This window comes from Mobula birostris, chromosome 13, assembly GCF_030028105.1.
Source record: "Mobula birostris isolate sMobBir1 chromosome 13, sMobBir1.hap1, whole genome shotgun sequence".
NCBI classification, from domain to species: Eukaryota; Metazoa; Chordata; class Chondrichthyes; order Myliobatiformes; family Myliobatidae; genus Mobula; species Mobula birostris.
In genome coordinates, this window is record NC_092382.1 from 40,129,629 (window position 1) to 40,273,807 (window position 144,179).

Below are 144,179 nucleotides of genomic sequence, written 5' to 3' on the forward strand. Positions count from 1 at the left end.
GGTGCCTCAGGGATCTGTTCTGGGTCCCCTACGCTTCGTGATTTTATAAATGACCTGGATACGAAGTGGAAGGATAGGTTAGTAAATTTGCCGAAGGGCCTGTATTTTGTTGCAGGTTTTCTATGTTTCTCTGTTTCTGAGGCTGCTTAACAAGATCATAGCTCATGGAATTACAGGAAAGATACTTGCATGGATCGAAGATTGGCTGACTGACAAGGGAGAAAGAGTCAGAATAATGTAGAGAATTCTGTTTTGCTGACGGTAACTAATGGTATTCCATAGGGGTCAGTATTGTGTGACAATATCCTGAATTATCCCTTATGGACTGTACCTTTAAAAAGAGAGAGAGGGTGCAGCTGATTTAGAGAGAGAGAGCAGCGAGCAGCTCGTGAGTCGTCATGGTGACCGAGGGCGGTGTTATGTGATGGACAGCTGGTGTTCAGCATGCTGAGATAAACACAAGGTCAGCTGGTTGTTAGACACACACATGGTTCTGGACACTGGATGAGCTTTGTTGTGCCCACAGAAAGGTGGGTCTTTGGAGCATCGATCAGTGTGGAAAAGGGGTGACCGGTGGGAAGTTAGCAATGTGTCCAACCCTGGCCTCGGTTGATAACTTAAGCACAGAAGACGGTCTCCTTTTCGTGGTCACATTCAGGGATTTCGGAAGGCAATGGAGGATCGACGGCATCAGTTTACTCGAACAACCACCACACCTCTGTCTCTCCATCACTACTCAAATCAGTAACACAAACTGAACTGATTTCATTTACCCATCATCGTTAGACTGTATCCATTTACTTCCTAAGCTTGAAGAAGCTTGGCTTTTATATATTTCCACACTTACATATGCATAAACTTTGCTAACCTGTTTTATTTATCTGATTTTATGTTACTGTTTTGCGTAGTTACTCATAAAAATAGAAATAGTTAACAGAAAAACCAGACTCCAGGTATGTTCCATTACTGCTGGTTCTTTAAACCCTTTATGGGGTTCGTAACAAAATTGGAGGCACCGCTGGGATCTCCAGTTTAGCAACTGGTCCTTTAAATTTCGATGTGATTGGGGAAGATTTGTTTGTGTGGGAAAACAGGAAAACAAAACAGCAGAAATGGAGGTTAGTATTGAAAGATTTATGGCAGAACAAACCCCTGAAGACTTGGATGATGCTAAGAGGGCTCTGCTGTTGGGAATTGCTGACATGTTAAACCTTATTGTGACCACTAGAATGAGGAAGGTGTTAATACAGGCGTTAATAGCACAGCATTATATATCCAAGGGAACCTTTGAAGAGGATATGTGGGAAATGTTTGTTGAAAGTAAACCTACTGAGGCTGAGGATCAGCTTCGGTTAGAAATATTAAAGAGGGAGGATGAGAAAGAGGCTGAGACCCTTTCAGAGTCTGCTAAGTCAGCGGCGAGGTTGTTTTAACCCAAGAGGTTGAGTTTACTCCGGATGAGAGTTTCCCAGAGAGTAGCTGGGAGGATCAGGGTAACCTGCAATGTGAAACTGGGACCAGTGATGAAGGCCTAGAAGAGGCAGCCGTCCCGATTGCCTGCATTCAGGTTGTTGAAGTACCTGTGGATTCACAGGTACTGAACCTTGTGTTGAAACTCAGTTAAGGTCTGAGGTGTCTGACTTGGTTGAAAAGGAATGCAGTCCTTTAGTGTAAGATGGACTTGGTTCCGTGAATAAGGGGTTAACCTTGGTACCAGTGGAAATTGAGGATTCTCGGTCACTTGTATTAGACAGTGTTCTAAAAGTTGGAGATGAGATGAAAATTGGTGAGATAAATGTTATTGAAGATAAAGAAAAAAGTGTTGTTTCTGAACCTTTGAATAAGGTAAATTTAAAGTCTGGATTGGTTTCAGGACCGTTGACCTTGCTGAAGGGATGGTGGTTTGGTAACAAGGTGCCTGCTAGTCTGTTACCGTTTGTTTTGGACTTTAGAAATAAACAAACTGAAGTTTGTGGTGTGGAGAGACAAAACTTGAAGTGTTGTTTTGACCAGGAGGGACCATCTGTGTGTGTTACTATGGAAACCTGTGGAACTAAATATCTTGGAGATAAAAGTAATTACTTGTTTGGAATTAACAACTTGTTTGGAAGTTCACCAAATGGGCTTAGTTTGGGAAACACTGGTGATAAGGTGTTACCTGTTCAGCATGAAGTTCAGGCAGTTATGCGAGCTGATCACGTGATGGTTAATTGTTCTGGTGAAGTGGAAAAGGGACAATGGGTGATGAAACGCCAGTTTGAATATACCAGGATCTGGTTCTGCAGGAATTTGACTTTTTTTGTAACAAAGCATGTGAAAGAGAAAGACGATATCATGGTAGATTGACTATCTGAATGTTAATTTTAAAAGTGAAATAGAAACTAGTATTTGTATACGATTCTGTCATGTGCTACATGATAATCACATCCGCATTGCTTTATATTTTGTAATGCACAGTTAAAAATTTTGCTCTTTGATCTCAATTTTTCCAAAAGGTAAGTAGGTGTGACGATATCCTGAATGATCCCTTATGGACTGTACCTTTAAAAAGAGAGAGAGGGTTCAGCTGATTTAGAGAGAGAGAGCAACGAGCATCTTGTGAGTCGTCATGGTGACCGAGGGCGGTGTTATGTGATGGACAGCTGGTGTTCAGCATGCTGAGATAAACATAAGGTCAGCTGGTTGTTAGACATACACACATGGTTTAGTACACTGGATGAGCTTTGTAGTCCCCACAGAAAGGTGGGTTTTTGGAGGATTGATCAGTGGCTCTCGCAGTGTGGAAAAGGGCTGACCGGTGGGAAGATATCAGTGTATCCAATCCTTGCCTGGGTTAATAACTACAGAAGTTGGTCTCCTTTATGTGGTCACATTCGGTGACTTAAAGGTCATTTCGGAGGACAACGGAGGGTCGACGGCATCGGCTTACTCATATAACCACCACACCCCTCTCTCTCCATCACTGCTCAACTCAATCACACGAACTGAGCTGATGTCATTTACCCATCATCGTAAGACTGTATCCATTGTTACATACCTCGTGGGTATTTTCTGACTGCCTTATGACCATGATGTAATTGAGTATCTTCTGAGCATGATGTAATGGTCTTGTGATGGTGGGATGATGTAAATTTCCCGCCAGTGTGACGTCACGTGATGACATGTTCCCTACAGGTATATAAAAGTGGAAACCCCTATTGTGTTGCAGTTGATTCGTTGTTTAATTCGTCAGTTACTCCGATATGCTGCGTATTCGTCTCATGACGCAGTTCCGTTTTAAGGTGGAGTTATACCTTCTATTGTAAGGTAATATCGTTGTGCCAGCAGTTTCGCCAATCACTGCACGTTTTATGTGTTGCACCTCTGATTTACCTTTGCAGTCTAGTATAGGAGGGTGAAGACCTTACTGAAGTACGGGAACACGAAGGATTGAGTAAAGTTGGTGTCGTTCGGCGGTTTTATAAAGGATCGACCTTATTGAATCTTCGTTCAGGAATAATGGCCTGCATCTGAGATAGCCGCTGCAAGATCAGGAAAGTTTGTGCAGCGTTGAAAAGGTCAGTCCCTTTAAGCCATTTTATTTTCTTCGTCTTGAAGGAGCTCGATAGGTTTGGAGAACACGCAACAAAGTATGAGATGAAATACAGTGTATGTAAGTGTACGGTCACGTACAATTGGTAGAAGGAATAAGGGCAAAGAAAAAAAAAGGGAGAAAATTCAAAAATCAGAGGTTCATTGGTACTTGGGAGTCCTTGAGCAGAGGTCCCAAAAGGTTTGCTTGCAGATTGAGTTGATAAAGGATAACAACTGTAATGTTAGCTTTTCAGAGCAAGGATGTGATACTGTAGCTTTATAACACATTTGTCAGATCGCTCTTGGTGTAACACACATCAAAGTTGCTGGTGAACGCAGCAGGCCAGGCAGCATCTCTAGGAAAAAGTACAGTCGACGTTTCAGGCCGAGACCCTTCGTCAGGAGACCTGACAAAGGGTCTGGCCAAAAACGTCGACTGTACCTCTTCCTAGAGATGCTGCCTGGCCTGCTGCGTTCACCAGCAACTTTTACGTGTGTTGCTTGAATTTCCAGCATCTGCAGATTTCCTTCTGTTCGCTCTTCTTGTATTGTGAGCAGTTTCCGACCTCCTATCTGAGAAAAGATGTGATCGTATTGGAACGGGTCCGGAGAAGGTTCATGAGAATGATTCCAGGAATGAAAGGGTTAACGTATGAGGAGCGATAGACGGCTTTGACCTGTACTCGCTGGTCCATAAGAAAGAGAGGGGATCTCATTGAAACTTATTAAATATTGAAAGACCTCAATAGACTGCCTATAAGGAAGATGCACCTTATACTGTGTGAGTTTGGGACCAGAGGCCACGGCCTCAATAATATAGGGCATCGATTGAAAGCAGAGATGAGGAGGAATTTCTTTAGCAGGGATTGGTAAATCTTTGGAATTCATTGCCATGGACAGAGTAGACGCCAAGTCAGTGAGTGTATTTTAAATGGATGTTCAAAGATTATGGGGAGAAGGCAGGAGAATGGGGTTGAGAGAGATAATCAATTGGACACGAAGGAATGGTGGAGCAGACTTGATTGGCTGAGCAGCCCCTGTCTCATACCTCATGGCTCATGGCCTGAAGAAGAGGCTAGTGAGGTTGCAGTAGGGTTAGGGTATTGCTCGGGTATCTGTGCCTGGATTATTGTATTCAGTTTTGGTCGTTCTGCTATAGGAGAGATGACGTGAAGCTACAATGAGTGCAGAGAAGATTTACGAGAATGGTGCCGGTACTCGAGGGACTGAGTTCTGGAGAGAGGTTGGGCAGGTTGGGACTTCATGCCTTGAAGTGCAGGAGATTGAGGCTGACCTTGTGCAGGATTTCCAAACCATGAGTGTACAGAGCAGTCCCTTTCCCCGCTTTTGTGGAATCAACAACCAGAGGGCACCAGTTTGAGGTGAGAGAGGATTGATGTAATATGGATCCCAGGGGAAAATTATTAATCCACTCATTTCCGGTTCATTGTTTAACTAACACGATGAGTGCACTCTCAGGCTGGAGGAGCAACATCTTGTATTACATTCCGGCAGTTTATTACTGATGATATGAACATCGATGTATTCAACTTGAACCTCCACCTTTTCTTTTCATCAACCCACATGTCCGTCTCCTCCATTCTGTCTCCCCACTTCTCTCTTCTCCACTGCAGATTGTCTCCCTCTGGTTCCTCTTTTACTTCCTTCTTTTTCCCATTTTCCGCTCTCCTATCCTATCAGATTCCCTCTTTTCAGCCCTTTGCATTTTCCACCTCCCACCTCACACCATCTCACTTCATCTCCCACCTCCCCCACCCACTCACCTTCACTCTTATCTGGCTTCACCTTGGACCAGACCAGCTTGGACTCTTTCCACTCCCCGCACCATCTTGTTCTGGCTTCTCCACACTTCCAGTCCCGATGAAGGGTCTCGGCAGGAAATCTCTGTTTTGCTTTATCCCCCTCTATAGAAGCTACCTGGTCTCTTGACTTCCTCCAGCATTTTGCGTATGTTACTCTGCATCTACAACATCTGCAGAATCTCATCGGGACAGCGTGCAGAATGCAGACACTACATCGGGTCTCACTAATGTCAAGGAGGCCATACCGGGAAAACTGGAAATAGTAGATGACCCCAACAGTCACGATGTTGAAGAGTTGCCTCATACGGAAGGACTGTTTGGGACCTTGACTGGTGGTGAGGAGAGCGGTTTGGAGCAGGTCTGGCAATTCTTCCACTTGCAGTTGGCTTCCAGCCCCCTGCACCTCTCATTATCGCTGCAAACCTCTCCCTTTTGTGGACAACACTGCCACTTGGTGGTGAATTGCCATAACAGGACCCCCTGATTTGTGGACACTATTGTCACCAGGTGGCGCTCTGCCACAATAATGTTGAGACAGAAACGTGACGCTGCAACCTGCTGAAATGTTTATTCAAGATTCAAGGTTGTTTAGTTCCATTTCCAGCAGACAAGTGTAAATGAGGTCGAAGTAATTCTTACTCCGGCTCCAATGCAGCACAAAAACACAATAGTGAAAACATACATCCACAGCTTATATATTGTGTACAGATTGATTGTATGTCCTTAAAGTGACGCTTGGCATAGGATGTCTGCGCATAAGATGACAGACAAGTAGAGGGGTCTGATGGTGTGGAAGGGTGGGTTAGTGGGTAGAGATATTTATCAGCCTTCCTGTTTGGGAAAAGTAGCCGTCCCAGAGGCTGGTAGTCCTGGTGAGGATGCTGCATAGTCTGCCCCCCGATGGGAGTGGGGCAAACAGTCCGTGAGCCAGATGGGTGGAGGGAGATTATGACAATCAGGTTTGTGCTTTATCTCAAGAGAGAGAATTTGGAAAATACCAATGAGATACCTTTTAGAACAGCTTGTAATTGTCCCCACTGGGGAAAAGTTAATTCTGGATTGGGTGTTGTGTAATGAACCAAATTTGATTAGGGAGCTTATGGTAAAGGAAGCGTGTGGATGCAGTGATCATAACATGTTAGAATTCACCCTGCACTTTGAGTGGGGAAAGGTACAACAAGATGCATCATTATTAGTGGAGTGAGGGGAACTACGGAGGCACGGGAGAAGAGCTCACCATAGTTGATTGGAAGGGAACACTAGCAGGGATGATGGCAGAATAGTAATGGCTGGAGTTGCTCAACTTGACAGCCTCAGGGTTGAAGAGAAACACATCATACTCCACCTGTGTAGCTCAAACCTGAATGCATCAGTATCGATTTCTCCTTCCAGTTGAAAAAAAAATCACTGCCCATCGTCTTTCCTTTTACTCTTCATTCTGGGCATTCACCATTAAAGTTATGTAAATATGATGCTACCATTCATTACGAGAGGACTATTCATAAGGATACTATGTTGAAACATTATCAGGCAATGGTTAAACCACGCGGACTATTATGAATAGTGTAGGGACTCATCTCGGGAAAAATGTGCTGGAATTGGACAGAGTCCAGAGGAGGTTCATGAAAATGATTCCGAGGCTGACAGGTTTAACGCATGAGGAGCATTTGATGTCTCTGGGCCTGTATCCTACAGCATTTAGAAAAAAATGAGGGAGGCTGTCGAATGCCGAAAAGCTGAGAAAGAGTGCATGTGGAGAGGATTTTTCCTGCAGTCGGGGACCAGGGGAACACACCCTCAGAATAGTGGGACCTCCATTTAGAACAGAGAAGAGGAAAAATTCTCCCGCTGTGTCTTATGATCTCATGATTATTCAACACAACTGTGTATGATCTAAGCTCCTGTGTCCATTCCCCTTGCTCCCCTTAATTAATTATATATGTTCACCTCAAAAATACCCAGCCAACCGGCCTTCACACCCTCAGGGCAGTGAATCCCAAAGAGTGTACACTCAAATAGATTGATAGCTCATTGATCACAAAGCGAAATTAAATAGAAAATATGAATTTCCAGGAATTTTCACACATCTCCATTTGAAATCAGCATCTCTCATCGACCCCTCTCTGTGGCTCTCTGACTGACAAGGAGAGATACTTCAAGATGCTTCACAAATAACCTATTGTTTGTAAATATGTTCTAAATTCAGGGCCAAATTATCTCACCTCTGCTGGTAAATCATCCCATTTATTACACTGGTAAAACTGCTCTGGCTGACTCCATAGCTACTCTTAAGATTTCTTTCTGCTTGGGGGTTAAAGCCGTGCATAGAATTCCAGATGTGGCTTCACTGACACCCTGTACAATGGTAGCTACACTGGCCCATTACATTAACTCCACTCCCTGTGCGGTGAAGGCCAAAATACAATCTGCCTTTTGAACTACTTGATGCAGAAACAGAGTGTCGTCATTAGATTTCCTTCCTTTGCTTCTGTGTTCTCAGCATAGTTAGATAACCAATTTAACCAATTTCCCCCTGGGATCAATAAAGCATGACTATGACTATTTCCCATCTCGTTTCCTCCTCCAGGTGATTAAGCAGTGAACATGTTTACTGAGCATATAAACGTGTACCAGAGCATGTCTGCAGGGTTAGGACTTTGCTCTGGGAGTAATATGTGGGAACCCCGGGAATCTTCCAGTCTCCCATATGGCCATATCTGTGCCAGGTGCACCAAGGTGCAGCTTCTGAGAAACCGCGTTCGGGATCTGGAGCTGCGGCTTGATGACCTGCAGCTTGTAATGGAACGTGAGCAGGAGTTAGATAGGAGCTACAAGGAGTTAGTCACTGAGGCTGCAGGAGTTAGATAAGTGGGTGACTGTCAGGGAAGTGATGGGAAGAGCTCAGATAGTAGAGAGCACCCCTGTGGCCATCCCCCTCAGTAATCGTTATCTCATTTTGGATGCTGTTGAGCGGGATGACCTGACAGAGGACGACCACGGTGATCCGGTCTCTGGCACTGAGTCTGGTTCCATGGAGCAGGAGAGAAAGAGGAAGATGATCTCTGTTTTAAGTCGTCATAACCTGAATCCCGAGTTTGGCTGTCATGGGTATCAGAATCATGCCGCACAGAACCGTCTGCGTTGGCAGACATTTAGCCATACTTCGAGTTACTGCGCAGGAAGGATAAATGTTAAAGTCTATCTGTGGGTCGTCAGTGGTTGGCTTAGTTGTCAACTGCACCGCAGGAACAACTTTACCATCTGCCCGGTCATTCCCTAACAGCAAAGTAACATCTTCCACCGGTAAACTCGAGCATAATCTGAACTTAACAGGTCCCGAAACCAACCCTGACTGTAAAGTTACCCTATGCAATGGCACAGAAACCATGCCACCCCCAATCCCTTTAATAAGACTTACCTCACCAATGTCAGACTCATCACCAAACTTTAGAATGCTGTCTAATATAAGTGACTGAGAAGCCCCAGTATCTCGAAGAATTTTCACTGGTATCAGGGTTGACCCTTCCTTTACTAATACAAACCCATCTGACATAAAATGATCAAATCCCTTCTTCACTCGGTCAGACCTGTCAGTCCTTAACTGAGCCTCAACAAAATGTGGGTTTGTAGGTGCTTCAACAGACTGATCACAGGCATCTGGGACTGCCTCCTTTTCCTTTTTCTTCTTCAGGATGGAACAATTAGCCATCATATGACCAGCTTTCTTACAATAGTAACAAGTAAGACCAGAATATTTCTCCTTCAACTTCTTCCCTTCATCCTTACTCTTGTTAATAGTCCCAGCATTAATTTCTGGTTTACCCTAGTTATTCCTGCTACTCTTTTGGTAGCTGTTATTCAGGGAAAATTTAACCTTATGAGTTAAAGCAAACTGATCTGCTAATCTAGCAGACTCCTGCAAAGTGGCAGCATCCTTTTCATCTAAATATGTCTTTAAGTCATTAGGGACGCATCTTTTGAATTCTTCAACTAAAACTAACTCTTTCAAGCTGTTAAAGTCATCATTTACATTTTATATGTGCGCCAGCGGTCAAAACACACAAACTTCTCATAAGCAAATTCCATACAAGTCTGGTTCAGAGATCTCCTCAAATTTCTAAGCTTTTGCCTGTATGCTTCTGGGACCAACTCATAAGCTTTGAGCACAGCCTGTTTCACAATGTCATAATCAGCTGTTTCATCAACTGTCGAAGCAGAATAGGCTTGCTGAGCCTTCCCCTTAATTACACTTTGTAAGAGAATAGGCCAACCCTCTTTTGGCCACTTTAAACTCTGAGCAAAATGCTGAAAGTATTTATCAACCTCTGCCTCATCAAATGGAAGTACCAATTTAACTTCCCGACTGGCCTCAAACTTATCACCAGAGTCTAATGCTAGACCCCTTTGCAGCAATCTCTCTATCTTTCCAACTCAAACAGCCTCTGTCTTTCTGCTTCCTCCTTCTGTTTTTCTGCCTCTCTAGCTTCAAACTGCCTCTGCCTTTCTGCAGCCTCCATCTTTATTTTTTTTTAACTTGTACGGGAGCTCAAGCTCACTCAGTTTACTTTCAGGAAACACCTCCAACTCCTCCACTTTAAACACACCCTTGGATACACAATGTTCAGTTATTATCCTCTGCCTCTGTGACCTCCTCATTGTCAATTTCACCTTTCCAAGTTTTAACCTTTTAGCAGTACTCAACAGCTCAATCCTTCTGGCATCCTCTAATGCCTCAGAGGTTGGCGCTTGCAGAAATCTATCAACATCCATTGCTGCTGATTTTTCACCCACAAATAAATCAAAAGGGATTTCCCCAATGAAATTGATAATTAATCAATCAATATGCCCCCGAATTTGTTCATATCCTGGACGCAGGCCCCAATTTTGTTACAAACCATAACGCTTTAGAAATGAACTAGCAGCAGTAGACTACACCTGAAGTCTGGCTTTGATGCTAAAACAACTATCTTTATTAGTATCGACTCATAATATAGTAACTTAAGCAAGATAAACAAAAGTTAACAGAGTTATGTGTGTATATATGTGTGGGTAAATATAACTCCCAAACTATTGAGCTTGGGGGAAACAAGGCTTAGAGTCTTGAGATGGTAAAATATGAAAGTTCAGTTCATCCATGGAATAGGTGATGAGAGATATTTGTAATCCAGGGTGAATTTCCAGAGAAGGCAATTATGTCGAATTCCACAGGTCCCATGGTGGTAAAACGAGAGAACAGTCACTGTAGACTTTATCTGTCATCATTCCAAATCCACATACGAATTATCACCGAAAGTGACTTGTCACAAGGGGTATCATCTTCAAGTGAATAACCACACCACACCCAGGCAAGGGTTAACACATAAGTGGTCTTCACAGGATACCTCAAATCAGATCCACTCCTATGGATCAAACGAGGTGACAACCACACATTCGATGTACGCTGAATCGATAATTAACCCACCCTTGTGGGATAGGGAAGTTCTAAACAGTGACCCTTGGCCACTAGTTCCCTGGTTTCGATCCTTCCATTTTTCCTCCTTCGTCTCCGTCTGACTCTGAGTGTCCGTGTCCTCGGTTTAAACTAAACAAGCTGCGAGCGGTGTAAAGAAGCGGCAAGTCAGACTGATTCGCCTTCTTAATCTCTCTCTCTCTCTCTCTTTAAATGACAGTCCACAGCAAACGAAACCTAGAGATTCATAACAACGGCCACTCCCCATTGTGAACTGACTGGTGTGCCAGTAGTTGGGATGACCGAGTGAATCCTTTCCCACATTCTGAGCAGGTGAATGGTTTCTCCCCAGTGTGAACTTGCTGGTGTCTCTGTAGGCTGGATAAGTGAGTGAATCTATTCTCACAGACTGAACAGGTGAACGGCCTCTCCCCAGTGTGAACTCGCTGGTGACTCTGTAGGTTGGATGACTGAGTGAATCTCTTCCCACATTCTGAGCAGGTGAACAGCTTCTCCCCAGTGTGAACTCGCTGGTGTCTCTGTAGGGTGTAAGAGTAAGTGAATCTCTTCCCACATTCTGAGCAGATGAACGGCCTCTCCCCAGTGTGAACTCGCTGATGACTCTGCAGGTGGGATGACTGAGTGAATCTCTTCTCACAGACTGAGCAGGTGAATGGCTTCTCCCCGGTGTGAACTGACTGGTGTGCCAGTAGTTGTGATGACCGAGTGAATCCCTTCCCACATTCTGAGCAGGTGAATGGCCACTCCCCAGTGTGAACTGACTGGTGTGCCAATAGCTGGGTTGACTGAGTAAATCCTTTCCCACATTCTGAGCAGGTGAATGGCCACTCCCCACTGTGAACTGACTGGTGTGCCAATAATTCAGATGACTGAGTGTATCCCTTCCCACATTCTGAGCAGGTGAACAGCTTCTCTCCAGTGTGAACTCGCTGGTGTCTCAGTAGGTGGGATGACTGAGTGAATCCCTTCCCACATTCTGAGCAGGTGAACGGCCTCTCTCCAGTGTGAACTCGCTGATGACTCTGTAGGGTGGATGAGTGAGTGAATCTCTTCCAACAGACTGAGCAGGTGAATGGCTTCTCCCCAGTGTGAACTCGCTGGTGTCTCTGTAGGTTGGATGACTGAGTGAATCCCTTCCTACATTCTAAGCAGGTGAATGGCTTCTCCCCAGTGTGAACTCGCTGATGATTCTGTAAGGTGGATGACAGTGTGAATCTCTTCCCACATTCTGAGCAGGTGAACGGCCTCTCTCCAGTGTGAACTCGCTGGTGACCCTGTAGGGTGGATGAATCAGTGAATCTTTTCCCACAGACTGAGCAGGTGAATAGCTTCTCCCCGGTGTGAAGTCGATGGTGTCTCTGTAGGGTGGAAGAGTGACTGAATCTCTTCTCACAGACTGAGCAGGTGAATGGCCTCTCTCCAGTGTGAACTTGCTGATGTACCTTCAGTTTAGATGAGCAAGTGAATCCCTTCCCACAGTCTGAGCAGCTGAACGGCAGCTCCCCGGTGTGAACTCGCTCGTGAGCCATTAGGTCAGATGACTGAGTGAATCCTTCCCCACAAATTTAGCAGATGACCAGCCTTTGCCCAGTGTGAACTGACTGGTGTGTCCACAGGCGGGAAGACTGACTGAATCCTTTCTCACAACCAGAACAGATGAATGGCCTTGTCCCAGTGTGAACTTGCTGATACACCTTCAATTGAAATGACTGAGTGAATCCATTCCCACTGTCTGAGCAGATGAATGGCCTCTCCCCTATGTAAGATGACGGGTGTGCCATTCGATCAGATAACCAAGTGAATCCCTCCCCACAGTCTGAGCAGGAAGGATGGTTGATTGAATCCCTTGCTCCACTTCTTAAATATCTAGACAGAGACAGCAACACTGGCGTGCCATGCTTGAGATTCCTGGAGACAAATTCCTTCTCATTTTTAACCTGTAAAAAGATTTACAAAATCCATCAGTGTGTGCAGGACAACATTTCAGATGAGATCATTTGATTTGCCAAGGTGTGATCTGACATCTCACTGTTAAAGTGAGGTTCAACCCAAGTTGGAGAGAGAAATCATCTTCTATCTGGGCACAGTGCTGGTATCTGGAATGACCATCTAATTCTCTGATGCTCTTCCTGTCTCAATAAGAATGGGCATTTCTACCATCTCCAATCTGTGACCTGGCTCAGTCTGACTCTCTCCATTGGTATTATTCCCTGTTCCCACTGAGCTGCATGGGTTCCTGCTCCCACAGTAACTGAAACACACTCACGCAAATAGGCTTTCTTGATTGCAGCTGGGATTTTCTTTTATGTATTATTAACTTAAAGTATCACAGTTTTAATGCCATGTAAGAAATTACTGCTGAGATGAATGTTTGGTTCGCCCACATAATTAAAACAAATAATATGGATTGGCCTGACTATGATTGAAATTGAATGCGACGAGCTTTGACATATTACTGGAACCCTGGGACCAGTGAACAACTGACAGCTTCCCCAGTTACTGACCCCCCCAATGGTGGTTACTTAATCAGGACTCCACTCCATTTGAAACCCCAATGCCAGCGGTCCACCCGCTGTGACTCTGTGCTATGACGCTATGGCGTACTCAACTGAGGAAAGCCAATATTATGCACCCCTCGAGGGACAGACGTTCCCAGTCACGGTGATTGGAGAGGTCAAAGCAAGAGAGGGCAGTGCATTACTTGCCGAAGTTCCGGATTTCCTTTGGCCACAGACAGGTCTGGTGGTTCCCCATACCACCATTAGGGTTTGCCCTGGGTTCAAGCCAAAGAACCTAAGGTTCCTTGCCATCACCTTGATGAAACAAACCTCCAGCAGCGAGGGAGACTGGCAAGACTTGGCCACGGGCCAACTCCGATACTGGAAGGAGTCGGAGGTGAAGACGGGACATCTGAAGACACTCTTTTAATATTGACTGAACTCAAGACTCATCTCTGGGCAATTTCAGGCCATTAAGTTGACAGCACCAACTGCTCCCCTGTCCGGATCACCGTGAAGGAAGGACAGACTTTCCCATCCATTCCGCAATACCCCCTCAAGCCCGAGGCAACGTCTTATGAGGATGGAAGCTCTTTTGTCAATCCAGCAGGAAAATGATATTCTGGCTATGCGATAGTGACAGACACTGAAATAGTTGAGCAGGCCTCTTTTGAAGCAGCTGTCTCCGCCCAGAAGGCTGAGCTGTTTGCTCTGACTCGTGCCTGTATCCTAGCAACAGACAAAAGTGCGAACGTTTACAGAGACTCCTGTTACGCATTTGGAGTTGTACATGACTACGGGGCTCTCTGGGAACATGGGGATTCCAGAATTCCTCTGGCCACCCCATTAGTAATGCCACCTTTGTAAACAATTTTACTCACAGTTCTACAGCTACCTTGAGTTTTGGCTATTGTTAAATGTGCGGCCCACACACGCATGTCCGACCAGGTCACTAAAGGCAATGCTTTAGTGGATGAGACAGTGAAAAGTGCGGCACAATCCTCGGTAGTTGTGGTGCCCTCGGGTTCCCGTCAAGCAACGTTCTGTGACTTAAGCAGAACGAGTTTGCCAGACATGTGGGAGGTACGTACTTTTCAGGGGGACGCCTCTGAGGAGGAGCGCAAACTGTGTTCCCAGATGGGTGCCAGAAAGACCCTGACCTAGGTTTTTGGATCACCCCAGTGGGGCAGATTTATTTTCCTGCAGAGTTTTTATCAATATTGGTCAATTAAATACATAATTGTACACACCTGGGAAAGGAGGGAATGGTTGGTAACCTGTACCCTGCACACTGGGTACTACTCCCTTGACAGGTGAACATTATTCATGTCTACAAGTTGATTTTATTGAATTGCCTGCACTACATTGCTATAGATATTGCTTAGTTATTATAGATGTGTTTAGTAGGTGGATTGAAGCTATTCCAACTACCAATAATACTACTGTGACTGTTGTGAAGGTATTATTACAGGGAATAACTCTCAGGTATGCTGAGCTCTGCCAATGGCCCACACTTTGTGGCGAAAGTAAATGAAGGGCTATGTAATGAACTAGCTATGAAGCAACAATTCCACTGTGTACACCACCCACGGGCTGCTGGCATAGTGGAAACAGCCAATGGCACTCTGGAGAGTAAATTGGCTGAACTAACAGCAGAGACTGGACTCACTTGGTTGAAGGTCCCACCGTCACCCCTATTCCACATGAGGGTTACCCCACAGGGGAAAACAGTGTTGTCACCAGCTGAAATCATTTATGGACGGCCCATGAGGACACCCTGGGGACCAAGACTTTGTGTACCATTGCTCCCAGAAAGTCTACCAGCAAAATTCCTGTACTGGGAAACATGCATCCTGGCCATACTTGCAGGTGCCCAGCAGCGGAGAGGAATAACTGAGACTGAGCGATTTTGGATGATCACTTTTCTCTCCTATGGAGTAGCCAGGAATTCACGAGAGAGAATCAATTTGGCTACAGCACTTGAGGAGCTGGCCACAATACTGCAGGGGCCCTGACACAAACACAGGCCCAAGTAACAGAAATAACCACTGAAATGATTGCAATCCGGCAAACAGTCCCACAGAATCGTAAGGCTTTAGATTTTATTCTGGCTGAGAAAAGGGGGAACCTGTGCTATTATTGACACAGAATGCTGCACCTATATCCCTGATGACTCTACTAACATTACATCCCTCTCCGAGCACACTGTCAAGGAGATTGACAGCATCAAGAAAGTAGGGCAGGATTTACACGGGTTCACCGAAGGGTCGAAATGGTGGTCTTCGAAGGCCTGTTCGGTAATACGTGGGGCATGATATTGCATTATGGCCTAATAGTTGTACATATCATTGTTATAATTACTGATGTCTGCTGTTTTTACCCACTGATAAGTCAATGCTGTACTCGTTTGCTTTCTCTGTAAAAGATTACTACTTTGTTGATCATGTAATGATGAAAAGGAGGGAATGATAAAGTATGTAAAAGGGTTAACACTTTGTTAAACAATAGCAGCCTGTTTTTCTGAAAGAAACTGCTGATGACCAACAGATGTGCTGAGCCATGCTGAGCCATATTTCTTCTTCAGGGTCACTAGCTGGGGTTTCGGGATGCTTATCTCCTTGTGTACTCAGGTGTAGAGATAGGACAGCTTCAGTCTGTTCTGTGTGTGAAAGCCATTATGATGACTTTGTAATTTGTCTTTAGGGGCTGTCATGTAGTAAATAACTTTGGCTCCAGCCTGTCTTGTGTGGGGGGTATCTGGACGGATATACCTGTGGTGTAAGTGGAATTGTTAGTCAGTTAGTGGATTGGGTGGGAACAGTCATATACTGTTCCTGTTTGAGCAAATAACGGAGTAAGCCCCAGGTGCTTGGAAAAACGAATCTGTACTTATACGGTCTCTGAGTGACTTTATCCGGATTCGACTTCCACAGAATGGAAGTGGTTTTAAAGGGCTGGGCTGCTGGTAGCACATTACCAGACCTGGAGTGATTGCAACTGGGTCTGACAGAGGCATAACTGGTTCTTCTGGGCACATTCAGTCTCACTCCAACTATTTCCTACCTTCCTTTGTACAGGTATGCAAAGTCTAAAGGACCAGTGTTTGAGTAAATGAGACTCACCAAACTTTCTCCTGACTGAAACACTGGATTCTCAAAGTCAGATGGGTTCTCTTCAGTTAATGCTCTCAATCCTCGGGCTGGTTCACTTGTTGCTGTTCCCTCGTGTGAGTTGTGGTTTGCTTCCAGTTGGGGTTCTTCTTCCAATAAATCTCTCACCGCAGGTCTAACTTTAACATGAAAGATAATGAAGCACATTAACAATAAAATGGAGAACCAAACATTTCTGCTTAATATTACTAAGAACAAAACTCACTGAAATTTAAACGCTGAAGTCAAATATAATGATCTCAGTGAACAATCTTTTATTGTCCCTCACACGTCACAAAACAATATGGGATAAGAAGGAGCCATCATTCAGTCATGGTGAGACATAAGACACAGGAACAGAATTAGGTGATTTGACCCCTCTGGTCTGCTCCACCATTCAACCATGGCTGAGTTTTATTCCAACACCATACTCCTGCCTTCCTCCTGTAACCCTGAAGGTACTTAGTAATCATGAATATATTAATCTCTGTCATAAATATACCCAAATAGCAGCCTGAACCAACCTCTGTGGCAACAACTTCCACAGATCAGAGATATTTTGGCCAAAATTTTTTTCTCATCTCAGTGTAACGTTCCGTTATATTGGCTCGTGTATGTCTAGGGGAAATCCCGCCCAGCACCTGCTTCAACACTCCCCTCAGGAACAGTCACCGCTCGAATCAATCACAAACATCAATCATCTTCTGGATGATCCAGAATTCATCCATTTCAAGTTCCAGTTCCTTCAAGTGCAGGGTTACAAGCTGTAGCTGGATACACATCTTGTAGATAGGAGAGAAGGGCAGGAACGCAAGTCTAAAGTTCGAACTGATAAGGAAACAAGGGATCCCGAACCCATGTCTGGCATACCGAACCTGTTTGAGGACGATAACCGTGATGAGGAGTGGGCTCCCACCGTAACCGACCCCCCCCCCCACCAGCTTACCAGGGGCTAAGTGTTCCCAGTGCTCCCGTACCCCAATCCTCCCAGTACTCAGGTACGGTGGCCGCTCAGGTAAAACAGTGGCGGCAGGGAAGGGGAGGCACTCTATACCCTGAGATCCAGAAAGAGAATACCGAGGATTATTCCGAGACAAGGAGGGAAGAATCCAATAAAACCCCAGAGTTAATGGCTCCACAAAGACCATTGCCCACCCGAATGCTGCCCAATCCACGAGCAGGAGGAGGGACAGCCCTCAGTGATTCACCCTTGAAGCCTCAGGAAATGATAATGATCATGAATCAGGCCCCAGATAGAAAAGAAAAACCAGCACAGTTTGCTCAGTATGTCCGCAGTACTAAACAAATGTTTAATGCAACCCTGCAAGATTTATTCAGTCTCTGCTGCATGATTCTCTCAGCTGATGAGGGGTGGAAATGGAAGGCCGAATTGAGATACCACACCTATCAGGAGTTACAGACGGAACATCATAATGGGAATGAACAGACAGACCAGATTATTCAAGCCTTGGAAGGACTCTCCAGCAACCTGTAAACATCATTAAAGTACTTGAATGCAAACCTAAGCCTGGAGAATCGGGACCAGAGTATTGGGAGCAAATTGTGGGCTGCTGTGGCACTTTCGCAGGAGACCAAGCCTTTAATGATGGGAATTTGTCCCCCCCAGTTTAATGCCTTACTGCTCCAATGCTTACCAACTAAGTTAGCCAACATGATTAAAACAAGTAATATGGATTGGCCTGACTATGAACAAAATCGAATGCGACGAGCTTTGACATATTACTGGGACCCGGCTTTTGAATCCCGACGAACCCCGAAGGGAAGTAATATCAAAGGTGAATATGTTCAGCGGGAAGAACGACACAAGCAGGCTACATCTGGGGATCAGAAATGGGAACCAAAGCATGCAACGCATGTACTCACGTGCAGGTGGAATTCCAGGGGAACCAGTGTGATGTTTCATTTACAGCCACCACCAGACTGGGGTGTAATCTCGCAGGGGGAGACTTGCTAAGTACCTTGGGAGTCGAGATTCTATGCTCAGACAAGGGTACGACCCTGGGACCAGTGAACAACCGGCAGTTTCCCCAGTTACCGACCCCCCCAGTGGTGGGCACTTAACCTGGACTCCACTGCGTTTGAACCCCTTCTGCCAGTGGTTGACTCTCGTGTGACTCTGTGCTATGAGCCTACGGGGTGCTCAGCTGAGGAAAGCCAATATTATACACTCCTCGAGGGACAGAAGTTCCCAGTCACGGTGATTGGAGAGGTTAAAGGAAGAGAGGGCAGTGCACTTCTGGCCAAAGTTCCAGATTTCCTTTGGCGACAGACAGGACTGGTGGTTCCCCATACCACCGTTAGGGTTTGCCCTGGATTCAAGCCAAAGAGCCTAGGGTTCCTTGCCTACACCTTGATGAAACAAGCCTCCAACACAGAGGGAGACTGGCAAGACTTGCTGGTGGGCCAACTCCAATACTGGAAGGAGTCTGAGGTGAAGACGGGACATCTGGTAAGACATTCTTTTAATATTGACCGAACCCAAGATGTTGTTCCCCATCTCTGGGCAATTTGAAGCCATGAAGTCGGCCGTACCACTGCCCCACTGTCCGGATCACCGTGAAAGAAGGACAGACTCTCCCATCCCTCCTGCAATACCCTCTCAAGCCCAAGGCAACATTGTGTTCTCTCCAGCTGACGCTCTCAGTCCTTTGGCAGGTTCACTTGTTGCTGTTCCTTCATCTTCAGCTGTGGTTCGCTTACAGTTATGGGCTTTTCCTTCAATAAACCTCTCACCACAGGTCTAACTTTAACATGAAAAATAATGAAGCACGTTAACAATGCAAAGGAGAACAAAACAATTCTGTTCAATGTTCCTAAAAATAAAACTCACCGAAATTTAAGCATTGAAGACAAATGTAATGCTGTCAGTGAACAAATCTGTAAATATCGCTGACACGTCATAAAACCTGATAAGGGATAGGAAGGAGTCATCGTTCAGTCATGGTAAGACATGAGATGTAGGAACAGAATTAGGTGATTCGATCCATTAAGTCTGCTCCACCACTCAACCATGACTGATTTTTATTCCAACACCATATTCCTGCCTTCCTCCTGTAACCCTAAAGCTACTTAGCAATCATGAATATATTAATCTTTGTCATAAATATACCCAAATGGCAGCCTCAACTGACCTCTGCGGCAACAACTTCCACAGATCAGACGACTTTAGGTCAAAATATTTTCCTCATCTCAGTTTTAAAGGGAAGCATATCTATTCTGAGACTGTGCTGTCAGATCAGACTCTCTATCTAATGGGGACATCCTCTCCATATCCATTGTATCCAGGCTTTTCAGCATTCGGTAGGTTTACTTAACCATACATCTCTCCACCACCCCCACTGTCCCTCTGAACTCCATTGAGCACAGGTTCTGAACCATAAAATGCTCCTCATACATAAAACTGATCATTCCTTAGATTATTCTTGTAAACCTCATTAGCAACAACTGCACAAAACACATTTCCAGGAATAACAGACAGACTGGTACCTGTATAATTTACAGGGAAAAGTTGTGCTTTCTTTACTGTTCTACTGTCACAGAACAAGCCATTTCCATTCCCAGATTAAAACAGGTCCATTTCAGGAAATATAAACCAGTCCAGGGTGAATGTAACAAAAAGAAACTGGAATTACCAGAAACGCTCAGCAGGTAAGGAACAGTTGCGGGGAGAGGAACAAACATTACAATTCAGGTTAATAATATTTTGTCAGAATGACGTCAAACATTTTCTGTTTTTAGTGCAGATCTCCAGCAACTCGAGATTCTCTCAGATTTCCACCAAGTGACAGACAGGTGACAGTGAGGGGGGATATTTCCAAACACAGTTTGAACACCAGACTCACGGGTCTATTTCCACTGTTGTAAACACGGACCAGCCCATTTACTCATAGCCTCTCCCTGTGAGGATGGAATGGGAACTCATCCTCTCCTCAGATTAGCAATCATTGCTTCCAAAGGAACTCCAGAAACAAACATCTGATCCCAGACCAGAAATACTCACTCAAAACCTCATAAACCCAAGCAGCTTGATCTCTGGGTCCATTTTACCTGGATCAAAAAGTGTGATATCCCAGGACCCAAACTCAGAGTCACACAGCTGAATCTGCCACTCACCAACACTGAGAGTCTCACACATCATCCCCACGTTTCACACTGGGTGGTGCAATCCGGGATTTCCCCACAACCAATGTCCAGCTGCTCGAAGTTTCTGCTTCACTGCAGAAGGATGACCATCCAGCCCCATCAGTAGAAGCACTAACCAATGTCAAATCCAGAACACTAACAGTTCCATATGCCTGGAGTGTAGATCACAGAATTATAGCCCAAGCACCAACTCTCCCAGTACTCTTTGCTGCCAGTAAAATACTGCAGTGTGTCAGCCAGTCACAATTCAATAACTAGCACCTCCACACCAATGCACAACAGAACTGGTACCTGATGACCCTCTGGCATTCTAGCTAATAAAAACTGATTCTGGAAATAACACAGCGAGGCCAAAGTTGTAAATGAACACTTCACAATAAAAACAAGAGTTAGAAGAAAGATTGCTGATATATAATATTGAGGTGGTGAGATACAGGGTGGACCAAGGTTGATCTAGATGGTTTATGTACATCACTGAAGCTGGGGGGGTGGGGGGTGGGGGGGGGTTGGGGATTAGGAGACTGGACAGAGGTTGAACAAGATGGGCAGGGGATGAGCAGATGGAACCAGGTGGGAGAAGGGTTCAAGGACAATCTCTGATGGTCCTCCAGCAATACACAGATACTGAATTAATAGTAGCATAGTCACAGTCATACTTTATTGATCCCGGGAGAAATTGGTTTTCGCTACAGTTGCAGCATAAATAATAAATAGTAATAGAACCATAAAAAGTTAAATAGTAATATGTAAATTATGCCAGTAAATTATGAAATAAGTCCAGGACCAGCCTATTGGCTCGGGGTGTCTGACCCTCCAAGGGAGGAGTTGTAAAGTTTGATGGCCACAGGCAGGAATGACTTCCTATGACGCTCTGTGTTGCATCTTGGTGGAATTACAATAGTACATACTACCGTATAAAATGACAAAGTTAGAACAAAGAACAAGAACTTTGCCATATATCCTTTGATCCTCACCATTTTTTTATCAATACACCATAGAAAATTTCCAATCCGGACACTTCACGTCTTTGCATGGTAACTACTCTGCCTATGACTGTGAGGGACTGCGGGGACCTTGGGATACTGATCAGCACATCACAGAAACCATTCTCCCCCCTAGACTTCCCAATCCTTCTGTAAAGCAGACAGTGAAATCAAAGATCCCCATAACCTGGGTCATTCTCCTTCCTCACCCTCCCCAGTCCGGGAGAAGACACAACAGCCATAAAGCTCAAAGGACAAATGTGAGGAGCCTCAGGAAGAGAGGCGACTTGGGGGAAGTCAACGGGACTCAGGGGCCAACATCAGATCTCCCCAACAAAACAAGGAGGAAACATCACCATCCATCCGGGGATTAAGACGCCAAGTGATCTTGCGTCACAAAGCGGAGGGCGGGGCAGATCTGCGGTTAAAAAGCCTCACGTGAGCAGTTGGCGGGAGTTCCATTTCAATTCTGCGGAAATAGACAGCCTGGTCTCCTGGTTTGGATCGTTCAATGCAGATTAAGTGAAGTCGACACATTTCTGATGAGCCCAGATAATTGGAAAATAAATGAGTTCTGGCCTCACGGCCAACATCAGATCTCCCCGCTCGGGATCGGTCTCAATACTCACTGATGGGAAAGTGATATCTTCCGCCCGCAGACAGTGATCTCGATCCAGGCGGTGAGAATCCTTTGCCGATTCCGCAGACGACTCACTTCAGCACTGAGCGGAAAGGCGAACACCGTCCATCTGGAGACTGTGAGCAGGCGCGGAGTGATTGTTGCGTCATCCGGAGGGCGGGGCCTCGGGAACAGACGCGCAGCTGCTGCCTGTCTGCGGTTAAACGGGAGGGGCGAACGGGATCACGTGACCCGTGGGGGCGGAGACTCCAGCTACCCGCCACTCTGTGGAAAGAAACAAACTTGTGTTATGTACCATCAGTAATAGACCACAAACTCAGTTTTAATGTCAACTACTGCCTTTATTAGTATATAGAAAATTAAACTAACTTCTCACTGAAACAGAAGTTAACAGTGTTATGCGTTTGTGCCTCCCACACTGTCAAGTTTAGGAACAAGTACTTAAAGTTTCAAGGTGGCAAGTTTCAGTTATCCACGGAATGGGGAAATTTGTAAATCCACATTAAAATACAACGAGGAAGTAATCACGAAGAATTTCACTGGTTCCATGCTGGGAGAACGAAGTAACAGTCGCAGGAGATTTTCAGTCACCGAGTCATATTCCAAAATCCACGAAGAGATTGTACAAGATGACAGTCACAGGAATATTCTTTAGAACAAGTGGTTGCTACACAACACCCGAATCCATCCAAGTGTTAACGAAAGTGGTCGCCACAGGAAAACTCCAACAGTCCACTTCTGGATCAAAACAGTGACAGTCACACATTCAATATGCACTGCGTGCTGCTCCTTCACCCAGTCCATTTTGGCACAGGAAAAGTATCAAACTTTTACCCATTACTTTAGCAAACTGCAGCTTGCAGTCCGCTGGTCCTCCAACTGACTGTCTGTCTCTGTCTCTCTCTCTCTCTCTCTCTCTCTCTGAGACTGAGAGCTCCAGCAGTCAGTGTAGTGACGTCATACTCCCGCCTCCTGCAGGCTCTCTTAAAGTAACACCCACAGCAAAATGAAACCTGTGATCTCGTAACACTTGCCGCTCACATCTCCTCTCATTGTGTATTAGACATTTCGACCCCCAGGAAAAAATACATCGTCTGCCCGCTCTATCTATTCCTCTCGTAATCTTATAAACGTCCATCCAGTCTCACCCCAGCCTGCGCCGCTCTGGAGAGAACAACACAAGTTTGTGTAACCTCTCGTTATAGCTGTCTTAACCACCCGATCAATCTGTGCAGTCTCTTTCAGGGAGCTGTGAACTTGGATCCAATATCCCTCTGCTCATCGACACTGTTCAGGGTCTTGCATTTAACAGTATACTGTCTCTTTACATTTCACAGTGCACTGTCTCTCTACATTCGACCTACCGAGCTGCCAAGATGATCATCACTAATCAAATCTCACTGAGGTTTCTCAGGTCCTGTTGAATTTATTGCCAAGTGCACAAGTACGGGAAGGTGCAGGTACAGAGAAACACTGACTTGTGGCAGCATCACAGGCAAGTACATTCAGATAACACACGGAACACAAATTATACGATTCTCTGCCAGGAACAATCTATAAATATGTTGTGTCCTGATCAATATTAAAGTGTGCATTTTGTGTCAATAACAGACTTGGAAATGTTGAATTTGGTCCCTGTCTTCATCCCTCCTGTAGTCCACAACCAGCTCCTTTGTTTTTGTCACCATGAGGGAGAGGTTGTTTTCTTGACACCACTGTCTCGGGGTGATGACTTCTTCTCTGCAGGCTGCCTCGTTATTATTTGAGATGAGAGCAATCAGTGTAGTGTCGTCAGGGAATTTAATTAGCAAATTGGCGCTGTGGGTGGGGACACAAGTCATGTGAATACAGAGAGTGAAGGAGGGGGCCAAGGAGACAACCCTGTGGGGTATGAGTGCTGAGGGTCAGAGAGACAGAGGTGAGGGAGCCCACTCTTACCACCTGCCGGCGATCTGACAGGAAGTCCAGGATCCAGCTACACAAGGCAGGGTGAGGGCCGAGGTCTCTGAGCTTCTTGTCGATACTTCACGCTTTCGTATGGCTACTGCTCTGCCCATGACTGCAAGGAACTGCAGAGAACCTTGGGGAGCAGAGAACATCAGAGAAACAAGCCTCCCCTCCATGGACTCTTCCTATATTTCCCCTGCGTCGGAAAAGCAGGCCGTGTACTCAAAGATCCTCACAACCCGGACATTCTTGCTGCAAACCCGCTCCCCCATCGGGGAAGAGATACAAAAGCCTTAAAGCGCGAACCAACAGGCTTAAGGACGGCTTCCTGTCTGCGGTTGTAAGCCAAATGAATGGTCTCCAGTCCGATAAAATGGACTCGACCTCACAATGTAACTCGACGTGACCCTGCACCATATGTCTATCTGCACTGCACTTACTCTGCAGCCATAATGCTTTGTTACAGTTATTGCTCTGTCGTATATCAGCTCAATGTACTGTTGTAACGTGTAGAACTGTGTGTGGATGGTACGTCAGGCAAGATTTTCACTGTAGCTCAGTACGTGATGATAATAAACAGATCCCCCATTTTAATTGTGTGAAAATATTAGACAGGCTGAGCTTCTGCTTTGGAACCTCAGAAGGAAACTTCACTGAACTGTTGTTATTTCTGAAGAATGCAAATAAATAGAAAAGGCTTCAATCTCGCATTACGATCTGCGGTAACTGGGATCAGGTGACCGGTGGTGGGTCTCCCATATCAATATCAGAATCAGGTTTAATAGCACCAGCAAATGCCATGAAATTCGTTGTCTCTGCGGCAGCAGTAGAACCAAATTCATAACAATAGATTTTAACAACTATGAATTAACATATGTAACGTTCCGTTATTTTGGCTCGTGTATGTCTAGGGGAAATCCCGCCCAGCACCTGCTTCAGCAGTCCCCTCAGGGTCAATCGTCGCCCGAATCAATCACAAACATCAATCATCAGCCAGCACACCCAGTAAATTTTAACACATACACTTTATAGATATTACTAATTCTAGGGCATTAATATACATGTGATACAGAGAGGAAAGTAATGAAAAAAAAAAGGCGCCAACACTTATTCAAAGTCCAAGTTCTTCGCGCGCTACCGTTGGAGCTCAAGTTCGACGTCAGACGACCACCCGAATTCCGTCGACCCACGGCTCGGGACCACCCGAAGTGATCGACCGGAGCCTCTCCGCACGTCCGCCGTCCTCCTCGTCTCTCCTCCCGACTCCCCGCCAAAACTCAGTCCACAGTCATATCATACAGCATAGCATCCGAAAACAAAACGATACATAACCACCCATTGGCTAATAGCACCCTCTTATCACCCTCTAAACCACAATAAACTGCTAGCGCAAACTCTCTGAAGCGTTAAAACACAACAAAGCCGCATTCCACAGATTAACATAACAAAAATCGCCATTTTAAATGTAACAAAAGAAAGACCCCGTACACTCTCCCCCCACCTAAAAAAAGTCATGCCCTCATGACGTTAACAGAATTCACTAGTACTCCTTGTAAAACACAAAACCCAACCCAGGTGCATAAAGCAGTGACATAACTTTGCAGGGCAGTAGAGATTACACCCTGCTCTCCCGGCGCTATATAAGTGAGTCTTTCCGGGGGATGCCTACTCCTCTGAGGCCTCAGGACTTCCTCTGTGGACTCTCCCTGTTCAGACACCCCAGGTGACCCCTCGAGCCGATCTGTCGGACCTTCCCCTTCACCGGGATCCCTCTGCCCCGGTGAGCCCTCTGGCTCGGGTTCTGCCTCCACCCTCTCCTCCCCCAATGCCGGCTGTAATACAGGCGGCTCTGCAACACCCTCCCTCGGTCCCCCTGACTCAGTGATGGAAGGGCCAAGAGTCTCTTCTCCTGGCACCGGGGAATCAGCGAACGGAAGCAGGTACCACACGTCCGAATCATCATCTTCCGATGACGTATCCCTTCTCGAGGTGGGGACCGGCCCCGTTTTCTTCGCAGCGGCCTCTTCCCGCGCCCCGCGCCCTCGCAGAGTCCTCGTACTAGGAGTAAACTCCCATTCGGACTCTAGGTCCATCTTCACCTCTTGACCCAGAGGCAACAGGTGGTTCCGATGGAGTACCTTGACAGGCCCCTGCCCGCCCTCAGGTCTCACCCGGTAAACCGGGAGATTCGGCATCTGACTCTCCACCACATATGGGGTGGCTGCCCAACGGTCCGCCAACTTGTGCTTACCCTGTAGTCCTAAATTCCGGATGAGGACTCGGTCTCCCGGCAATAGCTGGACGAACTTTACCTTCTGATCATACCTCCTTTTATTCCGCTGGTTCTGCTTGGTGGCTGCCGCCTCAGCCAACTCGTACGCCCTTTTCAACTCTCTCCTCATATCGGACACGTACTTCAGACATGGCTTCGAAGGTATTTCCCCCGCTTCAGTCCCAAAACACAGATCAATGGGCAACCTCGCTTCCCGTCCGAACATCAGATAGTAGGGCGAGTACCCCGTAGCATCATTGCGAGTACAATTGTAACAATGAACCAAATGGGCGATGTGCTGACTCCACTTACTCTTCCGTCCAATCTCCAAGGTGCCGAGCATGTCCAGCAGGGTCCGGTTAAACCTCTCGGGCTGAGGATCACCCTGAGGGTGATAGGGGGTGGTTCTGGACTTTTCAACCCCAAGCATATCCAGCAATTCATGGATAAGCCTGCTCTCGAAGTCCCGTCCCTGATCACTGTGGATCCGCCGGGGAAGGCCATAATGAACAAAGTACTTCTCCCATAACACCTTCGCCACTGTAGTCGCTTTCTGATCCTTAGTAGGAAAAGCCTGCGCATATCTAGTGTAGTGATCCGTGAGGACCAAAACATTCGCGGTATTGCTGGTGTCCGGCTCAATAGACAGGAAATCCATACACACCAGGTCCATGGGTCCTGCACTCTGCAAGTGGGATAACGGAGCCGCCTGCGCAGGCAAGGTCTTCCTCCTGACGCAACGGCTACAGGTCTTACAGTATTCTTCCACCTCCCCCCTCATCCGGGGCCAGTAAAACCGGTCCTTGACTAATCCATAGGTCTTCTCTACCCCTAAGTGCCCGGAATCATCATGTAGAGCCTGAAGCACAGCCTTTCGATACTTCTCGGGCATGACCAGCTGCCAGCGCCGGGGGTGGTCCGGAGGCGAAGTGACTCGGTACAGGACGTGGTTCTTCAGCTTCAACCGGGGCCACTCCTTCAGTAGTAGAGGAACGGAGGCATGTTTCGCCTTCTCCACCTGCCCCATATCACCCTGGCTAACCGCGTACCAGATAGTGCCAAGGCTTGGGTCATCACGCTGAGCCGCCTGTACTTCCTGGTGACTCAACTCCGGCAGCTGCCGGTTCCTCAGAGCAGTCACATTACAGTAACCAGTGGGCAGCGCGTCACCGTCAGCCCCCAGTTGATCTACTGCCCGATCCGTTCCCATCTGTGCTCCTACTTCCCCGTCGCTCCCAACTTGACACATGGCCTTTACTCCCTGGGCAGGGACACTCTTCCACTCCTCGGCCGTGCCCGACTCGTCGTGCGCCCGACGAGACAGGGCATCTGCATCGATGTTCCGACTCCCCGGGCGGTACTTCAGGCTGAACTCATAGGCAGACAAGGCTGCTACCCACCGGTGCCCAGTAGCGTCCAGCTTCGCCGAAGTCAGGATATAAGTGAGGGGGTTGTTATCAGTTCTCACTTCAAACTGGGCCCCGTATAGGTAGTCACTCAACTTGTCTACCACCGCCCATTTCAATGCCAAGAACTCCAGCTTGTGAGTGGGATAGTTTCTCTCAGATGGCGACAAGCTCCGACTGACAAACGCCACTGGCCTCAATCCGTTTCCCTGTTCCTGGTACAGAACAGCCCCAAGACCCTCGTGACTGGCATCAGTGTGTAGAACATACGGCTTCCGGGGATCAGCAAAAGCCAACACTGGGGCCTGTGTCAGCGCCCTTTTTAGAGATTGGAACGCCTCCTCACATTGAGCATCCCACCTCACTCCAAAAGGCTCCCCCGGGTTCAAGTATCCTCCTACCTCCGACCCTCGGTCTCCCTTCCTCCTCCTCCCCCCCATAGGTGGATAGCCACACAACAGCTGGTTCAATGGATGACTCATTTTCGCATATCCTTTCACGAATCGCCGGTAATATCCGCAAAACCCCAAAAACGAGCGTAAGGCGCTCACCTTCTGAGGTCTCGGCCAGGTGGTGACTGCGGCTATCTTATCCGGATCGGTGGCCACTCCATTTCGCGAGATTATGTGCCCAACATAACTGACTGACGTCTTACAGAACTGGCATTTATCCAGGGAAAGTTTTAACCCTTCCTCTTTCAGCCGACTCAGCACCTTCAGCAGCCGCTCCTCATGTTCCTCCAACGTAGATCCGAACACTATCAGGTCGTCCAGGTACACCAATACCTCCAGCAGGTTCATGTCCCCCACTGTCCGCTCCATGAGCCGCTGAAAGGTGGCTGGGGCCCCCGAGATACCTTGGGGCATTCGTTCGAACTGGAAAAACCCCAGGGGACAGATAAAGGCTGTCTTCTCCTTATCAGTCTCGCTCATCGGAATCTGGTAATACCCACTCCGCAAATCCACAAGTACAACTTTCCCGAAAAAAAAATCCAAATCCCGGACGAGCCCCCACTTGTAACGTTCCGTTATTTTGGCTCGTGTATGTCTAGGGGAAATCCCGCCCAGCACCTGCTTCAGCAGTCCCCTCAGGGTCAATCGTCGCCCGAATCAATCACAAACATCAATCATCAGCCAGCACACCCAGTAAATTTTAACACATACACTTTATAGATATTACTAATTCTAGGGCATTAATATACATGTGATACAGAGAGGAAAGTAATGAAAAAAAAAAGGCGCCAACACTTATTCAAAGTCCAAGTTCTTCGCGCGCTACCGTTGGAGCTCAAGTTCGACGTCAGACGACCACCCGAATTCCGTCGACCCACGGCTCGGGACCACCCGAAGTGATCGACCGGAGCCTCTCCGCACGTCCGCCGTCCTCCTCGTCTCTCCTCCCGACTCCCCGCCAAAACTCAGTCCACAGTCATATCATACAGCATAGCATCCGAAAACAAAACGATACATAACCACCCATTGGCTAATAGCACCCTCTTATCACCCTCTAAACCACAATAAACTGCTAGCGCAAACTCTCTGAAGCGTTAAAACACAACAAAGCCGCATTCCACAGATTAACATAACAAAAATCGCCATTTTAAATGTAACAAAAGAAAGACCCCGTACACATATATATTAAATAGTTAAATTATATAAGTAGTGCAAAAATAAAATAAAAAAATGTAATAAACTCTTTCAATTGTGTGGGAATTCTGGAGCAAAGTTTAACTGAACCGTACACATTATGAGAAGCTCAGAAAAATAGAAAATGCTAAATTCTCATATGAATGGGTCATATACCCAGAAATATTGGCTGCACTTTGGCGGGCCGAAACAGTGGAATAGACCATTAGACAATAAAATATTGGAGCAGAAGTAGGCCATTTGGGTCATCGAGTCTGCACCGCCATTCAATCATGGGTTGATCCAATTCTTCCAGTCATCCCAATTACCCTGCCTTCACCCCTTACCCTTTGATGCTTTGGCTAATCAAGAACCTATCTACCTCTGCCTTAAATACACCCAGTGACTTGGCCTCCACAGCAGATCATGGCAACAAATTCCTCCTATTTACCACCGACACTCTTAAGAAATTTCTCCGCATCTCTGTCCTAAATGGCCGTCCTTCAATATGGAAGTCTCTTGTCCTAGAATCCCCTACCATGGGAAATCAACTTTGCCATATCTAATCTGTTCAGTTCATTTAACAATCAAAATGTTTCTATGAGATCCCCCCCTCATTCTCCTGAACTCCAGGGAATACCGCCCAAGAGCTGCCAGACCTTCCTGATACGGTAGACCTTTCATTCCTGGAAACATTCTCGTGAATCTTCTCTGAACCCTCTCCAATGTCAGTATATCATTTGTAAAATAAGGATCCGAAAACTGCACACAATAGTCTGTGTGATCTCAGGGGTGCCTTATAGAGACTCACCATCGCATCCCTGCTCTTATATTCTATACCTCTAGAAATGAATGCCAACGTTGCATTTGCCTTCTTCACCACCGACTCAACCTGGAAGTTAACCTTTAGGGTATCCTGCACAAGGACTCCCAAGTCCATTTGCATCTCTGCATTTTGAATTCTCTCTCCATCTAAATAATAGTCTGCCTATTTATTTCGTCCACCAGAGTGAATGACCATACACTTTCCAACATTGTATTTCATTTGCCACTCCCTTGCCCATTCCCCTAAGCTATCTAAGTCTCTCTGCAGGCTCCGCAATCTCTCCAGTTACTTCCTTCCGAACCTGAGGGTGCATTCCATCAGGTCCGGGAGATTTATCCACACTCAGACTATTAAGCTTCCTGAATGAAGTCGAATATTGAAATGCCTGGATAGAGAAGTCGTGGAGGACTACAGTATCTGGTTATCACAATGGCATAAATACAACTTAAATATACAAACGATAGGCTTGCTCCCCGGCTTGAGATTCTAAATTGGAGAATGACGCTTTATTCACAAAATCCTCATAGCCCACAGTGACCGTGCACTGATCCCAGCAATGCAACCCGCCACTGCAGCCCCACAGTGCACTATGTACAGATTGCAAAGCTACGAAGTTGTATGTGAATAGACTCCCCTCCCCCCAACTCCACTCTTTCTGCGTCACCAGCAGGCTGGGACATCTCACATCTCGCTGCCTCCGCCAGGCCATTAAACTGTGAACACCTGTGGTCAGGGACTGATCTCTGGGGTACTCCAAACGCTACCCCCTTCCAGTCTGAAAACGACCCACTCATCCAGCCGCGCACTACCGGCCGTTTATCGATCTGCAACGGGAAAGCCCAAATAAACTACTCCTGAGGTTCAATACCATTGCTGACTCTGAGTTTACCACCGTCAAATGCCAGAAGGGACATAATAATCAGAAAGTCTCTAGTCGCAGCCGTGTAAATAAAACGTGATCTCAGTGGGTGTGTGGCGCATGCTCAGAATGCGAAGGAGACAGACAAACTGAGCCAAGTCACAGACTGATGAAGGGGATGAATGATCGATTTTGATACAGAGAGAGAAGCAGAGAGTTTGATATTGTGCCTGATGCCGGAACTGTAGCCAGTTAGAAGATGAACTCTTTTTCCTCCAAATTGTTTTGAGCTGTGACAGTGTTTTTATCAGAAGGCACCATGGAGACTAAAATTTTCTGAATTGAAATACTGTCCTTCACCCACTGATATGCTTTGCAAACTTTTAACAGTGTAGAAAAGTCAAAGCACTTGTGCATGGGAATCACAAACACGTTAGTTCCGCTGTATCTGTCACTTCACCAGCGCTTGAATGCCGCCGATCCTTGAATGTGGAGGCGGAGATGCTGGAGAAGACAGCGCCCCACTCGCTACAAGGAGACCCCGATCACGTGTCCATGTCCGTGATCTGATTGGATACATTGCCATGACGTTGATAGCAGTGTTATGTCATTCACTGGCTCTTATTTTGGAAAGGATTCAGTCGGCCATCGCAGATACAACAACAGCTTCGCACTGGGAAGCGGCCGTTCACCTACTCCGTGTGTGCAAAGAGACTCATTCAGTTAACCCACCTTGTGATGCTCCGGTGAGTTCACAATAAATAGAGGCCACATTTCAGTCCAGAGTGAGTAAAGAGTTTTACTTAATCATCCCAGCTGCTGCAACATCAGCAACTTCACATCAGGGAGGAAATTCAAATCAGTTCTATGCTAAATGTTTAACCATCACGATGACTGAAGGCAGCTGCAGGTTCATGAGGGACTGCTACCGTCAAAATTTGCAGTTCTTGCGGCTGCTCATCGCACCCAGTACTGAACCCTAGTCACTGAGGATTGGAGCAGTCTGATCTGCTGATGTTAGCCTTAAACTGGACTGATGTTTAATATTGTGGATCTGTGAAAGATAAAGCAGTTCTGTATCAAATCCCGTGTCTCAGGTACTTACTATCTCTACCACACTCACAATGTATACTGTAGAGTCCACTCGGCCCATCTGGTCCCTGCCCATGTTTCTGTTCCATATCAGTATATCAAAATCTATCCCTGCCGTTTCCCTCTCACTCTCCCTGTGATGACAGGTTGCAACTAGTCACCACTCCGTGGGATAGATTTCCCTTGAATTTCACGGAATCATAGAAATCTACATTACGTTACAGGCCCTTCGGCCCACAGTGTTGTGCCGACCACGTAACTTACTCTAGAATCTGCCTAGAATTTCCCTTCTGCATAGCCCTTTATTTTCCTAGTCTCCATGTACCTATCTAAGAGTCTCTTAAAAGACCCTATTGTGTCCGCCTCTACCACCGTTGCTGGCGATGCATTCCACACACACACCACTCTTTGTTTAGAAAACGTAGCTCTGAAATCTCCTCTGTACCTACTTCCAAGCACCTTAAACCTATGACCCCTCGTGTTAGCTGTTTCAGCCCTGGGAAGAAGCCTCCGGCTATCCACATGACCAATGCCTCTGATCCTACACACCTGCATCAATGTCCTGCATGCTTCTTTCCAGGCTGAATAAGAGACTGAGCGCACTGGGGTTATGACATTCTTCAGGGCTCTTGTTAAAGTTGGTTAAACTCCTTCTTCCCTGCTCTTTTCAACGTTTTGTGTCATTTTCACTCTTTTCAAAGGACCGCGCTTCAGACAGCTTGGTGGTCCCCCGTGTTTTATATCTGCATTTGTAAGAAGGTTCTACTTTGGCATCAGAAACGCGGAAAGTTTGCTGATATTAAGTGTATTGTTTATGGGAGCTGCTTTGTGCGTTAAAAGAGCTGCTCAGTTATCCACATTTAAAAAAAAACTGAGGTACGGACGTGAAACCTTTGCTTGCAGAAACCTTTAATGGCACCGTAATTACCCAGAAACCTCTGCGTTGCAATTTTCGCTGTCGCTGAAGCATCGATCGAATGCGCAGGCGTCAGGGTTGCGGATGGTCCCGAATATCACGCATGCGTGCAGTATGCAAATAGTCTCGGGTATCCATGGGCTTCAGGAAATCGGCTCAGGTAAGATGTGAGCTGTCGGTAAGAATGAATCTCTGGGCGCGGGTTTTTCAACACCGACTTCGGGGACATTTGCTGTGAACTCCGGACATCGTGACCTGGAATCCCGGGACAGTCCTGCTCCCTTCCCTCTCTTTCAGCCCCAGGCTCCGAACACGGGCCCCGGGAAGCTTCCGGCTGATGAGGGAATGGGAGCCGATGGATCTCTCAGACAGAACTGAGCTCCAGCTGTCTAAATGCAAGGATTGGGAACTCGGAGAAAGGGAAGAAAATCTTTTATATCACCAGGTGAGAAAATCACCTTTGTTCTATCTCCAATCACAAACAAGAGAAAGTCTGCAGATGCCCAGAGTGAATGGGTCAAAACATGTCCTCATGGCGAGAAAGGTCCAGAACAAGAGGAGGTAGAACGAGTAACACACACAAAATGCTGAAGGAACTCAGCATTAGTACTCTTTTCCATAGATGCTGCCTGGCCTGCTGAGTTCCTCCAGCATTTTGTGTGTGTTGCTTGTTCTACCTCCTCTTGTTCTGGACCTTTCTACCCGTGAGGACATGTTTTGACCCATTCACTCTGGGTACATAATGATACCAAGCACCTTTGCCCTGAACAACAAGTAGCTTTCACATCACAAATGTTCCAGACTCCAGTGAGACAGACTACTGCCCTTCTCTTTATACTTTATTGTCACCAAACAATTGATACCAGAACATACAATCATCACAGCGATATTTGATTCTGCGCTTTCCGCTCCCTGGAGTACAAATATTAAATATTAAAGATATTAAAAATTAGTAAATATTAAAAATTTAAATTATAAATCATAAATAGAAAATAGAAAAATGGAAAGTAAGGTAGTGCAAAAAAACCGAGAAATAGGTCCGGATATTTGGAGGGCATGGCCCAGATCCGGGTCAGGATCCATTCAGCAGTCTTATCACAGTTGGAAAGAAGCTGTTCCCAAATCTGGCCGTATGAGTCTTGAAGCTCCTGAGCCTTCTCCCGGAGGGAAGAGGGACAAAAAGCATGTTGGCTGGGTAGGCCGTGTCCTTGATTATCCTGGCAGCGCTGCTCCGACAGCGTGCAGTGTAAAGTGAGTCCAAGGATGGAAGATTGGTTTGTGTGATGTTCTGCGCCGTGTTCACAATCTTCTGCAGCTTCTTTCGATCTTGGACAGGACAACTTCCATACCAGGTTGTGATGCACCCAAGAAGAGCGCTTTCTACAGTGCATCTATAAAAATTAGTGAGGGTTTTAGGGGACAGGCAAAATTTCTTTAGTTTTCTCAGGAAGTAAAGGTGCTGGTGGGCCTTCTTGGCAGTGAACTCTACTTGGTTGGACCAAGTCAGGTCATTTGTGATATTGACCCCGAGGAACTTAAAGCTTTTGACCTGTTCCACTGATGTAAATTGGGTCGTGCGGTCCGCTACTCCTTCTGAAGTCAACAACCAATTCCTTCGTCTTGCTGACATTGAGAGATAGGTTATTGTCTTTGCAACATGCCACCAGGTTCTTAATTTCCTCTCTGTACTCAAACTCATCATTACCCGAGATACGGCCTACAATTGTTGTGTCATCAGCAAACTTATATATTGAGTTCGATGGAAACTTGGCTACACAGTCATGGGTGTACAGTGAGTACAGCAGGGGGCTGAGTACACAGCCCTGTGGGGCACTGGAGCTCAGAGTGATTGTAGAGGACAGCTTGTCCCCTATTTTTACAGCCTGGGTCCTGTCTGTGAGGAAATTGAAGATCCGACTGCAGATCTGAGCGCTAAGGCCCAGGTTCCGGAGCGTAGGAATCAGTTTATTTGGAATGATGGTATTAAAGGCAGAGCTGTAGTCAATGAAAAGGAGCCTTACGTATGCGTCTTTATTCTTCAGGTGTCCTAAGGAGGAATGTAGGGCCAGAGAGATGGCATCTGACGTAGACCTGTTGCTCCGGTAGGCGAATTGCAAAGTGTCGAGGTTGACCGGTAGGCTGTGGTTGATGTGTGCCATAACCAATCTCTCAAAACACTTCATCGCAATTGATGTCAGAGCCACAGGTCGATAGTCATTCAGGCATGCCACCTTGCTCTTCTTCGGCACTGGGATTATCGATGCCTTCTTAAAACACGAGGGGATCTTAGACTGAAGCAAGGAGCAGTTGAAGATGTCAGCAAACACTCCAGCTAGCTCGCTTGCACAGGCCCAGAGAACCTGTCCTGGGACGCCACCTGGGCCCGAGGCCTTCCTTGGATTTATCTCAGGAAGGCCATTCTAACGCCCTCCTCAATGCCACCAGGTCCAGTTCATCCGGAGGAAGCGGGATGCTCCTTTTCTGTTCGAATCTGGCGTAGAATACATTTAGTTCATCAGGAAGAGAAGCATCACAGTTATTGATATTCCCAGCCTTTTCTTTGCTCTCAGTGATCTCATTTAGACCCTGCCGCATCCCTCTGGTTAGCCTGGACTTCCAACTTGGCTTGATATTGCCTCTTGGCACCCTTAATGGCTTTCCGGAGTTCACACCTGGATTCCGTGTAGCAACTGGTATCCCCGGACCTAAAAGCCACAGCAGTAGCCTTTAAAAGGGACGACCTCATACTGCAACCAAGGTTTCCGGTTAGGTAATACCTGGATTGTCTTGCGAGATAATACTCATTGGTATTGCCATCACTAAGTTCACCACCATCAGTCACCTGGGGGAGGGTTCAGGAGAAATGTTTATGTCCAGTATAGAAACTGGTGTTCCCTGTGTGTATTGTGGCAATGCAAAAGTTGCTGGAGAATTTGCAAGTGGGAAGAAGTGGAGTGATATTTGGAAATCTGACTTTTTAAAGCATAATTTAGCAAGAAAATCACATATAGGCCGTGTGCAAAAGCACTGGTGAGAAAATCCTTCATTACCTGCTATAGGCCTGCTACATAGGTTGTGTGAGAGTGCAGATGAACTCAATTGAACCCAGAGGAGATCAAAGTTCTTATCGCCAGTGATTTGGTTGCTGTTGAAATGAATACCTCTGTATATAAAGTTCAGTTTTCACATGTTGTCACTGGGCAAGAATTGTGCAGCACAAGATTTTTGAACACACTGGTCATTACAAATTAGAGGGGACATTGGTGGGAATGTGGGGAGACTTCCAGTGTCCCTGATACCCTCACATACCTGACTCCCTATGACCCTGCACGTTAGGGAGTTGGAGCTGGAAATGGATGAATTCCGGATCATTCAGAAATCAGAGGGGATGATAGATATGACACGAAGAGAGGTGAGTTACACCCAAGGTGCAGGACACAGGAAACTGGATGAGAGTCAGGAAGGAGAATGAGGTTAAATAGCCATCACTGAGTACTCTTGTGGCCATCCCCCAGGACAACAGGTAGACCACGTTAGAAACTGTTGGCAGGGAATTAGCTAGCACAGGAAAGTCAAAGGGCTGATAGGGGATTTGTTAGTTAGGGGAACAGAACTAGAAGGGGACTAATATCCTAGTGGTCATGCTTGCTAGTGCTAGTGGATGTTAAACTGAAGTTGCAGGGTGGATGGGAGCCTGAATACCAGAACAGATAGTGGAGTCATTGAAGTGAATTGACTTTATTACTTACATCCTTCATATACATGTGGAGTAGAAATCTTTATGTTCCGTCTCCATCTAAATGTGCAATTTGTAGTAATTTGTAATAAACAGTATGTACATCAGAATGGTCAATATAATATAGAAATACAATTGTATCAGCATAAATATATCAGTCTGATGACCTGGTGGAAGGAGCTGTCCCAGAGCCTGTTGGTTCTGGCTTTCATGCTGTGGTACCATTTCCCGGATGGTAGCAGCTGGAATAGTTTGTGGTTGGGGGTGAATCAGGTCTCCAGTGATCCATCAGGCCCTTTTTTACACATCTGTCAGTGTAAGTGTCATGAATAGTGGAAAGTTCACATCTACAAGTGCACTGGGCTGTCCGCACCACTCTCTGCAGAGTCCAGCGATTGAGGGAGGTACAGATCCCATACCAGGCAGTAATGCAGCCAGCCAAGATGCTCTCTATTCTGCCCCTGTAGAAAGTTCTTTACATTTGGGGGCACATTCCAAACTTCTTCAGCTTCTGAGGTGAAACTGGCATGCTTGTGCCTTTTTCACCACACAGCCGGGATGTACAGACCACGTGAGATCCTCGACGATGTTTATGCCAAGGAACTTAAATCTGTTTACCCTCTCAACTCCAGATCCATTGATGTCAATACGGGTTAGCCTGTCTCCATTCCTTCTGTAATCCACAACCAGCACCTTTGTTTCTGTGACATCGAGGAAGTGGTTGTTTTCTTGACACCAGTCAAATGTTGTTCAAACTTCAGACAAAGTCAACAATCAAAAGATTGAGCATGGTGCTTCGAATGTACTGAGCTGTGTAAATCAAATGCAAGAAACATCATGGGAAAGCCAGATGAGCTCAGTGTATTGAATTATGATATTGTTACCATTACTGGGACTTGGTTGAAACCAAAAGTCTGAGGGATTGAGAGGAACAAATTTACAGAGAGATCACAGACTATGCCAGAAACAAAGACTGATACAGTAAGTGATTTTAACTTTCCATATATTGACTGGGGGTCCCATACTGTAAAAGGACTAGATGGGACAGAGTTTGTCAAATGTGCTCTCAACCAGTAGAATTCTCAAAGTAGAAGTGTGCAATAAGCTATCAGGAAATGATCCAGGGCTAGTGACAGAAATTAGTGTATGGGAAGACTTTGTACCTAGTGATCATAATACTATGAGATTCCAAGTAAATATGGAAAGAGAGAGGTCTAGACCACAGGTTGAGATTCTAACTTGGGAAAGGTCAATTTTGGTGGTATCAGAAAGGATCTGACAAGTGCGAATTGGGACAGGATGTTTCTGGCAAAGGAGCACTTGGTAAGTGGGAGTTCTTCAGAAGTGAAGTTTCGAGGGTTGTATGTGCCTGTCAAAATAAAAGTTTGGTAACTGGTGCAGGGAACCTTGGTTTCCAGAGATATTGAGGCCCCGGATATTTTGTTTCTCTAAATGCCTCAGGCTGTTGGGTGCTACCAAGACTCATTAGTGACTACAATATTATAATTCCACACCCTGAGCTCAGCTGACTTTTTTTGAAGTCATCTTCTGTTGGTTTCTAAAAGCTTCCCAATAGTTTTTGCTCTTTTGTTTGCCCTCTCTTTGTTTTTTACATTGGCTTTGGCTTCTCATTTCAGCCATGGTTCTGCCCTCCAGACTTTACAATGCTTCCAGTTCTTTGGGATGTATCTATCACTCACCTCCCGAATTGCTCCCAGAAACTCCAGCCATTGCTGCTCTGTTGTCAGTTTCTACCAGTTTCCCCTTCCAATCAAGTTTGGCCAGCTTCTCTGTCATAGAAACATGGAGAAGGTCAGTGCAGAAACGTGCCCACTCTGGACGATCAGTGAATGGTAATCTATACTGTGAATGGTATCTATAATGTGAAAAAGACTAAGGAGCTGGTGGTAGACGTGAGGAGAGCTAAGGTACTGGTGACCCCTGTGTCTATCCAGGGGGTCAGTGTGGACATGTGGTGGCCAGTGCTATCATGTTTGCTGTTGTGCGCTGGGGCAGCAGGCTGAGGGTAGCAGACACCAACAGAATCAACAACTCATTCGTAAGGCCAGTGATGTTGTGGGGATGGAACTGGACTCTCTCACGGTGGTGTCTGAAAACAGGATGCTGCCTAAGTTGCATGCCATCTTGGACAATGTCTCCCATCCACTACATAATGTACTGGGTGGGCACAGGAGTACATTCAGCCAGAGACTCATTCCACCGAGATGCAGCACAGAGCGTCATAGGAAGTCATTCCTGCCTGTGGCCATCAAACTTTACAACTCCTCCCTTGGAGGGTCAGACACTCTGAGCCAATAGGCTGGTCCTGGACTTATTTCATAATTTACTGGCATAATTTACATATTACTATTTAACTATTTATAGTTCTATTACTAGTAATTATTTATGGTGCAACTGTAACAAAAGCCAATTTCCCCCAGGATCAATAAAGCATGACTATGACTATACGAGGAGGCAAAATAGATAGGGTAGATTTTACATAGCATTCTTGCATCTGTATTTACTCAGGACACAGATACCCATTCAAACTTCTCATCAATGGTGAAATCGAGCTCACATGCATCACTTGTGCTGGCATCTCATTCCACACTCTCAACCATTTCACTGAGAGGTTTTCCACATGTTCCCCTTAAATTTTCACCTTCCCCACTTACCCATGACCTCTGGTTGTCATTCCACCCAAACTGAGTGGTAAAAGCCTGATTGCATTAACCCTATCCATACCCTCATAATTTTGTACATTTCTAACAAATCCTCAAATCATGTATAATTTCCTTGTTTATGTTTAATGCCTTTTTTAGGGGTCTAAGATGATGAGGGGCATTGATCATGTGGATAGTCAGAGGCTTTTCCCAGGGCTGAAATGGCTAACATGAGGAGCCTGAATAACAGAACATATAGTGCAGGGTTGTGGAGACAGATGTTGTTCAGACTTCAGATAAAGTCAGGAATGAAAAATTTCAGCAACTTTAGTTTAATCCCCCCCATACACACACAAACCCACCTTCCCATGCAGCTCTATCACCCCTTTGGCTTTCATCTCCCAGATCAATAAAAAGGAGGTACATACCAGTTACAGGTAAATAGGAACAAATGGGGTACTTATGAAGTACAGGATATTCAAGTGAACACTTACGAAAGAAATAAAAGAAGGCATGAGGTTGCCCAGCAGACAAGGTGAAGGAGAATCTTCAGGGATTCTGCAGATATGTTGAGAGTGAAAAGATGGCAAGGGAGAAAATTAATCCTCTGAAAGATCAGAATGGTAATCCATATGAGGAGACAAAATAGATGGGGGAGATTTTTTTGCCATCTGTATTTACTCAGGAGATGGTCACAGGGTCTATAGAAGTGAGGCAAAGCAGCATCAACTTCATGGACCCTGTACAGATTACAGAGGTGGAGGTGTTTGCTGTCTTAAGGCAGATTACCATGGAAAAATCACCAGGGCCTGACAAGTTGTTCCCTATGACCCTGTGGAAGACAAGTGCAGAAATTGGTGGGGCCCAAGCACAGGTATTTAAATCACTCACAGTGACAGGTGAGGTACTGGAGGTTTGGAGCCAATGTTATTCCGCTGTTCAAGACAGGCTCCAAATATAAACTAGGAAATTATACGTTGGTGAGCTTGACATCAGTAGTGGAAAAGTTATTGGAACGTATGTGCAGGAACTGGATATATAATTATTTGGATAGATGTGGACTGATTAAGGATAGGCAGCATGGCTTTGTGCATGCTAGGTCATGTCTAACCAATCTTATCGAGCCTCACGAGGAAGTTATCAGGAAAGTGGATGAAGGCAAGGCAGTGGATGTTGTCTACATGGACTTTAGCAAGGCACTTGACAGAGTCTCATATGGGAGGTTGGTCAAGAAGGTTCAGTCACTCAGCATTCAAGATGAGATAGTAAATTGGATGAGACACTGTCTTTGGGAGAAGCCAGACTGTGGTAGCAGATGGTTGCCTCTCTGACTGGAGACCTGTGACTAGTGGTGTGCCACAGGGATCACTGCTGGATCTGTTGCTGTTTGTCATCTATGTCAGATATCTGGATGATAACATGGTTAGCTGTATCAGCAAATTTGTGGCTGACACCAAGGCTGGGGGTGTAGTGGACAGTGAGGAAGACTATCATGGCTTGCAGAGCAATCTGAACCCACTGGAAAAAATGTGTTGAGAAACAGAAAATGGAATTTAATGCAGACAGGTGTGAAGTGTTGCACATTGGTAGGAACAAGGTCTTACACAGTGACTGGTCGGGCTCTGAGGAGTGATGTAGAAGGAAGGGATCTGGGAACGCAGGTCCATAGTTCACTAAAAGTGGTGCCCCAGTTAGGTAGGGACGGAAAGAAAGATTGTGGCACATTGGCCTTCATAAACCAAAGTACTGAGTACAGGAGATGGATGTTATGTTGACGTTGTATAAGAAATTGGTGAAACCTAATTTGCACTGTTGTGTGCAGTTTTGGTCACCTACCTACAGGAAAGATGTTAGAGGTTGAAAGAGTTCAGAGAAAATTTGCAAGGATGTTGCCACGTCTGGAGACTTTGATTATAAGGAAAGATTGAACAGGTCAGGCCTTTATTTGTTGGAACGTAGAAGATTGAGGGGAGATTTGATGAAGGTGTACCAAAATTATGAAGGTTATAGATAGGGTAAATGCAAGCTGGCTTTTACCACTGAGATTGGGTGGGACCACAACCAGAGGCCGTGGGTTAAGAGTGAAAGGTGAAACGTTAAGGGGAACATGAGGGGAAACTTCTTCACACAGATGGTCATCCGGTTGTGGAATGAGCAGTTAGCACAAATGGTGAATGTGAGCTCAATTTCGACACTTAAGAGGTATGAGTAGGTGCCTGGATGATAGGGATATGGGAGTAGAAAGTTAAAATAGTTCAGCACAAACTAGATAGGCCAAAGGGTCTGTTTCTGTGTTGTACTTTTCTATGACTGTGACAAGAACCTTAAATAATACTAATATTCACTTTAATTCCTTTTAACAGACCAACCATTCATCTCAGCAGCAAATTTTTATATGGTGTTAAAACTGTGGCACTTTAAATTAACAGTGCATAAAAGAAAATCCCAGCTGCAGGTCAACAAAGGCTATTTGTGTGAGAGTGTTTCAGTTACTGTGGAGCCAGAGACCTATGTAGCTCAGTGGGAACAGGGAATAATACCAGTGGAGAGAGTCAAACTGATCCAAGTCACAGATTTGAGACGGCAGAAATGCACCATTCGTATACAGACAGAAAGAGCATCAGAGAGTTTAATTCCAGATACCAGATACCATTTAATTCCAGATACCAGCACTCTGCACAGTTAGAAGATGATTTCTCCTTCCAACTTGGGTTGACTGTCACTGTAACAGTGTGATGTCAGATCACACCTTGGTGACTAAAGTAATCTCATCTGAAATGTTGTCCTTCACCCATTGATGGATTTTGTAAATCTTTTTACAGGTTAAAAACTATAAGGAATTTGTCTATGGGAATCTTGAACACAACACACCAGTTTTGCTGTCTCTGTCTAGAGATTTAAGAAGTGGAGCAAGGGAACCACTCGATCATCCTTCCTCCTCAGACTGTGGGGAGGAATTTACTCGATCATCTGACTGACTGGCACGCCCATCATTTTACACATGGGGAGAGGCCATTCACTTGCTCAGACTGTTGGAATGGATTCCCTCAGTCATCTCAGCTGAAGGTACATCAGTAAGTTCACACTGGTCAAGGCCATTCACCTGTTCTGTGGGTGAGAAGGGATTCAGTCGGTCTTCCCACCTGTGGACACACCAGACAGTTCACACTGGGCAGAGGCTAGTCACCTGGTGAATTTGTGGGAAGGATTCACTTGGTCATCTGACCTCATGGCTCACCAGCGAGTTCACACTGGGGAGAGGCCATTCACCTGCTCAGAATGTGGGAAGGGATTCACTCGTTCATCCACCCTACAGAGTCACCAGCGAGTTCACACAGGGGACAGGCCATTCACCTGCTCAGTCTGTGGGAAGGGATTCACTTTGTCATCTCAGCTACTGAGACACCAGTCAGTTCACACCGGGGAGTGGCCATTCAACTGTTCAGACTGTGGAAAGGGTTTCACTTGGTCACCCGACCTACTGGTGCACCAGCGAGTTCACACCGGAGAGAGGCCGTTCACCTGTTCAGACTGTGGGAAGGGATTCACTCAGTTATCCACCCTACTGGCACACCAGTCAGTTCACACACGGGAGACGCCGTTCACCTGTTCAGCCTGTGGGAAGAGATTCACTCGGTCATCTGACCTACAGAGTCATCAGCGAGTTCACACTGGGGAGAAGCCGTTCACCTGCTCAGAATGTGGAAAGGGATTCACTCAGTCATCCAACCTACAGAGTCATCACCGAGTTCACACTGGGGAGAAGCCCTTTACCTGCTCAGACTGTGGGAAGAGATTCTCTCATTCATTTCACGTACTGACCCACCAGCGAGTTCACACTGGAGAGAGGCCGTTCACTTGCTCAGAATGTGGGAAGGGATTCAATCAGTCATCCACCCTACTGAGTCACCAGCGACTTCACACTGGGGAGAGGCCATTCACCTGCTCAGAATGTGGGAAGAGATTCACTCGATCATCCGACCTACTGAGTCACCAACGAGTTCACACTGGAGAGAAGCCGTTCACCTGTTCAGAATGTGCGAAGAGATTCAGTCGATCATCTGACTTACAGAGTCATCAGCGAGTTCACACTGGAGAGAAGCCATTTACCTGCTCAGAATGTGGGAAGGGATTCACTCATTCATCCACCCTACAGCGTCACCTGCGAGTTCACACTGGGGAGAAGCCGTTCATCTGCTCAGTTTGTGGAAAGAGATTCACTCGATCATCCACCCTACAGAGTCATCAGCGAGTTCACACTGGGGAGGGGCCGTTCACCTGCTCAGACTGTGGGAAAGGATTCACTCAGTCATCCCAACTACTGGCACACCAGTCAGTTCACATTGGGGAGCGAGCATTGATATGAATCTCGAGGTTTCACTTCCTGTGGACTGTCATTTTAAGGGAGAGGGAGAGATTAAGAAGGCGAATCAGTCTGACTTTCAGCTTGTTTACATCGCTCGCAGCTTGTTTAGATTTAACCAAGGACACAGACACTCAGAGTCAGATGGAGACAAAGGAGAAAAAATGGAAGGATCGAAAGAAGGGAACTAGTGGCCAAGGGTCACTGTTTAGAACTTTCCCATGCCCACAAGGGTGGGTTAATTATTGATTCAGTGAACATCGAATGTGTGGTTATCACCTCATTTGATCCATTGGAGTGGATCGGATTTGTGAAGACCACTTATGTCTTATGTGTCTGGGTATGGTCTGGTAATTCACTTGAAGATGATACCCCTTGTGACAAGTCCGTTTCGGTGATAATTCGTACGTGGATTTAGAACGACAAGGATAAAATCTACAGCGACTTTTCTCTTGTTTTACCACCGTGGAGCCTGTGGAATTTGACATAATTGCCTTGTCTCAACATTTACCTTGGATTACAAATATCTCTCTCTCATCAACTATTCCATGGATGAACTGAACTTTCATACTTTACCATCTCAAGCCTCTAAGCTCAATAGTTTGGGAGTTATCTTTAAATATATATATATACACACACACACATAACACTGTTCAATTTTGTTTATCTTGTTTAAGTTACTATCTTATAAGTAGATACTAATAAAGATAGTGATTTTAACATCAAAACCAGACGCCTGGTGTAGTCTATTGCTGCTGGTTCGTTTCTAAAGCGTTACAGTTCGTAAGAAAATTGGGGCCTGCGCCTGGAATATGAACAAATTTGGGGGCATATTGATTGATTAATTATCAATTTCATTGGTAAATCCCTTTTGATTTATTTGTGTGTGAAAAATCAGCGGCAATGGATGTTGATAGATTTCTGCAAGCGCCAACCTCTGAAGCATTAGAGGATGCCAGAAGGATTGAGTTGTTGAGTATTGCTAAAAGGTTAAAACTTGGAAAGGTGAAATTAAAAAACAGAGGGAGGAAGCAAAACGACAGAGGCTGTTTGAGCTGGAAAAGATAGATTGCTGCAAAGGGGTCTAGTGTTACACTCTGGTGATAAGTTTGAGTCCAGTCAGGAAGTTAAATTGGTACCTCCATTTGATGAGGCAGAGGTTGATAAATACTTCCAGCATTTTGAGAAGTTTGCTCAGAGTTTAAAGTGACCAAAAGTGGGTTGGCCAATTCTCTGACAAAGTGTAATTAAGGAGAAGGCTCAGCGAGCCTATTCTGCCTTGACAGTTGATGAAGCAGCTGATTATGACATTGTGAAACAGGCTGTGCTGAAAGCTTACGAGTTGGTCCCAGAAGCATACAGGCAAAGGTTTAGAAATTTAAGAAAATTGTTGTATGGAATTTGCTTATGAGAAGTTTGTGTGTTTTGAACGCCGGCGCACATATGAAAATGTAAATGATGATTTTAACAGCTTGAAAGAGTTGGTTTTAATTGAAGAATTCAAAAGGTGCATCCCTGATGACATGAAGACATATTTAGATGAAAAGGATGCTGCCACTTTGCAGGAGTCTGCTAGATTAGCAGATGAGTTTGCTTTAACTCATAAGGTTCAGTTTACCCGGAATAAGAGCTTCCAAAAGAGTAGCAGGAATAACCAGGGTAAACCAGAAGTTAAAGCTGGGATTAGTAACAAGAGTAAGGATGAAGGGAAGCAGTTGAAGGAGAAATATTCTGATCTTTCTTGTTACTATTGTAAGAAAGCTGGTCATATGATGGCTAATTATTCCATCCTGAAGAAGAAAAAGGAAAAGGAGGCTGTCCGAAATGCCTGTGATCTGTATGTTGAAGCACATATAAACCCACAGGGTTCTGAACATTCTGTTGAGGCTTAGTTAAGGACTGAGAGGTCTGACCGAGTTAAGAAGGGATTCGATCATTTTATGTCAGATGGGTTTATATTAGTAAAGGAAGGGTCAACCCCAGTACCAGTGAAAATTCTTCGAGATACTGGGCTTCTCAGTAAGTTACGTTAGACAGCGTTCTAAAGTTTGGTGATGAGACTAACATTGGTGAGGTAAATCTTATTAAAGGCATTGGGAGTGGCATGGTTTCTGTGCCATTGCACAGGGTAACTTACAGTCAGGGTTGGTTTCAGGACCTGTTAAGTTCAGATTATGCTCCGGTTTACAGGTGGAAGTTGTTACTTTGCTGTTAGGGAATGACCGGGCAGATGGTAAGGTTGTTCCTGCAGTGCAGTTGACAACTAAGCCAACCACTGACGACCCACGGATGGATTTTAATATTTATCCTTCCTGCGCAGTAACTCAAAGTATGGCTAAAAAGTCTGCCAATGGAGATGGTTCTGTGCAGCATGATTCTGGTACCTATGACAGCCAAAATCGGGATCAGGTTATGATGACTTGTAAGGGTCTTTTCTGCCTTCATTCTTTCAACAGGATTCGGGTACTAAGTCTGATGAGAAATATTTATCCCTGTCTAGGAAGGAGTTTATAGCAGAACAGAATTGAGACCCTGAGATTGAAGCTTTAAAAGAAAGGGCTTTCTCAGATGATGAGATTAAGAAAGTGCCAGTAGGGTATTATCTCAAGGATGGAGTGTTAATGAGGAAGTGGAGGCCACCTGCTATACCTGCGAGTGAGGAATGGGCAATTGTTCACCAAGTTGTAGTCCCTAAAGTTTATAGGACTGAAATTTTAACTTTCCCCCACAGTATGCCCTTAGGTGGCCATTGAGAACCTAGAACAGTTCAGGCCCTATGGCCCACAATGTTGTGCCGACCCTTAAACCCTGCCTCCCATATAACCCCCCACCTTAAATTCCTCCATATACCTGTCTAGTAGTCTCTTAAACATCACTAGTGTATCTGCCTCCACCACTGACTCAGGCAGTGCATTCCTCGCACCAACCACTCTCTGAGTAAAAAACCTTCCTCTAATATCCCCCTTGAACTTCCCACCCCTTACCTTAAAGCCATGTCCTCTTGTATTGAGCAGTGGTGCCCTGCGGAAGAGGCGCTGGCTGTCCACTCTATCTACTCCTGTTAATATCTTGTATATTTTGGAGTGAATAAAACTGTAAGCAGGATTATGAAAGAATTTTACTGGCCTAATTTGAGGAAAGATGTTGTGACCTATTGCAGAACCTGTCACACTTGTCAAGCTGTGGGTAAACCCAATCAGTTCACCCCAGTGGCCCCACTCCGGCCTATACCTGCTTTCAGTGAACCCTTTTCCAAAGCTATAGTAGATTGTGTTGGCCCATTGCCAAAGACTAAAGCTGGCCATCAGTATTTGCTAACTGTTATGTGCACTGCATCCAGATTCCCAGAAGCAATACCTCTCAGAAATATTAAAGCTAAAACTGTGGGGAGGGCTCCTATCAGTTTTTGTTTTACTTTATTTGGTTTGCCTAGAGAAATCCAGTCTGATCAACGAAGTAATTTTACATCTGGATTGTTCCAGCAGGTAGTTTATGAACTGGGAACTAAAAAAATTACATCGTCTGCATACCATCCAGAATTACAAAGGGCTTTAGAAAGATTTCATTCTACCCTCAAAACAAAGATTAAGACATACTGTGTAGAAAATGGAAAAGACTTGGATGAGGGCAAACTGTCTTTTTTGCTTTTGTTCGCAGTAAGTGTCTCGGTACAGGAAAGACTGGGCTTTAGTCCATTTGAACTTATATTTGGTCATAGAGTGAGGGGAACTTTGACCTTGTTAAAGGAACAATGGACTGATGGGGATGTACATGTTAACCTGTTAGACTATGTTTTGAAGTTCAAAAATAAACTACACCAAACCTGTAGTCCAGCGAGACAAAACTTAAAGATTTCTCAAAATAAAATGAAGTGTTGGTTTGGTAAGCAGGCTTCCAAAAGAAAATGTCAGGTGGGGGATAAGGTGCTTGCCTTATTTCCAATGTTGACGAATCCACTTCAGGCGAAATTCAATGGACCGTATGAAATAGTCTCTCCAAGTAATGATGTGAATTATGTTATTAAAACACCTGACCGATGTAAACTAACACAGGTGGTACACACAAATATGATAAAGCCTTATTTTGACATGCAAACCATGGTTACAGTACATGACACAGATATTGGTCAAGCCAAACCAATTAAACAACAGCCGTATCGCATGAACGTAGAAAAGTGTAAATTGGCTGAGCAAGAAATTGAATATATGCTGAAAAATTATATTATTAGGCCTTCAACATCAGATTGGAGCTCACCCTGCGTTATTGTGCCCAAACCTGATGGTAGTGTTACATTTTTCACTGATTATAGGAAGGTAAATGCAATAACGAAAACAGATGCCCATCCTATACCTAGGGTGGATGAGTGCATCGATAAGGTTGCAAAAGCTAAATTTCTTACAAAGATTGGTCTGCTTAAAGGGTATTGGTATATTCCATGGACGGACAGAGGTAGAGAAATTTCTGCGTTTGTGACACCTTCTGGGTGGTATGAATACAATGTTTTGCCATTTGGAATGAAAAATGCTCCAGGAACATTCCAGAGAATGATTGATTCTGTAATTTGAGGGTTAGAACACGCAGTTGCCTATATTGGTGACTTAGTCACAGGGAGTGACACTTGTGAAGAGCATATCTCTGCAGTAGAAAAGCTGTTTGACAGGCTTTCCCAGGCCAACCTTACAGTTAAGAGTGAATTTGGCCATGCCACTGTGACCTATCTTGGCTATGTAGTAGGTCAAGGCAAGTTGGCTCCTGTTCAGGCAATTTCTGAAGTTTCTATTCCAACTGGTATGAAGGCTCTCAGAAGATTTCTGGGAATGGTTGGATACTATCGTAAGTTCTGTAAGAACTTTGCTGATATCGCTCTTCCTCTGACTAATCTCCTGAAGAAGGGTGAAAAGTTTGTCTGGACCGAGCCCTGTCAGGATGCATTTGATCGATTGAAAGTTATTATTTGACATTAGGCCAATCAATGTAGTGTCATCAACAAATTTAATTAGCAGATTGGAGCTGTGGGTGGCTACACAAGTCATGGGTATAAAAAGAGTAAAGGAGGGGGCCAAGGAGACAGCCCTGTGGGGTATGAGTGCTGAGGGTCAGAGAGACAGAGGTGAGGGAGCCCACTCTTACCACCTGCCAGTGATCTGACAGGAAGTCCAGGATCCAGCTACACAAGGCAGGGTGAAGGCCGAGGTCTCTGAGCTTCTTGTCGATACTTCACGCCTTCGTATGGCTACTGCTCTGCCCATGACTGCAAGGAACTGCAGAGAACTTTGGAGAGCAGAGAACATCAGAGAAACAAGCCTCCCCTCCATGGACTCTTCCTACACTTCCCCTGCGTCGGAAAAGCAGGCCGTGTTCTCAAAGATCCTCACAACCTGGACATTCTTGCTGCAAACCCGCTCCCCCATCGGGGAAGAGATACAAAAGCCTTAAAGCGCGTACCACCAGGCTCAAGGACGGCTTCCTGTCTGCGGTTATAAGCCAAATGAATGGTCTCCAGTCCGATAAAATGGGCTCGACCTCACAATGTAACTGGACGTGACCCTGCACCATATGTCTATCTGCACTGCACTTTCTCTGCAGCCATAATGCTTTGTTACAGTTATTGTTTTGTCGTATATCAGCTCAATGTACTGTCGTAATGTATTGATCTGTGTGGATGGTCCGTCAGGCAAGATTTACACTGTAACTCAGTACGTGATGATAACAAACAAATTCCCCATTTTAATTGTGTGGAAATATTAGACAGACTGAGCTGCTTTGGAACCACAGAAGGAAATTTAATTGTTGTCATTTCTGAAGAATGCAAACAAATGGAAAAGGCTTCAATCTCGCTTTACGATCTGCGGTGACTGGGATCAGGTGACCGGTGTGGGTCTCCCACATCAATATCAGAATCAGGTTTAATAGCACCGGCATATGTCATGAAATTCATTGTCTCTGCAGCAGCAATAGAACCGAATTTATAGCAATAGATTTTAACAATTGTGATTTAAAATAAATATATATATTAAATAGTTAAATTATGTAAGTAGTACAACATAAAAAAATGTAATAAACTATTTTAAATGTGTGGAGCTATTTGACTCCAGCATTGGAAATTCTGGAGTGAAGCTTAACTAAACTGTATGCATTTATGAGAAGCTCAGATAAATAGAAAAGGCTAAATTCTCACATAAATTGATCATACACCCAGAAACATTGGCTGCACTTCAGCAGGTAAAAACAGTGGAATGAAACATGCTGAAAATTTTGCAGATAAAAACATATTGTCCACCCACAACGAGAGGACGTGACAGATCCGGATCTCACTGCCTTGTCTGAACGGGCGAAAGATGAAGCTACACGGACACGTAGAGCAGTGACCGGCAGATGCTGCAGATCTGCGGGAAAACGTGAACAGGAAACGGGATCAGGTGACGGGTGGATGGTCTCCCACCTGAACCGGTGACTCTGCTCCTTGCCCCTCACATGCTGTCCGACCCATCCGCTGCATTTCCCACATTATTTCATATTTACAACAAATACATAGTTACCTTTTCTCTCCATATCTTCTCTGTCCCTTTCCTTTCAGGTCACAGAGTCACGGGCTCGATTCCCATCCCGATCCAACACACAATTCAGACCTAAACAGGAAATGTGCAGGTTTCATTTAAATCAGTCTGTGTTTAAAAACACTCATTTCTATTCACATTCCTCTGGCCTCACTGGACAGCAACACTGAGAAAAAGCAGGAGGTGGCCATTCAGCCCCTCGAACCATCAACAAGATGGCGGCTGCTCTCCCATCTCAGCCACATGTTTCTGTCTGATCCTCATTTCCTCGATCCCTTCGGTCTCCACTCATCTGCCGGCCTCTGTTTTCTGTGAGGACAATCACTGAGTCTTCACCGCCCTCTGTGGTGGGAATTTACAGACATTCACCACCCTCGGAGTGGAGACACTTCCCCCTCATCTCAGTCCCGGACAGTCCACCCCCTTTTTCAGAGACTGGGATCCCTGGTTCAACCGGTAATGATGTTGTGCATTTCAATGTGTTCACCTCTCAGTCCTCGATTATCTAAATGAAAGGGTTATCACATTCGATCTTTCTTCATATGATGATCCCAACACCCCAGGGATCAGTCTGGCGAATCTTCATTGCACTCTCTATAACAAATACTCTCTAACTCTTTGTTAATCCTCTATGGAATTAATTTCGATTTTCTGCAGCCCCATGTTGCCCCAACCACTCACCTCCCACCCCTGTCACTATTTCCACCTTCCCACCTCCCCCTCACCTGGATCCACCTCTCACTCCCCAGCTCTTGCCCCATCCCCACCACTCACCTCTTTTCTCTGACTACTTCCCGTCCACTCTCAGTCCAGAGGGAGGGTCTTGGCCCGAAATGTTGATGGTCCATTTCCCTCCACAGATGCTGCCCGACCCACTGAGTTCCTCCGACAGTTTGTTCTTTGGTCTGTATAACCCGTGTTAGTGTGGGGAGCGGGATTTTACACCATATTCCAGGTACAATCTCAACAAAACACAAATAATTGTCACTTTGCCCGGACCATTGGTCCCGCTTGCAGGACAACAGTCTGCCGGTGTTTGCCCCCCAATGTGGTGAATCCCTCTGCTCGCCACCACCATGGGCTCAGACATTTCCACAGATGAGCCCCTCCTGTCCCCACCGGGACAAACATCCTGTCTGCCCCCTCTCTCACCGTCTTCATCCTTTCAATAAAATCCCCCTCTCCCTCCCCGGGGAACCGGCGTCAAACCGACGGGCCGAGCAGTCTCCTCCTACCTCTCAGCAATATATCAGACTCCGGCCGCAGGAGACACTTCACAAACGCCCCAACTTCCCTCGGAGGGAAATGGAAATAAATCAGAAAGCTGACATTTACTTTGGGGTTATGAGTGGGTGTGGGTGTGGGTCCCGGGACAAATTAACTTGTAAACATGGAACCATCTGGTGAATTGGATCAGACAGCTTCGCTCGCCTGTCCTTTCAGGAAACAACAATTCTCTCTTCATATTAATGACTGTCTAAACTTGCTGTGAACAAGATTATGTGTTGCAAGATTGTGAGTTACAGAGTCTAGGACAGCTGTCACCGTCATGGGCTGCGAGTGCAGACAGGGATTGGGGTCACTGAGCTGTGCATCAGAGAAGGACACGGGTTTGTACAGCCTCTGTGAGGTAGAAATGTCCACATGGTGAATTCGGATCTGCTGGCACAGCGGGAGTCTGAAAGGGAAAGGGAATAGGGAAGGGGCTGAGCAGAGAGTTTTAACAGGGGAACCTGTTCAGGGGTGGAGGGGTACAGGAGCTGTCTGATAGATCGTTTTAATTGTTTTTTATAATCCGACAGATGGTGACTGAGGAAGAAGCTTGTTGACGGAGGATACCCGGAGGCGAGCAGCTCAGGCACAGAATCAGGAATTGAATTGAATTGACTTTATTTCTTACATCCATGAGGAGTAATAATCTTTACGTTACGTCTCCATCTAAATGTGCAATGTGCAATCATAGTAATTTATAATAGTTTATAATAAATAAAACAGACAATGTAATATAGAGCACACTCAAATCAGCGTGAGTTCATCAGTCTGACGGCCTGGTGGAAGAAGCTGTCCCGGAGCCTGTTGGTCCTGGCTTTTATGTTGCGGTACTGCTTCCCGGATGGTATCAGGAGAGTGACAGTGATGTGATTTCCTGTGTCACGGGTACAGACAGTCGTCTCAAGTGAGGAGTTTGTGTGGAGATGCAGCTTCCCTGGAGGTGGAGGAAAGAGGACACACCAACAGGCGGAACCAGCTGTGGGAAGACATGGTTTGTCAGGTCTGACGACGAGCTGAATGCACCATAACCTTCAGACTGAATCAGAAAACCATTCTGAGGGTATTTGAAATGTAAGAATCAGGGGAGATGTGATCACATGTGCAGAGGGCAGGGGTTGTGTCTCCATCAGACCCTCAGTGAGATGGTTCAAGTTACAATGTGCAGGGATGAAAGCAGAATGTTTGGGGCTGGATTTAATCACTGATTCTGACAGTGAGAGGGTTAGTTTTGCTGTAAGGAAGCAACATTAATGGAAGACGACACAGGGACTTCATCAATTGCCAGTTGTTTGGCAGAAGTGACCAATTTGTATGTTACCTCGACAGAAACAGATATTCACAGTGGTGACAAAGGGGTTCAGTCTGGTTTATTTCAGGTTGGATAGGGGTGAGGGGTTTTGAAATCAATGCCTTGCGGTGCCACCATCGTTAATTTGTCATGTCCGGAGTGGTGGATCACACAGCACGGAAACAGGTCTTTGGCCGGCCATACCTGTTCTGACCATCCACTCACTGTCCACACTGGTCCCATTTATCAGCACTCGGTTCATAGCCGACTGTATCTCGACAGTTTCAATGCTCATCCACTTCGTAATGTTGTGAAGGGACCTGTCTCCACACCACCTCGGACAGTGTGTTCCAGATTTCAGCTACCCTCTGAGTGAAAAATCTCTTCTTCAGATCCCTCTAAGCCTCTTCGTCCTCTGTTTAAATCTGTGCCCTCTGATCAGTGACACCTCTGTCCCAGGATTGTGTGCGATATGGGCATCAGTGAGGCCTTTGACAGGGTTCAGCATGGTAAGTTGCTGTGGAAAGTTAGATCACATGGGATCCAGGGAGAGCTGGCTAACTGGATGCACAGTTGTCTTGATGCTAGGAAGCAGAGAGTAATGGTGGGAGGCCGTTTATTGGACTCAAGGCCCGGCCTAGGTGGGTTCCCCAGCGTTACACCCCATTGCTTTTGTTATTTGTTGATATTTAATTATATTTGCATTTACACAGTTTGTTGAATTCTCTGCTCTACTTGATCTTTCATTGATCCTGTTTCTATTCTATAGATTTGCTAAGTGTTCCTGTAGGAAAAAGTATCTCAGGGTTGTATGTGGTGACATATGTACTCTGATAATAAAATTTACTTTGAACTTTGAACATTGCTACTTGTCATCTCGATCAATAATTTGGTTGAGAATGTACAGGGTATGGATAATAGGTTTGCAGCAAGTAAGTTTAAACAAGTACTTTTTCTGAAAGATATTAAGTATAAACTCTCCACTCTGTTTCCCGCTCCGCACTCGACCACCCCCTCCCCTTACTGTCCTCCCTCTCACCTCCATATTGGACATAAGTTCAGGGTGAAAGTGAATACTTTTAGGGGAGTCTGAAGGGGAATTCTTCACTCAGAGGTTGGTGGGAGTGTGGAATGAGCTGCCAGTGGAAGAGGTGGATGTGGGTCCAATTGAGACACTAAAGAGAAATTTGGGTGATGACATGGATGGGAGGTGTATGGAGGCTATGGTGCAGGTAGTTGGAACTAGGCAGTAAAAACAAAAGGTCAGCATTGACTAGAAGGGCTGAAGGGCCTGTTTCAGTGCTGCTGGGCTCTGTGACTCTAATAATATTCTGATTTGTAATTTCCACAGTCAGTGCTTTGCTGCTAATGACTGAACCCAGAAATTTACCCAAGCAAGAATTGAAAGACTCTTAGCTGACTACAAAAAGCGTTTACAAACTGTAATACTTGCCAAAGGGGGTGTTACTAAGTACTGACCATGCAGGGTGCCCAAACTTTTGCTTCGGGCCTTTTTCCTTTTTCATTATTTTGAAACTGTAAAAGATGGAAATAAAAATGTAACCTTGCTTAAAATATTAAAGAAATGTGCCATGTTTAACTTTATGCCTTTTGGAAATCAGGTCATCTTTTACTCACTTAGCTATTCACAGTAACAGAAATTTAACCAGGGGTGCCCACACATTTGCATGCCACTGTATATATCCTGTGCCTTCCAAATTGCTTCCAGAAATTCCTGCCATTGCTGCTCTGTTTTCATCCCTGCCCGTGTTCTTTTCAAATCAATTTCGACCAATTTTTCTCTCATACCTCTCTAATTCTCTTTATTCCACATCTGACTTTTGCTTCTCCTTCTGCAATGTCAGGGTGAATTTGATCATATTAATATCACTTGCCTCTAAGGGTTCTTTGAATTTAAGTGACCCAATTAATTCCGGTTCATTACAAGACCCAATTAATTCTGGTTCATTACAACACCCAATCCAGAATAACTGATCCCCAAGTGGTCTCAACCCTGAACTGCTCTAAAAAAGCATCTTGTAGGCATTCTAGGAATTCCTCCTCTTGAGATCAGCACTATCCTAATTTTCCTAATCACCTGCATGACAATCCCCCATGACTATTGTAACATTGCCCCTTTAGCACGCACTTTCTATCTCCCATTGTAATTTGTGGATCATGTACTCACTACTGTTTGGAGGTCTCTATACAATTCCCATCAGGGATTTTTTTTACATTTGCTGTTCCTTAATTCTACCCACAGATTCTACACCTTCCAACCCTATGCCACCTCTTTCTAATGATTTTATTTAATATTTTACCAACAGAGCTACACAACCCCACTACCAGCTTGTTCTTTCAAGAAGCATGAAAGTATCTGATAAGCAGTCGTGATAAGAAAGTTAGGCCAGAAAACTTAAATGAGAGGCCAACTCAGAAAAATGAATCATCACTATGGAAGAAAACATTAACCAGTGGAATGAGTATGACCCTCCATGGGAGACATCCCAATGATCTGAGCAGATGAGATGGTGACAAGGAAGCATCGAGCACCTGACTGAGAGTTGGAGACCTCTTCCCAGAAACAGAGGGGTTCCTAGCAGAAATATAGGTTTCCCCCGCCATCCGAAGGTACAGCGTTCCTATGAAATGGTTCGTAAGCCGAAATGTCATAAAGCAAAGAAGCCATTACCATTTATTTATATGGGAAAATTTTGTGAGCGTTCGCAGACCCAAAAACAACCTACCAAATCATGCCAAATAACACATAAAACCTAAAATAACAGTAACATATAGTAAAAGCAGGAATGATATGATAAATACACAGCCTATATAAAGTAGAAATACTTTTCCACAATCATTGCCGGCACTGTTCTCCGTAGCGAAAATCTCACACAAGCACTCTCGGCAGAAAATCTCATGCAAGCGCTGTTGGCAAGAACACTCTCTCCAGTAACCTGTAAGCCATGAAGCTGCCAAATCATACCAAATAACACGTAAAAATACACAGCCCATATAAAGTAGAAATAATGTCTGTACAGTTTGGTATCACTCATCAGAATCGGGACAGCGCCCAGCACACTGATGGTGCTGTGTTAGGCTGAGTCGTCGCAGGTTGGGATGGTGCAGTGGCCCCCACACTCTGGGCCGCCGACCGATATATTGCCGCGAAGAATGCAGCAGTAGCCGGGAGGCATCTAGCACATCTTTAAGAAAAAAAGCCGAAATAAACATGCAAATTAATTAGGTGCCGCCCGACACATAATTAATTAGCATGTTTATTTTGGCTTTTTTCTTAAAGGTGTGCTGTGTGCCTCCCGGCTACCGCTGCATTCTCCGCGAATCACTATCTATCCGAGGTCTGGGGGTTGGGGTGATGGGACACTGGGGTGTCGTCTGTTTCCATCAGGCAGGCAGCTCATCTTCTCCTATGTCTGCCCGCCTCGATGTCGAAGGTCAAGGTTTGTCGTCTGCTGTGGCTGATGTGGAAGGCTTGCTTGACTGCTGAGCCTCGCACCTTTTTAGATCATACAGTTCTTTGTAAGCACTCAAATCATCTTGCAAATATCCCCTAAACCAACGTACCCTTTCAAAATTAAAGTTGTACATTATCATTGCAGCGAAAATCTCACGCAGTTGCTTCACGTTCATTTCGTTAATGAATTTGGTTTTGATTGTTATCCTTTCCTCTTCCAATTGCATCAGCTCTTCATCTATCAGGTCTTGGTCATGGGATGCCAAAAGCTCTTCAACATCATCTTCGTCAGCTTCCACAAGCCAAACTCACGTTGTCCTTACTTCGTTCACCACGATCACAACGCTTAATTATGTCTAATTTTACGCTAAGTGTAACACCCTTACGAGCTCTTTCAGGCTTTTCCGACACCTTAGAACTCATCTCGCTAACGGCTGCTTAATGCAACGTGTTTAAGCAATGCCAGCGAGAATGCCATTCCGAATCCAGGGGGAGAGGGGCCGCTCGGGGCGCGCGCTGCCTTTTATTGCTCGCTGATTTTTTCGTGCACTGATTTTTTTGTAACAGTGAAAACACCTTCTGTTAGTGAAAACAGGGAACTAATATAGGTCTTTCGTAACAGTGAGGTTTCGTAAAGCGAACGTTCGAAAAGCGGGAGACACCTGTACAGGACAGGATGGTTAACAAAAGGAAAAAAAAAAACAAAAGTAAATGAAGTACAAACAAACAAGGCAGTAAGTGCAGAAAATGCCAAGAAAAACCAGACACAATCCAATACATTTCAGGATCCTGCAGCAGTTTAACTCAATCTGTTTAATTACAAAGGTACAATCAAGTGGTAAATATCATTCACCAAAATCTTGCTTTAAAATGCCCTCCATCACTTCATAAAGGCACCATAAATTCAAGCCTGATCCAGTTTTATAGTCAAAATCTTACAAATTATTTGATAATCAATACATTATTACAGATAGGATAATCCATAATAACCATCTGGATATAATATTACAGGATAAACAAGCAGGAACAACTCCCTCAATAAATAAAATCATTCCCAACACACATATTCCTCGACCAGTGGAGCACCTCACCACAGGTATTGTTTGTGTCATCAGATAGACAACCGAAAGATTTTCTATGTCAATCAGCTTCCAAATTTTGCTACTCTGTCATTTGTTGCCACGCCCCGCTGCTGATTCGCTTCTCCTCGACTTCTTCAGTCTACAGAAAATTCAAGGGAAACCTCTTCACCCACAGAGTGGTGACTGGAACCTATCCCACAGGGAGAGCGAGAGATGAACAACAGGGGAGGGTTTAAAAGGACTGTTGTGGAACTGAATCACTGGCAGGGTCCAGCCAGCCTAAGTTGACTCTCTACTGTACACTAGTCATGTTATGAATTCACTAAGTAGAATAGACAGAGTTTAGAATAGACAGAGTTTAAAATAGAACTGATTTATTTGTCTCAGATCCAGAATTTTAAACTCCAGTCCCATTAAAGGTGAATATGCAGAAGAAACCCCTCCCATGCCCAGTGACCAGGGGCAAGAACTGGGTGTGGTGAGCAGCAGCAATAATTGCAGAGTTCAGCACCGACAGTCACTCTCGAAATCACATTAAGCAACCGTGATGGCCAAACATCCAGCATGCAGCTTATTGAAACTTTCTCCCCAGTGTGAACCCGGTAGTGCGTCACAAGCTGTAAGGTTTCACTGCTAATGTAATGGCCTCTTTGCAATGTTTCACTGCTGAGGTAATGGTTTCTCAGTAGCAGCAATGTTTAGGTTACGACTAGAGACAACAGGGTTTTGGAGTGCGGGGCTATCCAATGACAGAAATGTTCTTCCTTGTGCGTCTAGAAGAGAGATTTTCATAGTCTTTTGTCGGGGAGAGATGAGAAGACACGAATGGAGAGAGTGAGCCCTTTTATCTTCTTTTGTTTACATCACTAACCATATAGTCAAAGTAAGAATTATAAAGCTCAATCATTTAATCACATATAGTTTACTGTTTGTTATTTTGGGGTACTGATTTGTAACAGGGAACACATCACGCAGCATCCACCCAAACAAGATTTCTTAAGTTTGGCCAGGCTGAGGGACTATCACCCCCTATATTAAGCAGCTAGCCGAAGCGGGGATTATATAAGGTTAGATGACTAAGTGAATCGCTTCCCACAGTCAGAGCAGGTGAATGGCCTCTCTCCACTGTGAACTCAATGATACACATTTGGTTCATTTGGCTGAGAGAATCTCCTCCCAAATCGTGAGCAGGTGAACAGCCTCTATCCAGTGTGAACTTGCTGGTGTCTCTATAGTTGACATGACCGTGTGAATCCCTTCCCACAGACTGAGCAGAAGAACGGCCTCTCCCCAGTTTGAACTCGCTGATGTACCTTCAGATGAGATGACATAGTAAATCCCTTCCCACAGTCTGAGCAGGTGAATGGCCTCCCCCCAGTGTGAAGTCTCTGATGTATCTTCAGTTTAGATCACGAAATGAATCCCTTCCCACAGACTGAGCAGGTGAATGGCCATTCCCCTGTGTGGGCTGACTGCTGTGTCACGAGGTGAGATGACCGATTGAATCCCTTGCCACAGACTGAGCAGGTGAACTGCCACTTCCCAGTGTGAACTGACTGGTTTCTCTGTAGGAAGGATAATTCAGTGAATCCTTTCCCACAGACTGAGCAGGTGAATGGCCACGCCCCGGTATGAACTAACTGGTGTCTTAGTAGGTGAGGTGACAAAGTGAATGTCTTCCCACAGACTGAGCAAGTGAATGGCCTCTCTCCAGTGTGAACGTGCTGATGTACCTTCAGTTGAGATGAGGAAGTAAATCCCTTCCCACAGTCTGAGCAGGTGAATGGCCTCTCTCCAGTGTGAAGTCTCTGATGTACCTTCAGTTTAGATGACCGTGTGAATCCCTTTTCACAGTCTGAGCAGGTGAACGGCCGCTCCCTAGTGTGAACTCGCTGGTGTCCCATTAGGTCAGATGACTGGGTGTATCTCTTCCCACAGTCCAAGCAGGTGAACGACCTCTCCCCTGTGTGAACTCGCTGATGTACCTTCAGTTTAGATGACGAAATGAATCCCTTCCCACAGTCTCAGCAGGTGAACGGCCTTTCTCCAATGTGAACTCGCTGGTGTACCTTCAGATTAGATAACCAAGTGAATCCCTTCCCAAAGTCCGAGCAGATGAACGGCCGCTCCCTGGTGTGAACTCGCTGGTGAGCCATTAGGTCAGATGACCGAGTGAATCCTTCCCCACAAATTCAGCAGATGACCAGGCTCTGCCCAGTGTGAACTGACTGGTGTGTCCACAGGTGGGAAGACCGACTGAATCCCTTCTCACCCACAGAACAGGTGAATGGTGCCCAGTGCCCAGTGTGAAATATCTGGACAGAGACAGCAAAACTGGTGTGTTGTGTTCAAGATTCCCGTAGACAAATTCCTTGTCATTTTTAACCTGTAAAAAGATTTACAAAATTCATCAGTGGGTGAAGGAAAACATTTCAGATGAGATCACTTGAGTTGTCAAGGTATGATCTGGCATCACACTGTTACAGTGAAGTTCAACCCAACTTGGAGAGAGAAAGCATCTTCTATCTGGGCACAGTGCTGGTATCTGGAATGACCATCAAATTCTCTGATGTTCTTCCTGTCTCTATAAGAATGGGGCATTTCTGCCATCTCCAGTCTGTGACCTGGCTCAGTTTGACACTCTCCATTGGTATTATTCCCTGTTCCCAATGAGCTGCATGGGTGCCTGGCTCCACAGTAACTGAAACACTCTCACACAAATAGCCTTTGTTGACGTACTGCTGGGATTTTCTTTTATGTTCTGTTAATTTAAAAGTGCCGCAGTTTTAACACCATGTAAATGACTCTGACTGAGATGTATGCCTGCACAGCTGTTAAAAGGAATTAGAGTGAATATTAGTATTATTTTAGGTTCTTGTCACAGTCATAGAAAAGTACAACACAGAAAGAGACCCTTCGGCCTATCAAGTTTGTGCTGAACTATTTAAACTTTCTACTCCCATATCTCTACCATCCAGGTACCTACATAAACCTCTTAAATGATGAAATTGAGCTTCCATTCACCACTTGTGCGGGCTGTTCATTCCACATGCAGATGTTCATCTGTGTGAAGAAGTTTCCCATCATGTTCCCCTTAAAATTTCACCTTTCACACTTCATCCATGGCCTCTGGTTGTAGTCTCATCCAATCTCAGTGGAAAAAGGCAGCTTGCATTTACCCCATCTATAACCCTCACAATTTTAAAACACCTCCATCAAACCTCCCGTCAATCATTTATATTCCAAGGAACAAATATCAGCAACAAATATCTTGTTCTGGATGCTGTTGAGGGGGATGACCTGACAGGGGACGCCCATGGTGACCGGGGTCTCTGGCACTGAGCCTGGCGCTGTTGTGCAGGAGAGAAGGAGGGAAAAGAGAAATGCGGTAGTTGTCGGGGATTCCATAGTCAGGGTAACGGACAGGAGATTCTGTGAGCCTGACAGAGATACCCGCATAGTGCGTTGCCTCCCAGGTGCCAGGGTACGGGATGTCTCGGATCAGGTACTGAATATTCTGAAGGGGGAGGGTGAGCAGCCAGTTGTCTTGGTACATGTTGGTACCAATGACATAGATAGGACAAAGGAGGAGGTCCTGAAGAGAGATTTCCACGAGTTAAGAAGGAAGCTGAGAAGCAGAACCTCCAGGGTAGTAATCCAGGGTGCCCAAACATTTGGATGCCACTGTATATATTCTGTGTCTTCTGAATTGCTTCCAAAAATTCCTGCCATTGCTGCTCTGTTTTCATCCCTGCCTGTGTTCTTTTCAAATCAATTTTGACCAATTTTCCTCTCATGCCTCTCTAATAATCTTTATTCCACATCTGACTTTAGCTTCTCCTTCTCCAATGTCAGGGAGAATTTGATCATATTAAGATCACTTGCCCATAAGGGTTCTTTGAACTTAAGTGACCTAATTAATTCTGCATCATTACAACATCCAATCCAGAATAGCTGATCCCCAAGTGGGCTCAACCATGAGCTGCTCTAAAAATGCATCTTATAGGCATTCTAGGAATTCCACCACTTGAGACCAACACCGTCCTAATTTTCCTAATCACCTGCATGACAATCCCCCATGACGATTGTAACATTGCTCCTTTGGCACGCATTTTCTATCTCCCATTGTAATTTGTGGCCCACATACTTACTACTGTTTGGAGGTCTCTATACAATTCCCATCAGGGATTATTTTTTTGACATTTGCTGTTCCTTAATTCTACACACAGATTCTACACCTTCCAACCCTATGCCACCTCTTTATAATGATTTTATTTAATATTTTACTAATAGAGCCACACAACCCCACCTCCAGCTTGTTCTTTCAAGAAACATACAAGTATCTGGGAAACAAGAGGATCTGCAGATGCGAGAAATCTAGAGAACTACACACAAACTGCCGGAGGAGTTCAGCATGCCAGGCAGCATCTATGGATGGGAATCAACATTTCAGGCCAAGACTCTTCATCGGAACTCTTGATATCCATGTATCTGGAATATCAACAAGCAAAGAAAATAGAAGGTAGTGCGAAATAGGGAAAACCTTTGACAAAATTTAGTTGAAGGCTTAAAAAACCTGCCAAACAGTTCAATAGTTAACAAGTACAACAAAGACAATAAACACTTCCATCAATACCAACATTGATTTTTTTTAATAAAAATATCTTGGTCCCATTTCAATCAGTAAAATTTAAAGATAAATAAGAACTGAAATGATATTTACGCTCAAACCCACTTAGATTAACACTACCTTGGACAGGAGCTAGAGAAGTAACACACATGAAAAAAATATCACACAAAGGTCAGATAAAACTTCTAAGTATATATTTTCATCAAAAATGAACAGGATTCAGAACTCCATGTGTGTATATGCCATCGTGATAAGAAATACAGACCAGAAAACTTCAATGAGAGGCCAACTCAGAAAAATGAATCATCACTATGGAAGAAAACATTAACCAGTGAAATGAGTATGACCCTCCATGGGAGACATCCCAATGATCTGAGCAGACGAGATGGTGACAAGGAAGCATCGAGCACCTGACTGAGAGTTGGAGACCTCTTCCCAGAAACAGAGGGGGTCTTTGCAGAAATATAGGACAAGCTGGTTAACAAAAGGAAAAAAAAATGTGAATACATGAAATACACACAAACACGGTGGGAGGAGAAAATGGCGGCGCGCCAGCGTGTGCACAGCCCTCCGGTGAAAAATGATGTTGTATCTGTTAAATAGGGGCCGTGGACAACTCTGATTTGATGGAGAATGGACGTGAAAGCACAGAGGAACATCTGGAGAAATTTATGAAATGCCCATTCGCTGCTGTCATTACCGTGTGGTCGGGAATCTTTCGGAGGGTAGGCCTCAAAATCCCCGGCCTTGCCTGCTTTTGGTGACCGAGAGGAGGTCGAATCGTTCAGACAGAGATGGCGCTCAGTACTCGGTGTCAGAGAGCTGATCACAGCTCGAAGTTTTCGGATGGCTCAGAGACGGATTGTGATCGGCATGGCAGGGAGAGTTTTTCTTCCTTCTCCTGTCTGTGTGAGATGTGGGACATTTGAGAAACTTTGAACTTTACTGTGCTCACTGATTTCTTCATCAAGTTATGGTATTGTTACACTCTTTGTAACTATATGTTATAATTATGTGGTTTTGTCAGTTTTTTCAGTCTTGGTTTGTCCTGTGTTTTGTGATATCACACCGGAGGAAATAATGTATCATTTCTTAAGGCATGCATTACTAAATGACAATAAAAGAGGACTACGTGTCTTCATAATCATATAAAAACAAGGCAGTAAGTGCAGGAAATGCCAAGAGAAACCAGACACAATCCAACACTTTCCAGGATCCTGCAGCAGTTTAACTCAATCTGATTACTTGCAAAGGTACAATCAAATGGCAAATAATATTCACAAAAATCTTGCTTTAAAATACAAACTCATGAAGGCCCTCCATCACTTCATAAAAGCATCAGATTTCAAGCCTGATCCAGTTCAGAGTCAAAATATTACAAATTATATGATAATCAATACATTATTTCAGATAGGACAATCCATAATAACCATCCGGATATAATATTACAGGATAAACAAGCAGGAACAACTCCCTCAATAGATAAAACCATTCCCCACACACACGTTCCTCAACCAGTGGAGCACCTCACCACAGGCATTGTTTGTGTCATCAGTCAGACAACTGAAAGATTTTCTCTCTCAGTCAGCTTCCAAATGTTGTTACTCTGTCATGTGTTGCCATGCCCCACTGCTGATTCCCTTCTCCTCATCATACATTCTTACCCCGACCGTCGTCAAGATCCCCAAACTCTGCCCTGTGCAGACCTGCCTCTGGTTTCTGACCCTGCTCCATTGAACATCCAACGGATGGTTTCCCATTCTGCTTTCAGTCTTTAGAGGACAGTGGTGTTTTCTAACAACCCTTTAGAAGCAGGAAAAATGACCCACAATGTGGAAATGAGTCGTCATTATGGAGGTTAACGACCAATGCCATTCTTCCTCAGCCCAGAGATTTCAGGGCGAAGAACATCTCAGACAGAACTGCAGTCAGCTCGGCTTCTTCAGTCTGCAGAAAATTCAAGGGAAACCTCTTCACCCACAGAGTGGTGACTGTTCGGAACCCATAAGCACAGGGAGAGCGAGAGATGAACAACAGGGCAGGATTTAAATTGACCGTCATGGAACTGAATCACTGGCAGGGTCCAGCTGGCCTGAATTGATTCTCTACTGTACACTAGGTGTGTTATAAATTCACCAAGTACCAGAGACAGAGTTTAAAATAAACTGATTTATTTGTCTCAGATCCAGAATATTAAACTCCAGCTCCACTAAAGGTGAATATGCAGCAGAAGAAACTCCTCCCATGCCCAGTGACCAGGGTGCAGAACTGGATGTGGTGAGCAGCAGCAATAATTGCAGAGTTCAGCACCAACAGTCACTCTCGAAATTGCATTCAGCAACTGTGATGGACAAATATCCAGCATGCAGCTTATTGAAACTTTCTCCCCAGTGTGAACCCGGCAGTGTGTCACAAGTGTAACATACTGTAAGGTTCCACTGCTAATGTAACGGCCTCTGTGCAGTGTTTCACTGCTGAGGTAATGGTTTCTCTGTAGCAGCAATGTTGAGGTTATGACTGGAGATAACAGGGTTTTGGAGTGCGGGGTCATCCAATGAGAGAAATGTTCTTTCTTGTGAGTCTGGAAGAGGGATTTTCGTGGTCTTTTGTTGTGGAGAGATGAGAAGATGCGAATGGAGAGAGTGGGCCCTTTTTTTTTTGTTTACTTCACTAACCATATAGAACCATAGAACACTACCACACAGAATCAGGCCTTTTGGCCCTCCTTGGCTCTGCCGAACCATTTTTCTGCCTAGTCCCACTGACCTGCACCTGGACCAATTTAGCACATTATCATCCAGATCATTGATATAGATGAGAAATAACAATGGACCCAGCACTGATCCCTGTGGCACACCACAAGTCACAGGCCTCCACTCAGAGAAGCAATCCTCTCCTACCACTCTCTGGCTTCTTCCATTGAGCTAATGTCTAATCCAATTTACCACCTCTCCATGTATACCTAGCGACTGAATTTTCCTAACTAACCTCCCGTGTGGGATCTTGTCAAAGGCCTTACTGGAGTCCATGTACACAATACCCACTGCCTTCCCTTCATCCACTTTCCTGGTAACCTCCTCGAAAAACTCTAACAGATTGGTTAAACATGACCTACCACGCACAAAGCCATGTTGACTCTCCCTAATAAGTCCCTGTCTATCCAAATACTTGTAGATCCTATCTTTTAGTACTCCTTCCAATAACTTACCTACTACTGTCGTCAAACTTACCGGCCTATAATTTTCCAGATTACTTTTAGATCCTTTTTTAAACAACAGAACAACATGAGCCATCCTCCAATCCTCCGGCACCTCACCCGTAGATACCGACATTTTAAATATATCTGCCAGGGCCCCTGCAATTTCAACACTAGTCAACTTCAAGATCAGAGGGAACACCCTGTCAGGTTCTGGGGATTTATCCACTCTAATTTGCCTCAAGATAGCAAGCACCTCCTCCTTTTCAATCTGTACAGTTTCCATGATCTCACTACTTGTTTCCCTTAATTCGATAGACTTCATGCCAGTTTTCTTAGTAAATACAGACGCAAAAAAACCATTTAAGATCTCCCCCATTTCTTTTGGCTTCACACATAGCCGACTACTCTGATCTTCAAGAGGACCAATTTTATCCCTTACAATCCTTTCACTCTTAATATACCTGTAAAAGCTCTTTGGATTATCCTTCAGCTTGACTGCCAAGGCAACCTCATGTCTTCTTTTAGCCCTCCTGATTTCTTTCTTAGTTTTTTTTTTGCACTTTTTATACTCCTCTAGCACCTTATTTGCTCCCTGTTTCCTATACGTGTCATACAACTCTCTCTTCTTCTTTATCAGAGCTCCAGTATCCCTTGACAACCAAGGTTCCTTATTCCTATTCACTTTGCCTTTAATCCTGACAGGAACATATAAACTCTGCACTCTCAAAAATTTCTCCTTTGAAGGCTTCCCACTTACCAATCACATCCTTGCCAGAGAACAAACTGTCCCAATCCATGCTTTTTGGATCCTTTCTCATTTCTTCAAATTTCACCTTTTTCCAGTTTAGAACCTCAAACCGAGTACCAGATCTATCTTTATCAATGATCAAGTTGAAACTACTGGCGTTATGATCACTGGAACCAAAGTGCTCCCCTATACACACTTCCGTCGCCAGTCCTAACTCATTTCCGAATGGGAGATCTAATATTGCATCCTCTCTAGTTGGTACCTCCATATATTGATTTAGAAAACTTTCCAGAACACATATTACAAGCTCTAACCTGTCTAGACCTTTAACAGTATGGGAGACCCAATCAGTATGTGGAAAATTAAAATCCCCTACTATCACTAATTTTTGCTTCCTGCAGTTGTCTATCTCTCTGCAGATATGCTCCTCCAATTCTCGTTGACTATTGGGTGGTCTATAATACAACCCCATTTATGTGGCCATACCTTTCTTGTTTCCCAGCTCCACCCATATGGCCTCAATAGACAAGCCCTCTAATCTGTCCTGCCTGAGCACTGCTGTAACATTTTCCTGACTAGCAATGCTACCACCTGCACCCCCCACCCCCTTTCATTCCTCTGCCTCTATCACGTCTGAAACATCAGAACCCTGGAACATTAAGCTGCCAGTCCTGACCCTCCTGCAGCCAAGTTCCACTAATGGTTATAATGTCGTCATTCCATGTGTCAATCCACGCCCTCAGCTCGTCTGCCTTCCACACAATACTCCTTGTATTGAAATAGACACACCTCAGGAGATTATTTCCACTATTCACAACCCTTCTAATTGTGGCTTTGCATGAGCTTTTAACATCATTTATTTTCACCCCCGCTCCACTATCTGCTCTGGCACTCTGGTTCCCATCCCCCTGCAAATCGAGCTTAAACCCTCCCCAATAGCACGAACAAACCTCCCCGCAAGGATACCAGTCCCCTTGTAGTTCAGGTGTAACCCGTCTCTCTTGTACAGGTCCCACCTGCCCCAGAAGAGATCCCAATGATCCTGAAATCTGAAACCCTGTCCCCTACACCAGTTCCTCAGCCTCAGTCAAAGTAAGAATTATAAAGTTCAATCGTTTAATCAGATATTGTTTACCATTTGTTATTTTGTGGTACCGATTTGTAACAGAGGAGACATCACGCAGCATCCACCCAAACGAGATTTCTTAAGTTTGGCCGGGCTGGGGGGCTATCACCCCCTATATTAAGCTGCTAGCTGAAGCGAGAGTTACATAAGGTTAGATGACTGAGTGAATCCTTTCCCACATACACAGCAGGGGAACGGCCTCTCCCCAGTGTGAACTCAGTCATGCACATTTGGTTGATTTGGCTGAGAGAATCTCTTCCCAAAGTCTGAGCAGGTGAACGGCCTCTCCCCAGTGTGAAGTCGCTGGTGTCTCAGTAGGTGGAATGACCGAGTGAATCCTTTCCCACAGTCTGAGCAGGTAAACGGCCTCTCCCCAGTGTGAACTGACTGGTGTCCCTTCAGTTGAGATGACTGAGTGAATCCCTTCCCACACACTGAGCAGGTGAACTGCCTCTCCCCAGTGTGAACTGACTTGTGTACAAGTAGGTGGGATGACCGACTGAATCCCTTCCCACAGTCTGAGCAGGTGAACGGCCTCTCCCCAGTGTGAACTCGCTGATGTCCCTTCAGATGAGATGAGTATGTGAATCCCTTCCCACAGTCTGAGCAGGTGAACGGCAGCTCCCCAGTGTGAACTCGCTGGTGTGCCTTCAGGTTGGATGACCAAGTGAATCCCTTCCCACACACTGAGCAGGTGAACGGCCTCTCCCCAGTGTGAACTCTCTGATGTACCTTCAGTTTAGATGACTGAGTGAATCCCTTCCCACAGTCTGAGCATTTGAACGGCCTCTCCCCAGTATGAACTGACGTGTGTACCAGTAGGTCGGATGACCGAGTGAATCCCTTCCCACAGTCTGAGCAGGTGAACGGCTTCTCACCGGTGTGAAATCGCTGATGTCCCTTCAGTTCAGATGACGAAGTGAATCCCTTCCCACAGTCCGAGCAGGTGAACGGCCGCTCCCCAGTGTGAAATCGCTGATGTATCTTCAGTTGAGATGACGAACTGAATCCCTTCCCACAGTCTGAGCAGGTGAATGGCCTCTCTCCAGTGTGAACTCTCTGATGTACCTTCAGTTTAGATGAGCAAGTAAATCCCTTCCCACAGTCCAGGCAGGTGAACGGCCGCTCCCCGGTGTGAACTGACTGGTGTCTCAGTAGGGCGGATGACCGAGTGAATCCCTTCCCACAGTCTGAGCAGGTGAACAGCTGCTCTCCAGTGTGAACTCGCTGGTGAGCCATTAGGTCAGATGACCGAGTGAATCCTACCCCACAAATTCAGCAGATTACCAACATCTGCCCAGTGTGAACTGACTGGTGTGTCCATAGGTGGGAAGACCGACTGAATCCCTTCTCATATACAGAACAGGTGAATGGCCTTGTCCCAGTGTGAACTTGCTGATGTACCTTCAGTTGAAATGACCGACTGAATTCATTCCCACTGTCTGAGCAGATGAATGGGTTCCCCCCTGTGAAGTGATGGGCATGCCAGTCGGTCAGATGATCGAGTGAATCCCTCCCCACAGTCTGAGCAGGAAGGATGATCGAGTGAATTCCTTGCTCCACTTCTTAAATATCTGGACAGAGACAGCAAAACTGGCGTCTTGTGCTCGAGATTTCTGTAGACAAATTCCTTGTCCTGTTTAACCTGTAAAATTATTTACAAAATTCATCAATGGATGTAGGTCAACATTTCAGATGAGATCACTTGATTTGTCAAGGTGTGATCTGACATCACACTGTTACAGTGAGTTCAACCCAAGTTGAAGAGAGAAATCATCTTCTAACTGGGCACAGTGCTGGTATCTGGAATGACCATCAAACTCTCTGATGCTCTTCCTGTCTCTATAAGAATGGGGAATTTCTGCCATCTCCAATCTCTGACCTGGCTCAGTTTGATTCTCTCCATTGGTATTATTCCCTGTTCCCACTGAGCTGCACGGGTTCCTGGCCCCACAGTAACTGAAACACTCTCACACAAATAGCTGGCAGTGCATTCCACGCACCCAGAACTCTCTGTGTAAAAAACTTACCCCTGACATCCCCTTGGTATTTATTTCCAAGCACTTTAAAACTATGGCCCCTTTTGTTATCCATTTCAGCCCTGGGAAAAAGCCTCTGGCTATCCACAAGATCAATGCCCCTCATCATCTTATACGTCTAAAAAAGGCTCTAAACATAAACAAGGAAATCATACATTGAAGATTTGTTAGAAGTATACAAAATTATGAGGGTATAGATAGGGTTAATGCAAGCAGCTCTTTCCACTGAGGTTGGGTGGGATGACAACCAGAGGTCATGGGTGAAAATTTAACGGGAACATTTGGAAAATCTCTTTACTGAAATGGTCATGAGAGTGTGGAATGAAATGCCAGCACAAGTGGTGAATATGAGCTCGGTTTCACCATTTCGAAGAGGTTTGGATGGGAGCCTGGATGGTAGGGGTACGGAGGGCAATGGTCCCAGAGCAGGTGGTTGCTTTAGACAGCTTAAATGTTTTTCAGCATTGACTAGATGGGCCAAATAGGCTGTTTCCGTACTGAACTACTCCATGTTTCTATGACAGAGAAGCTGGCCAAACTTGTTTGGAAGGGATACGGTAAGAGTGACAACGGAGCAGCAATGGCTGGAGTTTCTGGGAGCAATTCCGGAGCTGAGTGATAGATACATCCCAAAGAAGTATAGGCTGTGGAAAGGCAGGAGGACAAAATCCTGGCTGAAATGAGAAGCCAAAGCCAAAATAAAAGCCAAAGAGAGGGCAAACAAAAGAGCAAACACGAACAGGGAATGGACTTGCACAGTGTGAACTTGCTGATGTACCTTCAGTTGAGATTACTGACTGAATCCATTCCCACTGTCTGAGCAGGTGAATGGGTTCACCCCTGTGTAAAATGACGAGCGTGCCAGTCAGTCAGATGATCGAGTGAATCCTTCCCCACAGTCTGAGCAGGAAGGATGATCGAGTGAATCCCTTGCTTCCACTTCTTAAATATCTGGACAGAGACAGCAAAACTGGCGTGTTGTGTTTGAGATTCCCATAGACAAATTCCCTGTCATTTTTAACCTGTAAAAAGATTTACAAAATTCATCAATGGGTGAAGGACAACATTTCAGATGAGATCACTTGAGTTGTCAAGGTGTGATCTGACATCACACTGTTGCAGTGAGGTTCAACCCAAGTTGGAGAGAGATATCATCTTCTAACTGGGCACAGTGCTGCCATCTGGAATGATCATCAAATTCTCTGATGTTCTTCTTGTCTCTATGAGAATGGGTTCAGAGGAGATGTGAGGGGTATGTTTTTTTACGCAGAGAGTGCTGAGTGTGTGGAATGGGCTGCCAGCAACGGTGGCAGAGGTGGATACAATAGGGTCTTTTAAGAGACTCCTGGACAGGTATATGGAGCTCAGAAAATTAGAGGTAATTTCTCAGGTATGGACGTATTCGGCACAGCTTTGTGGGACAAAGAGCCTGTGTTGTGGGGTAGTTTTTTTTCTATGTTTCTACCATCCCCAATCTGTGACCTGGCTCAGCTTGACTCTCTCCATTGGTATTATTCTCTGTTCCCACTGAGCTGCATGGGTGCCTGGCCCCACAGTAACTGAAACACTCTCACACGAATAGCCTTTGTTAACGTGCAGCTGGAATTTTCTTTTATGTATTACTAACTTAAAGTGCCACAGTTTTAACACCATATAAACAATTCCTGCTGAGATGAATGGTTGGTCCGCACAGCTAGTAAAAGGACTTAAAGTGAGTTTTTGTATTATTTCAGGTTCTTGTCACAGTCATAGAATAATACAATACAGAAACAGGCCCTTTGGCCCATCTGGTTGGTGCCGAGCTACTTAAACTTTCTACTGCCATACCCCTACCATCCAGGTACCTGTACAAACCTCTGAAATGTTCAACTTGAGCTTGCAGGCACCGGGTGTGCTGGCTGCTCATTCCACACCTGGATGACGGTCTGTGTGAAGAAGTTTCCCCTCATGTTCCCCTACCGTTTCACCTTTCACACTTAACCCATGGCTTCTGGTTGTAGCCCCACCCAATCCCAGTGGAGAAAGCCAGCTTGCATTTACCCTATCTATGCACCTCTGTCACAATCAAATCTCCCCTCAATCTTCCACATTCCAAGCAATGAAGTCCTGATCTGTTCAATCTTTCCTAATAACCCAAGTCCTCCAGATCTGGCAGCATCCTTGTGAATTTTCTCAGAACTCTTTCAACCTCTTTTACATCTTTCCTGTAGGTAGGTGACCTCAAGTGCAAACAAGACTCCACATTAGGCCTCACCAATATCTTCTGCAAGTCAACATCCATAAGACCGAAAGAAGCTGCAGAAGATCGTGAACACGGCGCAGTGCATCACACAAACCAATCTTCCGTCCTTGGACTCACTTTACACCGCACACTGCCGGAGCAGTGCTGCCAGGATAATCAAGGACACGACCCACCCAGCCAACACACTTTTCGTCCCTCTTCCCTCCGGGAGAAGGTTCAGGAGCTTGAAGACTCGTACGGCCAGATTTGGGAACAGTTTCTTTCCAACTGTGTTTAACCAACACCCCCGACTCCCCACACTCGCACAAGCCAAACTTACCACTAGAATATTAGACCTCTGCTAGTTTAAATTCCTGAACTAACAAATCCCTTGTCACCGCTTTGACTTTCCTCTGCCAGGTAATCTCCCGACCCCGAGCAGTTTTGGGAACAGCTCTTTTCCAACTGTGATACGACTGCTGAACGGATCCTGACCCGAATCTGGGCCGGACCCTCCAAATATCCGGACCTGTCTCTCGTTTTTTTTGTACTACCTTACTACCATTTTTCTATTTTCTATTTATGATTTATAATTTAAATTTTTAATATCTACTAATTTTAACTATTTTTAATATTTAATATGTGTAATCCAGGGAGTGTGAAGCGCAGAATCAAATATCGCTGTGATGATTGTTCGTTCTAGTTCCAATTGTTTGGCAACAATGAAGGATAAAGTATAAAGATCTATCATTGTCACTACTTTGGTTCATGAAGGCCAATGGGCTGAAATCTTTCTTTCTGTCCGTATCTAACTGTGACACCACTTTCAGCGAATTAAGGACGTGTATTCCCAGATCCCTTTCTTCTACAACACTCCTCCATGCCTGAACAGTCACTGTGAAAGTCCTCCCTTGGTAGGTCCTACCAAAGTGCAACACCTCACACTTGTCTCCATTAAATTCCATTTTCCATTTCTCAAACCATTTTCCCAGCTGGTCCAGATCGCACTGCAAGCCATGATAGTCTTCCTCACTGTCCACTGCACCACCAATCTCGGAGTCAGCCACAACTTTGCTGATCCAGCTAACCATGTTATCATCAAGATTACTGATATAGATGACAAACAACAGATCCAGCACTGATCCCTGAGGCACACCACTAGTCACAGGCCTCCAGTCAGAGAGGCAACCATCTGCTACCACAGTCTGGCTTCTCCCAAAGACAGTGTCTCATTCAATTTACTATCTCATCTTGAATGCTGAGTGACTGAACCTTCTTGACCAACCTCCCATATGAGACTCTGTCAAGTGCCTTGCTAAAGTCCATGTAGACAACATCCACTGCCTTGCCTTCGTCCACTTTCCAGATAACTTCCTCGAGAGACTCTATAAGATTGGTTAGACATGACCTACCATGCACAACGCCATGCTGTCTATCCTTAATCAGTCCACATCTCTCCAAATACTTATATATCTGGTTCCTGCACATACATTTCAATAACCTTCCCCTACTGATGTCAAGCTCACCAAAGTACAATTTCTTGGTTTATTTTTAGAGCCTTTCTTGGACAGCAGAACAACATTGGCTGTCCTCCAATCCTCCAGTACCTCACCTGTCACTAAGGTTGATTTATATATCTGTGCTTGGGCCCCGACAACTTCTGCACTTGTCTTCCGCAGAGTCCTAGGGAACAACCTGTCAGGCCCTGGTGATTTATCCACGGTAATGTGCCTTAAGACAGCAAACACCTCCACCTCTGTAATCTGTACAGGGTCCATGAAGTTGATGCTGCTTTGCCTCACTTCTATAGACTGTGTCCAACTCCTGTGCAAATACGGATGCAAAAAACCTATCTCCCCCATCTACTTGGTCTCCTCATATGGATTATCATTCTGATCTTCCAGCGGATTAACTTTCCCCTTGCAATCTTTTTGCTCTTAACATGTCTGCAGAATCCCTGAGGAGTCTCCTAAATCTTGTCTGCTGGGGCAACCTCATGCCTTCTTTTATTTTAACTTGAATTTCCTGTATTTCATAAGTACCCCATTTGTTCCTATCTGCCTGTACCTGGTATGCACCTCCTTTTTATTGACCTGGGAGAAGAAGCACAAAGGGGTGATGGAGTTGCATGGTGGGAGCTGGGGGAAGGGGTTATTTAAATTAAAGTTGCAAGGGGAATGGGAGCCTGAATAACAGAACAGATAGTAGAGGGGTTGTGGAGACAGATGTTGTTCAGTCCTCAGACAAAGTCAGGAATGAAAAACGTTGAGCATGGCGCAGTGAATATGCTGAGCCCTGTATATTTCAATACAGGGAGCAGCGTAGGAAAGGCAGATGTGTTCACGGCATGGAACAACACTGGAATTATGACACTAGGATCTGGCAACTGTGGATTGTGACAGGCTGCTTTATGGCAAAGGTGTGCTTGGTAAATGGGAGGCCTTCAAAGCAAAATTTTGAAAGTACAAGGCGGGTATGTGCTTGTCAGAATAAAAGGTAAAGTTGGAAACTGTATCTCTTGGTTTTCAAGAGATATTGAGAACCTGGTGAAGCACAAAATGGAGTTGCATAACAGGGATAGGCAGGTAGATTCTTATGGAGTATAAGAAATGCAAGAGAACAAGGAAGAAATAAGTCAGGATGGCTAAAAGAAAGCATGAGATTGCCCTCACAGAAAAGACGAAGGATAAGCCTCACGGATTCTAGAGATAGATTGAGAGAAAAAGGATTGCAAGGCACAAAGTTGGTCCTCTGGAAGACTGGAATGGCAATCCACGTGTGGAACCAAAGCAGATGGGGGAGATCTTAAATATTTTTTTCATCTTATTTACTCAGGAGATGGACACAGTGTCAGTGAGGGTGTGGAAAAGCGGCATTAAAATCATGGACCCTGTACAGATTAATGAAGAGGAGATGTTTGCTATCCTGAGGCAGATTAGGGTGGATAAATCTCCAGGGCATGACAAGGTGCTCCCTCGGACCCTACAGGAGGCAAGTGCAGAAATCGTCAGGGCCCTAGCAGAGATAATTAAATCATCCTTTGTGCCGGGAGAGTTATCAGAGGATTGTAGGATAGCCAGTTATTTCACTGTTCAACATAGAACATAGAAATCTACAGCATATTCCAGGCCATTCAGCCCAATGTTTTGCCAACCATGAAACTTACCTAGAAACTGCCTAGAATTTCCCTAGCACACAGACCTCTATTTTTCTAAGCTCCATGTACCTATCTAACAGGCTGTTAAACGACCCTATTGTATCTGCCTCGACCACCACTGCTGGCAGTGCATTCCACACACCCATCACTCTCTGTGTAAAAAACTTACCCCTGCCATCCCTTCGGTATCTATTTCCAAGCAGCTCAAAACTATGCCCCTCATGTGAGCCATTTCAGCCCTGGAAAAAGCCTCTGGCTATCCACACGATCAATGCCCCTCATCATCTTATACACCTGAAAAAGGCTCTAAGCATAAACAAGGAAGTTATACATTGCTTTGAGGATTTGTTGGAAGTATACAGAAGCTTTTGCATCACCGCAATACACACAGTTTCTGTATTGTACATAAATATTTCCCCTGAAGTCTCCGCCAAATGACTGACTGTGGTGAACTGATTGATGGTGCAGTAATGCCAGTGAATATAAAGGGAAGCGCAGTAGTCACATTTGTGATGTGAAAGCTATTTGTTGCCCAGGGCAATGGTGTTTGATATCATTATCTTCACAGAGTGAATGGGTCAAAACATGTCCTCACGGGTAGAAAGGTCCGGAACAAGAGGAGGTAGAACAAGCAACACACACAAAATGCTGGAGGAACTCAGCAGGCCAGGCAGCATCTGTGGAAAAGTGTACTAACGCAGAATTCCGGCATTTTGTGTGTGTTGCTTGGGTTTCCAGCATCTGCAGAATGTCTCTTGTTTGTGATTGGAGGTAAAATAAAGGTGATTATCAGAACTGGCGATGTAAAAGATTTTGTTCCCTTTCTCCGAGTTCCTAACCCTTTGATAGCTGGAGCTCAGCTCTGTCTGAGAGATCCATCGGTTCCCATTCCCTCATCAGCCGAAGCTCCCCGGGTTCCGTGCAGGGATCGTGGGGCTGAGAGAGGGGGAAGAGAACAGGACTGTCCCGGGATCGCGGGGCACAGTTTCCGGGAGTCACAGCAATTGCCCCTCAGTCGGTAGTGAAAACGGGCGCACGGAGAAACACTCACCGGCAGCGAGATCCGAGGCCTTTTGTGTACTGCGCATGCGTGATATTCGGGAGCGGCCGCAACCCTGACGCCTGCGCATTCGATCGGTGCTTCAGCGAGGGCGAAGAGTGTTACGCCTCAGTGTTCAAGCTAATCACAGTGCCATTGAAAGTTTCTGCAAGCACCGGTTCAAGTACATACCTCAGTTTTTGTGTGTAGAAAACTCAGCAGCTCGTTTAACACAGAATGCAGCTCCCATAAAACATTACACTTAACATCAGCAAACGTTCCGCATGTTTAATGCCAAAGTAGAACGTTCTTACAACTGCAGATATAAAACACAAGAGATTCTGCTGTTACAGGAGATGTGGACACATTCACACAAAATGCTGGAGGAACTCTGCAGTTCAGGCAGCAACTAAGCAGAGGTGTACACAGCCAATGCATGCTGAAGGGGTTCGGCCTAACCGTTGCTTATTTGTTCCTCTCCACATTGACTGCCTGATCTGTTGATTTCCACCAGTATTTTGCAGAAATTAACCACTTTTTTTTTGATCAACCAGCTTCCAAATGTTTTTGATCTTTCATTTGTAGCCACATCCAGCTGATCTGATTCCTCTTCTCCCCCCTCCTTGTAAACTCTCGGTCCCATCTCTTTCTGGAACCCCAAACCCCTGACTCAGGCTGGCAACCCTTGGGGTCTGACTCTGGTCCATCGAAGATTCACTCTCTAGTCTGCTGTCAGACTTCAGCAGTGCATTGCAACAACCCAGCTGTCGATGGCACAGTCGTTTGAAATTAGTGAAAACGGCCCAAAAAGTTAAAAAGAGCAGGAAAGAAGGAGTTTAACCACCTTAGTCCAGAGCCCTGGGGAACGGCAAAACCACAGTGAGCTCATTGTCTTATTCAGTCTGGAGAAAATCATGCAGGAAATTCATGCAGGTGTATAAGATGATGAGAAGCATTGGTCGGGTAGATAGCCAGAGGCTTGTCCCAGGGCTGAAATGACTAACACGAGGGACATGGTTTAAAGCTGCTTGGAAGTAGGTACAGATGAGATGTCAGAGCTAAGTTTTTTAAACAAAGAGTAGTGTGTGTGGAATGCACTGCCAGCAACGGTGGTCGAGGTGGATACAACAGGGTCTTTTAAGAGACTCTTAGATAGGTACATGGAGATTAGGAAAATAGAGGCCTATGCGATAGGGTAATTCTCGCTGTTTCTAGAGTAAGTTACATGGTCGGAATAACGGACCCAAAGGGTCTGTAATGTGCTGTAAATTTCCATGATTCCATAATATTCAAGGGAAATTTCCTATCCCACGGGGTGGTGACTAGTTGTAAACTGTCATCACAGGGAGAGTGAGAGGGGAACGACAGGGATAGATATTGATATACTGATATGGAACATGAAACATTGGCAGGGACCAGATGGGCCGAGTGGCCTCTCTAGTGTACATTGTGAATGTGGTAGAGACAGCAAGTACCTGAGACACGGGAGTGAATATAGAACTGTTTTATCTTTCACAGATCCAGAATATTAAACACCAGTCTAGTTTAAGGCTAACATCAGCAGAACGGACTCCTCCAATGCTCAGTGACCAGGGTTCAGTCCTGGGTGCGATGAGCAGCCGCAAGAACTGCAGAATCTGACAGTAACAGTTCCTCATGAACCTGCAGCTGCCTTCAGTCACCGTGATGGTTAAACATTTGACATAGAGCTGATTTGAACTTCCTCCCTGATGTGAAGTTGCTGCTGTTGCAGCAGCTGGGATGATTGAGTAAAACTCTTTGTTCACTCCGGACAGAAATGTGGCCTCTATTTATTGTGAATTCACCGGAGCATCACAAGGTGGGTTAACTGAATGAGCCTCTTCACACACATGGAGCAGGTGAACGGCCACTTCCCGCTGTTAGTGTATCTGTGATGGCATGGTTTTCCCTTCACTTTGAGCAGATTAGGTTCCTCTGATTTGCAGAGTAGGAGGTTATCTGTGTACTAGTTGAAGTGTTTCCTTCAATTTTGGAGGGACAATTATCTCCCAATTTGTGTAAAGGAAATTACAGTTCTACTGGATTTGCAAATGCAATATGCAGTTATGGGTGGGCTATTGATGGGAATCCAACTCTTTTGAATTTTGGATTTCCTGTGGTGTAGAAAGATGGGTGAGAATGCACACAAAAAAAAACTGGAAACACCCTTCAGAACAGGCAGCACTGGGAAGGACAACCAGACTTAATGCTTCATCTCAAAGAACCTTTGTTGGAAGTATAAAGGAAACAGGAAGGTATGGGGAAGACAAGTGTGGCTCTATTTGAGAGACAAGAATACATTGCAATGAGAAAGGCAGTCTGATGTAGGAAAATTAATTTACCTGTCTGGAGGGGCTTATGGGATATCCTATATTAAGGGAGTAGGAAATGCTCCCTTGTTTTTTTTTCTGGGGATGGGGTTTATGGAATTTGCTATATTGAGGGAGTAGGAAATACTCCCTTGTTTTTTTTTCTGAATAATTGGTTTGAGATGGAGATCTGTTTTCTCCCGAGTCAAGGGAAATTGGAATACATATTCCGTAAGAAGGAGTTAAATTACATCTAGTTTTTAAAATTATTATAAACAGGTTTGCTCCATCTAACACACGGACACCCCAAACATGACTTGCTCTGCTCACTCACCAGGAACTCCAGTGGCGGCAATGACCGTGTACAATATTTTCTGCACAGTGCCGTACCTAACCCACATTTCAGACATTTTGTCCATCCAGTGATTTGACCCCAGACACCACAGACGATCTCTATGAACAAAATATTAAGTCTGTGATTTGAAATACCACTTAGCCACTCCAAAGTGACAGATTTCAACAGATTTAAAAATAAAGATTTTGAACAAGCCATTACGTCACACGAGTGTAATCCCTGCACTGACAGACTGTGATTAATTTAGTGAATTATTTTAGGTACTATTTGTGTGAGTTGGTTTGTTCCATCAAAGATTTGTGTCTGATTACAGAGGAAAGGATAGTCTTGTATGCAGAGTGAGGGATCTTCACAGGTTTGGAAAACAGGATTCCTTGGTGTGATGTGGAAGTTGATTCCCCTGGCGTACACACAGGGAGATTTCCATGAACCGTGAGGGAGGGGTGTTCTCTAGTGTTTTGGAAGGTGATTTGCTCTGGTGAGGGAAAAGTTGGTTGGTGATTAATGAGGAACATGAATAATCTGATTTGGAAGCAATTAAGTCTCGCAGTGTTTTGGGGATGTGGGTCTTGGTGTGAAGGAAGGGGATTCTCTTGGTGTTAAGTGATGGATTTCTGTGGATGATGGTGAGTGGAGGAAAGCTCTCTGCTGTCTGGCTGGAGGTCATGAGCCTACGAGTGCAAATTAACCATGTTTCTTCACCCATTTCTCATCATCAATTGCCCTGATCCACAGACAGCTACGTGAGATGCTGATAGAGCTGACACCCTGTAAGTACGTTCTGTCTAAGTGCAGAAGATAAACGGAACAGAGAAAGCAGGAAGATGGAAAAGAGTTGATACAGAAGATACTGGATTATGGTCATGCATGTATTATTCCATTCAATGTATTGATGGGGTGGGGATGGTGGTGGGGAATCTGGGACAGTGGGGTAATCTAAGTAAAAAATGCATAATTATCCATGCAGTCTTTCTTCTGCATTTCCTACATCTTTTTGATAAACAAGTTATTTTTTTTCCAATTTTAAAGTAAATTCTATTATTAAACCACATATATGTTACCAGAAACAATCCTGAGATTTACTTTCTTGCATATCAATAGAATAACAATCATAACCAAATCAATGAAAGACCGCCCAACTAAGGTGTTCACCAGAATGCAGAAGACAACAAACTGTGTAAATACAAAATGAAGAGATGATCATAATTGTAACGTTCCGTTATTTTGGCTCGTGTATGTCTAGGGGAAATCCCGCCCAGCACCTGCTTCAGCAGTCCCCTCAGGGTCAATCGTCGCCCGAATCAATCACAAACATCAATCATCAGCCAGCACACCCAGTAAATTTTAACACATACACTTTATAGATATTACTAATTCTAGGGCATTAATATACATGTGATACAGAGAGGAAAGTAATGAAAAAAAAAGGCGCCAACACTTATTCAAAGTCCAAGTTCTTCGCACGCTACCGTTGGAGCTCAAGTTCGACGTCAGACGACCACCCGAATTCCGTCGACCCACGGCTCGGGACCACCCGAAGTGATCGACCGGAGCCTCTCCGCACGTCCGCCGTCCTCCTCGTCTCTCCTCCCGACTCCCCGCCAAAACTCAGTCCACAGTCATATCATACAGCATGGCATCCGAAAACAAAACGATACATAACCACCCATTGGCTAATAGCACCCTCTTATCACCCTCTAAACCACAATAAACTGCTAGCGCAAACTCTCTGCAGCGTTAAAACACAACAAAGCCGCATTCCACAGATTAACATAACAAAAATCGCCATTTTAAATGTAACAAAAGAAAGACCCCGTACACTCTCCCCCCACCTCAAAAAAGTCATGCCCTCATGACGTTAACAGAATTCACTAGTACTCCTTGTAAAACACAAAACCCAACCCAGGTGCATAAAGCAGTGACATAACTTTGCAGGGCAGTAGAGATTACACCCTGCTCTCCCGGCGCTATATAAGTGAGTCTTTCCGGGGGATGCCTACTCCTCTGAGGCCTCAGGACTTCCTCTGTGGACTCTCCCTGTTCAGACACCCCAGGTGACCCCTCGAGCCGATCTGTCGGACCTTCCCCTTCACCGGGATCCCTCTGCCCCGGTGAGCCCTCTGGCTCGGGTTCTGCCTCCACCCTCTCCTCCCCCAATGCCGGCTGTAATACAGGCGGCTCTGCAACACCCTCCCTCGGTCCCCCTGACTCAGTGATGGAAGGGCCAAGAGTCTCTTCTCCTGGCACCGGGGAATCAGCGAACGGAAGCAGGTACCACACGTCCGAATCATCATCTTCCGATGACGTATCCCTTCTCGAGGTGGGGACCGGCCCCGTTTTCTTCGCAGCGGCCTCTTCCCGCGCCCCGCGCCCTCGCAGAGTCCTCGTACTAGGAGTAAACTCCCATTCGGACTCTAGGTCCATCTTCACCTCTCGACCCAGAGGCAACAGGTGGTTCCGATGGAGTACCTTGACAGGCCCCTGCCCGCCCTCAGGTCTCACCCGGTAAACCGGGAGATTCGGCATCTGACTCTCCACCACATATGGGGTGGCTGCCCAACGGTCCGCCAACTTGTGCTTACCCTGTAGTCCTAAATTCCGGATGAGGACTCGGTCTCCCGGCAATAGCTGGACGAACTTTACCTTCTGATCATACCTCCTTTTATTCCGCTGGTTCTGCTTGGTGGCTGCCGCCTCAGCCAACTCGTACGCCCTTTTCAACTCTCTCCTCATATCGGACACGTACTTCAGACATGGCTTCGAAGGTATTTCCCCCGCTTCAGTCCCAAAACACAGATCAATGGGCAACCTCGCTTCCCGTCCGAACATCAGATAGTAGGGCGAGTACCCCGTAGCATCATTGCGAGTACAATTGTAACAATGAACCAAATGGGCGATGTGCTGACTCCACTTACTCTTCCGTCCAATCTCCAAGGTGCCGAGCATGTCCAGCAGGGTCCGGTTAAACCTCTCGGGCTGAGGATCACCCTGAGGGTGATAGGGGGTGGTTCTGGACTTTTCAACCCCAAGCATATCCAGCAATTCATGGATAAGCCTGCTCTCGAAGTCCCGTCCCTGATCACTGTGGATCCGCCGGGGAAGGCCATAATGAACAAAGTACTTCTCCCATAACACCTTCGCCACTGTAGTCGCTTTCTGATCCTTAGTAGGAAAAGCCTGCGCATATCTAGTGTAGTGATCCGTGAGGACCAAAACATTCGCGGTATTGCTGGTGTCCGGCTCAATAGACAGGAAATCCATACACACCAGGTCCATGGGTCCTGCACTCTGCAAGTGGGATAACGGAGCCGCCTGCGCAGGCAAGGTCTTCCTCCTGACGCAACGGCTACAGGTCTTACAGTATTCTTCCACCTCCCCCCTCATCCGGGGCCAGTAAAACCGGTCCTTGACTAATCCATAGGTCTTCTCTACCCCTAAGTGCCCGGAATCATCATGTAGAGCCTGAAGCACAGCCTTTCGATACTTCTCGGGCATGACCAGCTGCCAGCGCCGGGGGTGGTCCGGAGGCGAAGTGACTCGGTACAGGACGTGGTTCTTCAGCTTCAACCGGGGCCACTCCTTCAGTAGTAGAGGAACGGAGGCATGTTTCGCCTTCTCCACCTGCCCCATATCACCCTGGCTAACCGCGTACCAGATAGTGCCAAGGCTTGGGTCATCACGCTGAGCCGCCTGTACTTCCTGGTGACTCAACTCCGGCAGCTGCCGGTTCCTCAGAGCAGTCACATTACAGTAACCAGTGGGCAGCGCATCACCGTCAGCCCCCAGTTGATCTACTGCCCCTCCGTTGAAACTCTGCTAAATGCCGCCAGGGATCCCCTGACAGTCCAAACACTTCCTCCAAAGCGTCTAAACACTCCGATAGGGAAGCCAAGGGGCGTGCCGCTCTCAGATCGCGGACCACCCGGGCTGCCCCGCCCCTTAAGCTTTCCACCAATCGCTGTCTCTTTTCCTCATCCGAAACTGGCCACACCTCTAACAATTGGGATGTATCTTCAACCCAGGTCTCATAGTCATCCTCCCCTTCCGGGGTGGGCTTGGCTCCCGAGAAAATTCTCAGCTTCGGGCGGTGCACCTCAACCCTTCTCGCCAGGGAGATAATGGCAGCCGTTAACTCGGCAGTCTCCTCAAGCCCATGGGGGCGAGGCCTGGCCAAACCTTCCCACTCCGCACCTCTACCTCTTGCTACGGGCACCCGGCCGGGGGCCTCAACTAGCTCCTCCGGCACCTCCTCACTTGCGTCCTCGGGGAGGGTATGGAGACCCCACGGCCCCGCCTCCCCCTGGACATGGACTGTCGCTGGTAATTCTAAAGCCATGACGTCGGCACTCGCCCGCACCAACATCCAGCAAGCCTCCAGTTCTTTCCCACCCCTTCTAGCTACAAGTTCTACCTGCCCGATACCTTTAATCAAACTCAACCCTCGCACCAGTACCTCTGCCGGAATGCGATAATCGACCCCGCTTACCACACACGCATGATTCACCGGTACCTCCTCCATTTCACACCAACTTACAATCTTATCTCGCTCCATCTTCACACCACTTACCGCAACCACAAGTACAACTTTCCCGAAAAAAAATCCAAATCCCTGACGGTAGCCCCCACTTGTAACGTTCCGTTATTTTGGCTCGTGTATGTCTAGGGGAAATCCCGCCCAGCACCTGCTTCAGCAGTCCCCTCAGGGTCAATCGTCGCCCGAATCAATCACAAACATCAATCATCAGCCAGCACACCCAGTAAATTTTAACACATACACTTTATAGATATTACTAATTCTAGGGCATTAATATACATGTGATACAGAGAGGAAAGTAATGAAAAAAAAAGGCGCCAACACTTATTCAAAGTCCAAGTTCTTCGCACGCTACCGTTGGAGCTCAAGTTCGACGTCAGACGACCACCCGAATTCCGTCGACCCACGGCTCGGGACCACCCGAAGTGATCGACCGGAGCCTCTCCGCACGTCCGCCGTCCTCCTCGTCTCTCCTCCCGACTCCCCGCCAAAACTCAGTCCACAGTCATATCATACAGCATGGCATCCGAAAACAAAACGATACATAACCACCCATTGGCTAATAGCACCCTCTTATCACCCTCTAAACCACAATAAACTGCTAGCGCAAACTCTCTGCAGCGTTAAAACACAACAAAGCCGCATTCCACAGATTAACATAACAAAAATCGCCATTTTAAATGTAACAAAAGAAAGACCCCGTACATAATAAATAAAAACGTGCTGAATATTGAAAACATGAGATGAAGAGCTCTTGAAAATGTATCAATTGGTTCAGGAAACATTTCACTGATGGACGAGGTGAAGTTGAGTAAAGTTATACCCTTTGGTGCAAGAGCCTGATGGTTGAAGGGTGGTAACTGTTTCTGAACCTGTCCTTGATGTTAGGTGTTCCTGTTGACAGCGGCAGCTTTCCTGCCATAGCACTTCATGTAGATGTGCAGAATAGCTGGGAGGCCTTTATCGCTGACTGATTAGGCTGTATCCTTTACTTTTTGTAGGATTTTTTGTTCAAGTACATAGGTGCTTCCATTCTGCAAAGGCCAGTAAGTTGTCAATGATGGAATGCAAGGACAGATGCATTCATGACATTCTTATCTGTTTCAGTAATTGTTTCTGCATCTGTTGATACAAGGCATATGTTCCCACTTTACTTCAGTGTGACATTATGCTCATTTATCTACGTTGTGAAAGTCAATGTAGTAAAGACACAGAATAATGCACAAATGTTTCCAGATAACTTTATGACAATGGGAACCAATCTAAACAGATTGCAGATAACATAATATATGGTGGCCATGTCCATCGGTAGGATAGTCTTGGGTTACAGGATGATATTGATTACTGGGGAAAATCGACAGAAAAACTTGCCCCACTCTTCTTGAACTCTCCCTCCCATCCCCTGCATGATCACAAACTCCTTGGTTAATGGTTTTGGCTGTTAAGAAAAAAAAAGTTGGCAACCCCGGTCTACATGATAATTTCTCCATAATTTTATCAAGTTCTATCAAGATTCCTCTCAGCCCCGAGCATTCCAATAAAAGCCCATGATTGTTGAAACTCTAAACTCTGTTTATAAACCTTGGGACAGGCAACATCCTGGTAAATCTTACCTGTACATTTTGAAAGTCACCTTAGGAAGATCGGAATTGCACAACTGTATTCCAAGTGGAAACCGGAATGTTTCATGGAGCTGCTGTTGACCTTCTCCAACCAATAATGACAGGCGTGTCAATAAAAACAGGCCTTCACCATTTTGTTGACTTGCATACCTTTGTTCACTTTTAACCTATTCTAAAATCAAGCTGAACTCTTCCTGCATGGTCATTAAATGTTTAATGGGGTAGTAAGTCTGGAATTTGATTGTAAATAAGGTGGGGCACCAGAAAACTGATTGAATGAGGATGAACCAATCAGGATGGATGGACGACGGAGACCATGCTGTCTCCCTTTTTTGGGGAATGCTCCCATGGTGGAGGGGGTGGTGTAGGTTAAGCATCTGCTACTCGTTGTCCAAGGGTGACCTGCAGACTAGAGAAGGGAAGGAGCACATCAGGAAGAAGCGTGTGGGGTTCAAGTTTAGGGGTTCAGGCTCAGGTGTTGTAGGAAGGATCTTTGTTTCGTCAGACACTCCTGTCACCACTCACAGTCCTGGCAGTGAGGCAGTGGGATACATGTGCTTAAACACCTGGGAGGGTAGCGGATAACAGTCTATTAATCCCGAGCTTCTAAATAATCTGGAATAAACCAGCAATGGCAGACAAGAAGATCAATGCGCCTTGATGTACCTTGCAAGATTGGTTTATTGTTGACACCTGTACCGAGGGACAGTGACAGTCTTGTCTTGAGTACCGTACACAACAATCAGAACACTACACTGTGCACTGCGGTAGAACAAGGTAAATCAATAACAGAACGCAGAATCGAGTATAACTGCCTCAGATAAAGAGATAAAGTGCAGTGCAGTTAAACAATAACGATATTGTGGCGCACCGGACGGCAACTTGTTAAACGGCAATACGGAGTCGAACAGCGGTTCCCGCCACGACTCAAAGTTTCTTCTCATCGGGGTCGTCCGAGTGCGCGCTCCTGTCACAGAATCTTCTCGGAGCCAGCAAAGCGCTGGATCACTCAAACCATCTCCAGGCTGTAAATCACAACCTTTACCTGTCCCAGAAACACAATAAAGATAAAAAAAACAGACATAAAAGAAGTAAAAAATATATATATATTCGTGTCCTATGAAAGAGATGTCGACCGAGAGAGCGTTTCTCCAGCATTTGTGTCTGTTTTGGAAGAAGATGGTTGGATTCTAATCCAGGATCATTCCTCCCCCGAAGTCCAGTGCGGATGCCACTACATCACTGGCCAGATGGACAATAAGGTGCAAGATGCTAATCCAGTACATTGAGGTCGAGTCCATCTAGTTATAGTAGGGATATTCTTATCGCATAAGGATATTATAAAACATAATCATTGTCCTTATAACAGACTGTCCATGAGCCTGGCAGTGTGAGCTTTCAGGCTTTGGTATCTTCTGTCCGGTTAGAGGGGAGACAGGATGTCTGGGGTGAGTGATTATACTGGCTGCTCTACAAGGCAGTGGGAAGTGAAGACAGAGTCCACGGAGGGGAGGTTGGTTTCCGTGACATGCTGAGATGTGGTCGTAGCCCTCTGCAGTTTCTCACAGTCACAGGAGGAGTATTTTGCTGTACCAAGCCATGATATCAGGATGCTTTCCGCCAAGGTCAAGGTGGACGTGGCTACAGGGGTGTGGGCTGCCACATTTACCTGTCTGGATAGGGGGAGGAAATCGCAATGTGGTCCCACAGATTTCTCCACGGCCTGTGGTGGGGAGGTGGGTGATCTTACGTCTGGCTCTGTGTATGAACCTCTCAGTCCACGACGGGAGTCCAGCTCCTTGTGTTCGAGGGAGGAAGTGCTGTGGCCATTCACTTCGGCTGATCACTGTATCCATCTGTCCGGGTGCAGAACAAACATCCTCCAGCAGTTCTCCCACCTATTGCTTGTCGGGACATCGCAGACTCAGCCCACCCGTAGGTTCCTCTTGACCGGAAAACTCTGGTTTTCTATATAACTCTGGTCAGATTGCACGTGGGGTATTGCATTTAGTTTCGGTCGCTCCATATCAGATGAATGCCGAGGATTTGGAAAAGGCATAGAAGAGGTTGTAAGGAGGACCTTTAGGAGGAGATCTAGAAGGTGGAGTTGCACAAAGTTGGATTGTTCTTTCCGGAGTGGTGGGAGCCAAGGGGAGAACTGAGAGGATCATTATTGTCATAAAAGGAAGTGATGTTACAGCTTTATCAATCTCTGGTTAGGTTGCATCTGGAGTTTGCAGTCGCCCCATTACAAGAAGGAGGCCAAGGCTTTGGAGAGGGGAAAGGAGAGGTTTATAGGGAGGAGATCTATAAGGAGGATTTGCAAGAACTTGTGTTATTCTTTCCAGAATGGCAGCTACCAAGGGGAGATAGAGAGGCCTATAAGAGTCATAAATGCGGTAGGCAACTGTGATCTTTCTCACAATATCAAAATACCGTATAACAGAGGACACGCAGTTAAGGTGAGAGAGGAAAATGTTCAAAGGAGGTCTGCGGAGAAATGTTTAATATAAAACAAAGCCGAGAGTTGCGGTTTCTGGAATGTATTTCTAGCTTGGTAGTGAAGGCAGTGGTGTGTTTCAGATTCTGTGATAGACAAACAAACACACAGAGAAAGGACAGATATAGACAACACGCAAGCAGGGTGATTAGTATAATTAGGCATCATCGGCTAAATCATATCAACCCAACATCACAGACTGAATTGTCTCTTCCTGTCCTACAATGTCTAACTGGAGAAATAATCACTGATGAGGGAAATTTATTTTCCACTTCATCGTGAATATCAGTTCCTTCATTCTGAGTCTGTGACCGATGGTAATAGAATTCTCATTCAGGGGAAACGTCCTCCCAGCCATCGGTCCAAATTATCTGGAAGAATCCATCAATTCTCCTCAAAATTCCAGAAAATACAGGCCTAGCTCATTCACTCTCCCCTCACACAGACAGCTTGCTATCTCTTGAAGCAGTCAAGTCAGTGTGAGGAACTGTGACTAGACCTGGAAATAATATTCAATGTGCATTCAGGCAGAGGGATTAGTTTAATGAGGCTTAATTACGTCAGCCCAACATCACAGACCAAATAGCCTTCTCCTTTCCTGCAGTGTTGTATGTTTTAACTGGAGAAAGAATCACTGATTAAGGACATTTGTTTTCCACTCCTTCCTGAATATCCGTTCCTTCATTCTGGGACTGTGACACATGGTATTAAAATTATCATTCAGGGGAAACATTCTCCCTGCAATTGGTCTGAATGACCTGAAATAAGCCAGCAATTCTCCTCACAATTCCGGAGAATACAGACTCAGTCTCCCCGCACGCAGCAAGTGTGTCCTCCCAGGAACGAGACCTGTCAGTGTGAGGAATAGTCTCGGCACCCTCTCTTCAATAGGGATAACTTTCCCAAGGAAATGCGGCAAAACCTGGAACTAATATTCAACGTACATTCTCACCACACCCTGTAGGACCCCTCCCAGTCAGACATCTCTATACCTCTTCTCCAATCCTCCTGTATCACGGCACAGAATATCATTTGGCTCCCTAATTATTTGCGATACGTGAACGTTAACTATTAGTGATTTGTTGACAAGGACTGTCAGGTCCCTATGAACCAGTCACTCTGTCCCCATGTAAATGTGGATTTTCTAGTTTGTTCCTCTGGGAATGAATGGCCTCGCATTCCCCCATATTCTGTCTGTCTGCCACATCTTCACTCCGTCACTTCTGTCTGCATCCCCAAACTCTCGCTGGGTCCTTCTCAAACCTTGCCTTTCAGCTCCGTACAACAGCCAACAGGGATATAATAAAGTTGGTCCTCACATCCAAATCGCCAATGTAGACTATGAACAGCTGGGGTCTCAGCCACAAACACTGAGTCACCTAAATGTTGAACGTGTTCCCTTTACTTCCTCTATCTGACCTTCACCTGCTGACTAATTCTCACACAGGTATAGTGTCCCAAACCCCATGTGCTTATCCGATCCTTTCTTAGGTTCTTCTAATACCACATTCATCAGTTCTCAATTAAACATCTGTTTGTCCAATCCTGAATCCACACTGACTCTGCCAGCCCCAGTGAGTATTTGGGGACTTGGTCTGTGTCTCTACCTGTAAGATACTGGTACAGAATACAATCGGAATATTACCCATCTGTGGTTCAGTGTAACCGTTGTATTGGTGACCTGTGTCGGGGTCTTGGGTTCAGTGTGGGACTGAATCTGAATATCTCTGCTGTCTGAAACTGTGGAACTGATGAGCTGTCGGTGTCTCTGTGCTCTGTAACATACCTTGTGTGTCAGACAGGAGCGGCTGATCTGGTGCCTCGACAGGAGGGAATATCGTAGTTGATTGCAGTTTGTTTTTCCTGTGGGTACGAGAAAGAAACTCGGTCAGTGATGGAGAGGTAAATGTCATGTGGTTCTGTGAAGCGGCCGTTGCAGCCTGTGCCATTGTCAATCTGTCGGTCTGACTCTCTCTCTCTCTCTTTCACACATATATAACATTGCATCTGATGCTTGTCTTTCTTTCATTCACGTTCAGCTATCCTGCGTCGATTCACCTCCCAATTTATTAGATTATGAAGACATGCAGTCCTCTTCTACTGTCATTTAGTAATGCATGCATTAAGAAATGATACAATATTTCCTCCGGTGTGATATCACAAAACACAGGACAAGCCAAGACTGAAAAAAAAACCTGACAAAACTACATAATTATAACATATAGTTACAACAGTGCAACAATACTGTAACTTGATGAAGAAGCCCATGTGCACAGTAAAAGTTCAAAGTCTCTCAAATGTACCTCATCTCACGCAGACGGGACAAGGAAGAAAAACTCTCCCTGCCATGCCCGATCACAATCAGTCTCTGAGTCATCCGAAAGCTTCGAGCCTCCGAATCAGCTCTCCCACACCAAGTACTGAGCGCCATCTCTGTACGAACGATTCGATCTCAATCTCGGTCGCCAACAGCAGGCAAAGCCGAGGATTTTGAGGTCTTCCCTCCGGAAGATTCCCGACCGCGCCCTAACGACAGCAGCGAGCGAGTGCTTCTGAAATTTCTCCAGATGTTCCCCTGTGCTTTCACGTCCGTCTCCATCAAATCAGAATTTAGAGTCCTGTTTTTAATATTTAAGCGGTCTTCGCATTCCTTTGCCGATCGAAGCATTTCTTTGTAATTTTCGTTTGATCTCTTGCAGGTTTGAGATGCTCTTAAACGCCTATTACATCAGTAACATGTCAAAATTCTCCACAGAGCTTTGCCAGCACTTTGTGTGTGTTGCCTTGAATTTCCAGCATCTGTAGGTTATCTCATGTTTTGTACATCAGCATCGTGATCATCTGATCACTGCCATCCCGTGTGTGTGTGTATGTGTGTGTGTGTGGCCAGGATGATGTTGAACGTGCAAAACCGCAGGGACAGAAGTTGGGAGTCGGACGTGTCGTTGAACTCTGTTTACAAATGGATAATTAGCGAAGACAAAATTGAAATCTGTAAATGTGGCTGCTTCGGGTCTTTGTCAATAGAACTCCGACATTCTTTTCAATAGAACACACATCAAAGTTGCTGGTGAATGCAGCTGGCCAGGCAGCATCTCTAGGAAGAGGTACAGTCGACGTTTCAGACCGAGACCCTTCGTCAGGACTAACTGAAGGAAGAGTGAGTAAGAGATTTGAAAGTTGGAGGGGGAGGGAGGGGGAGATCCAAAATGATAGGAGAAGACAGGAGGGGGAGGGATGGAGCCAAGAGCTGGACAGGTGATTGGCAAAGCGGATATGAGAGGATCATGGGACAGGAGGCCTAGGGAGAAAGAAATGGGGGAGGGCGAAGCCCAGAGGATGGGCAAGAGGTATAGTGAGAGGGACAGAGGGGGAAAAAGGAGAGAGAGAGAAAAAGAATGTGTGTATATAAATAGATAAATAACGGACGGGGTACGAGGGAGAAGTAGGGGATTAGCAGAAGTTTGAGAAGTCAATGATCATGCCATCAGGTTGGAGGCTACCCAGACGAAATATAAGGTGTTGTTCCTCCAACCTGAGTATGGCTTCATCTTTACAGTAGAGGAGGCCGGGGATAGACATATCAGAATGGGAATGGGACGTGGAATTAAAATGTGTGGCCACTGGTAACTCCAGTTTTCTCTGGTGGACAGAGCGTAGGTGTTCAGCGAAACGATCTCCCAGTCTGCGTCGGGTCTCGCCAACATATAGAAGGCCGCATCGGGAGCACCGGACGCAGTATATCACCCCAGCCGACTCACAGGTGAAGTGTCGCCTCACCTGGAAGGACTGTCTGGGGCCCTGAATTGTAGTGAGGGAGGAAGTGTAAGGGCATGTGTAGCACTTGTTCTGCTTACAAGGATAAGTGTCAGGAGGGATATCGTGGGGGCGGATGGGGGCCAGGGTGGGGGTGGGGGGACGAATGGATAAGGGAGTCGTGTAGGGAGCGGTCCCTGCAGAAAGCAGAGAGTGGAGGCGGGGGCGGGGGGGGGGGGAGGGAAAGATGTGCTTAGTGTTGGGATCCCGTCGGAGGTGGCGGAAGTTACGGAGAATTATATGTTGGACGTGGAGGCTGGTGGGGTGGCAGGTAAGGACCAGGGGAACCCTATTCCTAGTTGGGTGGAGGGAAGATGGAGTGAGAGCAGATGTGTGTGAAATGGGGGAGATGCGTTTGAGAGCAGAGTTGATGGTGCAGGAAGGGAACCCTCTTTCTTTAAAAAAGGAGGACATCTCCCTCGTCCTGGAATGAAAAACCTCATCCTGAGAGGAGATGCGGCGGAGACGGAGGAATTGCGAGAAGAGACAGGGTGAGAAGAGGAATAGTCCAGATAGCTGTGAGAGTCAGCAGGGTTGTTTCCACTGCCACATGTCCAGTCCTGGTATTCAGCATTCTCGGAATGGAATCGAAACCAGCCTCTGTGGATTCTGAAATCTGGATCTAAAAATAAACCGCTGTAGGATTCATCGATAGACCTCAGTGGGTCACGCAGATTTCCTTTCCCGAGGTGAGTAACCGCTGAGGTAATGCCTAGGAATTTAGAAGTGCTTGTCTTCAGTCGGCTGAATATTGACATCAGAGACAATGAATGGTGTTGAATTACCATGTTTATTCAAGTGACTGTTGTCAGTTCGTCAGCGGCATAACCGTATCTCTGGAGACTGATCCTTTGTATAAATCAGAGCCGTTTTGAATGCATTAGCTCAGAGTTGCTGAAGGAGCTGTGAGTTCAGAAGCAAGACAATTGGCAGATTATTCCTGAAATGGGGTATCCAGTCCTTTTACGGATAGGAGAAGTTTACTATCCATTTATTTCAGCCTTTGGAATTCCCGGTAAGCCGCCGTATCAGCTGCCGTTGGTGGGAATTGAAGTTAAATGCCAAAGTAGTGATCGTTTCTGTCGCTGGTTTCCACGGTCACATGCTCAGTCCTAGTGTTCGGCATTCTCGGAATGGAATCGAAACCAGCCACTGTGGATTCTGATGTCTGGATCTAAAAATAAAACGCTGTAGAAATCATCGGTGGACCTCAGTGGGGCAGGCGGATTTCTTCCAGCGGTTTGTGTTTCAATGATGTAATGCTCGGGTCTCTGTGCTTTTGGTCTCGAAGCAGCTACACTGCATTTGCCAATATTGTGTTTATACTGCTGTGGAGATGATAACAATTGATTGTCTGCATTGGTATGTCAGCGGTCGTGTGAGGCACGTGTAATGATCAAACCATCGATTAGTGATAACGATTTAGGAAATGTGATGAGTTCCATGTTGCAGCATGGAACTTGAGGATTTTTAGTAAATGTGTGCGGTGTGACAGAAAATAAAACAGTTGATGGACAACACAATGACATCGCTGCTGATCAATACTGTGAAGTGTATTCTATCATATCCACATCTGACCCCTCTACAGACATTGCACTGCGTCACCGAGTCTGCTACTGGACGTTGAATCCCTCTCCCCGGCTTCGCTGTGATGGATTCAGTCGGAGGCTTCGAGTATATCTGTGAGGCTGTATCAGACCTCGCTGTGACTGCTGCCTCGGACAATGTTCTGTTGTAAAATCAGCGAGGTGAGAAATGCTGGAATAGGGAACAAACACGGGGAATGCTGGAGGCACAAAGTAACATCTATAGAAAGAGAAAGTCCTGTCATAGGGGCTCTCTGTAAACAGTTCCAACAAAATACACGCTAACTGCTTTCCCACATATTCTATTTTGCCTGGATGAGTGGTTCCAGGATTTCCTGTTTCTGTTTCGTCCTTCGGCTATTCTGTCGCTGACAGGGAGTTGCATGGAAGTTGATGATTGTCTAATGCAAGAATCCCGCCATCAGCGTCCAGATTTATTAATTTCATTCATATCAGACGCGGATGAAGCCGATAGAAAATGTTCCAACCAGTACTGACTCTGAGGTTACCTAGCTTTATCTTTCCGCTGCCTCTTCACATTTTGAAAGGAATCCAAATTCAAATCATTTGGCTTTATTTTAATGTATAAACTCAATCAGCTCTTGGACCTCTCTTCAACTTTCTACCGTTAAATGCAGCATTAAAGTCCAAATATTAGATGATCCCCGAAAACTGCTGCATTGGGTTCTGCTCAGTTTTTTCTCAATTTGCTATTTTCTGTCTCTCTTCCAGCGAACTTGGTGGCGATTGCGATCCTCTCCCGTGGAAAGTGCGGTCTCTCCAAATGTGTTACTCGCTACCTGGTGGGAATGGCAGCGGCCGATCTCCTGGTCGTTATCTCGCAACCGCTGCTGATGTGGACTGCTTGGATTTACTTTCGCCGATCATTCCTGTTCATTACTCCTGTGTGCAGTCTCGCCAGATGGTTGATTTTTGCGAGCACCGCGGCCTCTGTCTGGCTAACTGTCGTTTTCACCGTCGATCGATTTGTGGCTATTTGCTATGAGAAGCTAAAAACAAAATATTGCACCGAGAGAACGGCGGCTGTGGTTATCGGGACAGTGAGTGTGCTGGCCTGTTTGGAGAACGTCCCTTGGGGCTTTACTTCTGAACCTCTTGTAATAATTGATGGTGTTCCCTGGTATTGTGTTCTTACATCGAGCTACAAATACTCTTCTTCTTGGGCGGTATTTGAGATGCTTCACCGCATTTTTACCCCTTGTGTCCCATTCTTTCTGATTTTGTTGTTCAATATTCTGACAGCCAGGCGGATTCTAGTGGCCAGTCGAGCCCGCAGGAGGCTCCGGGGACAAAAGACTGGAGAGAATGACAAGGACCGGGAGATGGAGAACCGACGCAAATCCATCGTTTTGCTCTTCAGCATAACCGGTAGTTTCATATTGTTGTGGGGAACAAATTTGGTATTTTATATCTATCAACGGATTTCAATGAGTTTTGTTTATTATTCTGTCATGCATCCCGTTTACATTGTAGAAGAGACATCGGGAATGCTGCAGATCATCAGTTCCTGCGCCAACACGTGTATTTACGCCCTGACTCAGAGCAAATTCCGAGAGGAACTCAAGAATGCGGTGATATACCCACTGAATTGGATTTTGAAACTCATTAAATGGATATAAATAAATGCTGTGCAGTAGTACAATTCAGCTGCTTTCATGTCCCTATTCTGTACTCCCACTTGTGAGCAAACGGAAACAATACGATGAACAGAGTTACAAACAAAGCATGAGAAACTCTGTCGATGCTCGAAATACAGAACACACACGAAATCATGAAGATTGTCGGCCCGAATAGTTGAATATTTACTTTTTTCCAAAGTTGCCCCCTATCTGCTGAGTTGCTCCAGCATTTTGTGTGTGTTGCCTTACCGTTATAAAACAGCTATTTACAGTCGATCCCGACGGCACCAGTGGCCTCAGCATCCCAGAAAAATCCCCTTTGCATCTCACCCTCGTCACACTGAAATTGAATCTTGAGGCTAACCGGCCACCCCTTCTTCCAGATTCTGACAAAACTGTCTGTTTTTGGAGCATAATTCCGTCGGTATCAAGCACTCCTGTTCCCATCATTACCCGTCCTTTCCTTCACGATCTTTTTCTCTTCTGTCTCTACCTGTAGCTCCTCCTTTTGTTTTCCCGTTTGAACTAACTTCCAGTGTCAGAACTTTAGCTCTCAGAGAAAGAGTTGCGGGGGTGGGAGGTGTGGTTGGGTGGAAGAGGAGATGCTGTGAACCCAGAACAAAAGACACAGTGAAGAAAATGGGAACTGATGTGGTCTAATCCTACACAAAGTGCTGGAGAAAAGCTTCAGCTCAGGCAGCAGGACGAGAGAGAGAGAGAGAGAGAGAGAAAAGAAAAAGAAAGAATGAATATCCAATTCTGCCCAAAATGTCCACAGTTTACTCTTCTCCATAGATGCTGATGTCCACAGTTTACTCTTCTCCATAGATGCTGATGTCCACAGTTTACTCTTCTCCATAGATGCTGATGTCCACAGTTTACTCTTTTCCATAGATGCTGATGTCCACAGTTTACTCTTCTCCATAGATGCTGATGTCCACAGTTTACTCTTCTCCATAGATGCTGATGTCCACAGTTTACTCTTCTCCATAGATGCTGATGTCCACAGTTTACTCTTTTCCATAGATGCTGATGTCCACAGTTTACTCTTTTCCATAGATGCTGATGTCCACAGTTTACTCTTTTCCATAGATGCTGATGTCCACAGTTTACTCTTTTCCATAGATGCTGATGTCCACAGTTTACTCTTCTCCATAGATGCTGATGTCCACAGTTTACTCTTCTCCATAGATGCTGATGTCCACAGTTTACTCTTCTCCATAGATGCTGATGTCCACAGTTTACTCTTCTCCATAGATGCTGATGTCCACAGTTTACTCTTCTCCATAGATGCTGATGTCCACAGTTTACTCTTCTCCATAGATGCTGATGTCCACAGTTTACTCTTCTCCATAGATGCTGATGTCCACAGTTTACTCTTTTCCATAGATGCTGATGTCCACAGTTTACTCTTCTCCATAGATGCTGATGTCCACAGTTTACTCTTCTCCATAGATGCTGATGTCCACAGTTTACTCTTCTCCATAGATGCTGATGTCCACAGTTTACTCTTCTCCATAGATGCTGATGTCCACAGTTTACTCTTCTCCATAGATGCTGATGTCCACAGTTTACTCTTCTCCATAGATGCTGATGTCCACAGTTTACTCTTCTCCATAGATGCTGATGTCCACAGTTTACTCTTCTCCATAGATGCTGATGTCCACAGTTTACTCTTCTCCATAGATGCTGATGTCCACAGTTTACTCTTCTCCATAGATGCTGATGTCCACAGTTTACTCTTCTCCATAGATGCTGATGTCCACAGTTTACTCTTCTCCATAGATGCTGATGTCCACAGTTTACTCTTCTCCATAGATGCTGATGTCCACAGTTTACTCTTCTCCATAGATGCTGATGTCCACAGTTTACTCTTCTCCATAGATGCTGATGTCCACAGTTTACTCTTCTCCATAGATGCTGATGTCCACAGTTTACTCTTCTCCATAGATGCTGATGTCCACAGTTTACTCTTCTCCATAGATGCTGATGTCCACAGTTTACTCTTCTCCATAGATGCTGATGTCCACAGTTTACTCTTCTCCATAGATGCTGATGTCCACAGTTTACTCTTCTCCATAGATGCTGATGTCCACAGTTTACTCTTCTCCATAGATGCTGATGTCCACAGTTTACTCTTCTCCATAGATGCTGATGTCCACAGTTTACTCTTCTCCATAGATGCTGATGTCCACAGTTTACTCTTCTCCATAGATGCTGATGTCCACAGTTTACTCTTCTCCATAGATGCTGCCTGGTCTGCAGAACTCCTCCAGCGTTTTGGATTTCTAAAATCTGCAGAGCTCCTCTTGTTTGTGTTTGGTCTAATCCTAGTCAGTGTCAACGAGATGTTCGGCTGTGCCAACACAGAACCGACCCTGGACAAAGAACAAGCGAATAATGGTTGAAAAGGACAGTGTTACAGAAACAGACACTTGATAATTAATGGAACAGGGGCTCATTTAATTTTGAACTCATGCAACTGGAAGATTGGAGGATCTCTCTAAACAAACGCGATCAGGGATATTATTGTTTATACAATTAGAAAGGTGATGAGAGTAGTGGCAGTTTGTATTCAGATAATACATACTCCAGACAAAACTGAATTGAGGAATCAATCTGAATCATTCAGTGGTTGGTCCGTGATGTCAATTAATGTTCATCGTGAGAGGGTAATATCTAAATATAAACTCTAAATGTAAGCTTGGTTAAGACGGGTAATAGGTAGTGAGGATAACCCTGTTAATTGTATAACCATGACTCCTGGCATTAATGGAGGCTAAATCTTTGAAGGGAATTCTTCGCGATAGGATTGACAAATATTTGTAGAAGCATAATTAGAGACAGTCAAATGGCTTTGTGAGGGGAAGATCATGCCTTACGCACCTGAATGACTTTCCTAGGGGTTGACAAAACAAAGGCTAGAGTGGTGGACGCTGTGTGTATGGAATTGAGTGAGGCGCTTGACAAGAGCCCCTGCAATAGATTCACCCAGAACGTCGGGAGGCATGGGACTGATGGAAACTCAGCTGCCTGGGCTTGGACTTACCTTGCCCAGTGAGTATGGGACTGGCAGTAGGTGGGGCGTTTCCAGGAGATCTACTTTTTCTCATATTTGTAAACGACTTGAAAGAGGAAGTGGATATGTGGGTTGGTAACTTGCAGTTTGAAGCTCCACGTAGCGTAGCGCTTAGAATCAGACTATTCCAGCTCGGGGCACTGGAAATCAGAGCTCAATGCCGGTGTTTTGCTGGAAGGAATTTGTACTAAATCCCCGTCACATTTATGGGTTTTCTCCCAAGTTAAAAAAGGAAACAAAACTTAGCGATTAGGCTAGAGTAACGTTGAGGTTGCTGGGCGCTGCGGCTCATTGTTCCTCACTTCATCTCTAATTGAATCAAGGACACCTATGTGCTGCAGCTGTGGATAGTGTAGAATTTCATCATAGGTTACAATGGGACGTCGACACGGTGTAGAGCAGGGGTACGATGTGATAGATGGACTTCCATGAGTAACAGTACGAGCTGATACATAATAAAAATTCAAACTGGATTATGGAGCACAAATGGCAGATTTTATTGCAGTGTGGAGGATCAGGGGAGTCGTGCTATGCAAGTCTATAGGTCCCTCAAAATTTCCAAACAAGTTAATTGAGAAGCTAAGAAGGTTTATGGCTTAAGAACTAGCAACTCCGGAAAAGTGATCTCACTATTACTTCCCGTATCACGGGCTTAAGAGGGAAAAGATGCTAAGGAAGAACAGGTACTTGTGCGGCTAACAGTTTGTGCAGGAGGAAGGGCATCGTATACACATATTATTGGGCTCTCTTCGAGGTTTGGTGGACTGGTGTAAGAACATTGGTTTTACACCTGCACTGAAAGGGAGTTGATATTCTAACTGGCAAGTTTGATGTATCTGCCCTGGCATTAACATGTGGCATGTGCAGGCCTGGTCTTGGGGGTTGGGCGGGAGAGTGGGAAATGGAACTGCAAGTGAGTAAGTAGGATTGAGTAAAAGGTAGAGACGAGGTCAAGGAATGCCAAAATGAAGTCCAGCCAGGACCCCGTTAATGAGCCCGGTGTCTCCGAGGGGCTGAAGTGAGGTTATGTCAGTAAAGGTGTGTAACACTTAAGACAGACGTACTTAGAACCTGGATTAGTACGTGACACAGTGAGCCAGATATTGCAGAGCTCTGGTTGAGAGAAGGTCAGGGCTGGTCGCTAACCATTCCAGAATTCAGATGATTCAGGCAATCCAGAGGGTGAGGTGGTGGTATGGGGGTGGGGGGTCCTGTAGGTAGTAAAGCTGTTTTCTAAAGTTATAAAAATAAAATTTGAAAGTTAAGCATATTACATTAAAGTAAAGAAAGTTGCAATTGAGTTGGTGCAATATAAAATAGCAGATCAAGCATGATGGCAGAATATAGCATTAATGGAAGGAGTCTTGGCAGTGTGGAAGATCAGAGGGATCTTGGGGTCCGAGTCCATAGGACACTGAAACCTGCTGCGCAGGTTGACTCTGTGGTTAAGATGGCATACCTTGCATCGGACGTCATCAACCATAGGATTGAGTTTAGGTGCCGAGAGGTAATGTTACAGCTGTATAGGAACCTGGTCAGAACCCACTTGGAGTACTGTTCTCAGTGCTGATCACCTCATTACAGGCCAGCTGGTGGCGCAATGGGATCAGCGCCGGTCTCTGCAGCGAAGGCTCCCGAGTTCGAATCGCAGTCGGTCCACCGCCGAGGACGCTTTCCTTCCGTGCCGGGTTGAGCGTCGAGCTCCTGACACCACCCGCCAGACAAGCATAGCTGACTTTCTGGTGCGACACGCTCATTACACGAAGGATGTAGAAACTATAGAAAGGGTGCAGAGGAGGTTTACAAGCAGGTTGCCTGGATGGAGAGGGAAGCATGCCCTATGAGAATAGATTGAGTGAACTTGACCTTTTCTCCGATTAAGGATGAGAAGTGACCTCGTCGAGGTGTATAAGATAATGAGAGGCATTGATAGTGTGGATAGTCAGAGCTTTTTCCCAGCGCTGAAATGGCGAACACGAGAGGGCACAGTATTAAGGTGCTTGGAACTAGGTACAGAAGGCATTTCAGGGGGGAGTTTTTTTTTTACCCAGAAAGTGGTGAGTGCATGGAATGGGCTGCCTGCAGCGGTGTGGAGGCGGATGCAATGGAGTATTTTAAGTGACTCCTGGATAGGTAATGGAGTTTAGAAAAAATAGAGGGCTATGGGCAACCCTAGGTAATTTCTAAATAAGTCCATGTTCGGAACAGCATTGTAGGCCGAAGGGCCAATATTGTGCTGTAGGTTTTCTATGTTCTTTGTTCTAACAGCAGGGTACAGTATAACTGATCAATGAATACGGTTACTTTATATGTTAATGACTTGCATGTTGGAAATAATGATTTTATGGACGTTTGTGGACTAGACAGGGATAGGTGGAGGAATTAGCAAGGCTAGTAAAGAATGTTTACAGATTAGGAGAATCGGCTAAAAATTTGCAGATAGAACACACAGTCAGGAAATGTATGGTCCTGCAGTTTGGTAAAAGAAGTAACATCGTAGATTATTTTCTAAACATAGAGAAAATTAGAATATTTGACGTGCAAAGGGACTCAAAACATTTCGTGCAACACTCCCTGAAGATTAACTTGCAGGTTTCGAAGGTGGTGAAAAGTGCAAATGCGATGTCGGAAAACATTTCGAGAGGAATGGAATATAGATATAAGAATGCATTGTTGACGCTTTAAGATGCACTGATGAGGCCTTGCTCTGAGTATTGGAGCTCCTTGTCTCAGAAAGCATGTCCTAATATTGGAAGGATTCAAAGGTGGTTTACAAAATGATTCCAGGATTGAAAGGTTTGTCATATGCGGAGCATGTGACGGTTCTGGGCCTCTACTCACGGGAATTCGCACGATTGAACTGTTACCGAATCAACCACCTCCTCTGACCCTTTCTGATTACGAGAGGGTGTCTCCCTCTAGAGACTGAACTGAATTGAGCTCCCTTCAGTTTCAGCAGGTGCTGATAAGCATCTTGAAATTCCCTTGGAAACATCCGGAGAGACCGCTCTCAGAAAGGGGTGTCCTCGGTTGCTCTAATAGTATGGTGAGGTATCTTGGAGAAATCAAAATCAGACCTGCCACCAGAAAGGACACCTTCGCGTTCCAATATTTTCTCAGTTAATCCCTGTGTCCATTCCTCTAACATTTCAGCAAATATAGAGTTTCCTGACACTCCAGCTACTGCCAGAACGTATACTGACAGGTTTAGAATGAGGGTACCTCAGAGTTCCCTCCTTCCGCTCATCGTCTATTTAGCAGGAACTTTCACCTTCTCAAAAGCAGCTCTGAACACAGGGTGAATGGACAAGGTGTTTCTAAAGCTCTCTCTGTTCCTCTGTTGGCATGCTTCCTGGAGCCTTCTCACAACGGCAGTATTTTTCCCACGAGAATCAATGCTCCATCCTTTTCAATCCGATCCGTGCAGAGCATCAATTGTGTGTCAATAGTCTCAGATACTCCAACATCTGATTTCGTAAACTCCTGCTTCAACGACAAGTAACTACCGTATGGGTACTCATCTATAATAAGCCCCGGAATTACAAGGGGACTGACTGGCGTCAACGGTAAGTGCGTCGGATACTGGTTGTAAAAGGATATATTAAGTAAAATAATTTAAGAATCTGTGTCAAGTATGGCTCTAGCAGAAATACCTTTATTCCGTAGAGATACATCAGAGCATGGTCCCACAACTCCTTCAGAAATAATGTTTTGTAGTTTAACATTTCCCTTGATACAGTGATAGTACCGTATCCTCTCATTAACCGTGTTCTTCCATAGTTTATCTATTTTCTTCGCTGTTGACCGTTGATTTACTTTCCGAAGATATACTTGTCCTTCACATCCCCGCGTGAACTGTCCATCTTCTCCACGGCAGGCACGGTCTAGGGACCCTTCTCAGTAGCAGCCCTCGCCTTGGTGCATCGCCAACCGATATCGACCGGATTTCCTCGCCCTCAGATCTAGGCTGCTCAGTAGCAGCCGTCGAGTTTTCCTGCTCTCTAACTTCTCTGAGTGATTCGGTATAAAGATGGAGGCGGCCACATCTTTCCGGTCATTCGAAGACGTAGAGCAATAACGTTATGTGACATTCCGCCCTTCACAGTTTGCTCCATCCTCAAACAATTTCTCTCAGAGAATTGAATGCACCCTTTGTGGTTCAGACAGTGCAGCACTTCTCCAACCTGAAAATGCAGGCAGGCAGTTTTCCTCCTTCTTCCTAAAATGTGTGCCTAAACTTCATCCTGAGATCGGCTGCACTTTTGGCAGTGCCAATAGCATCTCCCATAGTTTGCCAATTACCTGATGTCTCTAAAGGATTTTCTGCTTGAAGAAACTCAGTATATCAGCCGCTGGACCCTTTAAGCTTTCTACCGGTCTCAGTATTTTCATGTGACCTGAGCACTGCCATTCATCCAGAAACTGACACTTCTGCTCAGCCCAAGCCTCATATAACTCTTCTCTATCGGGTGTGGGCTTGACCCTAGAGAACACACCCAGCCTACAATAACTTTTTGTCTCCGCAGATACACCTCTGTATTTATCAGCCAGTGATGTAATAGCCAAACCGAGCTCCGAATTAAAATCAACCGCTGAATGAATCATTAGACCATTCACATCTGACAGCTTCTTCCATTCTGTGAAAGAATTTAAGACTCTTTAGATATGTAGAGGTTAACCTAATCGCTTGTGAATGTTCTTAAAATTTAGCTAAGGTCCTTGCAAGTCTTATAATTTAGCTAAAGTCCTTGCAGGAAAGATGTTATGGCTCTGCAATTACAAATACTGTTGTTCTTTTGAAATCTAGTTCTAAGTTCAAAGTCACGTTGTTTGTTAAGTGTTTTTAGTTACGTATGTTGTGTCTATATAATGAAGCGTGTCTGAGAGCTAAGCAGAGCCCCTAAGCATCCCTTTCAGGTACAGAGGCTCTCCATGATATCATGTAATAAAGTCCTTTAGTCTGAAGCAATTCTCTGAGTCGACCTGATTTATTCTGTCTGCTGCTCCTGACATTTATCCGCAACAGTTTGTTGACGAGGATGAAATCCTCAATTTAGTCTCCTGGCTGAAAATGAGAGGCTATAGGAGCAGGATCAAAATAAAAAGAAGAACCCTCGGCGGGAAAGGAGAAGCAAGACAGAAAGGTGCCTTCCAAGTTGGGAAGGAAAACCATTCTCCTAGCTGAAAGGGGGAGACAGGTGCTCTGCGTCCAGGCTGAAAAAAGGACGGCAGGGGCGGCCATTAAGGGTACCAAGGTAGAAATAGAAAACACTTTGGAGTCTGGTATTGCTATTAACTAATGCTGTTTATTAATAACTACGCCATACAGTCATATAAATTCAGATACATTAAACAGGTTAGTAGACATTATATGTATATAAGTGTGGAAATATATATATATATATATATATATATAAACAAGCCTCTTCAACCCTAGGGGTAAATGGATACAGTCTTACAATGATGAGTAAAGTCCAGTTCATTTCGTGGTGTTGAGTTGAGCAGTGATGGAGAGAGATATTTGTACTCCAGGGTAAATGCCGAGAGAAGACAATTACGTCGATATTCCACAGATTCCACGACAACAATACAAAATAGCAATAGTAGGTTTTATCCCCGAAGCTTTTCCACTCCACACACGAAATATCACCGACAGTGATCGTCAACGAATATCCTTCCAACACAACTGGTACCGCACCCGAATTCAGCTACGGGACATCCCAAAGTGGTGGCCACAGGGTACTCCAACAGAATCCACGTATGGATTATCACCAACAGTATTCTATCACTGTGGTACCGTCTTCAAGTGGTAAAACTACCAACCCAGGCAAGGATTATCAGACACAGGTAGTTTCCACACAAGGTTGCCCCAAACACACAACTGTGATAGCCACCTATCCAGTTCCACGACATACGAAATAAATCCAACCGTGATTTGCCACAGGGGTGCCTTTCATCAGTGAACTACCACACCCAGACAAGGGTAACACACAAGTGGTATTCACAAAGGTTTCCCCCTCACCAGAGAACCCACTCCTGCGGATTAACAAATTGACAATCACAGCTTCGCATTCGAATAGAATCAAACTCACCCTTACAGGCTACTTAGAGAGCGAGTCCAAACAGTGACCTCTTTGTCACTCGGTTTCTTCTGTTTCAAACCTATCTCTCTTCTGTTCTCTTCCTGCAAACTTGTTCTAGTTGCAGACAAGTTGTGGGAGTCATTTATCAATACTCAGGATCGATCTCAACTCACTCCTTTTCGGGTCACTGAAAGTTTAAACCGGCGACCGACTCACTGGTGTCTTTCAATGACCGAATCCATCTTGACTCTGAGCATGTGTTTCTCTGTGTCTGTAGCTGCCCTTGTAAAAAGCAAACGCGCTGCAGAGAAACCATAACATCGATTGTCCGTCAAATGACTCCACCCTCGGTTACCATGATGACTTACGTGCTGATCTTTGCTCTCTCTCTCTTCCCCTCTCTTTCCATGGCAACCCAGAAGCTGACAGCAGTAGTCAGTGTCCTTGTAAAAGTGTAAACACGAGCTGAAAGGCAGATTTTGCCCCTGTCTCTCTCTCAGCAGAAATGCAAAAGATAGTCTCAGTTCTTTCTTGTGCCTTGAAGTGACAGTCCACAGCAAAAACGAACCCCGGGGGTACATAACATGTTGTCTCCACTAAATTAGAAGTAAATCTCATTTTAATTCTAATTTCCTTGATTTATAAATCCTTAATTCTTATTCCACTGTTCGGACTTATTCCCCGGTCTGCGGCGTTCTCAGCTGCTATCGTGAGGCAGAGCATAAATGAGAGGGGCGGCATCTCATCTGGCAACGATCGGGAAGGAAATGTGTTAACCTTTCTTATTCAGGATGACCAGCTGTCTCGCTGTTTCCGTGGTGCTACCCATGCTCCTTTCTCACTCCGCTTCGATAAAATCCAAAGGAACGGCCAGTATTTCAAGCTTCACAGAGGCCGAATAAGTTTCATGTGCTGTTTTGTATTCACCGGCCCACAATCTGTTTTAAACCAGTCCAAGCACTGACACTGACCGCGCCAGTGTTTGCAGGGAAGAAGACTAAGTGGGAGTGCAGAAGAGGAATCTTCAATGACAAGCTGCTCCTCATAATTTTGCTTGCTTTAAAAGCATGTTGTCAACCAGCTGCACGAAGCTCGGTGCTCTGTAGTGGCATCGGCGACAGCGGAAGGCAGGTGGAGCACCACATTACGCGGTGAGTTCTTGCTCCTTGCGTGTTTTCCCTCCAGTGGTAACAGAGACATCGAGGAGCAGATAGGGAGGCATATTATGCAACAGTGGAATAATAATAACGTTTTTGTGACGGGTGATTTTAACATTACTAATATTGACTCGCAACGCCTTAGAACAAAGGGTTTGGATGCGGTTGAATTTGTTGGGTGTGGTCAGAAAGGTTTCCTGACGCCATATGTATGAAACACTCGGGTTTCCTCGGCTACATAAGTCAATCTCCGACCCCGCCAAACGTGTGGACAAGGTTTATTTGGAAACAGGGGACACGAGGCACTCTGTGCCATTCTCCGGTGATGTGCATGCATATATTTGCGGTGATTGCCTGTGTGGTGGATCTTTCAATTTAAAGAACATTCTGTACTGGAAACACGAAACAGAATTTGGGGTTAGGAATCCAAACTGGGACTTAGAATATATGATGTGGTGTTTTAATAAATTGGAAGAGATGGCGAGAAAGCATTAGCCACCAAAGGTTAACAGCAAGGAAGCAGAAAACCAGGCCCCTCAGAGGGCAGCGGTAACTCATCGAGACCCTTTGCTCCGACTGTCTCAGGCACCGGACTGTACCCTCAGATAACGCCCACCTCCTTATCAGGAGCTCCCCGAACACATGGAATGGTTCTGGGTTTGTCTCAACAACGTGATCACCAGCGGCAGAGGCAACGACAGCCGCCACCAGGGGGGCGGCGCTCAGAACGGTGTAAAGGTCAGAATCACAAGACCGCGGGACGGGCAGGGAGAATCCAGATTCTTCGGCGGGTACATGGATTGGTCTCGTCAGCAGAACTCGATCCAAGGCAGAGACGGAAACAGGACCCGCCGGTTCCGCAGATCAGGGGTTGGGTCAGATATTGGTTTTGTGAGATATGGCCATTTTAAAACCTTTAAGCCCGGCTGAGCCAATTCGGAATTATGCTCCCCACCCAATTCGGAAACGTGTGGCGGTGCTGAAGCGGTTGATCCAGACCAGCGAATTTTTCACCCCTTGCCGGGAGATATGCAGGCCCTACCGAGAATATTATAGTCCCTTGGCAGACGGCAACGGAGAAAATCCCTGAAGTAAGAATACATGCATCAGGGGACTCGACAGGAGACGGCCCAGTATCATCCAGGGATGTGATGATAGGATGGCTAAGGGATTGTAAGCAACCTGATAGCTAAACAAGTAGGTGATTTTGGAGAACTCACGAGATGTATGCAAATGAACGGAGAAACATTTAGCGATTTTATTGCTAGATTTACCAATACGTGGGAAGCTAATGGAGGAATTCCTTAGAACATAACGACCCACTGGAGTGCGACGCTGCTAAATTGCCTCGGACCTGAGGTGACCCACTCCTTCAAATTAACAAATTTGAATTGGCAAATACAAGACTGGACGGTGTATATAAATGTGCTGATAAATATGGAACGCAATGGCCTGCAGAAAGGGTGTTCTTCGGCCGGCTCAGAGTCCGTGTAATACTCCAGCGTTGCCTATCGCAAAACCTGGGAGGCCCGAGGAAGGGGTTTGTGCGGGATTTCAAATAGTGCAACCCAGAACACCGTCTCCGTGATGCTGTGCTCAGAACAGCGGGTTTGAAAGAGATAATGTCCTGTGGGTTGAAGACAGGCAAGGAGCCTTCAAGGTTCCGAAAGATGCGCTGAAGCAAGCACCAGACTAGGGTCTGCCGGACTATAGCAAACCCTTCGAGGTGTACGTAAGCTAAAAGGAACACAGGGCAGTGCAGTGTTGACTCAGGAGTATGGGGCATTAAAGATACCGGAGAGTATTGGGTTAGGGTAGGTTTAGTATTAGAGTTAGGTAAGGTTAGGGTAAGGTTAGGATACAGTTACGTTTAGGGTTTGGATTAGGTCGGGGTATTCTGTGGTCTCTGTTGTTTGCTATTTATGTTTCATATTTTCTGCCTTTTATTAATTATAATTACAATGCATCGTCGCGCTTCGGGTTTTTATATGTGCTACAGGTTGTTCTTACCTAGCTGATGTATAAGCGGCAATTGTCTTTGGGTACTTCCACTAACTTCTCCTCGAGAGTTTGCTGGTGTCCAAGAAAGTGTCCTTCGAATTTTCTCTCTTATCAGAATAGTTACTGGTAAGCTTGTCGAGAGTCGGGGCTTTTAATTAGCTGGGCGTGGATTACTTCATGCCGCGGAATGTATTAAAAATGCTAGTGCTAACACCTCGGTGTTAGTGGGACTGATCTTTGCCTAGTGAAGTTCTGGCCGAGTTAGTCCGAGTTTTCCAAGACGTTGTAGGTTCTACTGTTTCTTTTTGTGTCTATTATGAATAAAACTCATTTTTTTTACCCTTCCGCATCTCAATGTGATCCTACCCTTGTGTCGGAAGATGCAGAATAACGTCCATGCCATGCACAATTGCACCTGTTCTGTGGTGCGCATAAAGTTTGTCCTATGAGCAAATTGTAACCATTTCCATAAAGGTGAGATTTAGTCAAAATATAGCGTGACCGATAATTTAATCGCCATGCTTTTCGAGCTAATTAGAGCTTTGTGAGGGTCGTCATTTTGTGTGGGTGTAAGGGACGGGTAACCAAAGTTTCGAACTGTGCGGATTTCTGTGAGGGTCGTCATGTTCTGTGGATAAAGGGGACGGGTAACAGGAGTTTGGAACTGACTGGAGATCTTTGGATATTTGCGAGGATCGTCATGTTGTGTGGATATAGGGGACGGGTATCAGGAGTTGGCTTAAATTCCAGAACGAAGGTCAGGACGCACATCAGATTATGCAATAGAACGTGAAAGCCTAGTTTATGAGCATGAATACAAATTCCGCAAATAGAAATATATCCAATTCACTGGAAAGAGAGAGGTAAGTATCTGTTTTACTCACTGGCATGTGTAGGGATTTGAGTCAAAGCCTGCTGCTCCTCGCCTTTCTGTAATTTCCATCAATCACTTTCATGCATGCTCCGCAGGCCGGAGTTCTGAAGGTGTTCCGTGAGAAGTTGGGGTCGGAGGCGAAATTGGAGCGAGCGGAGTGGGGACAAGTTGGAGCTGAGTTGTTGCGGAGCCCGTCCACCTAAAATAAACAGGGAGGTCTGTATGTCAGGTTGGATCTACACAACCAAAACCGAGGGAATGTCTCCTGTCCGCGAAATATGAGGAAATAAGCGAATTCTATTTGCAATGTGGAAGAGGAGGTTAACGCTTGGGCAAATAGATATCTAATGATGTCTGGCCATTTTAAAAGTTGCCTGTTTAGTGGTTTATGACGACGTCTATAGGCAAGGGGGAAAATACACTCCAGCCGTGAAATGCAAGTCAGAGATGTTGCAGGAAATTAAAACTATTAAGAACGTCGGAAATATCGGCAGTGACAAAACCGTTTTCTGCGCTCGATGCTCACAATGTGGAGTCTTTCTCCAAGAAAACACAAAGCAATACTGCATGATCGCCTTGACTCCTGGTTCCCGCGTGTGCATGTTATTCAGTCTCCATCCTCAACGCCTGATCTCTGACCCGAGGCATGGTTCCAGCAGCATTAAAAACGAGACTGGGTAACTGCATTTCACCTTCCGCAAGCGCGGTACACTCAGTTCTTGTGAGGTCCATGATGGGAATATTGGTATTTCCGCCCGTTTGCCCGCCTGTCACTCTTGTCTGACTTTTCCGCTGTCTGTCTGTTTCTGTGCATGTATCACGCGTCTGCCTGCCTGTCAGCCCTCCTTCTCTAATCCCCCTCATCTCTCTCTCTCTCTCTCTCTCTCTCTCTCTCACACACACACACACACACACACACACACATGCTTCCTCCCTTCTCTGTCTATTTCTATCACCCCACCCTCCTTCAGTCCTCATTAGCACAAAGACATATGTATAACACTGACGCCCGGTCTAAAACATAATTCCGAATTACAGTTACTAAAAAGTAGAAGCATCTTGGATGCACAATTTCTTTCGAACATGCTGCCTATTGCAGAAATGTATTATCATCATTATTATTAATGATAATAATAACACAAAAGAATGGGAGGTTTCCGACATGAAAGTTTAACAATATTTATTTGCATGTACTCTGTCCAGCTGGCTGACTGTTTGGAAATGTACTTTTTATTAATGTGAATACAGACACACAAAATATGAGAGTGGCTCCGGTGCTCTGAGTGGCGCTGAACCTGGGGAATACGGGAATGAATGTAGCGCTGGACGCTGGGAGATCGCGACTCTTGCTGATGACTGGGCGTTCAGCTCCGCCCCCGCAATTGGAGATGAGACAGCGCAGAGCAAGGACCAGGTCCTGGGCTGTTGGGCTGAGCTCATTTCGCAGTTTTTTTAAAGAACCGGACTACTGAGGTGACTGGATACTTCATCGCGGTCTTTACCTGCTCCCTGAACTTGGACTGAGTCACTGCGTAGATAAAGGTGTTGGTGCAGCAACTTACGTTCGCTAACGCGTAGCCAACTTGTGCCAAAATATTTTCGGAACCAATGCTGGCCTGTCCTGTCCCTTTGACCTGGTAATAGACGAATTCTACGACAACCGTCAGCCACAGGAGGATGAAGCTGCCAGACAGGGTGAAAAGTAAAACCACAGACCTCTTCCTGTTCTCCATCTCCGGGTCTCTACTGTTCTCCCGTTTGCTCTGACCTCTGAGCCCCCTGCGGACACGACTGGCCACCAATATGTGCCGGACTGTCAGAGCGTTGAGCAGCAGAATTATAGCGAATGGGAGCAATGGTGTGAAAACAGTATCGAACCAGTCGAGTCCAAGCCAACCTTTGTCAGTGAAGTAACTTGGCTTGGGACCGCAGAACCACGGGAGGTTGTCAATAATCTTCCCAGGTTCCGTTGCGAAGTAAAACGGAATATTTTTCAGACACAGAAGAAGTCCGGTTGTTATTTGCACCACAGCCGCAGTTTTCCCGGTGCAATATTTAGTTTTCAGCTTCTGGCAACAAATGGCGACAAATCGATCAAAGGTGAATGTGACGGTGAACCAGACTGAACAATTTGTGGTTATTCGACGGAGGACGTGGATAACAGCGCACACAGGAGTGATGTCCAGGAAACTCAGTGGGAAGTAATGATATTTGATTTGACTCAGGATTACTTCAGTGACAATGACCAGTAGATCCGCCACCGCCATAGCCACCAGGTAACGAGTGGTGCAGGTGGAGAGGCCGCATTTACCCCGGGGCAGGATGATAATCGCCAGTAAATTCACTGTGTTGTCAAAAAAAAACGGACATCAACTGAATTATCGTTCCTTGGATCTGATGGCGAAATCAAATCTCTTAACGAAATAACATGCATTGGGTCAGAGCTTGTCATCCAAAGTAAACATTCTGCAGCACCTCGGGAACCTTCCTTTTTGGGTTAAAGTTGGATTGGATCGATCAAAACACCGGCTCATTGGTTTCAGGCAGCATTTGTGAAGTAGATAGGTGATTTACGACCCAGGTCGCAGCCCTGTATAGCGATAGGCACAATATTCCCCACCCAAAACGTCGAATTTCCTTTGTCTCCAAAGATGCTGCCTGACCCGTTGACTTCCTCCAGCATTTTGCCCTTTTATTGCAGACCCCATTATCTGCCTCCTCTTACATCCTTACCTTTGCTGTCAATGGTGATGGTGGCTCCCAACACCCCGATTGTAATTCTAGTGATTGTCAATCCCAATAATGGCGAACCGAGTTGTCAGATATTGGAGAATAGCCCGCAGCGATGGGGTCCCATAGTGCAGAGTGCACATTGATGCAGGACCATTAGACTATATGCTGCACGCTGGACTGTAACTAACAATTAGACATCTATTAATCTATCAGTTCATATCAATAATACTTCCTTTACTTTACTGAGATACAGCCCAGGGTAGGCCTAGCAATTCCCCATTTTAATCCTATCTAATCATGAGACAATTTACAACTAATCTAACAACTGGTATGGCTTTGGACTGTGGGAGGAAACAGGAACACCCGGAGGAAACGCGCGCGGTCACGATGGGAACGTACAATCTCCTTATAGGCAGCGGCGGGTATTGAGCTAGTACTGTAAAGCGTTGTGCTTACCACTGCACAACCTGGCCGCCCAAAATAGTTCTCAAAACTTGTGCACGGCGACTCCTTAAAGCTCAAATCATAATACTTTGATGCTTCATTAAAAGGCAGATCTGGCTTCAAATATTTACCTTCAAGAAGCGGATTCCCCGATCGTATCTGTTTTACACTTACCATAGCTGGCAAAATTACCGTTACGAGAGTGTCAGCAGCGCACACAAGGAGTGACAGAATTTAAAGCATTAATCTCGCTTACCAGGAACTCCAATGGCTGCCATAATCACGTACAATATTCCACTGTCACTTGCAAATGTTTGCCACATTTCTGCCGATGATATTCTCGGCAGTCTTTCCGAGTGGAACACTGGCATGGCAGTTTACCTGAGTCTATATAGCATTTCCGAGCTCCACGGGGAGGTGTTTCAACACTTCCCACCAGCAACAGCAGAGTACAATTCCTGCAGGGCAGCCTAAATTTCGTTAGTGGTGATGTAATTGTGAGATTCAAACAACTGGAAAATCTGACATTGCGGGAGACACGTCATTCTTGCATCATGTATTCGGCAATGTAACTCCAAATGACTGTGGCCCCGTCAAGAATGAATGAAGCATCTCTAAAACTATGCGTAATTAATTAAACTTCTCAGATGTTTACAATAGACGCAACGATGAAGGGTCGCGTCCTGAATCCCCTTTCCCGTCCGCCTTCCTTCTTCACCCCATTTTTTGCCCCCACTTCAGAGCTCCCAGATTATGGGTGAAAGCTGAATATGTTAAGGGAAATTGAGGAGGGAGAGGTGATGAGAGTGCGGAACGGGCTGCCTGTGGAAGTGGTGGATCCGGGTTCGATTTTGACATCGAAGAGAACATTGGAAAAGTATATGGTTAGGCATTGTCCGGTGGGTGGTTGTGCAGGTAATAGGACTAGGCAGAAAAATTAATTCGCCATTGACTAGAAAGGTCAAAGGCCCTGTTCCCTTGCGCTTGTGCTCAGTGACGTTAATAATATTCTGATTTGTAATTTTCACAGTTAGTTCTGTGTTGCTAATAAATGCACCTAGAAATTTCCGGAATTGGTGAAGAAGCTTGGAGAGATTGTGAATGGGAGGACAGGCAGATGATAGAGAGGGGACGCGCTCAGACCAATTGCTTGAGATGTGTCCATTTTAATTCGAGGTGTAATATGAATAAAGCAGATGAGCTTAGAGCATGGATCAGCACTTGGAGTTATGATGTTGTGGCCATTACAGAGACTTGGATGGTGCAGGGGCAGGAATGGCTACTTCAAGTGGCAGGCTTGAGAAGTTTCAGAAAGGACAGGGAGGGAGCGATAAAAAGTGGGGGCGTGGCATGTTGATCAGAGATAATGTCACGGCTGCAGAAAAGGAGGAACTCGTGGACAGGTTGTCTACGGAGTCTCTGGGTGGAAGGTTGGAATAGGAAGGGGTGAATAACTATACTGGGTGTTTTTTATAGACCACTCAATAGTAACAGGGACATCGAGGAGCAGATATGGAGACAAATTCTGGAAAGGTGTAATAATAACAGGGTTGTTGTGGTGGAAGATGTTAATTTCCCAGATATTGATTGGCCTCTCCCGAGAGTGAGGGGTTGAGATGGGGTAGAGTTTGTTAGGTGTCATGGTCCGGTCTATGAAGTCCGCATTCCGTTTCACGGTCCGGTCCGTGGACTCAGGACTCCGGGTCATCCGGCTGTCCCTTGTTTCGGTTGGGCTAATCATAGGCACCTGATTCCCATCTTGGGGCTTGGAATATTAGATTAGATTAGATTATGAGGACATGCAGTCCTCTTTTATTGTCATTTAGTAATGCATGCATTAAGAAATATTACAATTTGTTCCTCCAGAATGATATGACAGAAATACAAGACAAACCAAGACTAAAAAAAACTGACAAAAGCCACATAATTATAACATATAGTTACAACAGTGCAAAACAATAACGTAATTTGATGAAGAACAGACCATGGGCACGATTAAAAAAAAGTCACAATGTCTCTCGAAAGTCCCATCATCTCACGCAGACGGTAGAAGGAAGAAAAACTCTCCCTGCCATAAGCTTCCAGTGCCGCAAAGCTGCCGATGCAGCATCCTGGAAGCACCCGACCGCAGTCCGACTCTCAGTCCGTCCGAAAACTTCGAGCCTCCGCCCACCCCTTCGACACTGAGCACCGAGCGCCATCTCTGCCGAGCGCTTCGACCCCGACCCCGGCAACAGGTAATAGGCAAAGCCGAGGATTTGGGGCCTTTCCCTGCGGAGATTCTCCATCGCACAGTAGCAGTGGCAGCGAAGCAGGCATTTCAGAAGTTTCGGATACTTTGGGAAGCGCGGGATGAGATGGCTGAGCCTCAGGCAATGATCTTTGCATTCTCAATGAGGACGGGACAGATTCCAGAGGATTGGTGGATTGCGGATGTTTTTCCCTTATTCAAGAAAGGGAGTAGGGATAGCCAGGAAATAATAGGCCAGTGAGAATTACTTCAGTGGTTGGTAAGTTGATAGAGAAGATACTGAAAGGCAGGATTTATGAACATTTGAAGAGGCATAATATGATTCGGAATATTCAGCATGGCTTTGTCAAAGGCAAGTCGTGCTTTACGAGCCAGATTGATTTTTTTGAGGATGTGACTCAACACATTGACGAAGGTAGAGCCATAGTTGTAGTGTACTGTATATGGATTTCAGCATGGCATTTGATCAGGTTCCCCATGCAAGGTTTATTGAGAAAGTAAGGAGGCATGGGAACCAAGGGGTCATTGCTCTGTCGATTCAGAACTGACTTGCCCACAGAAGGCAAAAAGTGGTTGTAGACGGGTAATATTCTGCATGGATGTTGGTGATCAGTAGTGTGCCTCAGGGATCTGTTCTGGGAACCTTAATATTTTTGTGAGTTTTCTAAATGACATGGATGAGGAAGTGGAGGGATGGGTTCGTAAATTTGCTGATGACACAAAGGTTGGTGGTGTTGTGGATCATATGGAGGGCTGTCAGAGGTTACAAAAGGACATTGTTAGGATGCAAAACCGGGCTGAGAAGTGGCAGATGGAATTCAACTCAGATCAGTGTGAGGTGGCTCATTTTGGTAGGTCAAATATGATGTCAGAATATACCATTAATGGTAAGTTCTTGGCGGTGTGGAGGATCAGAGGGATGTTGGGCTCCGAGTCCATAGGACACTCAAAGGTGCTACGTAGGTTGACTCTGCTGTTAAGGAGGCATACGATGCATTGGCCTTCATGAATCGAGGGATTGGGTTTAAGAGCCCAGAGGTAATGTTGCATCTATATAAGACCCTGGTCAGACCCCACTTAGAATACTGTACTCAGTTCTGGTCACCTCACTACAGGAAGGATGTAGAAACCATAGAAGGGGTGTAATGGAGATTTACAAGGATGTTGCCTAGATTGGGGAGCGTGCCGTATGAGAATGAGTTGAGTGAACTCGGCCTTTTCTCCTTAGTGCGACGGAGGATTAGGGGTGACCTGATAGAGGTGTATAAGATGTTGAAAGGCGTTGATCGTGTGGATAGTCAGAGGCTTTTTCCGAGGGCTGAAATAGTTTCCACAAGAGGACACAGGTTTATGCTGCTGGGGGTAGGTACAGGAGAGATACCAGGGGTAAGTTTTTTTATTCTGAGAGTGGTGAGTGCGTGGAATGGGCTGCCAGGCGACGGTGGCGGAGGCGGAAACTATAGGGTCTTTTAAGAGACTCCTGCATGGCTACATGCAGCACAGAAAAACAGAGGGCTATGGGCAAAGCCGAGGCAGTTCGAAGGTAGGGATCATATTCGGCAGAGCTCTGTGGGCCGAATGGCCTGTATCGTGCTGTATGTTTTCTATGTTTCTATGAATGCACTCGGAAATTTCCTTAATGGGTGAAGAGGTTGCCCAGTGACTATTCCCGTGGTCATGGTCACCGGGACGTCCTGTCACTGTGGAGGTATGTCCTCTCCATTCGCTTTCACTCTGCCTGTCACTCATCAAGTTCACTGATTACAAGAAATCACAGAACTCCCAGTGAAGGGAACCCCGGCAGAGGATTCCCCGCTTTTCCTCAGTCTGTTTGTGTGGAATGTCTCCCAGTCCCAGAGAATGATCTGGGAATTCTGTGTGAAAACGAGGAATGGGCTGACAATGTTGGACAAAATGCTGAAAGACTTTTTGGAGCTCGGCATGTAAAACAACACACTGAACTGAAAATCGCATTAAAACATTTTAGAATAACAGTGTTCTAGGACAACAGTGTCCTGGTGCCGGGAACCAGGATGTCACGGACCGATTGCAGGGAATCCTCAAGAGTGAAGCTGAACATCCGGAAGTGGTGTTGCATGTCAGCACAAATGACGTGGGGAAGAAGAGTAAAGACATTTTACAGCGCGACTTCAGAGAACTTGGAAGAAGGCTGAAAAGCAGGACTTCCAGGGTGGTTATCTCCGGTTTGCTTCCAGTTCCCCGTGCTGGAGTGGTCGAGAACAGGGAGATAATGGACCTGAATGTGTGGTTGAGGAACTGGGGCAGGAAGCAAGGGTTTACATTCTTGGACCACTGGGGCATGTTTTGTGGTAAGGATGAATTGTACAAGAGTGACGGTTTGCACCTTAATAAACGGGGCACCAGCAGTCCGGCAGGCAGGTTTGACTCTGCAACACGGGTGTGTTTAAACTAAGTAGATGGGGGGGGGGGGGAGTGGAAGAGCTGGAAACATAAGGATGGAGATAAAGGGAAAGTGAGAATAAGAAAAGTTAAGAAAGATAGCAGAATCAACAGAGCGGAAAGTTCAAGAAGGGATCGTACAGTATGGCCAAGTGAAATAGGAACTGATATGGGAGGTGAAGGGAATAATGAATTAGAAGTATTGTATATGGATGCACGGAGTATAAGAAATAAAGTGGATGAGGTTGAGGCACAGTTGGAAATTGGTAAGTATGATGTTGTGGGAATAACAGAGACATGGCTTCAAGTGGACAGGGCCTGTGAAATGAATATTCAAGGGTATACGTCCTATCGAAAGGACAGACTGATGGGCAGAGGGGGTGGGGTGGCAATGATGGTGAGGAATGATATTCAGTCCCTTGCGAGGGGGGACATAGAATCAGGAGACGTAGAGTCAGTGTGGATAGAACTGAGAAATTCCAAGCGTGGAAAGACCCTAATGGGAGTTATCTACAGGCGCCCAAACAGTAGTCTGGATGTAGGGTGTTAGCTGAATCAAGAGTTAAAATTGACATGTCGCAAAGGTAATGCTACAGTTGTTATGGGGGGCTTCAACATGCAGGTAGACTGGAGGAATCAGGTTGGTACTGGACCCCAAGAAAGGGAGTTTGTGGAGGCCCTCCGAGATGGATTCTTAGAACAGCTTGTACTGGAGCCTACCAGAGAGAACACAATTCTAGATTTAGTGTTGTGCAATGAACTGGATTTGATCAGGAACCTCGAGGTAAAGGAGCCATTAGGAGGTAGTGACCATAATATGATAAGTTTTAATCTACAATTCGAGAGTGAGAAGGGAAACTCGGAAGTGTCAGTATTACAGTTGAACAAAGGGAACTATGGTGCTATGAGGGAGGAGCTGGCCAAAGTTCAATGGAACAATACCCTAGCAGGGATGAGAGTGGAACAGCAATGGCAAGTGTTTCTGGGAATAATGCGGAAGGTGAAGGATCAGTTCATTCCAATGTGGAGGAAAGATCCTAATGGGAGTAAGGGGAGGCCGTGGCTGACAAGGGAAAGAATGGACAGAGTAAAAATAAAAGAGAAGAAGTATAACATAGCAAAAACTAGTAGGAAGCCGGAGGATTGGGAAATTTTTAAACAGCAACAGGAGGTAACTATAAAGGCAATACGTGGAGAAAAAAAATGGGGTACGAAGGTAAACTAGCCAAGAATATAAAGGAGGATAGTAAAAGCTTCTTCAGGTATATGAAAAGGAAAAAAAAAATAGTTAAGGCCAAAATTGGGCCCTTGAAGACAGAAGCGGCTGAAATTATTTTGGGGAACAAGGAAATGGCAGAGGAGTTGAACAGATACTTTGGATCTGTCTTCACTAGGGAAGACACAAACAATCTCCCAGATGTAATAGTGGCCAAAAGACCTAGGATAATGGATGAATTGAAGGAAATTTATATTAGGCAGGAAACGGTGTTGGATAGGCTGTTGGGTCTGAAGGCTGATAGGTCCCCGGGATCTGATGGTCTGAATCCCAGGGTACTGAAGGAGGTGGCTTTAGAAATCGTGGACGCATTGGTAATCATTTTCCAATGTTCTATAGATTTAGGATCAGTTCCTGTGGATTGGAGGGTGGCAAATGTTGTCCCTCTCTTCGAGAAGGGAGGAAGAGAGAAACAGGGAATTATAGACTGGTTAGCCTGACGTCGATTGTGGGAAAGATGCTGGAGTCAATTATAAAATATGAAATTACGAAACAGCTGGATAGCAATAACAGGATTGGCCCGAGTTAGCATGGATTTACGAAGGGGAAATCGTGCTTGACTAATCTTCTGGAATTTTTTGAGGATGTAACTATGAAAATGAACAAGGGAGAGCCAGTTGATGTAGTGCATCTGGACTTTCGGAAAGCCTTTGATAAAGTCCCACGTACGAGATTAGTAGGCAAAATTAGGGAACATGGTATTGGGGGCAGAGTACTGACATGGATTGTAAATTAGCTGGCTGACTGAAAAGAGTAGAGATTAACGGGTCCCTATCGGAATGGCAGGCGGTGACCAGTGGCGTACCGCAGGGTTCAGTGCTGGGACCGCAGCTGTTTACAATATATATTAATGATTTAGATGAGGGAATTAAAAGTAACATTAGCAAATTTCCCGATGACACAAAGCTGGCTGGCAGTGTGAAATGTGTGGAGGATGTTATGAGAATGCAGGGTGAATTGGACAGGCTGGGTGAGTGGGCAGATGCATAGCAGATGCAGTTTAATGTGGATAAATGTGAGGTTATCCACTTTGGTGGTAAGAGCGGGAAGGCAGATTATTATTTAAATGGAGTCAAGTTAGGAAAAGGGGAAGCACAGCGAGATCTAGGTGTTCTTGTGGATCAGTCACTGAAAGCAAGCATGCAAGTACAGCAGGCAGTGAAGAAAGCTAATGGTATGATGGATTTCATAACAAGGGGAATTAAGTATAAAAGTAAAGAGGTCCTTCTGCAGCTGTACAGGGCCCTGGTGAGACCACACCTTGTCATGGTCCAGATCGGGGTCTCTTTTCATTTACTCCGTTTATGTTTCGATCCGGACCGTTGACTGCCTGTTTCCCTTTGGTTCCATATTTTCCCGTCTCCGTCGGCCTTGGTGATTAGAGGCAATTTACTCTTGGCTGAACCGGTAGTTCATAGTCTCCGGCTTTCAGCTGTTCGGCGCGGGAGAGTGTGCAAAGTCACTAAAGGTACGGCGTGCCAATGTCATTTGGCCGAAGCAAGTCTAATCTCCGCCCGAAGCGAGTGCCGGTAATTCGACTTTCCTCACCGGAGCACTCCTGTCAAGTTACCTCGCCAAAGCGAGCCTGCAAAGATTCCTCACCGAGGTGGGTCCGTCAGTTAACCAGCCAGAGGGAATCAAGAACCGCTGTCTACTGTTCCCGGGCCGAGTCGAGAGCTCCCTCTACCCGGAGGCTCCAAGTCATGTCCTGGCTCTGGGGGCATTCAAGTACGAAGTCAAGTCCTGTTCCTGGCGGCATCCAAGTTTCGAGTCAAGTCCCTTCCCTGGCGGCCTGTGGTTCCTGTCCTATCCTCCTCCCCGTCCGAATCCCTTCTCTGCCCCTCTCGCCTCTAGTCTTCGTCTGCAGCCCTCGCCGGCACCTCGGTCTAGTTCTATCGCTGGAGCTAAATAGGTACTGCCTGGTGTTCTTTCGTGTTGGTCTTGTCTTGTCCTCACCTCTGTGGGTAAGTCGGGTCGTCTTGCTGTTGCCCGGTGGGGGGGTCATGTCTTGTCGTGTCTTGTCCTCACCTCCGTGGGTAAGTTAGGCCGTCGTGCCGTTGTCCCGCGGGGGATCATGTCCTGTTTTGTCTTGTCCTCGCCTCCGTGGGGTAAGTCAGGCCGTCTTGCCGTTGCCCCGCGGGGGGTCATGAGTCCCGGCCCTATGTCCTGTACCCAAGGAGGGGTCCCGACTGTGTTCTGTGTATGTGTCCATGGTTCCATTACCTGCTCTCCCGAGACCGAGGCTCTGTGTTCCCATGTTCCTCCTCTCCCTAGCCCATGTCACGTCCTTGCCTGGTTCTGGGCTCCGAGCCCGAGGCAAGACCCAGGTACTGGGTCCTTGCCCAGTCTCTGGCTCGGAGTCCATACCCTAGCCTCTTCATGTCTCCTCTAGTTCTGGGATCCGATTCCGAGTCCAAGCCCAGACCCTTAGTCCGAGCCTAGTCATAGTCCTGAGTCCTTGTCCAGTTCGCTATTCCTGCTTCTGCCTTGCTTTCCTTGTATCAAACAATAAACTCAATTTAAGTAACCTCACAAGATGTGTCTAGCATTTGGGTCCACCCTTGCTCCCAATGCCCCCGCCATTGTGACATCTCTCCTATTGGACACTTTCCTATTGGCATTTTCCGCTTATCATCCCAGGCCATTTATTTCGCTCCTCTATTCCATCCACCTGGCGCCATCTAACACCTTCTAGTTTGTTCTCCTCTCCTCCCGCAAACTTCGTATTTGGGCATCTTCCCCTTTCCTTTCCAGTCCTGTTGAAAGCCGTGACCCGAAATGTCGAGCGTTTATTCATTTCTATTGCTGCCTGACCTTCGGAGGTCCTCCAGAATTTTGTATGCGCTGCGTATTGATGCAGTCCCTCGTATAGTAAACCGCCTGTCATCAAATTCACACCACTATGAAGCAAAACAATTCAGTCACTGCACACATATCTCTGAAATTGGTGCAAATACTTAAACCGACAGAGCATCTACATTCATCGCATTTGTACCAACAATGAAATGGGCTTTTCAGATGCTCGAAATTGGTAGCGTTGCTAACAGTGAGGTAGATATTCGTATTTACTTATTTGGTAATCTTAGCCGTCCTTTCGCTGTAAATACAACAGAACAATATATATCCTATTTATTTTTCCTGATGTGTTAACTCGATGTGTTGAATGGTCTGAACTGAACGGCACATAAAAAGAGCCTTTCACTATGTCTTGATGCTGGTTGCAGTCAAAAGTCAACGGGTCGTCAGATATGCAATGAAATTGATCAGTTTGTCTGCTGGTCGGAGAAGGGCAGGCACAGATAAATACCGTCCATGGATGACAAGGGCTGGGAGATTCACAAAGAGTGACGGCGTTCTCGTGTTGTAGAGAAGGACAAGAAAACAGATGTTCAAACACAAGCAACGTTTTCAGACGCCGGTCGATAACTTGCTGCTGAACACATTCCGAATATCTGCCTTCACTGACCAGAAAGGTGAAGACATAAGAATATATAGTTCTTCACAAACAAGAGAAAATCTACAGATGATGTAAATCCAAGAAACACACACAAAATTGCGTATATAATATTTGCCTGATTAGAGATCTTAACTTACCTGCTGTGAATGCAATGGAACCGATGCAGAGGGGTTTTACCAGGAACATGGAACATTTCAGATATCAGTGGGGGATCCTTCATTCCCTCCTTGAAGCGGGGGAAGATGAGATGCTTCATACAGAAGCTTAAAAAGTATTGGCGAGGTACTTGTGTTCACTATGGTAACCATGTGTCCATATCAGCTGCATCTAACACGATGGACACAGGTTTAGTGGAAGTGTAGGTTTCAGAGGATGTCGCGTAATGTGTTGACGTTCTTTGTTCCATTCTGACGTAATGCAATGACGCGACGATTTAATTGGACATTTGCCGGCCGAGGTTACTGTACTTTCATTGTTCACAACGAGAAACATTATAACAATAAACACACTGAGTTTGGCTGCTCAATCTACGGAATACTTGTCTACGCGGTTGATCCCGAGTTCCCGATTAATGCTGAATCCACTGATATCAGGAATTTAATCTCCGTCTGCGGTGGGGGACATGTGCGTTGATGATCCTGCCGCCTTTTGTTTCCCTCGTGGTTTCATTTCCAACCGAATTAGAAGAAGATTTGTAAAATTTGATAATAAATGTTCATTTAACCTGAAGTTATACCCGCTTGAGCTGAAAGCGAAAATCGATAAGGAGGTTCATCGATCAACCTTGCTTTTATAAGATGAAACTTGCTCTTATTAGTCGAAGCCTTAAGTTCAAGAGTGAAGGGGTTATGTTGCAAATTTATAAAACTCTGATTAGGCTATTTCTGGAGTATTGCATACAATTCCGGTCGCCCAACTGTAGGAAGGAAGTTCAGGTTTTGAAGAGGTTGAAGAGGAGGTTTACCTGGATGCGGCCGAGTTTAAAGGGTATGTGTGTTTATGGAAGGTTGGATTAACATGGTTTGTTTTCTCTGGAGCACCGGGAGCTGAGGGGAGATCTAGTAGAGGTTTAGAAGATTATGAGAGGAAGAGTTAGAGTAGACAGGGTGTGTCGGTTTCCCAGGGTTGAAGTAACTAATACCAGATGACATGCATTGAGGATGGGAGGAGGTAGATTCTGGGGAGATGTCAAGGTCAAGCTTTTTTGATCAGAGTGGTGGATGCCTGGAGTGCACTGCCCGGTACGGTGGTAGAAACAAAAACATTAGAGGCCTTAAAGAGATCAGAATCAGAATTCAGAAAAAGAATCGGGTTTATTATTGCCGGCATGTGTCGTGAAATTTTTGTACTTAGCAGCAGCATTTCAAAGTAATACATAATATCGAAGAAGAAAATAAATAATAATAAATAAGTAAATCAATGATAGTATACGTATTTCGAATAGATTGAAAATCGTGTAAAAATCAGAAATAATATATATTTGAAAATTGATGTAGTGTTTATGATTTCAATGTCCATTTAGAAATCGGATGACAGAGCGGAAGAACCTGTTACTGAATCGCTGAGTGTGTGTGTTCAGGCTTCTGTGCCTCCTGTCTGATGGTAACAGTGAGAAAAGGGCATGTCCTGGGTACTGGAGGTCCTTAAGCTTTCTGAGGTACTTCTCCTTGAAGATGTCCTGGGTACTTCGTAGGCTAGTATCCACGATGGAGAGGAACAAATTTTACAAACCTCTGCAGCTTCTTTCGGTTCTGTGCAGTAGCCCCACTCCCCATACCAGACAGCGATGCAGCCTGTCAGAATGCTTCCCAATGTACATCTATAGAAGCTTTTCAGTGCATTGGTTGACATACCGAATCTCTTCAAACTCCCGATGAAGTACAGACGTTTTCTTGCCTTCTTTACAACTGCATCGATCTGTGGTGACCAGGATAAGTCCTCAGAGATCTTGACACCCAGGAACCTGAAACTGCTCACTGTCTCCACTTCTGATCCCTCTATGAGGATTGGAATGTGTTCCTTCGTCTTACCCTTCCTGAAGTCCACACTCAGCTCTTTCGTCTTGTTGATGTTCAGTGCCAGGTTGTTGCTGCGACACCACTCCGCTAGTTGGCATATCTCAGTCCTGTAGGCCCTCTCTTCTCCATCTGAGATTCTACCTACAATGTTTGCATCATCAGCAAATTTATAGGCGGTATTTGATGCGCACTTTTGATGACTCGATATTCACATGGATGTCAGGAAGATCGAGGGATATGGACAAGGTAGGAAGGAGGGATTAGAGTTTGAGTATCTTTGATTTGCTGTTTAGATGTCACGGCAATACACTGTGGGCCGAACGGCCTTTTCACGTATATTTCACGTATATTTCTGTGCTGTTTGCTCCATGATATTGGAATTTCTTCCAGTTTTCCTTTTCAGATATTTACAACCAAGTGTTTGCAGCGCTGGGCTCCAGTGGCGCAATCGGTTAGCGCGCGGTACTTATATGGCAGTACACGGCGGAGAAATGCCGAGGCTGTGAGTTCCAGCCTCACCTAGAGCACTTGTGATTTTAATGCTTGCAACGCCCAGGTGACTGCGCGTTTTTCAAGCTGAGCACCCTGTTTATTACTTGCATTTAACTTCGAAGCGATGCACCTTTGACCTTATTCACTAAAAGGCATGTGCCCGCGGGGCTGCAAACATTCTCCCTGTTTGCTTCTCTCGCTCAACACGCGTAGCCTCACTTCCCTTTGCTGAACGTGCCTGAACAGGTGGTTTCTTTGTTGAATCAGGACATCACAAGCCCAAAACATTCCTGTCTTCTCAATTCAATTAACCAAACAGTGAAACAACGAACCCGACCTTTCCTGAAGCCATGCCTCAGAAACGCTGTAATTGCACCTCGCCTTGGTTCGCTGTGTTGTCGATTAAGCTCAATGTTTACTTACAACGGCGAGTTGTTTCAGGCCCAAGCGAACAAAAGAGATATTAATCGTGGCGTCAATGGCCAGAAATGGTATCGAGATGCTGATATCTCTATCCCTCTCTCCCAACATGAAGCCCAGCATTTCAGGACAGAATTATAAAATAATTCTCACATGTCCCGTGTTCACCAAGCCTCTGTGAAAGAGAGGACAACTCTCCCGATTCTACTGACATGCTGAGATTCCGTTTCCAATGGTCAGATCCCTCTAGCTGCAATGCGATCCCTCCACTGCGACCTTTGATGTGACCTACTTGCCTGAAGGTTGTTGTTCCCAATATAATATTCCTTCACAATCTGTCGTATAACTGGCCTTTCATGTCTTTGTCTGGTTGCGATCCGACGGGTCAGATTGGAACATGATCATCAGTGTGATAGTGTGTCTGGTGTTAGTGCGGATTCGGTGTGACGACTGGCCGTGATTCATTACTCTACAACTGGTATCATCTCACAAGTAACTCCGGCTTGTAACGCGTCCTGTTGTCTATAAGTGTATCGGCACGTTGTTCAGTTACTTCCAATTAACTTGTAATCTGAGGTGATGAGAACGGACGAGAGAGACAGGGTGAGAAATCTTAAAGGCGCCGTTGAATTCAGTCCGTGAGCTGGAGCGCAGCCTCGTGGTAGGGGAAGGGGGAGATCCAAAATGATAGGAGGAGAGCGAGGGAGAAAAAGGAGAGAGAGAAAAATACACACACATACACACACACACACACACGTATGTGTGTGTGTGTATTCTTTTTCTCCCTCTCCTTTTTCACCCTCTGCCCCTCTCACTATACCCTTCGCCCATGGGCTTCACCCTCCCACTTTCCTTTCTCCCTGGACCTCCTGTCCCATGACCCTCTCATATCCCTTTACCAATCCCCTGTCCAGCTCTTGGCTCCATCCCTCCTCCTCCTGTCTTCTCCTATCTTTTTGGATCCCCCCCTCCCCCGCCCATTTTCAAATTTCTTACTAGCTCTTCTTTCAGTTAGCCCTGACGAAGGGTCTCGGCCCGAAATGTCGACTGTACCTTCTTCTAGAGATGTTTCCTGGCCTGCTGCGTTCACCAGCAACTTTTATGTGTGTTGCTCGAAATCCCAACATCTACAGATTTCCTCGTGTTTGCTGTTTGAATTCTTGCTGTATATAAGCAACATAGTTCAGTTACCTGTTACATGTCACGCCCTGACCAGCACCCCACAGGAAATTGTTCATGCATGTAACTGTATATGTCACATAAATGCAATAATTGTCATTGAAAGCGAAGAGGAACGGTGGGCAATGACTTGTTCTTATTGCTGTATTGCAGAGCAGGGTGGGGAGGGGGTGCCTCGGGTCATGGCTCAAAAGCGCAGAGTATTGAGCGCTTTGCACAGATTCTGTGGTGTAGTGGTTATCACGTTCGCTTCACACGCGAAAGGTCCCCAGTTCAATCCTGGGCAGAAACATCGTTTGGGCTCCAGTGTTTGGGATGAACTTGAAACGGAACTTTTCAGTTCGTGTTCAGGTTTACTGTCGTGGGCATCCAGGGTGTAAGTACATGAACATCCGCTTTTCCAGCAGTAGCACATTGTATTTCAAACCTGACAATGGTAAAGTAAAGAAAGAAAAAATAATAAAAATGATATATAATTTCCAGGAAAACATAAACGGATTTAAACATAAGTAGGTTCGTGGATGACGTAGACGGAGCAACGGGAGAATTAGCGGTTCGAAGCTATTGTCGCAGAGCGGAAGATGCGTTGCGTTTTCACCGGAGCGGACATCTCAAATGTTCCCATCCAGACAAACATCAGGAGCAAATACCGTGTCCTGCAAAATTTCAAAACTACTTTAAAATGTTAAATCGCTCCACATCCTTCCTGTAGTCAGGTGACCAGAACTAAGCACAGTACTCTAAGTAGGGTCTGACCAGGGTCCTATCCAAGACTATCCCTATTACATTTTCTGCACAAAGAAGTAACATTTGCCATTCTCCCATCCTCCCGTACTACTTCTGTGGACAGTGATGATGCAAATGTCATGTCCAAAAGCGCTGCAACATCTTCGCTCGCTTTCTATAATTACCTGGATTACATAGCTTCCAGCACCGGGAAATGGTTTATATTCATGTATTCCCAGCTTCTAGGTCGTACTTCTAAGTGTCTGCATGCCTCAGCTCACCTGCATGTTTTCGCTGTATCCACATTCATCAAGGTCTCACTGACTGGTGAATCCCGAAGCAAAGTATCAAAGTGTCACTGCCTCCTTGGACTACAAACAAGTTTCCTCTTTTATCTCTGATCTCTCCCACTCTCTCTCGTCATCCTCCTGTTTTTCACCTATCTTAATGCGGCTCTCTCATGCCTTCTCATACCTCCTTTTGATTTTTCTAAGTCCATTGTTAAATCCCTCCTGGCTACATTGTGACTTTCCATAGCACTGTCTGATCCTTTCTTCCAAAACCTTAAGTATATTTATTTCTTTTTCTTGAAGACGTGTTCCGTATCTCTTATCAACCAGGGTTACTTTACGGAGCCATCCGATCCCCGCCTCAATGAAAGAAGCTAATACTGAATCCCAATCAATGCTGCGTTAACGATCTCCATATTTCTCTTGTGCATTTGAAGGTACAAATCGCTTCCCAAAATCGGCTCCAACGTTCCTACCCAATAGTATCAATTAAGTGCATTCCATATTGTCTGCTGCTATCCCAGTGTAAGGTATTTCGAATAGCTGTGCTCTATCCATCTGAACTGCTGACACGCGGAGAGATCAGTTACCTGATCCATTTCACTTTCTGGTGACCCTAACACAGGATCGACTGTTCACTAGTCCACCTGCCCGCTACTTGTGCCAGGTCTCCTTCCTGTACACAACTGAGAAATTCTGTCACATCTAAACCTTTTAAACAGAGGAATTGCCGATGAATATCAGTGAAGTTTAAGGTGCCCGTGACAACAGCCGTGTTGATATAAGCAGCTGTGCAAAATCTATCTCCCGATTTGTCACTGTCTCTGTGTGTTGTTTTCGTTTTGGTGATGGGAGCTCTGTACAGAATACTCTCAAACGAGTGTTTCTACCCTTCCTACTTCTGAGTTCCACTCACAGTCTATTAGCATACAATCCCACCACATTGTCCCCGCTTTCCGCGCTGTGCTACTATGATGCTCTCCCTGTGTTTAAAAGGCTTTCCCTTTACTCTCTTTTACCCGACTATGAGAATCTTGAAACACCTGAACCTGTAGAAGTACGGAAATCATTCCTCCCCTTGTAATTGAATTGACTTTATTTCTTACATCCTTCACATACATGAGGAATAAAAAAATCTTTAGGTTACGTTTCTGTCTAAATGTGCAATATGCCATCCTAGTAATTTATAATAATTTATAATAAATGGAACAGGCAATGGAACATAGAAAAACATTCAAACCAGCTTGAGTTAGTCAGGCTAATGGTCTGGTGGATGAAACTGTCCTGGAGCCCGTTGGTCCTGGCTTTTATGCTGCGGTAAATTTTCCCGGATTATTGTCAGATCTCTGTAATAGTTTGGAATTTATTCATTTCAGGATGACCAGGCACATGATTGTTTGAATTTATGACGTACTTGCCAAACCTACTGAATTTTAAACTGCTTTATTCAAAAACTTCGCTGAATTGGAATTGGAGTTGGCGTTACCTACACAGAAGGCCATTTAACGTAAACACATATTTCATTCCATCCTTCAGCTGTTGTCTGAATTTCCTTTGTGTCAGTGTGTAGATACAAGTATTGGTGCACACACTAAGAATTTGAAACATTAATCCAGTTTGCTGCAGTATATATACCGGGGAACTGAAATATCTGTCCTGGTAATAGTAATTTTCCTCTTGCCATTTCATAGAATGAGCTATATAGGGCATCCAAAACAATATGAAATTAGTTGAAATTGCAAACAATAAGATCATCGATTTTCTGCGGTTTTCCAGCTCGGTATCTTTCTGTTTATCGCTGCTCTTCCGAAGCCCTCTGCGGGCTCTATTTGCCGCAATTATATGTCTTACTGTTAACCCATTGAAGATAAGAATTAAGCCGATTGGTAGCAATGGTGTTAAAATGCTCTCTCGTAATTCGAGTCCTTTCCACACGGGTGAAGCAGTGTATTCATGTGTGAAGGAGGAACGCCACGGGATGTTGTCAATGATGACGTAAGGTTCAAGCGCAAAGTAAAACGGGACACTTCTCCCGCAGCTCACTAAAACCACAGTCACCATGATGACCGTTGCTGTTCTCTCAGTGCAGTATCGTTCCCGCAGTTTTTCACAACATATTGCGATGAAACGGTCGAAGGTAAAACTGACCGTAAACCACACAGAACAGTCTCTCGTCACACCAAATAATACATTTGTCAGAGCGCATACAGGAGTGATCAGCGGGGATCTGGAATAAATGTAGATATTGTTGGTCCGGTCCACTAAAGCGAAAACTATAACCACTATCAGTTCCGTTGTTGCCGTTCCAACCAGGTAACGGGTGATGCATTTGGACAGTCCGCACTTTCCCCGAGATAGGATCACAATCGCCGTTAAATTAACTACAAGAAATTTGGAGAGAGAGAAACAGATTTATTTTATCCCATTCAGCGGAGCACATTCGCTTCTGACATTGAGGGCGGGACACCAGCTCGGCAGGTGAAATGGAGTATACCTTATTGAACGGGGAGATAGGATCATTCTTTTCTGTCGCTTCTTCTAGTCATTTCGAATCATTTGAACAAGAAGGTCACAGTAACAGCTGATGACATGTGTCACAATAAAACATGTTGTACGTATGTTCTTCTGAGCATATAAGAGAGATCGAGAGCAATGTTCCAGGGACCTTTGGTAATAAAAAGTTACCCGCCCAGAGGAATTTAGCTGCGGTTTACGGACGGATTGATGAGCGTTCATGTCCGGATTAGCAGAGAGTGGGCTGTTCATTCTTTGACTGTGACGGGTCTACTGCAGGGATTGGTGTTAGTCCCATTGCTATTTATCATGTATGTTACTGACTCAGATGTCGATGTAGAAAACTGAATCAGAAGAATTACGGACGACTCTAAGGGTGGGGCTGCTGTTCCGGCCAGGAACTCCATCCAAGCTTGCAGCTTGATGTCAGCTGGCTTGAAAACTGGCAGATGGCATTTAATACAGACAGTGTGCGACGGTCTGCGTTGTGAGGAGCGGTGCAACGGGTTTCGACGCACATATTGAATATGTGGACTTTAGTGCGCAGTATTTAAAAAAGAGACAAGGCGATACAGATTGATAACTCCAGGAAAGCGGCGTCACGGGCAAATCGGGTCGTATTGAGGTCGAATCACAGAGGCCTTCACAATCAGATCACTGAGTACACGAATCAGGACGTTTTGTTGAAGCTGTACAACACGTTGGTGAGACCGTACATAGAATATCGTGGGCTGTTCTGGCCATCTACTTACAGTTTTGAAATATCAATAAACTTCAAAGAGTGCAGCGATAATTTGAAAGGAAGAAATCGGGAAATGAACAGTGTGAATGCGCGCAGATCTTCTCCATCCAGGGTCAATACTATAGACACTATAGAGAGGGTGTGTGGATACTGAAGAGAGAGAGAGAGAGAGTGCATAGGAGATTTACAAGGATGTTGCCTGGATTGGAGGGCGTACCTCAGGAGAACAGGTTGAGTGTGCTTGGCCTTTCCTCCTCGTACTGACGGAGAATGAGAGCTGACTTGACAGAGATGTACAAGATGAAGAGAGGCATTGATCGTGTGAATAGTCAGAGTTTTTTTTGTCCCCAGGTTAACACAAGGGGGATATAGTTTTAAGGTGCTTGGAGATAGGTACAGAGAGGATACCAGAGGTATGTTTTTCACACGGAGAGTGGTGAGTGCCTGGAATGCACTGCCGGCGGCGGTGGTGGAAACGGGTACAATAGGGTCTTTGAAGAGCCCTTTAGACAGGTACATTGAGCTTAGAAAACCAGAGGGCTATGCGCTAGGGAAAGTCTAAGGAGTTTTTAGAGTAGGTTACATATTCGGCACAACATTGTGGACCGGAAGCTCTGTAATATGATGTAGATTTCTATATTCTATGTCATATCCTTTGAGAACATCTACAACTAAAGGTCATAGCTTGGGGAGAAAGTTGAAATATGCAAGAAGTATATGTAATAGAATTTATTCACTCAGAGGGTCGAGCGAGCGTGGAAGGAACTCCAAGCGTAACTGATAGATGCGGATTCAATTGTATCATTTTAGTGGAGGTTGTGTAGGGACGTGTATGAGAGAGGGACGGAGGGTGCAGAAAAATGGAGCGAGGCGGAAGATCACAGAGGGATGGCCTAGCTTGTACCTATTTTCTATGGTAATAATCTGCGACTTCATGACTATCTCTGTCCCATTTCTCCATTCAGTGTCTTCTCATTTTCCACTTCGTCACCAATCTAAGTATGTGCAGAATAGAGGGTGTGTTCAAGCTGACCTTTCAATCTCATTTCCTTCTGCTTTTGTAGTACAAACTATTGCGTGCCTATTGTGAAACTGGTACCGAAGAGCGGCCCTCGGCTTATTAGATAACCGAAACTCTCACCACTCTGCTTCCAGTGTGGAACTTGTACCAATGTGTGGCCTCGGTTGCCGGAGAAAGCCTCATGTCTGTATCTATCTGGGAACTGGTATCGATGTGCGGCCCACATGGGCAGAGGAGGGATGCTACATGCAATAGAACAGCAATGGTATGCGCCAGGAATAACAACAGCCATTGCTGAGGTTGTGAAAAGATGTGGCATCTGTCAGCAAAATACTAAGGCCCCAGGTCCGGCCACAGACGACCATATGCCTATGCCTGAGTTCACTTTTGAGAATTTTCGTGTCATCCTTGCGCAGGGGCCATGCTAATCTTCTCTGTATCGTACTATAGCTGCAAAGAATTGAAACCATCTCATGTGTGGGCTGACTATCTTAGGCAACAGTACAATAGATGGGTTTAATGCTAACAACCGAGAACTGACAGAGCTGCCGCTGTATGCTCAACAGACTCGCTATGCCATTGACTATGAACTTGCCCAACAAGGAGGGGTCTGTGTCATAGCAGGAGATAAATCTATCACCCATGTCAGGGACGAGTGGTATATTATTTCCTATGCTATAGGTGAAATATGTGATTACATAGATGGCTTCACGCAGGGGCCGGCGGGCTGCTGGGACTGGCTTACTGGCTGGTTCTCCAGCTGGAGGTTGTGAATCATCCATGGAGTTATAATAATTGTAGTGTTATGTCTTCTCGGGTGCTGTGTATGTGGAGCATTAAGGCCGTGTTGTAACCCGTGGATCAAACATATTGTAAATCCTTCAGGCACCCCAGTAGTTCCCCAGGTGATGGGGTCCATAGCCATCGAAGAGCATTGTCTGGGGGAGAAAGTGTATCCGAGAAGGGACTGTCCCTTCCCTGAAGGATACGAACCCTCTTTTCAGGCCGAGGAAGAAAACAACGTACTAGGATGTTAATCTGGAAGACAGATCAACAAGGAGGGACTTGTGGAGGAATTTTCAAGCGTCAAAGGGTTAAAATCGACTAAATGATATAAATGTCTGAAGCCTGTGAAAGGCGAGAGTTGGGGGCGGGGGGGGGGGCGGTGGAATGGGTGAAACCAGACGCACCAGTCTATCCCTGTTTTTGTAATTCTTTATCACACATTAGCATATTTCTGCTGGAGCGGCTTCCTTATCGTGATCAAAGGGCAACAGAATGTATTGTGTGTCTGCACAAATGTCAAGTATCAGGAATTGACTGTGAGTGTTGTCCTTTAATGTTGATTTAAACCCCAAGGCCTGCATCCTACAATGGACCGTGCTGTGATCATGAGTGCGTGAACAACTGATAACTAACCGATAACCCCTGCTTGTAGAGCTTACTGATATGTACTCAACTGTATCAATGAAGCTGTACTTGAAGCTGTTTCCGGAACTCTGACACCCCGCTCTTAGGGCAGGGTTTCCCGTGATATCACGAATAAAGATTGGTTGAAGCGATCTCCTCCGTGTCTGAGTGCAGTTCCTAATATTTGTCCGACAAGGAAGAACCTCTATTCCCCTCAGTCTCAGCATTATCGGCAATTTACTTCTCAACCTGCAGTTTGGGAGTCCGAATATAACTCTTGACTGTTGCTCTCACATTTCATATGCCGTACGGTTAACATCATTACTATCTTTTCTCTATTCTTTTTATAACTGTCTTTTCTTCAATATTTTACCTATATATTTATTGATCCGTATACTCGTCTATAGATTTGCTAAATATGTCTGCAGAAAATAAAGGATCTCAGGTTGTATGTTTTATGTACTTTGATAATAAATTTTACTTTGAACTTTCAACATTAATCTATTGTTTTTATTGTGCTTCTGACGACCTTGGGTTCGGAAGCTCCCTGCACAGCGTGAATAAACATTTTAAATCGACCCCGTTGTTCTGAAACTGACTCAACATCTAGCATTTCCCTTCAGTTCAATTTCTGAAGTCTCAGCCGCATCTGCACACATATTCCTTTATGACATCTACGATATTTTTTATTGATATAATCCCCTGGATTAACAATGAAATGATAACCTGCTCCGACAGGCTCAACATCTTCCGTACTGAGAATTCTACCCTGATTGTTACACGGTAACGTGGAACTCTCCTCAGTGTGGGGATATCGCTGGTCACGGATGTACGGAGGATATTAAGGGCCTGTGATGAGGCTCTCGATGATTACCCATGGGATGATGTGAGGCAAGGAATTTAAACGAAGCTGGAGCACAAGGAAGCTTAATTGAAAATTGGGTAGAATTGCGGCAGCAAAATAGAGTACAGAGGGACTGATTAGATGAAGCAATCATGTTTTCCATGATGTGGTGACCCGTCTGGAAGAGAAGCTTAATTAGCAGGCAACACATTTGCGAGGAAGGTGGTTGCGAGGAGCGTGTAAATAATGCATTTGAATCAGTTTTAGAATGCTTGTGAAAGAAAAGAGTGCGTGATAAGAAACACTTCAGTTTGCAGCGAAGTGGAAGTAAGAGTAAAATGTATGCTGATTTTAACACATTTTGAATGTAATGTCGAAATTATTTTCAGAAAAGGAACGTAACACTAGAGATCAAATCGAGTTTCTGCAGCCGATAGGAAATTTACTGAGCCAACATCCCCATTCACAGAGAAATAATAAACAGGGGCTGGATATGAAACAGGAGATTGGTGGTGGACGTAGCGACGCAGCTCCGTCTGGTTATGACGATGAAAGTTAACCTGTTTCCAAACATCTCCTGCCAGCATACAATCAAAGCACCCAGTACTATTGTCACTACTCAGACTGCCTTCCCCATTTGCGCCCAGAGAGAAAGTCGCAATGGAAGGAAATAGGGGCAGGAGTCTGAATGAAGAATATAACGTGCATTACGTCCCTTGTATTTCAGCATCTGAGAAATATTGATCATGACATTGGGATATTACTGCCCGCAGATAATCATAGTGAGCTGTTACAGGCAACTGCTCACCAGACAGCAGTGAAATGTCAGGGTGCAGCAGAAGAAAGGAAATTGATTCGACTATGTTACTATGCGAACATATCAAAAGACCACAACACATAGCAGTTTTATAAAACCTCAGGATTACATTCGTAACATTCGACTTTTCCGAAAATACAAGAAAAAAGTACTAAGTGAAGAATTAAAGAATCCGTTAAGTTAATTTTGGATATTCGAAGACGATACCGCTAGAGGTGCTAACCAAATGTAACCATGCGAGCGGCAAGCATAAAAACAGAAGAACTTTGATAATAGGAACAGCGGTAGCACATTGAGCCTGTTAGCCATTTAACAAGGTCATGGCCAATCCGTCCATAGACTCATCTCCACCTACCAGTCTTTTCCCCTTAACCTACATTGCAAAAATCTATCCGAACTTGTATTAAATGTATTTCCTGGGGTAACCTGCAGTGCTTCATTGGGCAGATAATTCTGCAGATTCAACTCTGTCTGGGAAAACGTTTTCTCCTTATCTCCGTCCAAAATCTACGTTGCCGTCACATGAGGCTATGCCCCAAGTTCCAGCCTCTATCTTATCTATGTTATCTGTCAAGTAGGGTGCCGTGCACAATCCTGATTTGATGGAGACAGACATGAGAGCACGGATGAACATCTGGTGAAACTTTTGAAATGCCTGCTTCGCTGCCGCTGCTACTGTGTGATCCAGAATCTCCGGAGGGTAGGTCCTGAGTCCTCGGGTTTGCTTTTACCTCGGCGGCCGGGGCACGGTCGAAGAGCTCGGCAGAGGATGGTGCTCGGTGCTCTGTGTCGGAGGGCTGGTCGGAGGCTCGAAGTTTTCGGACGGACTCAGAGTCGGCTGTGGTCGGGTGCTTCCAATGAATCGGCAAGTTTGCGGCGCTTGGAGATTCATGGCAGGGAGAGTTTCTCCCTTCTACCGTCTGCGTGAGATGATGGGGCTATCGGGACTTGAGTTTTTTTTACCATGCCCATGGTTTGCTCTTTATCAAATTACGGTATTGTTTGCACTGTTGCAACTATATGTAATAATTACGTGACTTTGTCAGTTTTAGTCTTGATTTGTCCTGTGTTTCTGTGATAGCTTTCCGGAGGATCATTTTGTCATTTTTAATACATCTATTTCTAAATGACAATAAACGAGGACCTAGTGTCCTCATAATCTAATCTAATCTAATCTAATCCATCCCTTTCATAGCTTTATATGTTTCTATGCCGTGCAACTCCAGGTCACAGCCTACAAAAAGAACTCAGAAAAGGTAGGAGAAGAGATATTAAAGATGGAAATAAAGTTGAATCCAAAGATGCAAGCCAACGAGTCTCCGTTAGGCACCATCATCCGAAGCTTCTCCCTCCGATGATAAGAGAGGTAACACACTGAAGGAATATACCTTCACTCCATCATTAAAGCAGTAAAGAACATAGTTCTTGATTGGGGTGTGGGAGTGTGTGGCAAAGTCGCCAGTACAGTCTACAAATCTGTTACTTTAACGGTGGTGATGGGGATAATTGAACCTGATAATATACAACAAATCGTTCATTTAATCTCAAGCCTATCTTTGGTCAGTGATTAGAGGTGAGAAAACGTTTAAATCGTTGGAGATTTGGTGACGTCGTGACGTCATCTTTCAGATATGTTGAATAATAATTTGCGGACGATACTTAAGTTCCAGCGTCCATTTGCTTTAGACTCGAAAGGACCTCTTAAATGTTGTATTATTCTAATTTTAAGTTCAACACTTAAAAGTTCTGCGACAGTTTACAATTTGAATGCATTAAGAATGTAAAATATTGCACAAGGATTGGACATTTTTGAGTTAAGTGGAAAGAGAAACAGAGGTAATGCGTGCGTGAGTGAACGGAAGACAGTCGTGTGATTGTTAGCATTGTATTGAAAGGATGTTTGATTTTTTTTTATTTAACAAGAGGATCGCACTGTCTGCAAATGTCTGCTTCATTCGTTGAAGCAAATTTGCAGGAACAGGTGAATATCAGAGACTGCTTCTTTTTCCGAAATTGTATAAAGTCTCAGTGTGTGGGGAACGTAACCATCCACATCTGGTTTCCCTTTGTTCTTTAGAGCATTTAATGAGGATTTTCACTCCACGAATTAACTGTTTATTCTATATACGCCAGTTACCAGCGCAGGTGTGAAGGAAGAAACATTGTAGCTTAAATTTTTGTTTTGCCTTACCTGCGTATTTCGAATGCGTTCTTGTGCTTGTTTGTTGTGGTATTGGTTTCAGAGAGAGACACGGATTCCACACTGGCCATGTGAAATCAAGGTTAAATGTGTCATATCTAAACCTTTTAAACAGAGGAGGGAGGAGAAGATGGCCGTGCGACGCAGCATGCGCGTCGGTATCCGAATGAGCATCGATTATGTGTAACTAGGGGCCGCGCACAATCCGGATTTGATGGAGACAGCCATGAGAAGCGCAGAAGAACATCTGGAGTAACTTCTGAAATGCCTGCTTCGCTGCTGCTGCTACTGTGCGATCGAGAATCTCCGGAGGCGAAGTCCCCAAATCCTCGGCTTTGCGTATAGCCTGTTGCGGGGGCTGGTGTCGAAACGCTCAGCAGAGATGGTGCTCGGCGGTCGGTGCTCGGTGTCGAATAGGTGGTCGGAGGCTCGGAGTTTTTCGGACGGATTCGGATTCGGACTGTGGTCGGAAGCTTCCAGGATACTGCATCGGCAAGTTGGCCGAGCTGGAGGTTTACCATCTGCATGAGATGATGGGACTTTCGAGAGACTTCGGGATTTTTACTGTGCCATGGACTGTTCTTATCAAATTACCGTATTGCTTTGTTAGTTTTTAAGTCGGTTTGTCATATGTATTTCGTGATATCACTCCGGAAAAAAAACATTTTATTATTTCTTAATGCATGCATTACTAAATGACAATAAAAGGGGACTGCGTGTCCTCATAATCATAATTAGCGATGAATATCATTGAAGTTTAAGTTGCTTGTGACAACAACCGTGTTAATGTAAGCACCTGTGCAAAATCTATGTCCCGATCTGTCATAGTCTCCGTGCGTTGTTTTCATTTTGATGATGGGAGCTCTGTATAGAATACTCTCAAACGAGGGTTTGTTCCCGTCCTACTTCTGCGTTCTATTCACAGTCTGTTAACATACAATCCCACCACGTTGTCCTTTCCGCAGCTGTGATACCATCACACTATCCCTGTGTTTAAAAGGCTTTCTTTTTACTCACTTTTACTCGACTGTGACATTTTGAAACATCTGAACCCCGAAAAGTCCGGAAGTCATTCCTCCTCTTGTGAGTGAATTGAATTTATATCTTACTTCCTTCACGTACACGAGGAATAATAATCTTTAGGTTACGTCTCCATCTAAATGTGCAATGTGCAATCCTAGTAATTTATAATAATTTATAATAAACAGAACAGTCAATGTAACATAGAAAAACACTCAAATCAGCGTGAGTTAATCAGTTTGATGGCGTGGAGAATGAAGCTGTCCTGGAGCCTGCTGGTCCTGCCTTTTATGCTGCGGTAACGTTTCCCAGATAATTGTCAAATCTCTGCGATAGTTTGGAATTTAATCATTGCAGGATTACCAGGCACATGACTGTCTGATTTTATGACATATTTGTCAACTTTACTGATTTTTAAACTGTTTTATTCTAAAATTCCGCTGAATTGCAATTGGAGTGGGCGTTATCTACACAGACGGCCATTTAACGTAAACACATACTTCATTCCCCCCTTCAACTCTTGTCTAAATTTCCTCTGTGTCAGTGTATAGACACAAGTATTGGTGCACACACTGAGAGTTTGCAACATGTACCCAAATTGCTGTAGTATATATACCGGGGAACTCAAATATTTTTCCAGGTAATAGTAATTTTCCACTTGCCATTTCAGGGAGTGGGCTACATAGGGCATCCAAAATAATATGAAATTAGCTGAAATTGCAAAGAGTAAGATCATCGATTTTCTGCGGTTTTCCACCTCGGTATCTTTCTGTTTATCATTGCTCTTTCGAAGCCCTCTGCGGACTCTATTTGCCGCAATTATATATCTTACTGTCAACCCATTGAAGATAAGAATTAAGCCGATTGGTAGCAGCGGTGTGAAAATGCCATCTAGTAATTCGATTCCTTTCCACACAGGTGAAGTAGCGTATTCATGTGTGAGGACGCAACGCCACGGTATGTTGTCAATGATGACGTAAGGTTCAACGGCAAAGTAAAACGGGACACTTTTCCCGCAACTCACTAAAACCACGGTCACCATAACCACCGTTGCTGTTCTCTCAGTGCAGTATCGTTCCCCGAGCTTTCGACAGCATATTGCGATGAAACGATCAAAGGTAAAACTGACCATAAACCAAACAGAACAGTCCCTCGTCAAAACAAATAATACAACTGTCACTGCGCATACAGGAGTGATGAGCAGAGATCTGGAAAAAATGTAGATATTGTTTGTCTGTTCCAGTAAACCGAAAACTATAACCACCATCAGATCCGCTGTTGCCATTCCAACCAGGTAACGGGTGATGCATTTGGAGAGTCCGTATTTTCCCCGAGATAGGATCACAATCGCCGTTAAATTAACTGCAAGAAATTTGGAGAGAAAAAAAAATCAATACAGAATTATCGTTGGCTGCAAATGTCTGAATACCTTTTTTTTCCATTGCTACTCAGGGTATGATTTTTTTTTTTTGAAGTGAAAAGCAGAAATTCAATGTGTGTGGACTCGGTCCGTGTACACCGGCTGGACAAAAATGGACATAATTAGCAGTGGATTGGCAACTTTCCAGAAGATTAGAACCGGGCATCTGATTTCCATGAATCATTACTGGTGAAGTTCGATCGCTCCATAAACAACACCATTTCCATTATTTGAGGTGAAATTGCTGAAATGTTTATTTGTAGTGAAATCATGATATTTAATGCATAAGTTACAATTCAACGTTTTATCGAAGAACAGACGTGAGTACCGATATTCGACTGGCCGGTCAGTTGAGAAACCTTCTGATCTGGAAATGCGACCACTGTCGGTTCAGAAAGCCGCGCAAGGTGAAAATATATAACTATGGCAATATCAGTACCAACGCAATTTACAAAATAAATGAGAAAAAAAATCACATAGAAACAATATGGAAGCTTAATAACAAAACTATCAGATGCTTGAATCCTCAATTCTGGAAACACATTTCAGACGAAGGCAGCATCTGTGCTCAGTAAAAGTCCAAACAGTGCAATTGAACGAAAGCAAGAATGACGACGGTACCATACATAGAGTGACTAGTTCCAGTGTCTTACCAGGGATACCGATCGCTACAATCGCAGGATAGACAACGCCCGCGATGTAGTAAATCGCTGGATATTCCATATTCTGTCAGAGGCAGCGTTCGGTTGCACGGAACCTTCCAACTGCTCATATGGACTGTTTTTTACAGAGTTATATAAAATTCAGAGTAATTCCACTGAGGCAATTAGTGTGGTTATGTCATCTGTCGCATGAGGCTCAACTAGCTACATAAGCACTTACATTAAAGTGTATTTCTCAGTCTGTACCGTGCCATGAATTCGTATCCCCAATGGTTATTACAAGTTATTAACTTTTAAACAAAAGATAATACGAACGTTACCAATTTACATTCCAAGACATCTGACGTCAGCTGCTGAAACGGGACATTTTCTGATCAGCGTTGTTTCTAACGTAGACAATCATACTGAATAATCAACATGGGCAATGAACTTCAAACATATTTATTCTGTCCTACTCAGCGGAGCACATTCACTTCCGATATTGAGAGCTAGTTTTTATCTCGGCAGGTGAAATAGGGTAGAATTTATTGAGGGGGAAGATAAGATCATTTTTTCAGTCGCTTTCTTTAGTCATTTCGAGTCATTTGAATGACGAAATTCACAGTAACAGCTGATGACATGTGTCACAATAAAACACGTTGTACGTATGTCCTTCTGAGCACATCAAAGAGATAGAGAGTAATATTCCAGGGGCATTTGATGATAAAAAGTTATGCGCCTATAGGAACTTAGATGCGGCTTGTGGACGGATTGATGAATGTTCTTTTCTCGATAAGCAGAGAGTGGATGGTTGATTCGTTCACTCTGTCAGTGTAGTGCAGGGATTGGTGTTAGGCCCTTTTTTTAATCATGTATGTCAATGACTCAGATGTCAATGTAGCAAACTGAATCAGAAGAATTGCGAACAACAGGAATTCTGCAGATGCTGGAAATTCAAGCAACACACATAAAAGTTGCTGGTGAACACAGCAGGCCAGGCAACATCTCTAGGAAGAGGTGCAGTCGACGTTTCAGGACGAGACCCTTCGTCAGGACTAACGCCAGAAGAATTGCGGACAACTTCTAAGTTGGACGCGTTGTTCCTGCCAGGAACTCTATCCAAGCTTGTAGCTTGATGTTGACTGGCTAGGAAATGAGCTGAAACATGACAGATGGCATTTAGTACAGAGAAGTGTGAGATGGTCTGCGTTGTGAGGAAAGATATAACAGGTTTCGGTAGACATATTGAATATGTGGACTGTACTGTGCAATATTTCAAAAGAGAGCTGGTGATACAGATCCATAATTCCAGGAAATCGGTGTCACGGTAGATCGGGTCGTATTGAGCACTGATCACAGTGGACTTCGCAATCAATTCACTGAGTACACGAGTTCGAACATTATGTTGAAACTGTACAACACGTTGGTCAGGCCGTAGATAGAATATCGTGGGCTGTTCTGGCCACATACTTACAGTTTGGAAATATCATTAAGCTTCAAAATATCCAGCGATAATTTGAAAGGAAGAGTTTGGGAAATGAACAGGGTGAACGCACGCAGATTTTCCCGATTCAGGGTCTATACAGTAGGCAATAGAGAGGGTGCCTGGATACTAGAGAGAGAGTGCAGAGGAGATTTACAAGTGTGTTGCGTGGAATGGAGGTCATATGTTAGGAGAACAGATTGAGTGCACTGGCCTTTTCTCCTTGTAGTGACAGAGGATGAGAGGTGACCTGACAGAGGTGTATAAGGTGAAAAGAGTCATTGATCGCGTAGACAGCCAGAGGTTTTCTTCACAACCACCCCCTCCCCCCCACCACCACCACCCCCGGGACACACAAGAGGCTATAGTTTTAAACTGCTTGGAAATAGGTGCATAGGGCATACCAGGGGTAGGTTTTTCACACAGACAGTGGTGTGTTCGTGGAATGCAGTGCCGGCGGCAGTGGTGGAAGCGGATACAATAGGGTCTTTTAAAAGACTTTTAGACAGGCACATGCAACTCAGAAAAAGAGAGGGGTATGCGCTTGGGGAAATCCAGGGAGTTCCTAGAGTACATAGAAACATAGAAACATAGAAAATAGGTGCAGGAGTAGGCCATTTGGCTCTTCGAGCCTGCACCGCCATTCAGTATGATCATGGCTGCTAATTCAACTCAGAACCCAGTACCAGCCTTCTCTCCATACCCACTGATCCCTTTAGCCACAAGGGCCATATCTAACTCCCTCTTAAATATAACCAATGAACTGGCCTCAACTGTTTCCTCTGGCAGAGAATTCCACGGATTCACCACTCTCTGTGTGAAGAAGTTTTTCCTCATCTCGGTCCTAAAAGGTTTCCCCTTTCTCCTCAAAGTGTGACTCCTCGTTCTGGACTTCCCCAACATCGGGAACAATCTTCCTGTATCTAGCCCGTCCAATCCCTTTAGGATTGTATACGTTTCAATAAGATCCCCACTCAGTCTTCTGAATTCCAACGAGTATAAGCCTAGTCGATCCAATGTTTCATCATATGAAAGTCCTGCCATCCCAGCAATCAATCTGGTGAACATTCTTTGTACTCCCTCTATGGCAAGAATGTCTTTCCACAGATTAGGGGACCAAAACTGCACACAATACTCCAGGTGTGGTCCCACCAAGGCCTTGTACAACTGCAGTAGAACCTCCCTGCTCCTGTACTCGAACCCTCTTGCTATAAATGACAGCATACCATTCGCCTTTTTCACCGCCTGCTGTACCTGCATGCCCACTTTCAATGACTGGTGTATAATGCAACCTCGGTCTCGTTGCACCTCCACTTTTCCTAATCTGCCACCATTCAGATAATAATCTGTTTTCCTCTTTCTGCCACCAAAGTGGATAACCTCACATTTATCCACATTAAATTGCACCTGCCATGAATTTGCCCACTCACCTAACCTACCCAAGTCACCCTGCATTCTCTTAGCATCCTCCTCACAGCTAATACTGTCGCCCAGTTTCATGTCATCAGCAAACTTGGAGATGCTGCATTTAATTCCCTCGTCTAAGTCATTAATATATATTGTAAACAACTGGGGTCCCAGCACTGAGCCTTGCGGTACCCCACTAGTCACTGCCTGCCATTCTGAAAAGGTCCCGTTTATTCCCACTCTTTGCTTCCTGTCTGCCAGCCAATTCTCTATTCACATCAATACCTTACCCCCAGTACCGTGTGCTTTAAGTTTGCGCTCTAATCTTCTGTGTGGGACCTTGTCAAAAGCCTTTTGAAAGTCGAAATATACAACATCCACTGGTTCTCCCCTATCCACTCTACTAGTCACATCCTCAAAAAATTGAGATTCGTCAGACATGATTTTCCTTTCACAAATCCATGCTGACTTTGTCGGATGATTTCACCGCTTTCCAAATGCGCTGTTATCACATCTTCGATAACTGACTCTAGCATTTCCCTACCACCGATGTTAGGCTAACCGGTCTATAATTCCCCGGTTTCTCTCTCCCTCCTTTTTTAAAAAGCGAGGTTACATTAGCCACCCTCCAATCCTCACGAACTAGTCCAGAATCTAAAGAGTTTTGAAAAATTATCACTAATGCATCCACTATTTCTTGGGCTACTTCCTTAAGCACTCTTGGGTGCAGACCATCTGGCCTTGGGGATTTATCTGCCTTTATTCGCTTCAATTTACCTAACACCACTTCCCTACTAACATGTATTTCGCTCAGTTCCTCCATCTCACTGGACCCTCTGTCCCCTACTATTTCTGGAAGATTATTTATGTCCTCCTTAGTGAAGACAGAACCAAAGTAATTATTCAATTGGTCTGCCATGTCCTTGCTCCCCATAATCAATTCACCTGTTTCTGTCTGTAGGGGACCTACATTTGTCTTTACCGGTCTTTTCCTTTTCACATATCTATAAAAGCTTTTACAGTCCGTTTTTATGTTTCCTGCCAGTTTTCTCTCATAATCTTTTTTTTCCCCTTCCTAATTAAGCACTTTGTCCTCCTCTGCTGGACTCTGAATTTCTCCCAGTCCTCAGGTGAGCCGCTTTTTCTGGCTAATTTGTATGCTTCTTCTTTGGAATTGATACTATCCCTAATTTCCCTTGTCAGCCACGGGTGCACTGCCTTCCCTGATTTATTCTTTTTGCCAAACTGGGATGAACAATTGTTGTAGTTCATCCATGCGATTTTAAATGCTTGCCATTGCATATCCACCGTCAACCCTTTAAGAATCATTTGCCGGTCTCTCTTGGCTAATTCACGTCTCATACCTTCAAAGTTACCCTTCTTTAAGTTCAGAACCTTTGTTTCTGAATTAACTATGTCACTCTCCATCTTAATGAAGAATTACACCATATTATGGTCACGCTTGTCACTCTTACCCAAGGTGCCTCTCACGACAAATTGCTAATTAACATTACATATTTGGCACAACATTGTGGCCCGAGGGGTCAGTAGTATGCTGTCGATTTCTATGTTCTAGGTTCTACCCTTTGAGTTAATCTGCAACTAGAGTTCATAGGCTTGGGGAGAAAGTTGAAACATGAAAGCAGTGTATTTAGTAGACGTTATTCACTCAGAGGGTCGAGCGAGTATGGAAGGAACAGCAAGCGTAACTGGTAGATGCTGATTCAGTTGTATCATTTCAGTGATGGGTGTGCAGATACATGGATGAGAGTTGGACAGAGGGTGCAGATATATGGGGCGGGGCGGAGGATCACAGAGGGATGACCTAGATGAACGGAAGTGCTTATTTCTCTGTAGTAATAATCTGTGACTTCATGATTAACCCTGTCCCATTCTCCCATTCAGTGTCATCTCATTTTCGTTACCATTCTAAGTATGTGAAGAACAGAGGGTGTGCTCAAGCTCATTTCCTTCTGCTTTTGTAGCACAAACTACTCTGTACCTATTGTGGAATTTGTACCGATGAGCGGCCCTCGGGCTATTGGAACAAGTCTTACCTTTCTACATCCAGTTTGTAATTTGTACCAATATGCAGCTCTCGGTTGACTGGAGAGAGTCTCACGTCTGTATCTATCTTGGAACTGGAATCGATTTGCGAATCTGATATCATTGATTACCCGCGTCTCAGTATCCATCGGAGAGCTGGTATGGACGTGCATGTGCGGAACTGCTATCATCACTATGGGCTGACTCACCACTCTGCATCCATTGTGGAACACGTACTGATGTGTGGCCGTCGGCTTCTTTGAGAATATTTCAGCGCTGATAACACGTTTTTCACTCTCACACTTTGAATACGATTTGTGAGGCTGACTGCGCTAGTCTCACCGTGTCGTTCACATTTTCTTGCAAATTGCTTTCTATCAGTAACTCGGAAACAGTTGCCATTTGTTGCGACAGAAATTCATTTCAATTCCTTCTCCGCCATTTCATTGTCCACTGCCATTTCATTTGTCCGAAAGGATTAATACATCATTGTCATTGGTCAATACCATCAACTCGCGTACTAGTTTTGTTGAGTTCTGCGATATTTGTGGTGTTACCAAGGCATCATTTATTATCTGTCTCCAATTGCTCCTCCGATGTCAATGATCAACTTTTCTTTTATAGGATTGAAGCCTTTCAAGTGGCGAATTGGAAGAGGAAGAGAATGACAGTGACATGCGGAGATATATTTCTCGGCAAAGCAGTTTTCAGACTCACACGGGGACTCTGAGGTGGCGAGTTCCCCTGCAACTGTGGTCATTGGTCCAGACGCTGGAGGTGCTGCCTGGACGAGCACTGAACTCGGTACTGCAGAATGAAATGCGATGAAGATGGGTCCTTTGCTGGATGGCATCAACATCCGTATTGACTTGCTGAAGATTTAAGTGTGGAATATTTCATCATACTCTTGTTCCGTGTCACCTGAAGACAAAAAAAGTAGGGTATATTAGGAGGAGAGTCACAGGGCAAGTTTTCAAGGTGGATCTATGCATCCGACTGCAAGGCAGTTGGAAACTCATTCTGCCAATCCACCTGGAATTCACTGGGCTCCGTTCTTATTGACCAGCCGCAAATCCATCTGGATAGGAACACTTGGGAATGTTTGAATGTTCAATGGCTAATGCAAAAAGCATCGATTTTAGAGGGTGAATGCGAAGCGATAGTGTTATTCAATGCAGTATCGGAATCTGTATTGGATCTCAACAATGTGGAACGAGGGAGGGCTTGCAGATGCAGGCAGGGCACTTGCAACGATTACAGTGATAAGTGCCAGGAATGAGATTAGTAAGCAAGGATAGTGGACAAAAGAGTAAGCGATACCTGCAGAAACAGCAGAAGGTGCTGGGGGCCGTGTAGCAAATTGAAGACGGCGGAAGTTACGGAGAAGGAATGCTGGAGGCGTGTTAGGTAACAACAGGAAGATCCGTTTTCTCCCCCAGCTATGACGCTATAGGAAGGTATAAGTGTAAATCTCCAGAAGTTGAGACATTCA

General features: G+C 45.2%; 2 protein-coding genes, 1 long non-coding RNA gene, 2 other non-coding genes and 1 pseudogene across 6 annotated transcripts; 3 read left to right on the forward strand and 3 right to left on the reverse strand.

The window, feature by feature from the left end:
- Positions 1–12,547: 12,547 nt before the first annotated feature.
- Positions 12,548–22,417, reverse strand: LOC140206742 (uncharacterized). The gene is made up of 3 exons (XR_011888375.1): positions 22,290–22,417; positions 16,487–16,653; positions 12,548–12,803 (listed from the first exon to the last, which is right to left on the reverse strand). It is a non-coding gene; the product is annotated as an uncharacterized lncRNA (long non-coding RNA).
- Positions 22,418–33,475: 11,058 nt separating this feature from the next.
- Positions 33,476–44,640, forward strand: LOC140206739 (uncharacterized). 2 transcript variants are annotated; one of them, XM_072274935.1, is made up of 2 exons: positions 33,476–33,688; positions 42,465–44,640. In XM_072274935.1, the coding sequence occupies exon 2, from the start codon at positions 42,872–42,874 to the stop codon at positions 44,006–44,008; it is 1,137 nt and encodes a 378-aa protein (XP_072131036.1). In that variant the 5' UTR covers positions 33,476–33,688; positions 42,465–42,871; the 3' UTR covers positions 44,009–44,640. The 2 variants fall into 2 exon arrangements, with proteins under 2 accessions (XP_072131036.1, XP_072131037.1); XM_072274936.1 differs by lacking the exon at positions 33,476–33,688 and adding an exon at positions 37,852–37,960.
- A 17,713-nt stretch (positions 44,641–62,353) lies between these two features.
- Positions 62,354–75,921, reverse strand: LOC140206740 (uncharacterized). The gene is made up of 3 exons (XM_072274937.1): positions 75,851–75,921; positions 70,200–70,443; positions 62,354–69,027 (listed from the first exon to the last, which is right to left on the reverse strand). The coding sequence occupies exon 3, from the start codon at positions 68,619–68,621 to the stop codon at positions 67,599–67,601; it is 1,023 nt and encodes a 340-aa protein (XP_072131038.1). The 5' UTR covers positions 68,622–69,027; positions 70,200–70,443; positions 75,851–75,921; the 3' UTR covers positions 62,354–67,598.
- A 46,527-nt stretch (positions 75,922–122,448) lies between these two features.
- On the forward strand, positions 122,449–122,542 carry trnai-uau (transfer RNA isoleucine (anticodon UAU)). The gene is made up of 2 exons: positions 122,449–122,486; positions 122,507–122,542. It is a non-coding gene; the product is annotated as a tRNA-Ile (tRNA).
- Positions 122,543–124,325: 1,783 nt separating this feature from the next.
- On the forward strand, positions 124,326–124,398 carry trnav-cac (transfer RNA valine (anticodon CAC)). The gene has a single exon. It is a non-coding gene; the product is annotated as a tRNA-Val (tRNA).
- A 5,371-nt stretch (positions 124,399–129,769) lies between these two features.
- On the reverse strand, positions 129,770–129,865 carry LOC140208839 (U6 spliceosomal RNA; annotated as a pseudogene).
- Between the last annotated feature and the right edge of the window lie 14,314 nt (positions 129,866–144,179).

Coding starts and splice junctions, on each gene's coding strand:
- LOC140206740 (XM_072274937.1), bottom strand. CDS start 68,621: ATGGCTCACCAGCGAGTTCACACTGGAGAGCAGCTGTTCACCTGCTCA.
- LOC140206739 (XM_072274935.1), top strand. CDS start 42,872: ATGGCTCACCAGCGAGTTCACACTGGGGAGAGGCCATTCACCTGCTCA.